We start from the raw sequence: 144,179 nt of genomic DNA on the forward strand, positions 1-144,179 counted from the left end.
CAGTTAAAAAAATAACACAGAATTAGTATTAAAACAATATTCCATATTTACCAAAAAACCTGTAATGCCTATTCATTAAAAACCAAAATTAACTAAATTTATATAGGAAGAAATAGAAAAATGCCCACAGTCCTATATCAGTTAAAGAAATTGAATATGTAAATAAATGCCTTCCCTCAAAAATACTTCTAGTCCAGATACTTCACCAGTGAATTCTATCAAACATTAAGGGGGAAAAAATAATTTAACTCTAAACAAGTGCTTACAGAGAAAAAGGAGAAAAAATACTTCCAAACTCATTTTGTAAAACCAGAATAATCCTGATCCCCAAACCCGAAATGAATATTACAAGAAAAGAAAATGGACAGCAATATCCCTCATAACAAAATAGTAACAGTAAATGCTAGTAATATTTAAATCATGATCTACTAGGATTAATACCAAAAAAGTATTGTTTTAACATTTGAAAATCAACCCATGTAACTCAGCATATTAACAGAATAAAAAATAAAAATACTAACTTTGCCTCAATGGGTGTGAAAAAAGACTTTTGATTATTCAAAATTCATTCAGGATTTTTAAAATTTGCTTTATACAGAGGTACTTTTATGAAGAAAAAGAAGATTATTTACTTATTTTTTTTTGAAATACATCATATAAATAACAACCATTATTACCAAAGTCCAGACACCATTTGCTATTATATATATGAATCATCAGACATGGTATTATGGGCTAAATTGTGTGTGGCTAAATTCATATGTTGAAGTGCTAATCCCTAGTACCTCAGAATTTGACTGTAATTGAATAAGGTCTTTAAAGAGGTAATTAAGTTGAATGAGATTATTAATGTAAACTGTAATCTAATATATTTATTAAAAAAATATTAGAACTTATACAGAGGGAAGACCATATGAACACACAGGAAGAAGACAGTCAACTACAAGGCAAGGTGAGAGGCCTCAGAAGAAACCAATTTTGATGGCACCTTGATCTTAGACTTCTGGTCTCCAGAACTGCAAGAAAGTTGATTTCCACTGTTTAAGTCACCCAGTCTGCAGTACTTTGTTACAGCAGCCCTAGCAAACTAACACACGTGGCAAAACATTTCATTTAGACTAATGAATGAAATACGGGACTTTGAGACTCTTTCTGATTTGGGGGCAGTTGCTTAGCCAAAGAGGGAGGGGAACACTGCAGGACCATGATTTGCTTTTTGGATGTAGAGTATATCTTAACACCCATTTATTGAATATTTAGCCCAAACTAGGAAAAGATTATGAAGTTTATTTTTTAAGAGTCATATCCTTAGTCTTTTATTTTTTATTTGCATTCTTCTCTTGGCAAATAGTAACATGCCTTTGTCTGTAAGTAAAGTACGTGGATTTGCAGGGGATGGTGGTGGGGGGTGGTAAAGGCCTTACATATTTGATCTTGTCTATTTGCTACCTTCATTTATGATAAAGATAGTCCAAATGTGTTCTACAGTTAATGGTATGGAAAAAAAGTATTACACAGAATCCCAGATGTTTCTCTGACAGTTGGGAATATCTAATGTGGCTCTGACTTCTGTAAGGGAATCAAAGAGTCTTCTGTGACTTTCCTTGTTTGCTATTTCTGGTCTTCAAAGACCTTTTGAATTATGTACTATACAATAGAATATTCTCTTTGACATTGAAAACTTTGGTCTACTAGTCAGTATTTTCAACCAAAATATATTGAACTCCTTCTGTGTAAAGCACAGTCAGAGAAACAAAAAGTAATCAAAGGATCAAATCCTGGCTTTCAACAAAGCTCCTAATCTAAACACAGATAGACCTAGAAAAATCCTTCATCAATAAGATAATGGCAAGTCAAAAAGAATACCAAAGGAGGAGAGATAGAAATAGACAGGAAGATCCTCTTCCATCTCCCACCACTAGAGAGAGAGAAAGAATATTGACATTTGACTATAAAGGTAAAAGTGATGTGATGATAATGTCACTTAAGAAGGGAAAGAATTTGAAGCAACAGCTTGTCAATTACTTGAACACCTCTGTAAATAATTGGAAAAGTGAAGAATTAGAAAGTAAGCTATCCAAATTTAGTGTTTGAAATACTAAATACTATTTAGTGTTAATCAAAGCCAGGAAGGGGAATCATCTTCCCTTATCTTTAAATCATACTTTCCCCAAGTCTTTCCCTCCCTCCCTCCCTCCCTCCCTCTCTCCCTTTCTCCTCCCTCCCTCCCTCCTTCCTTCTTTCCTTTGTTCCTTCCTTCCTTCCTTTGTTCCTTCCTTCCTTCCTTCCTCCCTTCCTTTCCCTCTCTTCCTCCCTCTCCTTCTGTCCCTCCCTCCCCATCCCTCCCTTCTTCCTTCCTTCCTTCCTTCCTTCCTTCCATCCTTCCTTCCCTTCCTTTTCTCCTTCATTCCTTTTTTTCTCTCTCTTCCTTCATTCTCTTTTTCTTATTGTGTTAAGACTACTTAACATGAGATCTACCCACTTAACAAGTCTACCCACTCTTAACTGCAGGCACTATATTGTATTTCAGATCTCTAGAATTTATTCACCTTGCATAGCTGAAACTTTATACCCATTGAACAGCAGCCTTAATCTTTTCAGTAAACCTAACATCTGAGATCTTGCTAGGGTGTTTCCTACTTTCGTATTTAGCAGAACTTAAGGTGAACAGCAAGAATGGAAAAGAGAACCCTAATCCTTTGTCCCTGCCGACTCCCTCTGGACCTACAAGAGAAGAACTCCCTTGAAGCATCTAGTGTCAAGCTGCACTAGGAACATGCAACTCCACCCGAGATCTTTGCACAGAACGACACATCCCTTTCTCCAGCCCACTCTAAATGGGAATAGGAAATGGGACTTCACTGAAAGTAGAAAACATCAGGTGGGAAGTTGAGGTGTTCAAAATACATGTACTATATAAATGATATTTGTATCTAAATAATGTCTCAAAAAATATAAAAATAATTTTCAAGAATCTAAATTACCCCTTTCTAGGCATGGTTATGTAATTAATTTTCCCTGTAAAAACCTTTTTTGTGTCAACTATGAAAAAGAAAATTTCATCCTTGTTTCTGTCTGAATTAATTTAGAAAAAATGTTTAGTGGGGTCAGTTACTAAGATTTTTTAAAACTATAGATTCAAGAAGCTACATTTTTTTTCCACTGTGCTCTGTTTTAAGTGAGGCAGTACTAAAAGCAGTGGGGCCTTGAGGAATGAAGAACAGCCTTATCCTATATTTAATTTTTTTTTTCTGGCAAGGGTCCGGCAACAAAGCAGATGTTAAAAGTGACATTTAGAGCTTGGGGAACCAAACTTGATGCCACTACCACAATATGCCACAGCCAAATCCTGGCAAGGATTACCTCTATAGAGACAACACTAGATTCCCTCTGGGATGCCTTGAGAAAGAAAACAGAAACACTGAAGTAGGGGGGTGAAATATCCAAAATGTAGCATTTTGGCTAAAAGAAAAGGGTGTTTAAAAACTGTGGCTCTGGAAAGAAAATCATAGTCCACTACTGAGGGAAAAAATAAAGTCACAAAATGCAACGTTTAATGTGAGCCCTTTATGTATAAACGTGTAATATATGGATATAGATACATCTATATAAATAAAACACACAAAAGGAAAATATCTGAAAATAAATACCACAAAATGTCAATAGTGCTTAGAGTAGAATATGATTTTCTTTTCTCTCTTTTGAATATTTTAATTTCTAAAATTTATGATATGTAAATATAGACAGAACTTTTAAAATTTTTAAAGTTTTGTTCAGATAATTACAGTCTGTGAACCATCACATGTCCATAAGGGCTTTACTATATATATATATATAGTTCCAGTAACAAACATACTAATCAACGCTTGTCTCTCTTCTTCAGTAAACTCTGAGAAACTTGAGGTCAGGGACAGAGTATTATTGTAATTAGTGTGTAATCATTAATGATCCCCAATTTTACAGATGAGAAATTGAAGCTTAGAGATATTAAGTAGCATAGTGAATGTCCTCCAGTTAAGGAGTGCTAGGGCCAAGATTCAGGTGCATATCTGTCTGACCCCAAATTAACGTTGGTATTAAAATTTGATGCCTGTTAAATGGAAGACAAGAAGGAAGAGGGGCAAGCCAGGAAGACCTAGGAAAAATTTAAAGTTATAATGGAAAGCAAACGAATAGAATACAAAATAAAATTCCTAATAAAGAATCATTTTTAACAAGTAGAGAAAATACGCGCATTGTGAGCAAGAATGTCTCCCTGGCGGATATATTCATGTGGGAACTGAATTACTGGCACTCGACAGTTGTAGCAGAGATTGCTATCCTGAAGGGAGGATGCTTTCAGGCGATATCAGGGCCTTTCCAACTTGGTTCTCCTATAATATTTTATTAGGGCCAGTTTCCTGTTGTTTTAATGAAGGCCCCAGGTGATTTTTAGGACAGAAACTTGTTTCTTTCCTTTGCTATCCTCTTTCATTTGGCAGCAATGCATCCCAGTGGTACACAAATGAAATATTATCAGAGGAGATTCAGCAGCAGTGAAAGACCTAATGAATCACAAGAGAGAGGCTCTTTGTTGCAATGCATTCACAAAAAAACCATGGATGTCAATGTAGTTCCACACGTTTCATGAAGTTTGCTAAATAATTAAAAGTTATACCATTAGCAGTATTTCTGGGGCCTTCCTTATGCTTAACTTTTATGATATCTTTAATTAAAAAGGATATATGCAGAGGTGAATGCTGGGATATGCTAAGAAAGTAGGACAGGCTCAGGTTATCCTAAAGTGTAGATGAAGTAGTTGATTTCCTCTCTGGCACTTATATGTAGAATAAGTTTGATGAAATCATTTACCAAGTAACTCAAGAATGTGGATATCAGTTAAAGAGCCCTAACAAATATTGCAATTTAGAGCTACCTATTTTCTAAGTGCACAGACCTAAGTTTGCTCTGCCTTTCACGTAAGTCCAAAGGCATGAAGATTGGGATGAAAAATGGGAGAATCCAGGTCATTTCTTCTTTGTTTGTCAAGCTCATGGCTAAAGAAAACTTTAATTCAAAAAATAAATTTGAACTTTTGAGGGCACTTGGGTGACTCAGGTGGTTAGGTTTCCAACTCTTGGTTTTGGCTCAGGTCACGGTCTCTCAGTTTGTGAGATAGAACACCCTTTCGGGCTCCACGCTGGGTATGGAGTGTGCTTGGTATTCTCTCTCCCTGTCCCTTTGACCCTGCCAGGAGTGGGTGTACATGCGCATGCTCTCTCTCTCTCTCAAAATAAATAAACTTAAAAACAACAACAACAACAACAACAACTTGATCATTTTTCCTACATCATAAGTCCTAGGGGCACAAATATTAAATGTACTATCTATAATATTTAATGAATAGAAATGTCCTGTTAGTAACTTTTGGCATTCCAGAGTAAAACAAATGTCTTGTATTCTATTCTCATAGCATGAATCCATAGAAAACAGTATATATTTTCATGTATTTTATTTTTCACCTAATCGCTTATTTCTTATCTAGATCCTCAAAGCCTTTAATCTTTACAAGTAGCACAAAATAAATACATCTGGCAGAATTGAACAGTTATCAAGTTCAAAAAGTTCTGCCAGAATGAAACAAAGAAAGGCAATTTTCTCCTAAGAAGTCTTTTTGGGAGAGAGTATTAAGGGATTAACTAAACTGATATTCCAGGCAGTCTGGTGGGCTCAGGGTAAATAAAAATGCTCACAAAGAACCTACCATCTATACTGAATACAGACTTAAAAGTAGACAATTATACAATTTTTGAGGTAGGTATACTGATGAAGCCATGCACATGTGTTAAATGTGCACTAGGGAGTGACTCCTAACTTAGCCACTGGGGTAATGGGAGGTCTTCCTGAATATCTACTTGAGCTGATACCAACCTGTGTGGGTGCTAACCAGGCAAATGTGTGGCGTAGAGTGAAGTAGAGTAGGGAAGGGCAAGCCAGGCAGAAGGGGTAAAATTAACATAAGCAAAATAGTGATAAAATACAGTGGGGAAAGATGAGTAGGTTTAAAATACCAGATTGTAAATTATAAAGCAGAAAATAAAGAACTATGGAACTATAGAGTTAGGCAGGGGACAAACCACAGATGAGAATATTTGCGCACGGAGTTTATCTTTGGGTAATTACTGAAGAATTTAAAGCAATCAAGTGGTATCATAAAACTAAAATTTTAAATGGATTCCTTTGGTGATCACATGGACAATGTATATTTAGACTAAGAGCTGTGGGTTGCGTGGGACACTTTAGGAAATAGAAAAACAAAATTTTTAATGCAAAAAGAAGAAACCACAAAGAGGCAGGAAGGAAAAGTCAGTGAAGTGCCAAAAGAAACTGAAGACTATGTTGTTATGACTTTAAAAAAGTAAAACATTATTTTGCAAAGTCAAAAGAGATTCACAGTAGAAAATGAAACAGGGCAATCCAAGGGAGGCAATTATAGAAGAATGTCCAATAGCATTCTAATCAGGAAATCACTAACGCCTTCAAGAAGAGCAGTTCCTGTGAGCAGTAAGAGCAGAGGCAGTGTCATGGGTTATGAAGCAGACCAGGGGTGAGGAAGAACTGGTTTCAGAGAATGAATAAGATCTAGAAAAGTTTGTGTAAGAAGGGTAGAGAAAGGATCCTTCAGCAAGGGTGTGCATGGAGGCCAAGCTAAACAGGCCAGAAGAGAAGGAAAAGTTGAAGATACGGAAAAGAGGGGTCTACAGAGATAATGTCCCAGGGGAGATGTGAGAAGAGATCTTAAAAGGTAGAAGAGTTGAAGGAACAAACCCTCAGAAATGGGGCAAAGGAGCCACATGTTTATATCATCAATGGGGAAATGAGAATTTAAGCCTCAATTCCTTTTTTCTTTTGGTTTATTTTCATTTATTTTGAGAGAGAGACAGAGAGGGAGAGAGAGAGAGCAAGTGGGGGAGGGGCTGAAAGAGAGAGAGAGAGAGAGAGAGAGAGAGAGAGAGAGAGAGAGAATCCCAAGCAGGCTCCGCACCACCAGTGCAGAGCCCAATGCAGGGCTCGAACTCACGAACTGTGAGATCTTGACCTGAGCCGAAGTCAAGAGTCCAACACTCTACCGACTGAGCCACTCAGGTGGCTCAATTTCTTAATAAAGGGGTGACATAAATAAAAGGATTAACCTGATACCAAGACAGCTTTGGTTTATTTGTATTGTTTACTCTTTATAGAACAAAATATTAGGCTGGCACAAGAAAATTTTGTTAGTAGTTTTAAAGAGCATCTGGAACATCATTCTCTTAACAATAACACAACCATTCCCTCATCTGAAGGGTCTGAATATGCACCTTCTCTAGGGAAACATACTCACCAATTCTATACAAGTATATGTTCCTCATCACTGGCTCTTTACGGATGCTCAAAATATGTATGCAGTCATATCCTGTATTATGGCCTGATATGCTGACAGTAAATCTGTGACAAAGGGTAATGTCATGTTTTCCCTCCTCAAGGATATTTAGCCTAGAAAGAACCTTGTTCTTGTTTAATTGGCATTGATTTTCTGAAAATTGACTATTACTCTCAAGTTGTAATATTTTTTAATTGCTTGAGATGAAAAAACACTTCATGTGGTGAGTCTTGTAAAAGGAGCACTCTTTCTAATGTCTTTTGTTAATTGAAGATTTTGCTACTTGTTTGTGGCTCATTCATTTTGTGTTTAGATATGAATATTTTTCTCATTGTCAGAAAACTTTGATGAGTGGCATCCAATTAAAAATAGGGCTGAAAGGGTAGTAGTATTATTAAAATCTAAAGTTTCTCAAACTAGCAGATCAATATATCATGTTTCTCTCATTCCCTGGCTTTAAAAAAAAAAAAAGATTACATCCCCACGAACATTTTATCCCTACAGATGCCTCATACCTTCACTCAGTTACAAGATAAGGATAGCACCAAATTTACCATAAAGGATGCACAGAATACAAAGGGATCTAAATCACATATGATAAAATAGGCCATTTTTATTTTCAAACACTCTTTCCACAGATGTCCCAACCTCTCATTGCTCTGTCTGGACCCCATTGCTATGAATACTAACTGTTACATCCTTCTTAGGAAGATATCCAACTACATCTCACTTTGAATGGCATTGGGTTCATCCTTGGGAGGTCATTAGGGAGGGTAATTATTAGATTTTGGATTCCTTACTCCTAAGAAGTCTAGTAATAAGTAATATCACATAGCTCCTTCCCACTCCAAAATCATAACTTTGGGGAGATATACAGACTCATTTGAGATCTTTTTTTCTGTGAGCCAGGCACTGTCCTAAAGGATTTACATAAATTACTACATCCAATCCTCACAGCAGCTCTGTGATATATTTATTAGTCACATTTTGCAGAAATATAAACCAAGGAAGCTTAAAAAATAATCCAAATATCTCTAACTAGTTAGTGACAAAGAAGAACCCAGGAAGCCTGAATAACTAGGTAATTAAAGGCAGAGCCAAATATAAAACTCAAGTTCCTAACTTGCAGACTAATGACACACAGAGGGTTCAAATAAATATTCAACCCCTTGATAGACTTACAAATTTAAAATCTCCAAAGAGCGTTCCTGGCATTGATTGACACTGACATTTTCAATACTGAGGATGCACTGTCTTTCTTCTCCAGAGACTGAATGCTCTGAAGTAGGAAAATGATCAACCACAGAGCATGTCGGGTAAACCTGAGTGATTATGTCCCCAAATACACTATCCCAGGCTCTATCGCTGATGAGTACTGATACACCCTGCTGACAAATGTATATTCTTTCCCTTGTTAGGGTTTTCACTTCCAAAATAGTTTCAGTCACCTCAGGGATGCTTACATTTATAACCTGAAGACACTCATGCCCCAGTTATGGCAACTTCCTTCCAAGATTCCCCTGTTTGTTTCCTCATAGGACCAGGACTGCAGTCCCTCTGCTGTTGCTGCACTGATTGCTTGCATTTCTTCTCAGGACCTGGACACCTCCATAGCAACAATTTCTATTGACTCCAGTCCACCTCTCTGGTTTCTTCTCTTGCCCCCATTTTCTCTCAGTCTCTGGTGGGAAGCCAGAGGGAACTTCACAGCAGAACTGGAGGAGCCCTTAGTAAACAGGTTTTCCTTTTCTTCCCCCATGGGTGGGGGGGATGGTGCACACAACATGCATAGGGAGTAGAGTGTTCTAGCAGAGTCTCACCAATCCTTACAGCAGCATGTGCACACAGGACAGGCGTTCTTTTCACTCACAGTGACTTTTATGGTGATTTTTTTCCTTAATTTTCACCATAATTCCCCCTTGTGCTATGGCTGAGTTGGGGGCCAGTGCCATTTCAGAGGGAGACTTACAAACCTTTTAGGTGTAAATAACAAACAAACAAATAAATGTATGTGGCAACCTTAAACAAACAAACAAAAAAGGTGGTTAATCTGTTCATGTCTGACATCTGACATCAGGTACTGCCAGCTTGATCTAGAATTCAAAAGACATTTCCAGAATCTACCACATGTTCTCTTCTTCAGATTTGGCTCCATTCTAGGATTCTATCTAGCTCATGGCCCCAAACAACTCCTGCTACTCTCCCTTGTGGCTGTAGCACTTCTAAGCTTCTACTCTTAATACCAGAAGAATCTCATTATCATTTCAAAAAATTCCTGAAGTGTACTCTAACTGGATCCTTTTAAATCACTTACTCATCCATAACCAATTAGTGTGAGTATGGAGAGGGCGATCTTCATTTGTTCAAACCAGTCAGAACCTACTCTTGAAAATACAAGTTTGAAGACCAGCACTGAGGGCAGAAGTTGTTCTCAAAAAGAAATCTGGGGGGCGCCTGGGTGGCGCAGTCGGTTAAGCGTCCGACTTCAGCCAGGTCACGATCTCGCAGTCCGTGAGTTCGAGCCCCGCGTCGGACTCTGGGCTGATGGCTCAGAGCCTGGAGCCTGTTTCCGATTCTGTGTCTCCCTCTCTCTCTGCCCCTCCCCCGTTCATGCTCTGTCTCTCTCTGTCCCAAAAATAAATAAACGTTGAAAAAAAAAAATTTAAAAAAAAGAAATCTGGGATATTATTACCAAGAAGTAAGGGGAAAATAATTTGTAGACAAATTCCAGACAGAATTTGTTATAGAATCCCAACTGTCCTAGTCATAATTGCACACATCAAACTCCTCAGCCCTTCATCTAGTGGAACCCTAGCTTCAGCCCAGCTACCATTATTTTCTGCAATTCCAGTTCAAAAATTGAGATGTGCATCTTGTCCCCCTTATTGTTTTTCTTGATACTTATATCTGTATGACTCATTCTGAGGTCAATTAAGTTCCTATACCCCTGATATCAACACTATTCTAGACTATCTCTATTAAATGTTTATGTAAACTTTGTAACTAGTAGAGATATCTTTTCGTTGTGTAACCAACACTTTAAAATTTGTTAAAGGCATGTGTATCCAGCCTAGAAAGAAATGAGATTCAGAAACTCATTTATATTGTGTTCCCTGGACATCAGTGCCTCACTGATTAAACTAATAGCAGCCGGGAGACAGGTCATTGCACCGAGAACATTTAAATAGTGACTCATGGTCAATCTTTTCAATCTCTCTCCTGGCACCATGAAAATCCCTCACCCAAAGGAACAAGTTGGCATGAGCAAATTACAGGGTTATTTTCCTCTGAATATTTCATCAACTGCTCATCAAAATTCTACATCAAATCTATGGAAGTTCATCTATTTATGGGAGCAGCACATGATATCTAAACATATTTGCTCACCTCTGCCTGTTCACATTTCATTAGTACCCAGCAGCTTCAATTCATAAAGGAGATCTCACTTGAGACTAAATTAGTATGAAGTGTAACTTTAAATTAACAACAAGTGCCTCCAGGTAAAATACGCACCTGAATCCAATATCAAAGAAGCCACATATTTCCTACTCAATTTATCAAAAGGCATATCACACAACTCCTTTAATTTTAGTCAGATAAATGTCAAGTCCAACCAGCAATGGAGGTTGTGCCCAATTACAAGGAAGACAAACTGGTATTGTAGAAAGAAAGTAGACTTTAGCATCAGACTTACCTGAGTCTTCTGAATACTAAGTCTATACTGTACATGCTGAGGGTTTTCAACTTCTCTCAATATCAGTTTCCTCAACTACGAAAAAGGATGATTAAAACATAATTCTTAAAGTGTTAACATTAAACAGGTAATAAATAAAATAAGTAATAAATAAAACAGACCTCGATGGTCACTCAGTGAAAGGTGATTTCCTTGCAGTCCCTTCAAATGAGTACTTTCTGTCCTCAACAACAGTGATAAATCATGTTGATAGTACATACCCTTGATATGATGTATTAACAATGATACTTTACTACTGCAGTATCCTCCCAAAAGCATATAACCCCAGTTTAATCATGATAAAAATATCAGACAAATCCCAATTGAAGGACATTCTTCAAAATATCTGAACAATAGCCCTCAAGACTGACAAGTTCATCAAAAACAAGGAAAGTCGGGAAGCTATCACAGTCTCAAGGAACCTAAGGAGACATGCCTAAGAATGGAATGTGGCATCATGGGTGGGATCCCAGAAAATTTTGTAAAAAGGCATTCAGTAAAAGCTAAAGAAATATGAATAAAATATGGATATTAGCTAATAATTATCAATATTGGTTCATACATTGCAATAAATGAACCATAATAATGTAAGGTGTTAATAATAGAGATAACAAAAGTAACCCTCTGTACTATCATCTCAATTTTTCTCTAAATCTTTAAGTGTTTTAAAATACAAAATTTATATAAAAGATATATTTAATTAAAACACCTGTAATTTTGAAACAGGGGTGTTAAGCAGTTCTTCTGAAGTCACCTTCTTTCTCTACCTGATTGTTCCTTCTCCTTTCTCTTTCTTCACCCAAATTTAATTGCTGGGACTACTGCACCTTAGAAGCCATAAGACCAGGATGCTAGTCTCCTGATGCCCATGGAGAAGGATCCATGAAGGAAGGGCATGTGCAGTCCACATACAAGAAGAAGCAGGGCATCATCAATTAAGGATGATTGAGTCCCAACAAAGTTCTAAATAGCTACAATACCATGTGCTGAGTACTGTGCTAGATACTTGTTATATTTGTCCTCATTGCAATCATATTGACATAGATATTCATCTTAATTTGCACTTGGGGCTTAGTCGATCATAATCCCATGGCTCATGAGAACCAGAGTGAAGCCCACACTCCATAGCCCATGCTCTTACCCACTGCACATACTGCCTCCCGAGGCCACAGTAGGATGATCACCTGGCCTTCAATGACTCCTGCTCCCATTTTTGTATATCTTTCTAACTCTAGGTGCCCAACAACATCCGATGCCTGCTAAACCATCCAACTGTGCTTCCACTTTTATCCAGAAAGAAAAATGAGAGCAAGGAAATGAGGTAAAGGGAAAAGAGGCAGAAAGAGAGCTAAGATTTATTGAGGAGCTACTATACTCCAAGACACTTATTAGGTACTTTACCCACGTTAATTAAGCCCTCATGATATCCTCATAGGAACATAATTTCCATTTTTAGGTTCACGGTTACTCAGTGATTTTACCTCAGTGTTGTGAAGGGAGAAGTTCTTCCTTTTTTTTTTTTAATCACTTTCCACAATATTCCATGTATACTGCCCACCCCACCAGTAATTGCCTCCCCATGCTTGCCCTAATCTCTTCAATTCCTATACCCCAGTGGCCAACTTTCAAGTTTCCAATGTTTTGAGGAAGCTTTGTTTATTTTTGTTTTCTCCTCAACTTTAACTTTTAGGAAGTATTGTTCCCTCCCTGGTTGTCCAGCTAACTCCTCCTTAATATCAGATCTTCACTTATATGTCACTTCAACAGAAAGGCCTTTCTCACCATCCCAGGCTAACTAAGACCACCTTATTACTCCTATGTATAACACTTTGTTTTCTTTATCTGTAGCTAACACACACAATGTAGCTATGTGTGCAATGATGGAACTATATATTGAATTTCTGTCCCCCAACTGGGTTGCAGCTCCATGAGGAAAAGGACTGTGCTTTTTTTTATTTTTTCACATGTGCCTAGGACAGTGCCTTGCACATAGTATGGCTCAGAAAATATTTATTGTATAAAGGTTTTAAATTGATAAATGGATATAAGAATAAAGGATAGCACACAAGTTCACTCATATGTGGAGTTTAAGAAACAAAACAGATTAACATATAGGAAGGGGGGAAAAAGAGAGAGGGAAACAAACCAGAAAAGACTCTTAATGATAGAGAACAAACAGGGTTGATGGAAGGAGGTGAGTGGGGTATGGGCTAAATGGATGCTGTGTACTTGTGTTGAGCACTAGGTGTTACATGTAAGTGATGAATCACTAAATTCTATTCCCGAAGACAACACTATGCTATATGTTAACTAACTAGAATATAAATAAAAATTTGGAAAAGAAAAAAAATAAAAAAGAAGATAGCTGTACCACAAAGAAATAAAAATAAATAAATAAAATAAAAATTCACACCAAACAAATAAATTAAAAAAAAAATAAAGCTAGAACTAACATACTTGATTTTTTAAAGTATTTTACAGGTTTTGTTACTATTACATTCTTGTTGTCACATCAGGATATACAAAAAGAGAGGAAAGTATTCCATATCCAATCCCTCAGTGAGTACAAATGGTATCTTTTCGAACAGTAGATAGTTTCAAGGTAAAAAAAAAAACAAAAACAAAAACAAAAAAAGAAGGAATTTTTTTCTCTTTTCTGAAATCTTCCTTCACTTTGTTCAAGGTATATGTCACTGTGTGCCTTATATTAAAGTTATTTTTGCATGTTTTATTTTCTTAACTAGACTTTAAGCTCTAAAGAGGAAAAGTTCTAAACTTTGTCTATGTATTCTCTATCTCAAATATACACACTACCAAAAAATTATTATGTGGTAGGTGCCAAATAATGATATGTTAAATAAATGAGGGGGGAAAAAATGTTTCAAGTTAAGTGGAGAAAAGCTGACTCTGGTTTCACATGTTTGTTTTCCCAGGAATATTTTAACATTAAAAGAGCATTACTGAAGAGCTATGCCTAAAACGCACAAAAATGGCTGTTCATGGTGGTATTAGAATCATTAATAAAGAGCTAAAGGGGTTTCACAGAGTTCAGAGGCCATTTTTCACTTTTTTCAAATCCCAGTCCATGGACAGGCTCCTCCTATTGGCCCGAACATGAACTTGACTCTGTTTGCAAAAACTGTAAATGACCATAAAAGGGTTTCCACAATCTCCCACTTTCATTTCAGAATGTGATGATGCCCATAAATCCCACCATCTGTCCCCAGAGGTTAACTGTCCTGATCATCATCTCTTAGCTGTCACTAGCAGCTTCCTGGTTGAGTCATGACCCTGTTCCCTGTTCCATCATGATGATGAAATCCTCATCTGATGTCACTCCAGCAAGATTCAGAAGCATTTCTTATATCAAATAAACACGTATCTGATCATTTTAAATTAATTTCCAAGAAGAAATGCAGGACTTAATTTAAAATGTAAGAGCATGTTTATCTTGCATGCCTCTATAATCAGAGGATGAGCTCATTCACTCTGAATAGCACACTGGGAGAGAGGCTGAATGGTACGCAACATCAGCCTGTAATCAAGGGACACATGCGTTCAATCATCAGCGATGCCTTGCCCTCAGTAGAGTGTAAACTGAAGGGTAGCGGAGGAGATGTCTTCTCAGAGAGCTGGTGGTTCTGTGACCAAAACTCAAAAGGAAATTCTGCTCAGCACAATATGCAATGTCTTGCTCTCTCCTTAGTGCTGTGGGAAGGCAGTTCTGTGTTAAATCATGGGCTTTGGATAATCAATTCACAAGCAGACACGGAACACATTGATTGGTGATTTTTCACTGGGTGAGATAGAGGGGCCCAGGTTTGGCACTTACCTCTCTCTGACTCATCTTCCAAATCCCATGTTGGGGCTGGTGGGGTCTCACACTTGGCTCTGCCAGTACACTCAGGTATGTGTGCCAAGAATGGAAAGATAGTGTAAAGAGGAATTATACAGAAGCACAGAACTGAGTGGGGACAAACGGGGACCTCTGACCTTCCTGAGATAGCTTGTTACCATCTTCACCCAGCAGCAGCAATAGCAGTAAGAACAAAAGTAGACAGAGAGGCTCTTTAGCACTTTAAATTTATTTGTTCCATCAAAAATCACCCCCCTCCCATCACGCTATGATTGGATCTGTAATTTAGGTAGTAAGCCTCTCCCCATGCCTATACCGTTAGCCCAGAGGCAGCAAAGAGGCTGCACCTCAAAGTGAAAATGCAGCACAATTCACCCTTTGAAAAAAATCCTGCCCCTTTCATGGCATTATACTATAGGCTTATGAATATGAAAATTAACATATAACACAGTAACTTCCAAAATGTGGATGTTTGTATGGAATGCTGTAATGGACATTTGTCATTTTTTGGATGGCTAGTATGGAAAAAATTTTTCCTGTTTGAGGGCAATCTCAAAGTAGAGGTGGGCTCTATCTCTTACTACCAAAAACAAAAAGACCCTTATCTTTCCCAGCTCTCTGGCCGCTAGGGCATGAGTGTCAGGAATAGCATCAGCCAGCAGACATCCAATTCAGAACTCGTGCCTCTGAACCTTGAAAGAGTAATACAAAATATTTCATAGAAAATCAAGACCTCGATAAAATACTAGCAAATAGAATCCACAACATATAAAAGGAATTTTACACCATTAGCAAATAGTTTGACACGTGAAAACCAATGTAATACACCAAAATCAGTAAAGGACAAAGTCACATGAGCATCTCAACAGATGGAGGAAGAGCAAAACAAGAAAACAAAAACAAATTAAACATTTCATAAAGTCCAGTACCTTTTTATGATTAAAAAAACAAAACAAACAAACAAACAAAAAAAACACTCACCAAACTAGGAATAGCAGGAAATTTTCTTGAGTTGATAAATGGCATCTATGGAAAAACTAAGCTATTATCATACTTAATGGTGAAAGACATAGTGCTTTTCCCAAAGAATAGGAACCAGATGAATATACTCACTCTTGCCAATTCTATTTAACATCGTATTGGGGGTTCTAGCCAGGATAACTAGGCAAGAAAATGAAAAACACAAAAACAAAAACAAAAGAAAAACAGAACAAAAAGACAACCAGATTGGAAAGGAACAAGTAAAACGATCTCCATTTCCAGATAACATGATCTTGCATATAGAAAATCCTAAGAAATCCACTAAAAGTAGAAATGAAATAATAAATGCATTCAGTAACTCTGCAAAGTACAAACAAGATCAATATACAAGAACCAAGTGTGTTTCTTCTACTAACAATAAACAATCTGAAAATTAAGTTAAGGAAACAATTCATTTAAAATAGTATCATAAAAATAAAATACCTAAGAGTACATTTAACAGAAGAGGTACAAACATACACTATAAAAACTACAAAAACATTAATTAAAGAATGAATTAGAGCAGATGAGGTGAAGTTGAGAGTCAAGTAATAGCAGAGTACCTAGGCGTGAGGATGCTGGTGACAATAGGGACTGATGTCCTCATGACTAGTGTCTCATGGCAATGGAGCAAGGAATTGCTCCTGTTTACAGAATAAAATGTTGGTTGTGATGTGTTTCCAAATTTGGGCACATTTTCTGAGTCTGTTTCATCAGCCCTCCCTTAAATTCAGAGATTTATGTACTGTCCTTTCAATACATTTTATTCAGTCAGAGCTGGTTTCTATTTTCTTTTTTTCTTTTTTTTTTTTTTTTTTTTTTTTTTTGTGACCAGGAACCCTGGCTAGTGTAGGTATTAATGCTGCTTGGTTTTTGTCCTCTTCTAATGATTTTGCTTAGGAGAGGAAAAAGTCCTTGTAATTCTTAGAATGTATTTTTTAACACTTTTTAGTTCCATTGCTTTCCCAAGATTTAGTTCATTTCTATAATAACCTTATAATCTTACAAGTTAATAATAATAACCTTATAAACCATATATATTATTAATCTTTTTTTATCTGTGTAAAAACTAGTTCAAAGAGGTTACACGGGGGTGGGGAGGGGCACCTGGGTGGCTCAGTCAGTTAAGTGTCTGACTTCAGCTCAGGTCATGGTCTCACGGTTTGTGAGTTCGAGCCCCGTGTCGGGCTCTGTGCTGACAGCTTGGAGCCTGGAGCCTGCTTCGGATTCTGTGTCTCCCTCTCTCTTTATCCCTCCCCGACTAGTGCTCTGTCTCTCTCTGTCTCTCAAAAATAAATGTAAAAAAATTTTAAAAAAAAGTAAAAAAAAGAGGTCACACGGTTGTCTAAGAGAGTCTGTAGTACAGATGAAAATCTAGGTCTGCTAAGCACATATCCCAGGTAATTTCTACTTTGATTTTGTGTGCTCAAAACACAGAAAGCATGCTAGCTGGACTCTCCTAACGAGGACGCCACTGAGGTCAGGTGGATCCCACACTGAACACTATTAAAAGCTCAAAGATAGAGGAGTAGCTATGTGAATTACTTATAACTTGTCAATGGAATAGGCATCAGTCATGAACAGTTATGTTTTCCAAAAGTATTTAATGCCATGACAAACTAATGTGATATTATTTGGAAATTTTAGAATAAACACTGCCAGAAACAAAGCGAATTGTGCTTTGTGCAAACAGATATGTGTTTATGTGTGTTTGTCTTATACTATGTGTGTGTATGTGTGTGCCAGAAGACCTTCATAAATACTGTGTAACATGCTAGCCGTTAATAACAGAAAGATAAGGAAAACAGTATACATTTCGAGGAGAAATAGAGGTAGCAGGAAATAGTCAACTATAAAGGAAACAAATAACTAGTCTTGGACCATGAAGGAAAAGACTTGGTCCACAGCAATCCTACTATGCTATACTTACCAAATAATTATCTCACGATCAAGTCCGTGAGAGGAAACCACACCTTTTCTTTCTGTGTCAAAGATGCCTATCACTTTTGAATTGCTTGTGGCTGTCACAGCTTTCCCAAATTGCTGAGTCCTTCCAAGTCTTCCTGAATGCTGACCTCTCCTGGCCATTTCTGCTATTGCAATCCTTCCAACCCTGGCACGCTTAATACTGAGGCAGCAGTCAGCCTATTCTCTTCACTTTCAGAGATGAGCTGAAATGATCAGAGGTGCCTGAGAGGATATCACTACTGGGGACCCACTGCCAATAATCCTAAATCTCCTTGATGTCAGTCTTTCTATTATCCAAATCCAAGTACTCTCGATTATCTGGTTTTACACCTTTCTGCTCACACCTGTGTCCTCCCTCTGCCTAACTGAACAGTAAGACTCAATTCGATAATTGTGAGTCTCCATGTTAGACAATAAAACAACTAAATGTGGCCGCAATACCAATTATGAGAGAAGGAAGCCTGGGCCCTTGGACCACTGTAATTCCATCTGTCACTTACAGGAAATTTCAATGGAAGGGGCTCTGTCCTAATATCTGAAAAGAGGCTCCAGAGGTCTCCAGCTGTGGTTAAAAACAGAATCTTCATTTTGGTCAGTTCTTATGGACAATCACTATACTACTACACAATTTCACGGGTCATAAAACTGTTGTAGCCACTAATGACCAGCCGGCTCTTTTGCCAGACCAGTACAATCACTTGATAAGGGCATCTGTCAGTCATTCAAGCAATATTTCCTCTTCATGCTGAGAGTTAATCACTGGCTAGGATAGAATTAGAAAGCAAGCTTTAACAAAGAAGGTCATCCAACTGGTAAAATGGATTTGATGCCATTTATATTATTGCTGTGGCCTGATAAACAATTCTAGATGGATTATTTTAGGCAACACAGGTTTTCATTAACAGCCTTGGATATTTCTAAGGACAGTTTCCTTAGAAAGTATATACACAATTTGGAGTGTTTCTGAGTATATTTGTGTTTCAGTCTTTCTTAAGTTAAATTATTAGAGAGCTCATTAAACTGCATAAATTAATACACTGGCCCCAGGGATGAGAAGAGGGGAAGAAAGAAGTAGAGAAGAACCGAGCAATTAACACAATGAAGCAAGGTGTGGGCTCTTTGAGCAAAAGGCTGTGAAGCTTTGCATGGCCAGTCTGCAGAGCCACAGTTGGTAGCACTGCCCTTGATCACAGCTTTCATTTTCATTGAATCTTTGTATCTTGCCTCCAGCGTGTCTGCTTTCAATTTAAGTCTAGTTTATTTCAGGCCTTCCGCTTGTGGAGTCCTGCTAATAACATGGTCAGATAATCTGAACAATCTGTCTTTGTTTTCCTAGGGTGCAATTTGTTTGCCTTTGCAAGGAGTCCAAGACTTATTTCACAAAAACATGCAATGAAGATAAATATAATTACAATCAAAGAGAGAGTATTTAAGAACCTGAACTTGGTCTTGACGCCGTGAAGGATACAATAGAAGTATATATTAATTAGAATGCATGGGGAGCAAGAACAGAATGTGCAGTTAAAACTGCTTTAATTGATAAGAATAGTTCTTCTACCCCACTGCGGAAGTCCTGGAGGTAAGGCAGTTCTAAAGTCTGTGTAGTTGCTCAACAATAGGATCAGAGACACCTGTTCCTGACAACTTTCTACCCCTGCCACCCTTAAATTACTGGCTCTCATTTTTGGCTTTTCTCCTTTTGCCAAGGTAAGATAGCCTTAATAGCTCCCAGCAACCACAGCAAGGCAAGGCAGCAAGGGATTTTATCTTCCGTCTTTTTTTTTTTTTCTTTTAAATCAGGGATTTAAATATTTCCCAGAAACCACAGAGCTGACTTCCACTCAGGTCTGATTGGCCAAAATTGGGGCCACTGTCAAAGTCCTAGCTGCCTAGGCATTTTCAACCTCTACAGCAGGATGAGGATTCTGCTGGCAAGGAAACACAAAGGAGCTTATAGAAAGCTGGTGGATGAGCAGTCAACACAATCTGCCATACAACAGCGTAAGATAATTTTACTCTCAAAGAGCTTACAACTGACTACTACTAATAACACTAACAACATCATTTTGTATGATGACTGGCTGTTCACAAAGTTCTTTCAAATAAATTACCTCTCTTAATCTTCACATTACCTTGCAAGGTAAATTAAATTACTCTTCCCATATTTTTAATGAGGAATGTGAATCTCAGTATGCAGAAAGACTAGTCATAGAACACAAATTAAACCTCCTTCAACTTTGAAAATGTAGTAGCATACAAACTTAGAAACCGTGGACATTAATTAGAACTGGAATGGAGATATTAAGACCCAGAGACTGAAACAGGGAAACCAGGCACTTGTAGTCAGATCACTACCAAAGATTAGCTCATGGTCTAGGAGAAGAGGAAATAAGGAAACAAGAAATATTAGCACACAATAAATGGGTAAAGTTCTAAGACAGGGATCACAAGCGCAAGATTAGCTGAGAAGTTTAATTCCACAGTATTTACTGGGCACCTACTCTCTGTGCAAATTTTAGACTGTGGAGAAAATCAGTGTGAATTAGATTTAGTTTCTATGCTATTAACAGCAGAGTCTAATATAATATCAATTAGCAAATGCCCTAACAGCAAATGAATAACAATATTTCATGAATAATTGGGGAAAGATGAAAGAATATAGGCAGGTCCCAGGGAGGAGGCAGCATCTTTGCTTAACATTGAAGAAAGGATAGAGATCAGGAGAACATGTATTACAGGTAGAGCCAACATTATTACCACTGAAATAATAATAAGAACTAGAGCATATGGAAGAATAGAAAAGGGAGCCTAAGAGACCGGGTAGACTAGACAGGTAGAAACTGATGCATGAGAGAGGATGGAGAATGTCATTTTATGTGTGCCACCATAAACATCAGTTAATGTTCTTGAAATTAGGTGATCCAGGCATATAGTCAAGCCCTCTGGCTGATGGGGTGGGGCAATTCCATGGAACAAAATAGAGAAAAGAGGCAGCCTAATAAGAGTGGGCATTTAAATATACTTAACTCTGAGGTCCCTGGGAGCTGATGCTGAGGAGTTGGACTCTGCTAGATTACAGTCAATTTTTCCCTACAGGATTCTGTCAATCCACTTAGATAGTGAGACTCTTCCCTTGTATTTACTGCCTAAATAATGCCTCTGACTATAGAATTTTGGTCTCTCTTATGAAATAAAATCCCTAGCACAAGCTCAAAATATCAGGAATAAATCATCTTGATGTTTTGGGAAATTCTGGACCAAATAAATTCTAGACTCCCTTCTTTTTGTCAGTCTTGTTGTTTTATTGACTCTTCCTATAAAGCAGAGAATACAAGTTGCAGAACTCCAAAAGACAAATATTCGACCAAAGTGTGTTTCTAAAACAACCCCTTTTTGCTTCCAACTCAAGGTAATATTAAAGAATAATCATACTTGTCGTGCCCTGGTTTTTCAGGCCTCCATAAGTGAAATATCTCTTGTACTTCAAACGTCTGACCCTACCTGTCTTAGGAGAGGTGGTCACAGATAAAGCCATCTGAGGAAAGTTCCATGGACATGACCTGGCAACTGCTCACCTGAGGCAAGGCCACCTCACCCTCTCTTCTATGATCAAGATAAATGATCACTCTGGCATACAATTACAGCTTTTCTTTTCATATTTAAGCACTGAGAGGAGACTTCTATTATTTAATAGAAGAATAAATATTGATGCTGAAAAGCATTGAACCAACAATTTCAATCCTGGAACTCAGTTTGAAATTAACATTAAGATTGGTGCTCATATTGAAACAACCTAAATGTTCATTCATAGAAGAGTTGTTCCATAAGTACAATTTTGAAATGCCATGGAGAATTAACAAGAATGAGGTAGATCCATACACACTGAGATAAAACATAATACATTGTTATAAAAAGCAATTCACAAAACCATAATATAGAATTATCCCACTTATATAATATAAAAACATATATAAATGATACACATGTAATATTTCATAGTGAATACATCCAGAGACTGAAATGAAGTAGTATTTTCACATTTCTCTCTACACACTTCCATTTCATAGTGTGCAATCATCTGTCTACTGCGTAACCTGAAAGAAAGGTTGTGTCTGTCCGTAAGCAGTGGCATAGCAAGACTGACCCAGAGGGTCACATCCAGGAGTCTGGCTTGTCTGAACTCAGATGGGAGAGCCTAAACTGGAAGATTAGGGAGAGAATGGAAGGGGAGCAAGGGAGAATTTCCTAGGATGAACAGAAGACAGTGAGGTGAATTCTTGTCCCACTGGCAAGCAAACACTAGCAACAATTTGCCCGGTGCTACACTGCCAGCTGAGGGTCTCATGCAGCTGAGGGACTAATCATTATTTCACCACAATGGGACTGGGAGGCTTTCAAGAAGTTACTTTACCTTTCTAAGTGTCAGTTTTGTCATCTGTTAGGAAATGGGAAGGATCGACTAAGAGTAAATGTCATATACTTTGGTAAAGTTGAATTCAAGAGAGCTGTGCTTATGCATTTCAGCTTCATGGCTCCATCCAAACTTGGAGTACCCAATCACAGCTCCCTGAATGAAGACATAGACTTTTCTTTTTTTCCAAGGATGTTCAGAGTGTCCTGAGCCTTCTCCACTGTGTTTTAGTCAGTTGCTTGAGTCTTCTAGACTATACCCTTTTTGGGAGGTCATTGAGAAGACATGACCACCAGTTGACCCATAAACTGGGCCTGGGCAATTGGAGGCTCCTCACCCCCTCTTTTGTCCTCAGAATGTATGTTTCACGCATTGTTCCCTTACTAGGAATCACTTCAAGGACAAAACCTTGAGAAAGTAATGTTTTATTGAGACCATCTGGATTATGTACATGGCAGAACCCCACTGAGGATTCTATATAAACTCTTAAGATTTTGATGGCAGGTAATAGAAATCTACTGGTCTTGCAGCCACCCAAGATAAGTCTGGGAACTCCCAAGGTTGCTAACCAACACCCACCTTCCCCTAATTCCTGATGGACAAGACCCAGTTCCATTTTGGCAATTGGATCAGTGACAAATGTTTTTGTTTTTGTTTTTGCCTCTAAATGGAGTGTAATTTTTACTTTTGGATAAAAGGCTTTTGGTACAAGGGTCACCTAGAGCAGGGTACAAGAGAGCACAGTAGGTGAGGACAGTATATATTAGAGGCTAATGAGAGACAAATCTCAACTGAATCAATACAGCAAAGGTAGCTAAAAGAAAAGTGTCTCTGGTGCCAGCTTAAATAGCCTGGCTGAGTCCTGAATGGTTCTGCAGGGAGGAGGATGGGAGTAACATGGAGAACAAAGCAACTGTCTGTGGAAATGGAGCAGTCTTTGGTGTTGTCACTCATTTCAATGCTTGATTCCACCACTTGACTGAAAAGCCATTTAAGCATCCTGGGCACCATTTCTCATCTGTAATTGAGGATCATAACATGTTCTTCTCAGAGCGATTGTCATTGTTAAATGTAAAGTGGCCAGAACAAGAACAAATGCCACTTGTTCACCTATGCTCCAGTTCTTCCTCTCAGTCTCCTCCACATCTTTTCTTTTGATTGAGGGCTTCCTTTTCACAGGGTGCCATAGCCTTTTATTCAGCTGTCTTCTCCCTCCACATGATGTTCATTGTGAATGAGAGTTTATTCTCTTATTACAGAATGATTTTTGGTTACCAGAGCATTTGATGTGAATACCAACCAATCAGCATAGATATTGGTCAGTATGCCATGTTCTTAATGCCTCAGAGAGCATGAGTTGAGAGACCCACATCTCATGGTCTCATGTAGGCTCCTTGGAGCACTGAATGACCCAGTTAGAAGAGTCCTTGGCCTCCATTTCATAATGTGTGTTGTTCTGGATTATCTTTACTCCCTCCCATTTAGATCAAGGGTTTATCATAACCTGGCTCTCATATCCTTAATAACCATGTAAATCAATAATGTCAGGGTCTAGGCTCCATCCACAGTTTCACCTAAAATATATGTATTAAGCCCTAACTCTTCTTCATCTTTCTAGGTTTTTTTTTTTCCCCTTATATCTGTTATCACTAGGAAAACCTGAATGAATTTGCTGTAAGCAGGTCCTTATAAAAGTAACACAACTAGAAACATAGAAAAGCACTGGAAAATGACAGAGAAGCTCATAGAAAGTAGACAAAGATTTTCTGTAAGCTAATGTAAAGTGAAGCTAGGAGTTTCCCGTATTCTCAGTATTCTTAATGAAATTAACATGACCTACTGTTAGAAAGGAACTTCTAGTTTTAAACAGTTGGGATATGCTTAGTTGAATAAAGTCTCAATAATTTCTTTTTTCCAATTTAAAATTCTTATGAGGTATATCCCATTCAATGGAACTCTCATAAGAGAGGTCAAAAGCAGAAATAATTTTAAAAAAATACACAAGTGAACAAAAAATCACTGGCTGACATTGTCTGCTGGGAGAGGTCATGGAGAGGACATGACTGCCAGATGACTTGAGAGCTGGGCCTGGCCAATCTGAGGCTCCTCATCCCTCCCCTGTCCTTGGAATGGATGTTTGTCTGCCTTTCCCATAGCCAGAGCCATTTCAAGGGCACAGCCTTGAGAGATTAAGATATTGTTGAGACCATCTGGACTAAATTCATGACTGAACCCAGTTAAGACCTCTATATAAACTTTTAAGATTCTGGCAGGGAGGTGTGGAGATCTACTCATCTTGCAGCCACCCAAGACAAGTCTCATATGTAAGCTCCCTTGTTGATTAAAACTACCACTTACCAGTCTGAAGTGGTCTGCCCCTTCTTCAGTCTCTCTCTGCCCTCCGAATATAGGGCCAATTTCATATTTTACCAAAGCTCCTGAGACTGCAAACCAACATTGTCTGACCTTCAAGTAAGTAGAGAAAATCCAGATTTGTGATCATATGAACTATGCCCTGCACCTGGCATTTCAAAATATATTTTAGGGACCAGTCCTCCAAGTGTCATTTAGTGTCTCATGCAACGATGATAGCTTATTGCATGTAAAGGTGAAAATTGTCACTGCAGTGTGTACAGTTGATGGAGAATAGAAGCGGCCTCCTCAGTAGCTAATAAAAGGCCATCTGGAGATTGCCTTCAACAGTGATGTTACATTTCATTTTTTTAATGCACTAGAGATTGCATGGAAAATTAGGTTTTGTGAAAGCTAGCAAAGTGGCATGTCTGTTGCCTTTCCTTGGGACTTTGTCATTTATATTTATGATATTGTTTCTAAACTGACAAGGTGACTCAAATCAAATCCATTTATAGAACTTACTTTGGATGTGCTGCTGTAGATTTCTAGATATCACAAATCCACACCTTAGAAACAAACTAAATATCATATCTTATGTACTAGTGTCCTCTGATATCTGCAGTAGTTAAAGTAAAATAGAAAATTTGATATTTTTCCTTCCAGTCTTAACTGAATGAAAAATTTGTCCATTGTCATATTGGATAACCTGCACATTTGTTTTCTGTCTATCCAAGGGAAATAAAACCAACATTCTTCGGTGTTCACTCTTTCTGAGATACACATTCATATAAAAAAACTCAAGGAGGATATTAAAGTATTTCTTAAACTGAGGCTCAGTAGTAAATAGATAACTTGCCCAGAATCCAACATGTGGTAAGAGGCTGAAACAGATGGGTAAGTCTAATGCCCAAGTCTATGCTCTTTCCACACCTCAACACGAGACACTGAGATTGAGCCAAGAGACCATATCCTGGGTGCATAACCATAAAAGCCTACAGAGGAAGCTTGATTGATGGGACAGAGAACAGAAAAGGAAAATGTATTTTCATATCGGAATAAGAATCTTAGAAGTCATTATACCCATCAACACCCACAATTCGGTTAGTTCCACAACACTGGCTCATCTTCGCTATCATTTAGTGGACCTTCGGCAGACACCCAAAGTGAAATTTTTTTCTTTTAGCCCTGATTGTGCATGAGTGTGTGTGAGGACACACACTCAAACACACACATATGCATCTGTTAAAAATACTCAAATTGTTTAGTGAAAATAATTTGACAGAGGAAATGTACCCATACAGAGAAAAGGGTGCAGGCAGCATTCCTTAGCACACTATTTGCTTTCCACTCTTGGTTCCCTACAGAGTGCAGAGTTCTGTTATTGATATCTCTTTAGGAAGTGTTCTATCATACACGTGTTGGACTCTCCTGGTTCTTCAACTAAATTTGGCCTCAGTAAAGCCATATTTTCACTGGGGATAAGGGTGGGAGAGTAGTAGGGTGCATGAGAGCATAACCTGTGCACAGGTGACTTAAATAAAACAAAACAAAACAAAACAAAACAAAACAAAACAAAACAAAAAAAGGCTTGGCTGCCAACTTCCCATTATGCAGGAAAATCCATTGCAAACTATGCCTGAATCTTCTCTTTTTCTCTGCCCCTACGCCCATTCTAGTACTGACACAAATACCCTGTTTTCTCCTTTAGCTCCTTTATAATCTCATACAGATCAAAATGATGTGTGTAACAAGATCAGATATGGATTGTCAATACCTTCTCCAAGATACTTGCAGTTTACTCTCAATTCTACTGGAATTAGAGATGCAGTCTCCTGTTAAAGTAATTTCCAGCATAACTAAGCATGCAGGAAAGTGTATTTGGGGACAGCATCTTTGGAATCATAGTATTTCTTTCTTCTCTTGGTCTACAAATTTACTGTCCAACTGAATAGCAACTTGATGAGAGTCAGAAATTTTGAATGAGTAAAAGGTCATTTTTTTATCAAGTAAACCATGGTAATTCTAATTAGTCACATCCTCAGGAAAGAGATCTCACTGAAAAATTTTTACTCCAGTGAGGAGTGAGTCATACCCACAAATTCACTTAAAGAACCCTTAAAGAACACTTAGCAGAGTTCTTAGCAAATATAAGTCTAGAATTATCTCAAATGTTTTCTGGCATTTTGTAGGACAAAAAGGATACTTTGAATCCTGGACAAAAAAAAAGAAAAAAATCCTTTTTAGTCCTGAATCTTTGCTTCATAATCAAAATAAATATTCTAGTCCAAAAGCCTGGGTTTTGAAAATGAGACCTGTCTTATTGTTTGGGCAAGCCAAAATAAGAAGTGATTAACTTCTCTCACCTAAAAAGGCAGGCAACAAACACAGCTTGTCTTGATTTTCAGGCCTATTGCAGGCACCATCTCTCTGAGCCATTTTATTTAAATGGTGCTGACAAGATAGGTATATATGTACAGCACATACCTGAAAAGTTTTGTTTTCTCTCCCAAACTACGGAATGATTTGCCAGTGATGGCAGATTCCTTTGTGATACATATTTAATACAATGACCCTGGGTTTGAGTGTGAGGTTTACAAAATGGTCTGAAACTAAGAGGTGTATTCTTAGCTATAACCGCATTTTTAGTAAGAAATAATTAGATTCCAAAACAAGAAATATCTCCCTAATCACAGACACCTTGGCAAATCCTAGGCAAAAAGGGAAATGCAAAATATCTCCTTTGCCTCCTATCTCACTGTCATTTTAAAAAAGCTATTATCTATCACAAAGCCCTTAGTTATAAAAAGGATGTGAGAGGAAAAATTCTTATAGTTTTTAAAACTACAATTTTTAAAAAATCTCACAGTAAGATGTTAATAAATGATAAAATCCATACCCTGTATTTCAACCTTATCATGAATTGCATGCTTCGACTACATTCACTGCCCCCGTTTCCCTGAATAAGCTGTTTCCACATACCTGTTTTACGTACTCACACTTCTGGCCACTTAATCTCTCTCATTGTTTTAGGGTCCAGATGTTGTCTCCTCTTTGAAGCTTTCATTTCCCCCACAGGAGAAAATTAGCAACTCCTTTTGTGTTCTCATGGCACTACATGGATACCTCCTTTACAACACTGTAGTCATAGTCTCCTCATGAGCTCATCTGCTGCAAATTGGCTACTAGCTCCCTGAGAATAAGAATCATGTCAAATGCATATATTATGTTTATTTCCAAGGGCTAGAAGTGAGGCTAGCGTAAAGTATAACAATAATAATTACTATGGAAAACATTTATTAGTCTTTTACTGTGTGCCGCACAGTTCAAAGCAGGTTTCGTGCATTATCTCATTTAATCTTTAAAACAAACATTTGACATGGGCTCTCTCATCATCCCTCTTTTAAGACAGAAAATTGCAGCAGAATACATGCAGGACTAGGACAGTGCAAGACTGCAAAGTAAATGGCTCCCCCTGGAGTTTGACAGTGTGCAACCTGTGCACGATTAGCAATGGCCTCTTAGTCAATGTTTTTAGAATTGAGTGTAAATGTTTAATTTAATATTAGGCTTTTAGCAGATGTATTTACAATTTAAAAACCTATTTTTAGAGGTCTTTGATGCCTTAAACCAAAGAACACTTTAGAGGCAAAGAGAGTCATCTGCCTAGTGTCCTTTTAAACTTATTGTCTAGATAACCATTTATTCTGACAGAAAATTGTCACTAAATTGCTCTGATGACCATATGGTCTAATAAAATGACAAAACTAAATAGGCAATAGGACAGACTATTTAAAGTCAAGTAAAGACAATCCAGAAAGCCCAAGAATGTCATTACTGTTACTCTTCTCTTATACCCTCCTAAGCAAGCTCTAGGCTAAGCTTTTTGTTCACAGAAGGAAATAACAACAAAGATGTCTTTTTGTTATACACATATGTAATGCTTACTGGCTATGTGCAGCTTAGCTAAAACACAATGAAATCTATGTTTTTATTTCCCAAAAGTAATAGCATATTGGAATTTAACAAATGGTAGTCAACCAATAAAAGTGTATATTACATAAATTCATGACATTTACCTTAATTATATTTTGCCAATGATCTCAGAACCAAAAGGGTATTATTAGAGGGTATTGTTATTTCAGATAACCCTGAAAGAAGTTACTAAATTCTGCATTGCTCTTTTTTAAGGGCTTCAGGGTAATTTGGGTTTTGTGTTGTGTGTAAATACTCTTAATATCATGCCCTGATCTCATGTTAAGTAGTAAAGGAGGTCAGTATAACAAGGGGTTTGAATGCAGAGGGAGGAAATAGGCCGTGAATAATTAGAGACTTAAAATGAGTTAATGTGAATTAGAGACGGATTTACTAAATAGAATTCAGTAATAATCTCATATCCAAGGTCACATTCTAGCTTCACTGCTAATGAACTCAGCATTTTAGCACAAATGCAGCACAGTTCATGAACAATTATCAACACGTAGTTGTACTGACCACAAACCACAATCAAAAAGGATGACATTAGGTGCATCTAAGCAGATTATTAAAGAGATGTGCTTTTCCTGACAGTGTTCGCAGAGCCTATGGGTCTCTAGGATGGGGCATTAGTTCAAGAATGTTTCTTCAGGGAAACAGAATAATCCTGAACTTAGGGAGACACCTACAGGTACAGCAGAAAAAAATAAAAAGAGGATCTAAGAAACAGAAAACAATAGCATTATGTTTATTGAGGAAAACCAAAACGATTTTTCTTTGAAAAGATTTTTGATTACTGAATTTTTCACAGTTAGGCACAAATATTTGTCTAATGGATGGTTCATAATTCTTTGGAAAGGAGTCAGGACTTGTCTATTGGTGGAAATAATGTTAGTTGTTTCCATCATCATTTTTACGGAGTGTCTACTAGATAGTCACAAGTGTTTTTAGTCATCGCTTTGATAAGTTTTTTCTCATTTAAATTAAAAATATACCGGGTAAAATAAACATATTCTACAGTAGCAGACATCTATGTCTTAACATAAATAGTTTTATTAGATCCCTTTTGTGTTAAGAAAAAGTTTTCGAGTAGTATGAAGCAGGTGGGAATTTGAAGATGCCAGTGAGGGGTGGCGGTGACATAATCTTGTCTGTGGGTAGATAGAGCTGTTTAACAGCCCCCTCACCTCTCCTCTCTGTTATATGAGTCCCTGCTCCCTGAAATGGAAATCAGAGGAAGAATTCATCCTGTTTTCTTTGGTTTTGTTACTTTAACTCTTCTACCTCCAGGCAGGTTTTGTTCAGAAGGGATGCCTCTTCAAACATCTCCTCCACTTCCTATATTTGAGAATATTTATGTAACAATGACATTTCCAGTAACTAGCAGGGAAAGGATTTTGATGTACCCTACAGACATCATTCTATCATGCTTCCAAAGCCCGGAAAACTCTAGTATTGACAAAAAGATCACTGGAAAACAAATCCCATCATTTTACCTTTTCCCGATTTTGACGTTATGTCAGTAAATCCAGTCTCGAAATCACTGCACATCAAAAATGGTCCACAAAAGAACCACCATAATAGGTGAGGGGATATAGCAGATTGCACACAGTGAATACCCAAGGATCAAGAACCTTTTTTTTTTTTTTTAAGACAGAAGACAGATTCTGTCAATTCAGTCCTCCAAAATAAGATCTTATCCTCTCCATGTTTGTCATCTCCGAGCAGCACCTGAGCAGATAAGTTTAGATACCAAGAATATCTCTATTACATTATTCTAACAGTCTTCTCTCAACTCCAGTCTTGTCCCCATTAAAAGGCATCTTCCACACAGCTGTTGTGCTAAACACAAACCTCGTCAGATTAGTTCCTTAGTAAAAACCCTTATAGGATTCTGTGTCTTCAAGATAAAGTTCAAATCCCTTAACTTGCCTCTGTACACAATCTGGTTTCTGCCTACCTTCCCAGCTTCATGCCTTACCATTCTTTTTAACAACAGTAATACTACAATAACAATATTAATACCATTTATAAATATGTACCATATGGAAAGACTGTCCTAAATACTTTTATTGTGGTAGAATATACATAAAATTTACCTTCTTCACCATTTTTAAATGTACTGTGGCTTTAAGTTCACTCACATTGCTGTACAACCACTGCCACCATCCATCTCTAGAACTTTTCATCTTCCCCAACTAAAACTCTATAACCTTTCAATTCCCTAATGCCCCATTCCCTCTCCCCAGGCCCTAGAAACCACCATTCCACTTTCTGCCTGTGTGAGTTTGACTATTCTAGAAATCTCATATAAACAAAATCATTTGTCTTTTGTGACTGGCTGATTTCATTTAGCATAATGTCTTCAAGCTTTTTCTATGTTGTGGCATGTGTCAGGATCTCCTTCTTTCTTAAGGCTGACTAGTATTCTAAGTATACACTACATTTTGTTATCCGCTTCTCTCTCAAGGACACTTGGGTTGCTTCCACCTCTGGGCTACTGTGAATAAAGCTGCTATGAACATGGGTACACAAGTATCTATTCAAGACCTCACTTTCAGTTCTTCTGCATATATACCTAGCAGTGGAATTGCTGGACTGTTTGGTAACTGTTCAGTGTTTTTGAGGAATTGTGTCATTTTCTCCAGTAGCGACAACATTGTACACTCCCACCAGCAATGTACAAGGGCTCCGTGATAATTTTAGGTAATAGGTACTTACAACAGGTAATCAATTTGACTGGCCATGGGGTGCCCTGACTACATATTATTTCTGGGAGTGTCTGTTAGGGTGTTCTGAATGAGACTAGCATTTGAATCAGCGGATTTAATAAAGTAGGTTGCCCTCCCTAACGTGTGCGAGCATCTTCCAATCTGTTGCGGACCCGAATAGAACAAAAGGGGCACCTGGGTAGCTCAGGTCAAGATCTTGTGATTTGGGAGTTCAAGTCCTACATCAGGTGAGCAAGAGCCCTGCTTCAGGTAAAACACAAGCCCTGCTTTGGGTGAGTCCCACTTCTCTCTCTCTCTCTCTTTCTCTCTCTAAAAAAAAAAGAAAGAAAGAAAGAAAGAAAGAAAGAAAGAAAGAAAGAGAAAACAGGTAAAAGGCAGAGGAGGGAGGAATTCACCCCTTTTATTTCCTGCCTCACTAACTGATTTGGGACACTTTATATCAGCTTCTCTTGCCCTTAGGCTGTGATTTACACCATGCACTCCCTTGGTTATCAAGTCTTAAGCCTTGGACTGTACCATTAGCTTCTATACTCCCAGCTTACAACATCATTCTGGAGAAAGTCCTATATTAACAACCTAAGCACATTCATCTTAGGAAATACTTACAAGCATCCACTCTCCTGGTCTTGAGCCAAGCCCAGCAATAACAAAGTCACATGTTCATGCCCAAGAAGAAAGCAAAGTCAGATTTGAAGCAATATTCTGCCATTTCTCCCCTGTTCCAACTTTTGGGTCTAACTTAATATTCTTATTGAAATAATTCTGGTAGAGTTTGGTTGAGGACCACAACCACAATATGTTTCTCTACATAAATATGCTTCCTTATTTTTTCCAAGACAGGTGTAATTATTTTATTCATATATCAATTTTATTTTATCATGCTCAAGTCAATATAATGCTAAACTGAAGAATGAGACTAATCAGAAATTTGGGGGAGGGTAAAGTTTAATTTTTTTTAAATAGAAAAATAGTTTTGTAAGAAATACTTCAAATAAATATCATGATTTTCTGAAATAATACCACTGTCTAGAGTTTCTGATGAAGTACTGAGCATGTATTACAGAGTTTTTAAGTATATTTAATTTTTAAAGTGAAACTGTACATACACGCTTATAACATCACAAAATTCTTAAGTCAGGTATTTTAATGTAGTTTTAAGAAAGTACGTATCAGGGGTTGAATTAAATTGAACACACAGTTTTACTCTTTGACCATCATTGAAACACTATTCTAGAAAAAAAGCTAACTCAAAAAGAGGATGTTACACAGATTTCTGCTTCTTTTCCAAACACTTCTCAATATCACCAAGCACTTGAACGGCAGCCTTTGGAATTCGAGTCCCAGGACCAAATACACTGGAAACTCCGACTTCAAACAGAAAGTCATAATCCTGTTGAAAGAATTTGTTTAATTAATAAAAGAGACAATATTTAATTTCAAGGAAATGAAAGAAAAGGGCAATAAATGCTGCCCTTTCTTTGTCCCTGATGCCCCCAACTGTCTCAACTGGTACACTAATGGCATCTGGGGTTGAAAAATTCTTCCTTCACTGGGATTGCTAATAATAGCCATTAGCACCCCTTGTACTCAAAGTCATTAAAAGAACAAAGCATACTCTGCCCCTTTTCCAAATACCCCAGTGTGTGGTATGCGGTAGGAAGTTGTATGGCCCACTGATTGAGAACTTCTGAGCCCTAAGCCGTATAATTTCTCTCACCTAAATTTTTACTACTTGTCATTATTTGTGTTCAATTCAGTATCACATTATAGGTTTGAGCTTATAAGGCAATTTATTTCCTCTAAGGTATTTTGTCTGCAACTCGTGAATGGTGATACTCTTCTTTTGGGGAGTGTTTTATTTTGTTTTTTTTGTTTTTTTTTTTTTTTGGGTATAGTTGACACACAATGTTATATTAGTTTCAGGTGTAAAAAGTAGTGATTCAAGTTTATACACTATGCTATGCTCACCACAAATGTAGCTATCATGTGTCCTGTTATATCACTATTATCATATCATTGACTATATTCCTTATGCTGTCTGTGTCTTTCATTACCTTGACTTATTCATTCCATAACTGGAAACCTGCATTTCCCATTCCCTTTCACCCATTTAACCCAACCCCTACTCCCTCCCCTCTGGCAACCACCAGTTTGTTCTCTGTATTTATAGGTCTCATTCTGCTTTTTATTCACTCACATATTTTTTTTAGATTTCATATATAAGTGAAATCATATGGTATTTGCCCTTCTCAGTCTGACTTATTCCACTTAGCATAACACCCTCTAAGTCCATCTATGTTGTCATACATAAATGGCACAATCTCATCCTTTTTATGGCTGTGTAATATTCCATGTTTTTAATATACACATACATACACGCACACATATTCAATACAATTTGAATCTTTTTCAGTGAGACTACAGCCATATATTTGTATATAAAAATATTTAGGTGTCATAATGATTTCTTTTGAAAATGAAACCCTTCACACCCCACTGCTTCCATATCTTAGCTACTGCAAATAATACTTCAATAAACATAGCAGTGCATATATCTTTCCTAATTAGTGTTTTTGTTTTCTTTGGGTGAATGATGCTGCTTTGAATTTGGCTTTGTGAAGAAATCAGATTTTCTGTAAACAAAGATTAGCTCATTTAAAAACAAATTCTCCCATGTTGTTGTTGCTATTTGTTAATTTATTTTAAACAGTCTGAGTGAAAAGATTCCCAGGACACAAATACTGCTCCAGGCTGTAGTCTGTTTAAAAGTTGGAGTATCTGTAGCTATAATATTGAGTTTTAGGATATCCTCTAAATCCCTGATCCTTACCCACAAGGGTGATCACATATCCTAGGACATTCTGGTTTGTGCTTACTGTTGCAGTACCCTCTTTGTTTTTAGGAGTCCTTTTTCTATTGAGGTGTAATTGACATTTAATGTATTAGCTCTAGGTGTACCACATAATGATTCAGTATTTGTGTATATACTGAAAAACGATCACAGTAAGTCCAGTTAACATCCATCACCACACATAGCTACAAAACTGTGCATGTGTATGTGTGTTGAGAACTTTTAAGATTTACTCTTAGTAAGTTTTAAACATGCCCTACAGCATTATTAACTATAGTCATCATGGTGTATGTTACATCCCTATCACTTATTTATTTTCATAACTAGAAATTTGTAGCTGTTGACTACCTCCACTCACTTTGCCCATCCCCTTTCCCCTTGCCTCTGGTAACGACCAATCTGTTCTTTGCATGTAAGAGCTTCGGTTTTTGCATTTTTTAAAGATTTGCATATAAATGAGATCATATGGTATTTATCTTTGTCTAACTTATCTCACTTAGCATAATGCCCTCTAGTTCCACCCATGTTTTCACAAGTGACAAGATCTCATTCTTTTTTATGGCCAAATAATATTCCATGGTATATATATATACCACTTCTTTATCCATTCATCTGTGGATGGACACTTAAGTTGTTTCCATATCTTGGCTATTGTAAATAATGCAGGAAAAACAGAGGGTACATACATCTCTTTGGGTGTTTTCTTTCTTTTTTTTTTTTTTAATTTTTTTAACGTTTATTTATTTTTGAGAGAGAGAGAGAGAGAGAGAGAGAGAGTGCGAGTGGGGGGAGGGGCAGAGAGAGAGGGAGACACAGAATCCGAAGCAGACTCCAGGCTCTGAGCTGTCAGCACAGACCCTGACGTGGGGCTCGAACTCACAAACTGAGAGATCATGACCTGAGCTGAAGTCTGATGCTTATCCGACTGAGCCACCCAGGTGCCCCGAGTCAGTGTTTTCATATTCTTTGGATAAATACCCAGAAGTAGAATTGGTGGATCCCATGGCAGTTCTATTTTTAATTTAAAGAATCTCTGTACTGTTTTCCACAATGGCTGCATCAGTTTTGATCCACACCAACAACTCACAAAGGTATCCTTTTCCCACATCTTACCAACATTTGTTATTTCTTTCCTTCTAGAAAGAAGAATAGCCATTCTAACAGGTGTAAGGTGATAACTCATTGTAGTTTTGATTTGCATTTCCCTGATGCATCTTTTCATGTACCTGACTGGCTACTTGTATGTCTTCTTTGGAAAATGTCTATTCAGATCCTCTGCTCATTTTTTAATTAGACTGTTTTTACAGCACCCTTTTTAATAGCACCCATATTTGTTCTCAAAAGTGGTCACATTTAGATGATAAATTAAATGGTCATGCTAATTATCCCCGATGACTTTTTGCTGTTTCTTTTATTTCCTTGTAATACTCTTACAATATTATAATTCTTCAATGGTACTTAACACATCTTATTTAACTTTTCTTCTTCTAAGTCTGAACTTCTAAGGGCAGAGAACATTTCTAATCATTTTTATAACCTCAACATTTGACACATTAAAGATACCTCAAACACATCATTATTCTTGGGCAGGTGCTATAGATTTAAGATTTCATAAAAAAACTTGACGAAACAATAACAATGATCTCCAAATTGGGGATGGCCAAATGGATAAGTTATTTCATTCTATCTTTCCTAGTAATGCTATGAACCATTTATTCTCTCACCTGACTTGTGGATTTGGAAGGTGAGCTCACCTGGAAGAGGACCGTGAAATATTGCAAATGGAGAAAGGCTTCTTGACTTACCTAAGCCTTAACACAGCCTTATAAAATATACTTTAGTGAGGGGATAAAATGTGAGAATCAAGTAGATCTGAGTAAAGGGTATACAGGTGTCCTTTGTACTATTTCTATTATCTATTAGTTTGGAATTATTTTCAAATAAAAAGTTGTTATTTTAGGGGCATCTGGGTAGTTCAGTCAGTTAAGTGTTGGACTTCGGCTCAGGTCATGATCTTATGGTTTGTGGGTTTGAGCGCCGTGTTGGGCCCTGTGCTAACTAACATCTCAGAGCCTCAAGAAGCCCGCTTTGGATTCTATCTCCCTCTCTCTCTGTCTCTCCCCTGCTCACGCTCTGTGTCTGTCTCTGTCTCTCTCTCAAAAATGAATAAACATAAAAAAAAAAAAAAAGTTGGTATTTTAAAACATCCTCCACTGAACTGGCCGGGAGTATCATATTGCCTCCTTCATGAAAGAAGCAGGCATCACGAGGCTGCTAACCTTGCTGAAAATACTTGGAAGCCACTGCTTTTAAGAAGGTTAGAAAATCCAGACTATAGTAACACATACTGGTGAGGACAGACCATATTTATTTAATCAGGCTGCAGAAATGGTGAGCTCCACAATGGCAGTGGCTAAGTCGGCCTGATTAACTACTATATATTAGTGATTCCTAATTTAAAATCTAAATGACTTTCAACTGAGTAAGTACATTATTTTATATATTTACTGAAAATAGTGAAAAAATGTGTAAATGTTGATTGCTACAATTATATCATAAAGGATACTCATATTAACACACAAGTATGTCATTACAGAAAATAATCTTTAGTCTTTAAACTCATAGGGAAAAAAAAGTGTGTAAAATACCTACAAATGTTCTGAGTAATTCAAATATCCAGAGGGTTAACACAACTTGTGTGAAATATATTTCTTGAAAATGTCAGCTCACTTAGATAACAGGTTTCTGTTTTTTCTCAACTCATATTTCAATTTCAATATTTTGTGCAGCTTAACTATTTTGGTTCTTAAGTTTTAATATCATGTCTAAGAGCTTAGATATTATAGACTCTAAAACTGCAATACAGATATAAGTTTCCATACACAGACAATAAAGAATAAAAGTCCTTTATATTCCCAAATAGTCAACTATATTTGTGAAAATAATAGGCAATTAACAAAGTTTTGTGTTGACTATATCACTTTAGTATAGTGTTGTTAGAAAGAATAAATAACATAGCTTGCTTGCTAGTCCTATGTTATCATCAGTGTCACAACTTCATACATATATTTTCTGATTTCATAAGTAGTATATAAGTAACTATTATATATTCTGAGTGGTATGGAGGAAAAAAAATAGTAGACCTCGACATAAGATCATATTTCACCAAGAATTTCTGCTACTGTCTTTGTAGCATCTATCAATTATTTATTTAGAGCAATCACATGTATCTTCTACCTCTGTATGTTTTCTGTTCTCAATAAAAAAAGAAAACTTGACATAATGAAAAACTGGATTGGAAACAGACCAAATTTAGATCTTAACTATTTTAACTGATAGATAAGGTAATATGTGGAAAGTATCCCCCTACCCCATTAATAAATTAATTGACATCATTGATTGTTACCTAGCATTCATTTCTCCTTTTCTAATAGGATCCACATTTTTGTTCAAGAATCCACCTCTTCCCCAATCAGCCAATAATTTTCAGAACAGGCTGATTCTATTTATTTCTGAATTAGGATATTTTTGGCTCTAAGAAAACTATACCCCAATCAAATTAGCTTTAATGAAAAAGAGGTTTTATAAGACCATGTAAATGATACAGCTCTGAGTTAAGGCAGTATGTATGGATGGAAACATGAAAAAAATGAACAAGGCAGCTACTCTAAGACAACAGAAGCAAGTGCTGCTGACTGGTTAACTAAAGGACACACTTCATTACCAGGACAAAGAGTGCTCACTCTATCTGTGGCGAGGGGTTGATATATGCACTGTGTGTTTACCATTCTTCTCTATTCTAGCTGTGAAATTTTATTACTTTTATCCTATTCCTTTTCCATCATTCTATACCAAATATGAAGGAAGTACATCTCTATCTAGGTTACTAGTTTGCAAAGAGGTAATTCTCTCATAAAGAGAAGCTTTGCATACTGTTAAGTTAAATTATACATAATGAATTACAATCTAGTTTGAACAGAAAATACATTGCCCACTTTTGGACTCTTACTACAATTTACTTAGTAAAATCACCAGGAAATAATTTAGATCAAAATCTACAACAATTTTACCTTTAGCAAAAGTATACAGTAAATTGGAACTACATATAAACTAATATTACTCAGGATTCCCATCATAGCACTAGAAAAATACAGGCAATGAAAAATACCTGTGGTGGTATCACCCCTCCACACATGACAAGAATGTCTGGCCGTCCAAGGGAGTTAAGTTCTCTGATGAGCTCAGGAACTAGGGTTTTATGACCAGCAGCGAGCGTGCTCACACCCACGGCATGCACATCTGCATCCACAGCCTGCTGGGCCACTTCTCGGGGAGTCTAAACAATTAGAAAGTAAAGAGACAAATCATCAAGTTATTCCAAAAAGTATTTTAAAACTGTTACCTAGTAAATTAGCATTCCAAGGTTTTCCTCATTAAAAGTTTTGAAGTGACTATAACCTCATATTTCACCATTCTCAAATCATAAATACCAACTCATCCAATTGATGCAATAAACAGCAGGGCTGTATCGCTTCTAGCCCTAGAATTTATCAATTAGATTTGTTACATCAAAATATAGTTCCCCCCAAAACTTCTAAGACAAAGAGTATAGGCGAAATACATTATCTATTCATTACAATTTTTGAAAAATACATCTGTTGTCTTCCTTATCAACATTTATTGAGTGGTGATGCAGTACAAGACAACATGTTATAGTATCTATGAAGAGGTCAAAGACCAAACATACGATTCAATGTGAAAAGTGAATCTCAGGTTTTAAAGTAGAATGGGAAAGAGGTATGTTAGCAAGATGGCACACTAGGAAGCTCCAGGACCTCTGTCTCCCACGGAGACACTGAACTGACAGCAACATATGAATCGAAATAACCTAAGAACACTAGAAACTAGTGTTCTATAATACCCAGGCAAATGCATATATACTATATATACTATATAGAAACTATATATATATACTATATAGAAACTATATATAATACCCAGGCAAATGCATATATACTATATATACTATATAGAAACTATAATACCCAGGCAAATGCATAAGCAAGAAAAGAGATGGTGTCAAGAAGGCTGCTTTTCACGCATTAACTGGATTTAACCAGTGTGGCATACACAGTCATAAAGGATATTTTCATGTATTCAATTATGAATTGAGTTACCAGGACCATATTCATTCCCTGCAATGAGTTTGTAACATTTGCTCTTGATAATTTACATGCATTTAAATCACTTCATATAGGGGCACCTGGGTGGCGCAGTCGGTTAAGCGTCCGACTTCAGCCAGGTCACGATCTCACGGTCCGTGAGTTCGAGCCCCGCGTCAGGCTCTGGGCTGATGGCTCAGAGCCTGGAACCTGTTTCCCATTCTGTGTCTCCCTCTCTCTCTGCCCCTCCCCCGTTCATGCTCTGTCTCTCTCTGTCCCAAAAATAAATAAACGTTGAAAAAAAAAAAAAAATTAAAAAAAAAATTAAAAAATAAATAAATAAATAAATAAATCACTTCATATAAAAGACACATACAAGTTTCTCATTGTAAATACACTGTAAACTGAGAAATTGGGGAAGGAGAAGGCTATCTCAGAAACCACTTGCACAATAAGCTCAAAAAAATTACCAAAATCTGAGAATTTTCTTAGTTTGGCAATATTTTAAGCCTCATAATTTCAGTGTGAAAACAAAAGATTCTACACTCTTAGTAATGAAGCCATATTCAAGAGTATCTCTAAGAAAATCACACAGCAGATTGGTAAAACCTAGTCTGTGAGAAATATAGCCTATGAAATTAAAACCATTAAGAAAATGTGCATATTGTTGATATTGAGTTGTTAAAAGTAAGAAACCTAATTGACTTACACATGATTGATCATTCATATCATCCATGTTACCAAAACGTATTAGATTAAAATTCCACTTAATTCGGTTCCATGCTTTATGCTTAGATACACTAAACTGTATTTTATGTCAATAAATAGTGAACATTTTAAAACTTTAAATCTAATTTTTTTTTTAATGTTTATTTATTTTTGAGACAGAGAGAGACAGAGCATGAATGGGGGAGGGTCAGAGAGAGGGAGACACAAAATCTGAAACAGGCTCCAGGCTCTGAGCCGTCAGCACAGAGCCCGACACGGGGCTCGAACTCACGGACTGCGAGATCACAACCTGAGCCGAAGTCGGACGCTTAACCGACTGAGCCACCCAGGCGCCCCAACTTTAAATCTAATTTTAATGAAATCAGACACAGAACTACAGGATTCTACCTTCATCCACAGATAAGTTTTTCTTTTTTTTAAATGATATAGTATTATATTAACAAATTTGTGGTACTAAAAGGCAAATTATATTTTTATAGATGGCATGCAATAGGGAAATGAACTTTTAGCTCTTTGAAAAGTTCCTTTAAGTGCCAATTAATGACCATAGTTTTTAATTACTTTCATTTTATAAAATATATATATATATATATATATAGATATATATATATATATATATATTTCCCAAAAGCTAATTTTTAAATATTGGAAATGTATTATATTTGGTCAATATTTAAAACAAACAAAAAGCTGAAGTAAAAGGGAAGTAGCATATAAATAAAAAACTAGAATGAGAAAGTAGTCAACTTAAAGGAAGAATGAAAGCAATCTCAATACACGTATTTACTTAATTTAAAATATATTTGAGATGCTTAACAAAACCTACCTTAAATGTATTTATAAACTTACCTACGAACATAGTTCAAGGACATATCTCCATAGGTTCAGGCTAACTGAATTTCTTCTAGACACTCTAGAGTATTATTTAAAAATTCAAAAGGGAAAACTCTTATGGGAGATTCTACAAAGGGCGCGCCTCTTCAGGAAGGTTATTTCTTTACTTGTAAAAATGTAATCAATTTTTTAGTCTTCATCTTAGCTGACTCATCCACAGCATGGAATAATAGTACATTCTTTTCCTTGAAATTCTCCTTCCTCCTTAGTGTTCATCCCACTACTCACTCCATTTCCTTTTCCTCCTTTGCTGCCTCCTTCTCTTTTTCCTTTTAATGTTCAAGTTTTCATATTGCTACCCACACTCTTCATGAGAAGTTAAATGAGTTCTCATGGTTTCAAGTACTATTTACATACTGAGAAATCTCAAAATCTTATTTATAATAGAGGCCTTTCTTCTATGCTCCAGGCATGTATATCCAATTTACATGGCTGTCTTCATCTGAATGTTCCATAAGCTGATTCTCTTAAGCCTACCTCCATTCCCCATAAGTAACACCTTTATTAAATTTTCTTCACGATCCCGGCCAACTTCTGCTAAGACCCTGACACTGCCTGTGGGTAAGGCCTGCATTGCTTCTCACTCATTACTGAACATCTTAACTGGACTCCTTGCATCTAGGAAGCTCTTCTCAATCTGCTTAAGAAAGTGATTTTCCTGGAAAGTGAGCTTTCTAAAGTATAAATTTGATTGTCACTCTACCTAGACACCTTTGGGATAATGTTCAAACTCTGTAGAATGGCATACAATTATAATCTACACACCACCCCAAGCACTGTATTCTAATGTTACTGAACGTCCTACAGTTACCTGAAGGCATCATGCTTTCTCACGGCTCTGTACCTCTGCACCTCTGCTCAAGCCAACGCTTTTCCTAGCATGCCTTTCCCTGCCTTGCTCTCTATGCTTCCAAAGGCACAGCTCAAACATAAGTTCCTAGGATACTTGGGTAAGTTCCTTGTCCAAATGTTAATTACAGTAATTATTACTCTGTGTTTACTGATAAGTAAATCTTTCTCTGTTAGGAGCCTGTAACCTCCCTGAAGACAAAAATCATATCTTATTCAACTCAGAACCTAGCATCTGGTAGATGATCAATAAGTATGTAGTGGATAAAACTTTTACTATGGAAGTTATTACAATGTACTCAACCAAAGATATTTTGTAGAGAAGATTAAAGTTGTATCATTCTATAGAGAATTTCAGCTTCATTTACTTCTAACAAATTATTATCCTGTTGGGTCAAAGATTCTGTGACTAAATAAAATACTACTAGAGAGTAACTAAAAAGAAAACCTACCTATGAATCAAGCTCTCACTCTGATGGTTGATTTCCCTTTCAAAACATTTTTCATCAATCTGATGTGGGCTACCTTTTCCACAAATTATCAGACAAATCTCAATAAATAGTACGATGAGATCTTTGAAAGTAATCTTCAGTTTTAGAAACCTAATAACAGTTTAGTTACTGACACTGATTTTTACAAAGTGTGAGAAACAAGTACATTAACATAAATTCTATTTCTTTCTTATTTCTGTCATAATTAACTGGATTATATGCATTCAAAAATAAATTAAGGAATTTGTGGAATTCATTTTCTTCTTTTACACCTTGAAAAACATCATCATGGTTTATCATCTTTTTTACTATTTTTTCTAAATATAAGTGATTTACTACATTCTTTTTGAAGTTATCCCAACATTTTCAGTACCTGAAAAAGAGGACCTATGTCCACATCAAAACCAAGATCGGCAAATCCTGTAGCAATAACTTTTGCTCCTCTGTCATGTCCATCTTGCCCCATTTTTGCCACAAGAAGACGAGGTCTGCGACCTTCACGTTCCATGAATTTATGAACCCTAAGAACATTTTAAAATATAATACTTATTAAAAAATAATAAAATAAAATAAAATACAAGTTATATGTTAATTGTCCAAAAGTAAGATATAAAATCTATAATGTATTCACAGTAAATCTTTCAAGTTTATGTAAAAATACCTTTTTACATCCATTACTCACATTTTATGAATATCTCTATTTTACATTGAGAATTCCATTAAAGCCTGGATATGCTTACCACCTTCCCTCACAGAGGAAAGTCTGAAAGATGGCCCACCTATAAGCCCATAATACTTGAGAACATCACAGTGAAGACAAGAAAATGACAATTTTTTTCCTTCTTAAACCAGTCTCCAGCGTATAATATGCATAAATACTTAAAAAGAAGTTTAAAAATGCCTTTCAGAGTCATTCATACAAATGTAACTCACTGGCTGCTTTGAGCTGTCCATATTTCACCTACCCATCACAAGTGTGAACTCCTTCAAGCTGACTGCAATGTGGTGATTTCTAATGACATATAATCAAAATACCTTCTAACTTAAACCAATAAATTTACAGCCCAGATGAAAAAATACATTTGCTTTTGTTAAAAGAAAAAAAAAATCCATTTTGATGACTTTCACCTTGGATGTTTTGGTATTTATCTCATCTATAAGTAGTGACATAAAAAGTGGAAAATTTGTTATAAAAGTTGAGAAAAACAATCATCAGGAAGCTACATTTACACATGGAAAGCATGATCAATTTGTATTAATTTATAGTTCCTAATCATGCTTGACAATACTATTTATTGTCCATTCAGTGAGACTGATTTTAATTTACGCATAGATGGCAACCAAATTATTTATTTTCAAACATGAAAATTATTTTATAACTATTTGAAAATTAAACAATTCGAATAAACTTAAGAATGTAAGTATACTATAATAAGGAGACTGAAATTTAAGTATCTGGGGGATATGAAGCAGTATCAACGCTAGTTGAACAAACATTTGTTTTAATTAGAAACTCTTAAAGGGAACTATAGTGAAAATTGAAAATATTATTTTAGTAAACCTACAGACTAACGGGAAAGTCCATTCAAATGTTTTCCAAATGGTATGTGAGAAAATTAAGCCCGCAACTGATTCATTGGGATTATGTTCACAGAAAAGATGGCATTCTGGTTTAAGAAATCTCATTTATTACCTCTGGATAGCAAATGATATCTCTTTACTTTCTCCAAATTCCTGCCGATAAGCTCCACTGACCATACGATCATTAGCTTTATGTTCACCAAATACCTTTTTCATAGCATCTGTGATTTCTCCAACTGTACATCTAAAATATTAAAATAATAAAATAGAGGTTCTGTTAACATCATTATTTGAGATAAAAAAATATTTACTTTAATATTCAATATAATAGGACACAATTTATTACCTAAGTAAAAAGTAGGCTATCAAAAAATATGGTATTTGTCTTTCTCTCACTGATTTATTTCACTTAAATAAAAATGTTTTCTACTGCACTGATGAAAGCTTCTTTCCTCAGAATACTTATGAAAAATGATTCTGGATGCCTCTATACATAGTAATCTTTCTCCCTCTCTTTTTTTTTTTTTTTTTTTGGTACAAAAAGGTGATTTTATTAAAGCATGGGGACAGGACCCATGGGCAGGAAGAGCTGCCCCGGGATAGTAAGGAGAGACTGATTATATACTTGGGAGTTGGGGAGGTAAAGTCAAGGGGGAAGTTTCCAAAGGGATTTTCATATGCTAAAGAAGAATCACAGGGGGCCTAGCCATTGTCAACCTAAGGTTGTTTTTCCCTCTAGCAAAGCATTAACATTAGGACAGTAGGGAATTTAACATTTTTGAAACAAAAAATGGCTGACTTAAAAACTATAAATAGACAAGCATGTAAAGATTACTGAATAATTCACCAATTAACAATACAACTAGGGCAGGGGGTGGGGGGCTTGGGGAGGGCTGGGTGGCTCAGCTGGTTAAGCATCCAACTTTGGCTCAGGTCATGATCCCACAGTTTGTGGGTTCGAGCCCTGCATCAGGATCTGTGCTGACAGCTCAGAGCCTGGAGCCTGCTACGGATTTTGTGTCTCCCTCTCTCTCTGCCCTTCCCCCACTCACACTCTGTCTCTCTCTCTCTCTCTCTCTCTCTCTTAAAAATAAACATTAATGGGGCGCCTGGGTGGCACAGTCGGTTAAGCGTCCGACTTCAGCCAGGTCACGATCTCGCGGTCCGTGAGTTCGAGCCCCGCGTCGGGCTCTGGGTTGATGGCTCGGAGCCTGGAGCCTGTTTCCGATTCTGTGTCTCCCTCTCTCTCTGCACCTCCCCCATTCATGCTCTGTCTCTCTCTGTCCCAAAAATAAATAAACGTTGAAAAAAAAAAATTAAAAATAAACATTAAAAAAAAATTTTTTTTTAAATACTACAGGGCAAAGAGCAAGATTCCCATTGATACTTTTTGATAAAAAGTCTTTTAGCATATTCCATTCATTTGTTTATTAATTCATTCAACATTTATTGAGTGTCTAATATAGGGCAAGCATGGTAAGTGCCAGACATATGGTAACAAACAAGACTGGAGGAAGGGGAAAAGAAACCTGCTCTCACAGAGCTTACCATCTAGTCAGAGGATACAGACAATACATATGAACTCAAATCAATTAATATGGATTTCATATGAAAATAAGTACTATGAACACACTAAAAAGGTGAAATCTGGTGTCTGGAAAAGCTATTCTGAAGATAATGAAGATAAAGCTTTTGAACTAAGATCTAAATAATGAAAAGGAGAAACTGAAGGGAACATGAAGGAGAATGGAAAAGTGTTTGAAAAAGAAAATACTAAGTGCAAAGGTTCTCAGAGGTAAAAAAAGAAAACAAAACAAAAAAACCAAAACATGTTCTATGTTTTAAAAATAGAAAGAAGGACACTGGGGACACAGCATAATGAAGGAAGCAGAATAAGGTTGGGTCAGAGAGAGAGGCCAGAGTCACATCTCACACAATCCTGCAGGCCATTGTAAGATTAGGTTTTAATTTAAAAGCATGAGAAACCTCTGGAGGATTTTAAGCACAGAACTCACCTTATTTAAGAAGTTAAAACTGAAAAACAAAAATAAAAACAAAAACCCAACCCACATACTAGTTATCCTACCTCTTAAGTACTTAAAACAACATGTTAAAAAAAAAAAAGTTAATAAATAACAAAAGCAAAAATAATTCACCAATGACATCATGTATGGAGAGAAAATTTTTTGTGGTTCACTTGCTTTTCTGCATGTCCTATGAGGCAAAGTACTGACTGACCTTTATTTTGGGGTATCCATTTAAAGATACCTATGAATAGCTTTGGAAGCCTTGCCTACCTCTGGACAAAGAGTAGTTTTGTGTACTGTCAAAAATAAAAATGTCTATGCTCGAAAATACATCAAACTTCTCAACCTGCAAATGAGTGACATGGATTCACTACAACAGCTTGAAATGTCCTGAGCCAGGGGAAATACACAGGATTAATACACTCTACCCATCCTGCAGGAGGCGGTGAAGGAGGCGTAGCTACCTCTGAAGGGCTTCAGTGGGTTTTTCTGTTATCACTTGCTGAAATTCTTGAAAGGCTGGTTCATCCTTTCTCATCTATGAATACTTTTAACCCTTTCCCAAACCTTGTTAGAAAGCTTCAGTAACTGGTCACTAAACAGAATTAAGTACTTCTGCATTAATGAACTCTAAATCAAAGTCTGTTTGATTTTTAATACACCTTTAATAGCTCCACATGCTTCCAAAATAGGCCGGCGGGACACAACTGGACCCTAGAGTATCATGAATAATGAATGCTCTATCTGCTCAAACCCTGGTGCCATCCAAGTATTGTAAATGAATAAAATGTCTTCGGTGGCCCCGCTGTTGGGCTAGCTGGCCTACCAGCTGCACTGCATCCTGCACCACATCGTGGAACTCGAGTTCCTGGGGGTGGTGAGCCCACTACCTTTCATCCCATGAAGGAAAGGAGAGGGCTTACCTATGTCTCCTGCTCAGAGAAGTTTCATGATGCCCTTGGTGAAGAACATATGTGAGTTCACTTATAATTCGTTACCATCTAACTGCTGAGATGACTGACCTCAGCTTTACTCTGGAGATGAGAAATGAGCACACACACCTGAACAGTTCTCACTACCTTATTTTGCCAGTAACTGAATTTGACAAAAATCGATCACTTCTGCTCTGTTTTGTTCATCTATCTGTAGAAATGTTTAGATCTATTTAGCTAGTTACTAGTAAGATGGACTTTCTCAAAATCTGACATCTGTGTGCTTGGTATTTTTTAAGTATTAATGTTTCATTTTTTAAATTTTATTTAGAAGGATTAAAGCCTCGTAATGTTTACATGTTTAAAAAAACATATGAATGTCGCAAGTGCACAGATATTTAAGAAAAACAAAAATTAACTTCATTTGCACTTCCAATATTTTCTTTTAGGCTCACAAGGTTTATAGAAGCAACCTTTTATTTAAGTACACTTTGAAAATCTCAACTGGTAAACTTTTAAAAATTTTTTTTATTTCAGAAAAAGAGAGAGAGAGAGAGACTGAGAGGGGGGCAGAGGCAAAGACAGAGAGAGAGAGAGAGAGAGAGACAGAGAGAGAGAGAGAGAGAGAATCTTAAACAGGCTCCACACACGAGGGGCTCAATCCCACCACCCTGAGATCATGACCTGAGCTTAAATCAAGAGTCAGATGCTTAACCAAGTGATCCACCCTGGCACCCCTAAACTGGTCAACTTCTGGTATTTGGAAATCTCCGAACTTAAATATCATCACCTTGCACGAGCTGCATCCACTGCAAGAGCCAAAATATTCCCGTCTCCACTGGCAGCACATGCAGTCAATGCAGCAAGACATCGTTCAGCCAAGGTTTCATCCCTGCTGGATTTGACCTTATGGAAAAGGTCAAGAAAAGGGTCAATTTACATGAAAAAAAGAACAAAACAGAGATCAGGAGATTAGACACTGATATATGTCATATGGAAATTGTTCCATAATCTTAACCACAAAAACAAAAGAAAAAAAAAGGAGAGAATAATATGTATCCTAGGTCTGATATTCATCCAATTTGTTCACTTACTCATTCAATAAACATTTAAAACAATACTGAATTCTGCATAGCCCTGATAAATCAGAAATACACAGGGCAATGATAAATAACACTGAAGCCTCTCCAAAATAGTACATGCTACTTAGGCTTTACTAATGTAACAAGACATCAAAAACAAGTAGGTCTTTTATATGGAAGGCACACTAAAGAATAATAGTGACAAGGAAGAAAAAATAATAATAGATTACAACATAGAGAATATTTGTTATACATTGTTTTCCCTAGCTAACTAACAATATATTGGTAATAATATGTATGTATATTGTTTTTCTTCTTCTCAAAGAGAAAGAAAGAGACAGAGATGATGAGAAATACTGCAGCGGAGACAGAAAGACCATGAAAAGCACAGTCAAAACCTTTTCCCCTCAGATCCTAGCTCTACTCTGCTCCGCCAACAATCTGCCTAAACAAAGTTACCTAAAATCCAATTTTTTACAAGTTTGCACCACCTATAAAAGAGTCTAAATATGATACTACTCAAGATGCTACTAAAATCATATAATATCTATAAGCAGAAGTGGATCAAAAATCTTACACTAAAGGCAAGGAAAAACCCAACTCCATTAACATTACCGAATTTCTCTCTTGCCTGAAATAAAGTTTAACACCATTTGTGGTAAATGGAACGCCTCAAGCTGTAAGGGTGCAGAGTTAATAAAAGTGTAAAGTATAAGAGGGGAGAAAAGGGCTTTTCCAAATATAATATATGTTGAGACTTTTGTGATGACTCAAAATAAAATGATATATCCTAAGGAGGACCTTTTAAAAAAGTGATAAAAATGTGAGAGAGGAGGTATCTTCTGCTGGAGGGTGAAAATGGAAATAATGCCATTAACTGTAATAGAAAAATGGAAAATGATAGTGGTGCATGCAGTCTAACTGAACAAACTCTTACATTCTTTTTTTTTTTTTTTTTTTAGAGAGAGAGCACACTGGAGTGGGGGAGAAAGGCAGAGGGAGAGAGAGAGGGAGAGAAAGAAAGAGAGAGAGAGAGAGAGAGATAAAGAGAGAGAGAGAGATTTTCAATCTTAAGAAGTTCCACGCTCAGTGTGGAGCCCGATGCAGGGTTCAATACCACAATCCTAGGATCATGACCGGAGCTGAAATCAAGAGTCAGATGCTCAACCGACTGAGTCACCAATGTGCCCATGATTCTTAAAGAACATCTAAACAGAAGAGAGAAAAAAGTCGTATCTTAAACTATCACAGAGAAAGTAAACACAGAAAAAGCATTAATGATAACTAAAGAATTTCAAGTTTCTTGTGGACCACTTTCTTGTACCATACACAAAAATAAATTCAAAATGGATAAAAGACCTAAATGTGAGACAGGAAGCCATCAAAATACTAGAGGGACACAGGCAGCAACCTTTATCATGGCCACAGCAACTTTTATAAGACATGTCTCCGGAGACAAGGGAAACAAAAGCAAAAATGAACTATTGGGACCTCATCAAGATAAAAACCCTTCTGCACAGTGAAGGAAACAATCAACAAAACTAAAAGGCAACCTACGGAATGGGAGAAGATATTTGCAAATGACATATTGGATAAAGGGCTAGTATCCAAAATCTATAAAGAACTTATTAAACTCAATACCCAAAAAATAAGTAATTGAGTTAGGAAATGAGAAGACATGAACAGACATTTCTCCAAAGAAGACATACAAATGGCTAACAGACACATGAAAACATGCTCAGTATCACTGAACATCAGGGAAATACAAATCAAAAACCACAATGAGATACCACATCACACCTGTCAGAATAGCTAAAATTAACAACTTATGAAACAGCAGATGATGGCGAGGATGCCAAGAAAAGGGAACCCTCTTACGCTATTGGTAGGAATGCAAACCGGTGCAGCCACTCTGGAAAACAGTATGGAGGTTCCTCAAAAAGTTAAAAATAGAACTATCCTATGACCCAGCAATTGCACTACTAGGTATTTATCCAAAGGATACAAAAATGCTGATTCAAAGGGACACATGCACTCCAATGTTTATAGCAGCACTATCAGTAATAGCCAAATTATGGAAAGAGCTCAAATGTCCATCGACTGATGAATGCATAAAGAAGATGTACATATTTACACACACACACACACACACACACACACACACACACTGGAATATTATTCAGCCATCAAACAGAATGAAATCTTGCCATTTGCGACAACATGGATGGAACTAGAGTATATGATGCTAAGCAAAATAAATTAGAGAAAGATACCACATGACTTTACTCATATGTGGAATTTAAGAAATAAAACAGATGAACACAGAGGAAGGGAAGGAAAAATAAAGTAAGATAAAAACAGAGGGGGAGGCACAGCATAAGAGATTCTTAACTATAGAGAACAAACTGAGGGTTGCTGGAGGGGAGGTGGGTGGGGGATGGGCTAAATGGGTGATGGGCATTAAGGAGGGCACTTGTTAGGGTGAGCACTGGGTGTTGTATTTAAGTGATGAATCACTAAATTCTACTCCTGAAACGAATACTACACTATATGTTAACTAACTTGAATTTAAATAAAATCTAAGAAAAAAAATTCAATTTCTTGCTTTGGAAATAACAGTAATTATAAAAGCCAGAGATTAAAAGACCACAGTAGCTTCATACAAAATAAATATATAGATTATAACTATAAGAATGTTTTATCTATTTTAGTATTTCACATATTTTGATTCAGCTCAGTGAGAAATTGGCAATAAAGCTAAGATAATATCTAGTTTCAATTAAAATAAATATATTTCATTTACAAATGGTATCTTACTAAAGTACTATTAAAATATATTTGAATTAAAAAAAAGAAAAAAACAGAAAGCAAATGATTCTTTCATAGTGGTATCAGGAACCATGGGCTAATGGAAACAAATCAGTGAGAAGCCCTGGGTTCATATACTCTGAACTTAATTTTTAGTTTTGAGTGAGTTATATAATCATTTAAGCCTTTGTTTTAATCTGTAATTTATGGGAGGTGTTATTACAGTGAGATTTTTAATAATAACATATAAGTTTCACAGAGGCAGCTGTCTTGGTTTAAAATGAATTTGAGTCTTAGCTGTTCAATTATTTATTCTGGGCAAGTTTCTCAATCTCCCTTATCTTTAGTTTCCTTAACTTTAATATGTTGGGAAATAATACCCACCTCATGTGGTTGTTGTAAGGATTAAACAAGACAATGTAAGGGTTTACACAATGCCCAGAAAGCACTCAAAATATGATAGCTATCATTACCTTCTTGAGTTTTTCAATCTGCTTGTTACGTACTGATGTATTATCAATCGCAAGAACATCCACAGATTCTTCTTTTTCCAATTGGTACTTATTTACTCCAACAATCACTTCAGAACCTATCAATTTCCAAGAGGAAAATAATATGTAGATTCTATTCATAAATACTTCCCTAATAGTAATGCTCTGATCATCACATACTTTGCTTATAAGCTTAATATTTTTAAATAGTATTCTTAAATCTTAATGAAACTTCAATATAGATCAACAAATCACAACAAAATGGGGGTGAGAGGGGAAAGAACTGGTATATATAAGCTCTCTTTAAGGGAGGATTTTTATTATTCTCTCAAACTATAAACTTTCTCAGAGTTTCTGATAAATCCTCTTCTACAACTACAAAATTAAAATAATAGCAGCAAATAAAGACTTATAAAGGAGAAAATTAACATCCAATAATGTTTTCAATATATTCTTGTATTCTCTTACAGCCAATAGTTTTAACAAAAAGTACTTTTAAAATCTGTAAGTAATAAACCAGAATTATAAAGACATTTCCTTAACATAATAAGAATATATTTTGCCTCAAACTACCAGATTATTACCATTTAAAGACATCCTGCCACCCAACTCTTCTCCTTATTTCCTTTTCAGAACTCATCACAATCTATAATTATTTTATTGTGTGTTCACTTGCCCATTTTCTGTCTCCTTGTTACTAAAATGTAAACTCTAAGGGTGAAGAGATCATGTCTTTCCTGTTCACAGTTGTATCCCAGACATAATACAGTGCCCCAAATGCTAAATACTAAAAAAAAAAAAAAAGTGTTCACTGACTGAATGAATAAATACTCCAATGCAGAGCACAATGACTAATAATAATACCATCTTCAAAACGCTGGAGATACCCACTTACACACATACATACATACACACACACACACACACACACACGGGCATACCTCAACACATACTCTGTACATATGCTTGCCCATATGCATACATGCATGCAAAAATACAAACAGGAAGACAGATAGATAGATAGATAGATAGATAGATAGATAGATAGATAAAGAAACATCTAAGTTTCATTTTTCTATTATTTTTGTTTTATTAACTATGTATGTTATCTTTAAACAGAAATTAATATTTCTTTTTAAATACAGTACTGGATTTCACATATAAACATTTTCATTTTATCTTACCAGAATCTATTCTTGCTTGCCTTCGGGCAGCACATTCTTCAATTCGAAGTTTAGGTACTCCTTCTGCTACAGCTTTGGCCATTCCACCCATCTCTTCAATTTCATGAATAAGCTATTAAGAAAAATAGATTAATAAAACTGGAAAAGAATATAATGATATTTTTATAAACTATACAAATTTGTTATGTTACATAATTACCAATATTACTAAAATCCTAAACTATTCTAGTGGTAAGTTTAATGTTTCATAAGGAAAGAATTAAGTTAACATCAAGAGCTTTTCTATAGTTAGGAGTGCCTGGCTGGCTCAGTCAGGGGGAGTATGCAACTCTTGATCTCGGGGTGAGTTTGAGCTCCATGTTAGGTGTAGACATAAATGAATAAAATAATTTTTTTTTTTTAAAAAAAGGAAAAATGGGGTGGCTGAGTAGCTCAGTTGGTTAAGTGTCTGACCTCGGCTCAGGTCATGATCTCACAAATCCTGAGTTTGAGCCCCACGTCGGGCTCTGGGCTGACAGCTCAGAGTCTGGAGCCTGCTTTCACTTCTGTGTCTCCCTCTCTCTCTGCCTCTCCTCTGCTTGTGCTGTCTCTATCTCTCTCTCTCTCTCTCAAAAATAAAATAAACATTAAAAAAAATTTTTTTAAAGAGGAAAAAAGTTCCATAGAGTTAACAATATTGTACTGTATATTTGAAAGTTGCTAAGACAGTAGATGTTAAAAGTTCTTATCACAAGAAAAAAGAAATTGTATAACTGTGTGGTATGGAAAGTGACTAAACTTACTCTGGTAATCACTTTACAATTCATGCATATATCAAATCATCATGTTTTATATCTTAAATTAATACAATGTTTTATGTCCGTTATATCTCAAAAAAGATAGAAATTATATATTTAAAGTTACTTCAAAAGACAACAGAAAAACTAAGATGTATATTCTGGAAGCACAAAACCTGTCACTCAAGTCTTAGGAGAAAACTAAAGATAATATCAATAGTCTTTATTTTTAGTTACATAAGTTTTCATGGATACATAAATAAATACTCTTTAAGAAATGTATTTCAAAATGCAACTTCATTTTTTATTTGATCAGCACAATAATAACATAACTCTACTGCTATTGACACCAGCATACATCTAAAACTTCAATCACAGCCTTATTTATACATGAGGTGGTGGGAAAATGAATGGTGGAATGGTATATGACACAGCAGAAAGGAACAAAGTAAAACTTGTTTTTTTCCAGAAGAATTCAAGAAATTAGAATTTGTGTTGAACCAAAGCTAAGACAGGAAGCTAAAAAGAGGAAGACTACTTGAGAATTTAGAACTATCCCTCTCCCATTCTGTCAGGACAACCAAAGCTTACATCTGCAAAAAACAGACCAAAGTTTATCTCTGTAGAAAAGCAAGGGGCTACCAAACACCAAGTACATAGAGAGGCAAGGGTAAGATATCTTGATATAAAAACCTGTATTCTGAATAATAAGATTAAAGACAAAAGGCACACAGAGAAAAGAGACAATACAGGATAGAGAAGAAAACTTCAAAAAATATAATATCCTCAGAAAAAAAGATTATATTCTGTATTAATGAAACAAGTAACATAACATACAAAACACAGAAAACAAAATGAGCTTTTGGAAATTAAAAATATGATATATGAATTTTAAAGTGAGTAGAAATTTAAAGTTGACGACTCCCTAAGAAAACAAAACAGAATCTCAAAGATGAGTTATAGAACAGATAAGAACATCAGAGTATCATTCCAGGAGGTCCTTATCCAATAATTAAGAGTTCTAGAAAGAGAATGACAGAAAAAATGGCAGGGACAAAACTATCAAAAAAACAACACGACAATTTTCCAGAGTTATGAGAACATGAAAAATAGGCCAGATAAAAAATGCCCACCAAAGGTCTAGTCCAATATAGGAAAAATATACACATCAATGTCCCCCAACTCAAAAACAGAGATCCTAAAACTGTTAGAAAGAAAGGTCCTGAGAGTAGAAATAGCATCAGATTTCTAAACAGAAATATTAGAAGCTAGAATAAAAAGCAGATCAATGTTTACAAACTCTCAAATGAAAATAATTTCAAACACAGACTATCAACCAAATACCAGAGTAGAATAAAGACATTTTCAAACATCCAAAGTTTCATATAATTCATCCCCTATGTACAACTTCTGAGAGGTTCCTATGAGGTATCGTTCAAAATAACAAGGGATAAATCAACAGAGATAGACACAGCATTCAGGATACAGATTCAACATAGCAGAGGTGAAAAGAATTCCCAGGATAATGACAAAGGTTAGTCAAAGGACTGCAATGGTCAGCAGGTCTAGAGAGAAACTAGTCTAAATCAAATGGACAGCACTGGAGGACTTCAGAAGGATGTATACTATTGAGATGTAATTATATTGGTAGTATTATGAGACAAAAGAAAGAAGAGGTAAGAATCAGCTAAAATACTAAACTACCATACTACAAAGCAATAGGTAATGACTAAAATTGATGGAATTAGAACTAGTGTATATGTATAATTTTTAAATATGGAGATAAAAACAAACAAAAAAGATGTATTTGATTCAAAGAAGCAGGAAAAAAAGCAAGTAGAAGACAAAGGACTGCTTTTTTATGTTACAGCCTTTTAATACTAATACTCTTTTTAACTCTTTGAATAAAATACTTTAATACAAACACAATTATATTTTTAAATTATGTTTCAGTTTTGTATACTAGAAGGTCAAACCTAAAATTCTCTTTTTCTCTTGAAGATTTTATAAATCTTGATATAAATCTATGATTTGATTTACATATCAAAATACCTAATAACCTTTATAAATCTGTAAATCTTAAAACCACAATTTCAAAGAGGAGAAACTGACCTTCAAGGCAGCGTCATAAACATCATTCGTGAGAGATTCCATCATATAGGAACCTCCCCAAGGATCAGCCACTTTGGGAATCCCAGATTCTTCTTGAATAATGATTTGTGTATTCCTGGCAATTCGGGCACTTTTCACAGTTGGCAAACCCAAGGCTTCATCAAAAGAATTTGTGTGCAAAGACTGAGTCCCTCCAAACACTGCCGCCATTGCTTCTACTGTAGTACGAATGATGTTATTATAAGGGTCCTAAAACATTTAGAGAAAAGCAAAAAGTCAAAACAAGGGGACAACTGATAAAGGATGCTATGATTAAGCAGTGGCTAGTGTGTACTTACTTTGCCAATGCCTACATTAGGCTTCAGAATATCCAACAAATTAAGATGAATTAGTAAACAAGCCAGACTTAATAGGCACTCAATAAATGATTTATTAATAAGCGATTAATAAACAGATGAACAATGAATCTAGATAAGAAATCTGGATTCATTCTGTTACTGACTATGACTGGGGCAAGGCATTGGACCTTTCTGAACTTTAGCTGCCTTAGCTGTAAAAATGAGGAGGTTAAGACAAAAATGATTATTAAAGTTCCTTCCAATCCTGAAATCTCTACTTCTCCATTTATAAGGACCTGAAGCAATATTTAATAGATATATTAGTTTTTATTTACTTTTAGGTGTATAAAAGAAATGTAGCTTTAAAGTTATGAATTATTTTTAATATATCAAAATAATTTTATATGTAAAGAAAATGCATGAAAAAAGATCAGTTTTTTAATAGAATGAAATTAAATTATGCAAATTAAAATTGCATTTAAATGGTATGTCTGCATGCATATTTATTTAAACTAAAATAAATATAACTAAAATCAATAATATAGATGCACAAATTTTTAATTAGGTGATTTTATGTCAAGAATTTTAACTCTTGGGGTGCCTGGATGGCTCAGTCGGTTGAACATCCAACTCTTGATTTTGGCTCAGGTAATGATTTCACGGTTCGTGAGATTAAGCCCCATATTGGGTTCTGTGCTGTCAGTGGGGAGCCTGCTTGGGATGCTATCTCTCCCTCTCTGTCTGACCCTTCCTCATTTGCATGCTCTCTTTCTCTCTTTCTGAATGAATAAATATTAAAAAAATAATTTAAACTCTTAAAATTATTTAAGGCGATATTAACTAAGTTGTGGTTTTTACTTCTTCCTCATCATATTTTTTCTTTACTTTTAAAAAGGTAAAACAGCACTGCATACAAGCTAACGTTTAAATGATTTTATATTATTAACCACTAGAGGGAGCCAACTTCATTTATTATAATACATGCATAAAAACCATCAATGTGCATTATGCTTTAGAATAATTATAATTTTCAAATATTAACAGATAGCTTCTTAAACCTACTTCCTGACTATGCTATCTTGCTTGTAAGACAATATATGACTTTACTAAAATTCTACACTTTAAATTATACACATACCTGCTCAGTAAGTGACCATCCTGATGTCTGACAATGAGCCCTTAGAAGAAGAGATTTAGAGTTTTTAGGCTGAAACATTTTCTCTATTAAGTGAGCCCAGAGTCTTCTCCCAGCTCTCATTTTTGCTATTTCCATATAAAAGTTCATCCCAATTCCCCAGAAGAAAGACAACCTAAAATAGTAATGTTAAGTCCATTATTTGATTATACTTAACAATCTAAAATGGAAAATAAAACTCATTGTACCACACACTAAACAAAACAGCATCCACATTTTAATTTCAAACAACTTAATCTGAATTAAAATCAAAGCATAAGCATATATACATTAGTAACTTTAAACCTAACAGATAAAAGTACAGTTTTAGGCACACAGAAGAAATAGCTGTGGTTATCTGCTTCAGGTAGAAATTATTCACTTCACAGTTGGTCTTCTATAGAAAAGAAGTTCCTCTTGTGTCTTTAAATATAGAATGCATCACTATCCAAAAATAAATACTTCAAGAATACCCAATATGTAAGTCAGGGGTAACCCATGAAGGGAATAAAACCACAAACTTGTGGTTTTGGATAGCAAGAAAGTTTTCCTGTTGTTTTGTTTTGTTTTGTTTTGTTTTGAAAGAATTATAGTATATTTGGTCTAGGAATGTATTTCTCCAATTGCCCCCAAACCCACTACTCCTTTTTATCTTATATTCTGTCACTGATTTACACATTTAGTTTACTTGCCCATGCCTAAAGGCAGAAAGGCTGTGTTTCTTCAAATAAAACAAGGTGAGCCTTAATTAAGCTAAAAACCAGTAAAATTTTTTGATATGCCCTTGGAAGAAATTGTTAACATTGCAGTCCTCAAATATTTGTCTCGGGATACTTGTTCACTCTTAAAAATACTAAAGATCCCAAAGAATTTTTATTTGGATAATATCTATCAATATTGTATATATTAATTCATTTAGAAACAGTAAACATACATGTTAACAAAAGTAACATTTTTATGAAAAGCAATTACTTTGCTAAAATAAAAAAAAATTGTAATAAAAAAGTCACTATTTTACATTTTTGCAAATCTAATGTGTGGCTTAAGGGAAGACAGTTGGAATAAGTATCTGCTTCTACATTCAATCTATTGCAACATCACATATCATGTAGCTTCTGGAAAACAATGTACACTCTTGAAATAATGAAAGTGGTAAAGGCACATAAAGATTTAATACAATCATGAAAACAATTTGACCTGAAAGATCCCAGGGTTAGTTACCCTGAGGGGTCCTTAGACCACACTTTGAGAACTGCTGTCATAATATGTATGCAACAACCTCTGATATAGAGTCTATGAACTCGCTGAGGGCAAAAGTCATGTTTTTACAAATTTTATTCCCAGCACATAAGTTTGTGCTTGGCCCAGAGCAAAACTTAGCAATTACTCATATGTCCAATTTTTAATCACCAAATTTAAACAATTCTTAAACTTCAATCAAGTATATTTTTTATATAAATTTATTAATAAGCTGTTTTAAAACAGAAATGTTTAATAGCGCTGTGAATTCCAAAACACTTAAATTACAAGTGCAACAGAAAAAAATGTAATAGATGACTTCTTTTTAAAATGGAAAAATAAAGAATAAAAGTCAATATCATTTATATGTTTACAGTTTAATTGTCAAAATATGCCAGTTAATTGTGTTCTGTGAACAACTGAAAAACAAGATTCCTCTCATTTACCAAGAAGTAGAGTAAAATTTAATTCTAATTTTTAATTGTAAACAGTATTGGCTTATTCTCTTATTATTACTCCAATAAAACATAAGAGAATCTAGTATGACATTTATATACACAAATTCATTTTATCAATATATTTACTATATACTCATAAATTGGTCCTAAAAATTTTCCTAACACTGAAACAATCTCTGAGGTCAATTTACTCACCTTGGTGCAAATTCATCAATTGTCAGACCAGCCTGGAGTCCAGTTCTACAGTATTCCAACCCATCTGCTATAGTATAGGCCAGTTCCAGAATGGCGTCAGCCCCTGCTTCCTGCATATGGTATCCACTAATTGAAATTGAATTAAATTTTGGCATGTGCTACATAAAATAATAAAAAATATAACAGTGAATAAAAAATTTTAAAGGTTCTCTATTAAACTCATTTTCTAAAAGACTATTATTTTGTAAATGATGTTCAACTCAGATACACTAAGTAGTCTTTAACATTAACTGAAAATATTTAACGCTTACTTTGTTATATTTAATTCACTCCTCAATTTAAGTGGTGATTCAATGAACCATTGTAAAATTTGCACCTGTTTTATTTTTCTGGTGAAAAAGAATTTGCACTAACCATTCTTTAGAGTCAAAGTTTAAACTCTGAAATTAATTAGCTAAAAGTAGGAATGAATCTTTAGTCCGAAAATTGAATAAACATCTTTAATTCCAAACCAAGGACTGTGACCTCTTAAGAGATCCTAAGATCTCATAACTTTGGGCTAATCTTCTAAGGATAAATACATTTAAGTTTTATTAGTTATCAATTTTCTTGTTTGAAGTTCTTTTTGAAGTCACTGAAAATGACTACATACTGAAATAAAACAGGATTAAGATACATGGATTAAAAATCAAAGACTTCAATTGGATTTACTGTGATATTTAATGCTAAGCATATCCCAGACAGGTTCTTTCTTGCCAAATCACTAAAAAGATGGCATTTCTACCATTCCCCTCAAATTTATTAGAGAGGGTACATAGCACAAATATACTGCCAAGCCCCAAAATTATCCTCCTTCCCAAGAATTGGCCAAATAAAATAATAAAAGCTAAATCACAGAAATTGAGTACGGTAGTTAAGAACATGGGCTCTAGAGTCAAAGTACTCAAAGTCTAGTTGATGGCTAGTGTCAGTTAACTAGTCATAAGGCTACAGGCAAGTTTCTCAACCTAGTTATTCCCTGGTTTCTTAAAATATAAAATAGAGGTACTTCCTCATGGAGTTGCTGTAGGATTAAATGAAATGACTCACCTAAACCACTTAGTATTATTCCAGTATGCAGGAAGCATTCAAAAAATGTTACTTGCTGTTGCTAATGTATGCTATGGGCTATCTGTAATTTACATTTTTTAATACTTATAATTAACCAAAAGGTCTTGAAAAATGTTCCATCGCAAAAACAGTAAGGAGACTGAATAACATGGAATTGAGAGACAAGTTGAGTGCATTTATTGCTTATAAATAAGAAGCAACGAAAGAAGCAGGTGCCTCTCTACAAAGAGGATTTTAGTAGCAGAATTTCTTTAAAAATAATAGAAATATTGGAATATTGGAATATTATTCAGCCTTAAAAAGGAGGTTAATTCTGATACATCGTACAACATGGATGAGTCTTGAAGACATTATGCTAAGTGAAGTAAGCCAGTCACAAAAAGACAAATACTTTATCATTCCACTTATATGAGGTACCTAGAGTAGTCAAATTCACAGAGATAGAAAGTGGAACGACAGTTTCCAGGAGCTGGAGGGACAGGAGGATGGGGAGTTATTATTTAACAGGCACAGAGTTTCAGGTTTGCGAGACGAAAAGAGTTTTGGAAACGGATGGTGGTGATGGTTGCACAACAGTGTGAATATACTTAATGCCACTGAACTGTACACTTCAAAAGAGTGAAGATGGTAAATTTTACATTGTGTATTTTTCTACAATTAAAATTTTTTAAAAATATAAAAGTTTACAGTTCACAAAGTACTTCAATGTAACATTATTTGACCAGTATGTGAAACCAGAACTTTTACACTTATGTGAAGGATTATATAAAGCAATTTTGAACTTGCAGATGACATTAGGACCTTCCAAAAGGGGAAATGCCCAAGTACATAATAGCACAAACTAAGCAACCTGCTACCAACTATTCAATTCTCCCCTCTCTTCCCGTAATACCTGAACCTTAAATGCAGAGTGCCGATGTGCAAGAACTGTACTTCCAATCTCCTCTCACTACTGTGTGTGTCCATTGAGATAGTGGAACTTTCATTTGTTCCTTCTGGAAATTCACCTTAAGTCAGAGGAGCTGTCCCCCTCCCCATGCCAAACACATCCAGCCCACCTACTTCCTCAACCATAAGGTAGCACAAGGTAAAATGAACCCTAATGACTGTGGAGCAACCCTACAACCAAGCTCTTGATAACCTACTTTCCAACTTCTTTCGTATGAAAGAGAATCGACTCCTGTTTAGTTAAAGCTACTGCTATCTTTGTACGTGTGTTTGTCATATAAGTCAGTCAGAGAAAGACAGATTATCATATGTTTTCACTCATATGTAGAACTTGAGAAACAACAGACCATAGAGGAAGGGAAGGGTAAACGATAGTTTCAAACAGAGAGGGAGGTGAACCCATAAGAGACTCTTAAATACAGAGAACAAACTGAGGGTTGATGGGGGGAGGAGGGGAGGGGAAAATGTGATGGACATTGAGGATGCCATTTGTTGGGATGAGCACTGGGTGTTATATGTAAGCGATGAATCATGGGAATCTACCCCCGAAACCAAGAGCACACTGTATACACTGTTTGTTAGCTAACTTGACAATAAATTATATTAAATAAATAATAAATACATAAAAAACACACACACAAAACCATTCTTCTAACTTTTCTGTAAGGTTTAAAGTATTCAAAATAAAAAGTTTTGGGAAAACTGAAAAAATAAAAATAAAAAATAAATGTAATCCTGCACATATGGTCTTGAAATTGAAAAGGGCAATAAAAATATACAATTCTATACAATATAGTTCACAGGGACAAATGAGATCTATGAAAAGACATAAAAGTGCAAAGTGTAAAAGCTGAATATCAAATGAGAAGAGTAGGCAATGCTTGCAAGAGTTCTGAGGTAATAGCAATTACAAGAAATAAATGAGATTTTTTTAAAAAAGGTTTCATGGTAGAGGAGAGACTGGCCTTTTGGCATGAAATAATACAGTCTAACTTTAAGGTAGGTAAAGAAACGGAGAGCATTGTCAGCAAGAAGCAGAGTGTAAATGATGAGGGAAAATACATATTAGTTACTCAGAGAAAAATGAAGTTTTATGTTTCCCAATGGAGGGATTGTTGCTAAGATAGGAACACTGTAAGAACCTTCTTTTTCCACCACTCTGATTGGGGAAGATAAACCTAATACAGGAGTGAAATATCAGGGACCACATTGTGGATGCAGATATAAATGACATCTTCTAATCTAGTTTCTAATAGAAATACAGCTGATATTTTGATCTCCAACTGTCAGACACAAGTGTGCACTTCAAAACTGAATCTGAATTCTGGCAAGAAACAAAGTATAAATGATGAACCCTCCCTGATTCTAACAATTATCAGAGGATACAAATTTAAAAATAAGTAAAATACAGTAAATGTCTAATGCCAAGATTCCTATAGGTAACAACACACTATGAGTACACTGAAAGCAAAAAAATACAAACTAGCAACACACATAAACATAAAACCCACACTCTGACTTTATACTATTATTCAGACTCACTTATCAAATTCAAATTAGGTTATGATATTTTATAAAAATTCCTGCATCTAAAGAAGGAAAGCAAAACCCACAAGAAGCAGAAAATACCTTTGCTGTATACTGGAAGATGTCAGCAATAATTTTCATGGATGGTTCTGGAGGAAAAATATAAGTATTTCTGACCATAAACTCCTTTAGTATATCATTTTGGATTGTACCAGTGAGTTTCTCTTTAGGTACACCTTGTTCTTCTCCAGTTACTATAAAAGTCGCAAGAACTGGAATAACTGCTCCATTCATGGTCATGGAAACTGACATTTTTTCTAAAGGAATTCCATCAAAAAGAATTTTGGTATCTTCCACAGTGTCAATAGCAACACCAGCCATTCCAACATCACCACGAACTCGAGGATTATCTGAATCATATCCACGATGTGTCGCCAGATCAAAGGCAACTGATAATCCCTGCTGACCAGCTAAACACACAAAGGAAAAACAATGTAGAATTAAAGAGTCTGGCATCAAAGTAAACTGATTTATGTTAACACTACTAACGGTGTTGATTCAGCTCATCATAGGATACTTTTATAACAAACATTATTTTTATGCTTATACATGTCAAAATAAATTTAAATAAAGACACTTCATCTCCTAAACTGTTTTCCCATATGGCAAAATGTACAAACTGGGTTCCAGAACAAAAAGAACAAAACATCTCACTATTTTATATCTATTTGAGGATTTTTTTAACCTTGTTTTTTTTAATAACTTCAACTTTGTATGTCTTAATCCCCTTTACCTATTTTGCCCTTATCTTAACAATTTTAGGTAAAAAAATATTTTTTTAAGTTTATTTATTTGTTTTTAGAGAGAGAGCACATGTGCACATGAGCAGGGTAAGGGCAGAGAGAGAGAGAATCCCAAACAGACTCTGAGCTGTGACCACAGAGCCAGATTCAGGGCTCAACCTCAACGATCTGAGATCATGACTTGAGCCGAAATCAGAGTTGGATGCTTAACCAACTGAGTCACCCAGGCGCCCCTCAGTAAAAATACTTTTTAAGATTCATGAAAAGATCTGGCTGTTCACAAATAGTTAACATAACTTGGTATTTGTATGCTCGTTTATTTTTATTCTTGTGTTTAATATGGTCATAACAAGATGTCTTGGCTATTCAAATATTCTGGAAAACAGAATTATGAACACCATGCAAAAAAATAAAAATAGTTTACACTAAATATGAGATCCTCCATCTGCAATATAAATGTACAGATCCTCAAATTTAGCAAACAATATAATTTTAATATAGATCAGAAAGAAATAGTAGTTAATATGATTTTTAGAGACCTAAGTGCCAGATTGCACTAAATATATTTGTACATTATCATTTGTTTATTACTTTCTTTAAACCATTTAAACCATTTCCTCTTTAATTCCTATCCTAACAACGTTAAGTAAAAACTCAAAGAGGGATGCCTGGGTGGTTCGGTTCATTGGGCATTTGACTGTTGATATGGGCTCAGGTCACATTCTCATGGTTTGTGAATTCAAGCCCCGCATTGGGCTCTGCAATAGCAGTGAGTGTGAAGCCTGCCTGGGATACTCTCTTCCCCTTTCTCTGCCCCTCCCTTGCTCACACACATTCTCTATTTCTAAAAAAATAAAAATAAATTTAAAATAAAAAGAAATAAACTTTAATTTTAAAAAAGCTTCTCAAAGAAAAAGCCAATGTCTCTCATGTCGTATGAGTTTAATTCCTTTTTATGTAACATGTATGTAACTGTTATTGGCATTCAAGAATTTAGCACCCTATTCTGGATCACTCATTTTTTTGACCACGAAAGTTGAAAAACATTCATATTTCTCAGAGTATAGTCTTAACTACAAAACTATAAAGTGACTATCATTTTTACAGAGATCAACCAGTCTCCCTTCAAAAGAAGCCAGGAACAGGAAATGTATGGTTGATCATAAATATAATGTTTTGCATAAAAATCTCACCCTTAATATTGTCTTTATAGAACTTATTGCTTTCTTCCACAGTACTAAAACCAGCATACTGGCGGATGGTCCAGGGCCTAAAGGTGTACATGGTGGGATATGGTCCACGTGTGAATGGCTTCACTCCTGGAATTTCTTCAGGTAAGTCATTGGTATCCCTGCTAGAATATAAGGGTTTTATGGAGATCCCTTCTGGAGTATGCCATATCAGGTCTTCTGGGTTTTTGCCTTTCAACTGCTTTTTGGCCAGGGCAGCCCATTCTGGATGAAGGGGTTGTTGCTGGTGCAGAAGTCTCCGCCATATAAGCCTGGATCCTGATGACTCTTTGAGCTGCTTCAGGTGATGAGGTGAAAGCAAAAGAAGCCAAGTCTTAGCCCTCAACATGATGGAGCATGGAAAACACCTAAAAGGAACACGAACTGGCCTAGAAAAAGAAGTACAGTATATATGTGTTTACAAAAGCCAAATGGGAACTATTGGTGAGGAGGGAAAAAAAGGCATTTTAGTATGATTTCATCTCTTCTTTCCTGCTTCCTATACCTGATACTTCGTAACGTTGGATCTTCTTCTCCACAATTACTATCATTGTTCTAGTCTTCTAACTCAATACTTTGTTAGCTGGTTTTACTGGCCAGTCTTAGGGTCTCTAATCCATTCTACACACTGACACCAATGCAAATATGGTCATGTCACACTTCACTTAGGATTTTTCAAAGGTTCTGCATTATTTAGAGGATAACATACAGCCTCCTGATTTCTTCATTGAAAACATTTTTCACATCTACTTTATGACACTCATTGTGTTGGGTGCTGGAGATAATAATGGAGAACAAGAGAAATAGGCATTCAAGGTCTCTATGACCTGATCACTGCTTACTTCTCAGACTCATCACTGTTCCAGAAATACTGGATAACCTATAGCTCCCTGCATGTATCAAAGTTCCATGATTTGCTCTTGCTCTTCCATCTACCTAGAATGTTCTTCTTTGCCTAATCTGGCTAAGGCATCATCTCCAATACGCAGGGCTTTCTACAGGCCAGGCACTGCTACAAGGGCTTTACACAGAGTAGCAATTTTCATCCTCACAACACCACCAAGATAGGTACTAATGTTATTCCCATTTTACAGATGAGAAAACTGAGACACAGAAGAGCCAGCATTTAAACCTAGGCAGCACTAGGTTTCAAAGTCCTAGCATTTAAATAATATATTCAAAGGTTTTCCCTGAACTCACATGCTGGGCTAAATGACCTCTTCAGTATTCCATACCACCGCACTGTTTCTCTCTTTAGACATCTGTTATCTCCCACACTACAACATATTAAAATACCATTTTTAACTTTTATATAAAATATATTAAGGTGTATAAAATTATACACATATATACATATTTCTCTGCTAATTTATTAACTGACCCAACATTAGAGCTGTATATTCCTAATAACTAGCACAGTCTTACACTAAGTGACTAAGTCTGATTTCACCATTTTACACATAGAAATTAAGATCCAGAGAAATAAATGAGTAAAGAAATTGGATCAAAATTCCACTGTTCATCTGAATTACGTAAATACTTGCTAGAGTCATACAGCTTCAACATATAGAGCCTAGTATTTTAAAAGGTTTGGGGATGCAAATTTTATTAATATATTCATCATGCTCTATAATGCATAAAGCAACAAGTAAAGTGAACTTAAAACTCTATTTTCTTTTTTTTTTTTTTTAATTTTTTTTTTTTAATGTTTTTTTTTATTTATTTTTGAGATGGGGAGAGACAGAGCATGAACGGGGGAGGGGCAGAGAGAGAGGGAGACACAGAATCGGAAACAGGCTCCAGGCTCTGAGCCATCAGCCCAGAGCCCGACGCGGGGCTCGAACTCACGGACCGCGAGATCGTGACCTGGCTGAAGCCGGACGCTTAACCGACTGCGCCACCCAGGCGCCCCTAAAACTCTATTTTCTATACCATCTCTTACCTATCAATTTAATGAAACTTAAAGAAAAATAAGAATACTCAACATTTGTTAGAGGGTTGTGAAACAAAAGAAAAACCACTGGTGGGAATATAAGCTGATTTAATTACTTTGGAAAGCAAATTGGCAATATGCACAAAAAGTGTCAGAACTGATTATGCCATTCCACTGAGGAACAACACTCCTAGGAAAGTTACCATATAAAAATGCATGTTTCCTATAGTTTTATTTGTAATAAAGAAAATTTAGAAACATCTTAAATGTCTAACAATGTAGGAATAAGTGAATAATAGTATATACAAGTGATAGAATTTTACATAGCTATTAAAATATATTTAGGGGCGCCTGGGTGGCGCAGTCGGTTAAGCGTCCGACTTCAGCCAGGTCACGATCTCGCGGTCCGTGGGTTCGAGCCCCGCATCGGGCTCTGGGCTGATGGCTCAGAGCCTGGAGCCTGTTTCCGATTCTGTGTCTCCCTCTCTCTCTGCCTCTCCCCCGTTCATGCTCTGTCTCTCTCTGTCCCAAAAATAAATAAAAACGTTGAGGAAAAAAAAATTAAAAAAAATAAAATAAAATATATTTAGAAAATGGACAAAACCAATTTTTAATGTCAGAAGTCAGAAGAGTGGTTACTTATGACAGCTAGTACAGAAAGCGAACAAAAGAGGTGCTTTGGGGCAATGGTCTTGATCTGAATGCTGATTATATGGATGTATTTGGTTTGTGGAAATTCATCAAATTGCACAATTATATGCACTTATATATATGTAATATACTATTATACATAAGTCAAATTTAAAATATGTTATGCAGTTTCTTTAAAAAGGAGACAGGCTCAAAAAGTATTAAGTGAGGGGTGCCTGGATGGCTCAGTTGGTTAAGCGTCTGACTTGGCTCAGGTCATGATCTCACAGTTCATGAGTTCGAGCCCTGCATGGGGTTCTGTGCTGACAGCTCAGAGTCTGGATGGAGCCTGCTTTGGATTCTGCGTCTCCCTCTCTCTCTGCTCCTCCCCCACTCACGTTCTGTCTCTCAAAAATAAATAAACGTTAAAAAAAATCTTTTTAAAGAAAAGTATTAAGTGAAAGAATCAGGATAAAACATTGTAAATACAGTATGTTCAACTGGGTACAAAGTACACAGAACAAAATGTAAAAAGAAATACAACAAAACAATTCCCTTTATTCTTTTAAAGCTACTATGATTTTTACTCTATTATATCCATGGGGTCCCTGTCATCCATCTTCTTGCAAGCATAATGCAAGCATAAACTACATGTACTAGCTTAAAAATGGGTGAGAGAAATAATTTATAACTGAAACATTACAGCAATGACATAAAAGGTAATTTGAAAACTGCCTGATATGAGATTGTAGACAAAATATTATCACACTCATTTGCCTAAAATACTGGTTCCCCAAACCTGGACAAATGATAGGAAAGAGCCCTCTATTTAGTGACTTCCAGAAAATCACATGGCAAATTCCAGAAAATCAAAGGCTGGAAACAGACATCACAACTACTACTGATGGCAACAGGACTTCTGACCTTTTCTCGCCATAAAGAGGCTTCAAGGATCCAAAGAAAAAACATGTAAAACAAATATAAGTTACTGATGATTACAATATGTTAAAGAGTAATGATGAAGCCCATCCCTACAGACCCTCCCAAAATATGGGTCAAATACCTACCGTTCTGAATCAAATAACTCTCAAGTTCTGTTAATATGTGGTTCCACATTAATACTTTAGGAAAGGCTAACCACCCTCAATCAATGTTCAACCAATTTGGGTTGGAGATGACAAGACACAGCATGCAAATTGTATTTAATATTAGCATAAGTGTATCATTAAATATTAGAAAATGATGGGAGAAAATCATCGAGTGATTTAAAACTTTACACACATACACACACTATCCAAGGTTTCCAGCGTCTCAAAGATTGCTCTTTCAAGATAAAACAGAACAAGTTAGTAAATTATAATTTTATGTTAATTTAGACCTCTTTCCTATTTCTCCTCTTACCCTTCACTCCACAAGTATAGACAAAGTCATTTTCAGTCCTCCACCTTTTACAAACAACCTCACAGTAACAAGAGCTGCAGCCTAGAAGAGAGACAGCTGTGGCGCCCGCGCACCCCTCTGCAATCTTGGAAGCGCCCTCTGCCTAGCGGCATCTCGGGGTTTTGGGGTACCCGGGGGAAGATGGCGACATGGCCCCCGAGGCGAACTAACACCTTCTTTCCAGAAGTACCTCCGAATTCCCACTGATCACGCTGAAGAGAAGTCGGTCGAGACTTTAAACCCAAGAAGACAGGGGAGAGCGAGATGCCGTCACAGTGGGAAGGTAAATAAGGAAGTCGGGAGGAGAAAAAGGACAGGCTCAGAGGACAAGGATAAGTGGGGAGAGGAGTCAGAAGAATGGAGGGCAGTGAAAGGTGACATCCCTAAATACACAGTCTTACTCACGGCCTGCCTGTCTCAGACCTCGGCTGTGAGAGACAGCGGCTGGGCTTCGGACCACCCAGCCCTAGAAGTCAGAGATCCACACAGCTGAGCCCCTCACGGAGCTTGCGCAAAAGTCAGCTGGAGGAGTCAGGGGGTATAGGCGGACACCGCCCTCCCTGCAGCCAATCTCGTCGCGCTCCCGTGGGCGCGCGCCTGATGACGTTAGCGGGGGCTAGAATGCTCGCCTCTCTACTCCCGGGTTTCCGGTTTCTACCCGCCCACTTCCGGGCCTTGTTGACTTTCAACGGTTTTGGCGCCAATTGCTCAGAGCTTGGCCTCCTGGAGCATTCAATAGGCACCTTTGGTGAGTGATGAACGCTTTTTATCGGCGGGTGCGTCCAGCTTGCGGAATGAGTTTTGTGGCCAGTGCGATTATGGCAGTCTCCGCGGCTTGTATTTCGAGAGCGTGAGATGATTTTCCAGTGAGAGGGAAATCACTTTTGGGGCCAAGGATTGAACTGTTTGACTTGCGAGGCCGCAGTGAAGCCACGCCTGGCTCCTCAGTTCCTACTTTCCCCAATTCATCCTCCTCCTCGTTCGTTTTCCATAATATCCTGCGGCCCATCTTGGGGCGAAGTGCAGCTCTAGAGATTAGTATCTTTGGGTACTAAGGTAACTTCGGTCGGCAGCGTTGCTATCCCGAGGCATTTGTCAGGAGTTAAACAGTATTTTTGTGTTTTGCCAGACTTGGCGCTCGCCCTGTGTGCCTATATAGAGCCCTAGGCTGAGAGAGTTGGTTTCCACGAATTTCAGCAAACCGATAAGGAAAACAGGACAGCGTAGGAGGCCTCCCTGGCCGCAAACCACCGTTCCAGTCTTATTTCTGTCCCGTTACTCAGTCTTATTTCTGTCCATTACTCCCATACACATTAAAATATCGCTGAATTTTCCCTGTCCCTGAACAGACCAGTTTCTTTTAAACTGTTCTGCCATCAGACTTTTGCTGTTTTCTCTCAAATACTTCATTCCTGGTCCTTCTGGCTAAATATTTCAAAATGTAATTCACATGTTACTTTTTTTTTTTTTTCTGCATAGCATGTAGCATTCTTCCCCCACCCCCACACACATCAATTCGAGTCATTCACTTATTTGTCTTTTCTAGCTTTTTCACATGGTATGTAATTTTATATAGCAATTGTTTTCATGTCTGTCTCTACCCACTACCGCTAGGCTGTGGTTTCCTGTGGATCTAAAACGGCAAAATTTCTATTCCTTTTACATTTATATTAAAATTTCTATTCTAGTTCCTTTACAATTAGCCCAAAAGTGATAGAAAATTATGACAGTTCTTTATTGAATTCTTACTATGTTCTACGCATTTTACGTATTCTGTACAAAATTTTAGCTTCACAAAAACCTTTAATGTTGGTGCTTTTTAACCTTAACCCATTTTACCAGTGGGGAAATTGAACAACTTTACTTGCCTAAAATCGTACAGCTAGTTAAATGGCAGAGTCAAGATTGGGAACTAGGCCATTTATCCTTATCCCTGACTTGCTCTTGGCAGTGGTTCTCAATCTGATGTCCATTCCCACCAGGGGACAGTTTTAGTTGTCACAACTTGAGGGGCTGCAAAGAGAGGGTGCTTTAACTAAGCATGTTACAATGCATCCCCCACAACAAAGAGTTACCCCATCCAAAATGTTGATAGTGCGGAGGTTGAGAAACTTTTTGCGCTATGGTTTAGTGCCTCAAATAGGTATCGATGAAAATGGTGCATCTCCTCTTGCCAGTAGTCAAAGACCAACTTTTATTTATTTATTTATTTATTTATTTATTTATTTATTTACTTTTAATCTGTCACAACTGATTCTTTTGTACAGTACAACCCAAAATTAATTACTAGTCAAACCCGTAGAGTATATAACACCAAGAATGAACGCTAGTGTAAACTTTGGGTGATATGATGTATCAGTGGAAGTTCATGAATTGTAGCAAATGTACCACTCGGGTGTGGGATGTTGGTAGTGGAAGAGGCTGGGGGTAGTGAGTGGTTACAGAGGGTATATGGGTACTCTACATACTTGCTGCTTAATTTTGCCGTGAACCTAAAACGTCTCTAAAAAAGAAAGTGGTGTTTGTTTGTTTGTTTTTAATAAATTACTGGGAAAATGACATTTAAAAAGAAAAAACAGCCAGTTATTTTATAATCAAGTTCAGCATACATAAAATTGTTGCCAAATTGCAATAAAAGTTTCTAAAGGGATACTGTCAGTTTCTATATTTAAAAGGACTGTCACAGTTTGTGAGTTAAATTTGGAGTAGCAGTAAATTATATGTTTTTGAATAAAGAATATCAAGAAAAATTGATAAACAGAACCAAACTATACATAAGTGCCAGCTGAAAGTTAGAGACCATAAGAGCCCACAGACTTTTAGAGTGGAGTGGTGTGGTTAGGAGGCATGGAGAACAGGTGGTTCACGCTCTGGGAGGGTGGACGGAGGCAAGCAAGCAGCTCAGGTAGAGGGCATAGTGCATGCATACTCAAAAGTGTGTTCAGGAAATCCTCAAATGTACTAGAGAGAGAGAGTCTTACAAGGAGTAGTGGGAGAAAAATATGGAGCTAGACAGGGCTAGATTGTTCAGGACTGTAAATGGCATGGTAAAGAGTTTGGGTGTTGTATGCTAGGTATTGGGGAAGAATTTTTTTTTTTTTTTTAACTTGAGAAAATAATTTATTTTGTTCCAGAATTTGGGATCAGAAACAACTTTGTAGGACTGACTCATATCTTTTCCATACAGGATCAGCTGCGGCTTATTGATTGGCTCAGGTACATGCCAGGCTGGCAAGTTGGTGCTGGCTGCTTGTTGGGAGTTCAGCTGGGGATTTTGCCTGGGGCTTCAGTTCCTCTCCACGTTAGCCTTCCTTATAGCATGGTAGCTGGGTTCCTAGACCAAATATCCTAAACATGATGAAGTTGAAGTTGCGATTCTTTCCATGTTTAGGCCAGGAAACTGGTACAGAATCATTTCCACCGTATTCTACTGTTCAAACAGTAGAATGCCAGGATTTAAGATAAGGGAACATAGACTCCATCTCTCAATAATTGGAGTGAGAAGGAAATTGCACCATTTTTAACCTATCGGATGAAGTGAGTACTAAATTCCAGCCCTCTCTTGCTCCCTCGCCCAGATACTCTTCAGTGAACAACCTGTACTGCTGTATATATGGCAGCCTTCCAGGAGAGGTCCACAAGTGAAACTCTCACGTGGTTTGGCTTTTTTAAGTAGGGGAAGTATAAGGGCATGGATGACAAGTTGAGAAAATTGGGCATCTCAGGAATATAACATGAGAGACTAGGTGTAAAGCACCACATTGTTCAAGAGCAGGGTAAAGTGTATTTTAACTTCCACGGCTTTTTGTCAACGATCTTACAAGTAGTCCTCAAGTGTAGTTGGTGATTGTTCAATTAACTATGTCTCACTATTTGTATTCATCTTACTGAAAAAATCTTGAAACTTCACCTTTTAAAATTTGAAGAAATAGGTTTATCCGAAGTACCTCCTTTATTATTTCTCAATCTCCGTATATATTTAAACTCTAAAATTTTAAATGGTGACTGATACATATCTAACTGTATATGCCTAGAAAACATATATATGTAATGTATACACACACATATATGTATACCTCATTTTATCACACATTTTATCACACTTCACAGATACTGTGTTCTTTACAGATTGAAGGTTTGTGGCAATCCTGCATCAGCAAGTCTTTTGACTCCATTTTTCCAACAACATTTGCTCACTTCCTGTCTCTGTTACATTTTGGGAATTCTTGGAATATTTCAAACTTTTCCATTATTATGATATTTGTTATGGTGATCAGTGATTGACTTGCTGAATGCTCAGATGATGGTTGTTTTTTTAGACACAATGTTGGTTATTATGGTTGTTTTTTTTAGACATATTGGTTTTTTTAGACATAATGTTATTGCACACTTACTAGACTACAGTATAATGTAAACATAACTTTTACATGCAAATGAAACCAAAAATTTCATTTGACTCACTTTATTGCAATATTCATTTTATTGCAGTGGTCTAGAACAGAACCTGCAATATCTCCCAGGTATGCCTGCAAACACATTCACACACCCCTCCATGTATACTGTACCTAACTTCTAAGCTACCTACTCCTTATGGTCTAATGCAAGAATAAACATCCTATTCTTCTGTTCCTTTTAACAGTGAAAAGTTTGGTGACTTACTAGTTAGTAGATAGGGAAAAGGAGTCATTCTAAATGTTGTCATTGACATCTTCATCCACTTCTGTGCCTGTTTGTAATTTGTGGGAGGACAGGGTAATCAGTATACTTCTGTGCTTTTTTAAAATGCAAATAGCCCGGGCAGAGTTAGAGCTTAAATCCTTATGAGTGAATTTTCCACCTGAATTTCCACAACATAGATTCATAATATGATCCTAAAGATTATCTCCTTTCATAAGGAGAATGGAGAATATCTGTGACTAGAGTAAGACAATTTAATACCTTATATTTCCATTTTCTTGGATCTAAACATGGAGATAATGTTACTGTATTGAGGAAGTATAAAGTAAGAAATTCAAAAGCATTTTCACATAATTTTGTAAAGCCATAAAAATGGAAGATATTTTTAAGAATGAAATTGAATTAATGAATTAATGAATTAATGAAATTTAATAATAACTGATGTTTGTTTTGAAATATGTTTAAATGTTCTAAAAACAATACTGTCCCAAAACTTTCATTACGATTTTTTTTAAAGCAAATTTGGAACATGTATAGGTAGCTCTTTTTAACAAAATTTGTTATGCAGGCTTAAGCTTTTCTGTGTCCTTTTATCTTCCCAGACTTTTTGTTATGATTGTTCTGTTTAATAAAGATGTCTAACAAAGCAGGGGCTTCCAAGAAAAGATCTCAAGAGTTAAAAAAAAAACCAAAACGAAAAACTGATGATGAAGAAGTGGAGTTACCAGAGAGAAAGGTAATGAAAATACTGAGTTTATCACTTAGAACTTTGTGATTGAAAATATCATCTGTTCTATGTGAAGGAATATGTGAAGACTAAAGGGCAGTTTTACTACAAATTGTAGTAATTCATATTATGTGGGAGCTGTTGCAATATGATTTACAAAAGTTCTCAGATGAAAATTGTGTATTTCAATTTCTAAAGATATTGATCAGAGAATTATTTGCAGGAAGGGGTAATGGGGCATTGCTAAGGTTTAAATGTGAAGACTAGGAATAAAGTGTATAGAGATTTTATGTTAAAAGGAATATCTGTGAGTTAGGAGAAGATATATTTATTATCATAGAGAAAAATTACTTTGGGAGAAATTAGCTTCTGTCTACCATCATTGTGCCCCTCTCTTCCAAAATTTTTATTATAAAATAATTTTAAAAATGTGTTTTTCCCTATGTTTTTTTGTAGGTGAAGTATATGACACTATTTCACAGGCAAAATGACTAACAATTTCTTTAAAACATTCTTTGATATTGTATGGAATTCTGCTGTACATTATCACCATTGTCCAGGAATTGCTTTAGTATATCTGCTGCCTGTGATAAATACACACTCTTGTTCTGCAGAAGTGGCAATCTACTTTTTTCTATCTTGTCGGAAGATATATGGATACTCTTTGACATACATGACAAATATATATCAAAAACGCTATCTTTTTACCTGATGCTTAATTATGTGTGCATGTGTTTTTTCCTTTAGGTTAGAAACACAGCAAAAAATAAAAATCCAAAGCATCTGCCTTCCGAAGGTATTTATTTTCTCTAGCTTATTTAACTTGTCTGTCGGTCTCAATACTATCTGTATTCATGAAAAAATTCTCAGCATCTTGTTTATGAGTTCTGGAAAAGACAGTGATAAACAGCTGCATTCTCATTTTTGCAAGAATAAGTAGTACTTGTTAGTCAGTTATTTTCTTCAACTGAAATTTTACTTACCACCTCTAGCAAAATACTGTGTAGGATTCTAAATTGATAGGAACTAGAAAAAACCAGTGTCCCATAGTCTGAATTATTACTGATTTGTGATATGGAGACACATGATTTCTCTACTGATTTCTCTTTAAAACAGATATGCTTCTGTCCTACCACCATTGTATAGATTAGTTTGGAGCTACTGTCCAATTTCGTTTGGAGTAAATTAGTTTGGAGCAGTTATCTTTACTTAAGCATCACTTCTTTGAAGAATTCCCTCCGTCTTCTCACCAAGACCAAGCTAGGTCCTCTGGTTTTATATTACTGTACTGCACATAGTACATAGAACTTTTTCTTTTGTAATGCTTTGCATACTTCTAATTATAATTATTTTATCTCCCTTCTCTCCAGAACTAATCTTCAGAGGAGCCAGTAGCATATCTCCTTTGTTTATCCCTTATAAGTAGAACAATATCAACAACCTAGGAGACCCTGAATATTTTGTTCCAGTTGCCATTCAACATTTGGTAGAAATAGCTTTCTAGTCTTCTCAATGAAGCTCTTTAATTTAGATCATTTCTGGGAACCAGACTTTTATATTGAATCCTAGTAAGTATAGCCTGGTTCTTCATTTAGAATTGTCTTGGGTTTGTATCTGCAATGTCAGCTACTAATATTTTAGCTAACATAATAATAGACAGCATATTCATATTTGACACTTGACATATTATGGCTGTGCAATAAAAAAGAAATTAAACGATTCCTGCAGTTTTATAATATTTTGGTTCTTGTAATTCTATTAGCTTTTTAAAGTAAATTTATACTTGAAACTCTTCCTAAGTAAAAACATAAAACTTTGAGATTGACCAGAGTCTCTTCTCTCACCAGTAACAGGACAAACAGAGCATACTAATCTAAAACGGGTAAAGATAGCATTCAACAAGAGAAAAACCTGGCAACCTCTTTCAAAGAGGAGCAGAGAGCATTTACAAGCTATGATGGAATCAGTAATAATGTAAGTATGAAATTTTTTCACTCCTGATTTGTACTCAAATGTTTCCTACAAACGGTATCCTTTTAACTGTCATTATTTGTTTTATGGTGGTAGGGTATTTTTCTCCTTCAGAAGAAGATACACGTAATGTCTTGTGATGCTATTAGCCTTGAGCAAGAAGTCTTTATTAATTTCAGAAGCTTATCATTCCATCAAAGAAAACAAAGCCTATGTGGCATAACTTGCTATTTGTAAACTTTGAAGTTGTTCCCTCACTAGGGATATTTAGGAAGAAGTTGAGTTGAATTGACACTATATGTAAGCTACCGTCATGCTAAAGGGGATGTAAAGATGGATTCTGCCATCAAGAAACTGAACTCATCTAAATTAATTACAATAATAAAATGTAATAAAAAGAATTTTGATTCTATCTCTGCTTAAAATGTATTTAACAGAAAATAAAAAGTGATTGATTCTTCCTGGCTAGTAAGAGACACATGAAAGAAATCAGAGAGAAAAAAGTAAACATTGTATTAGTTGTATTTCAAACTACTACTTATTCAATATCTTTTTTCTTTTCCAGAACAATTTTGAGTAACAATATTAGAGAACATGAACAAGTTCAGTATCATCTTAACTATCTAAAGAAAAGGTAATATAGTTATGCAATAGAAAATTGTTAGAACATAATTAGTAAAAATCTGATCTGTTCATATGTTACCAGAACAGACATTTGTGGGATATAAAGTTTTTCTTTCATATTGGGTTTTCGTTGTTGTTGCTTCTATTGTTTTAAGAAGATGAACAATTTGGAAATGTATATTCTAAACTGCTGCTGCATGCAATTCTGAAGTTAAGAGAATTTATTAAGAAAAGAGTCTGAAAATCACAAAATGCCTACTTCTACAGCTCATTGTTTTGTATTGGGATTTGAAAAAATATTTTGTCAATTTTAACTCCCTCCATGTTGAGCAATTCGAAGTTAAGAGTTTACCGTTCTTATCTGGTATTTATTCAGTGGCTGTGTTTTTTCTTCCTATGTTGTATTACATTGCTTTCATAAGCAGCAAGCGTAATTTCCCGGGTATTACTGCTCTTTTTCATCTTGTGGCAAGTCACAAATGGAAGCTTCTTTTCAAGTGTTCTTGAAAGTCACACCACTGCCAATGATTTTCTTTTTTTTTTTTTTTTTTAATTTTTTTTTTTTTTCAACGTTTATTTATTTTTGGGACAGAGAGAGACAGAGCATGAACGGGGGAGGGGCAGAGAGAGAGGGAGACACAGAATCAGAAACAGGCTCCAGGCTCTGAGCCATCAGCCCAGAGCCCGACGCGGGGCTCGAACTCACGGACCGCGAGATCGTGACCTGGCTGAAGTCGGACGCTTAACCGACTGCGCCACCCAGGCGCCCCTGCCAATGATTTTCAATAACTACTGTCCATACAACTTTTTCTTTTCATAGAAAAATGTTCTGCATCTCAGTTTCACATTTGCCTGGAAATGTTCATGACCTAGTACATTATTCTTGAGAAGTCTGAGCACAAATTCTGCTCACTTGAAGTATAATTTCAACAACAGTAGCAAAACAGAAAGCATGGGTGGAAGTGGGGGTTTATGGAGAGGTTGAGAGATGGAAGGACTGAGAGAATCAGGCCTGCCACCTACTTGTGGGAATGACAGCCTAATATCAAAGGGGACGGGAGGGTACTAAAAAGCCAGTATATAAGCTGATACGTAATGAAAGTGTAGCTAATTATTGCCTTTTTAATATAGAACAAATAAGTCATGTTTGGTGTATGAATGAGAATATTACATTACATAAATGCTCTTCATAGTGATTGATCATCAGAAAAGATTAAATTCTGTTCAACATTTAAACTCTCTCTTTACCATGTAGCAGCTGTGGGGATGCATATTTCAAAGACTGCCTGTTGTCTCATTTCTGCTTTCACAATTCAGTCTTTTGGTTTCCAAAGTAACAATACTCAAGATACTTTTCCTTCTACTGATATATAGCAGAATACTGCCATAGTAAATTGATTCTACTTGGATCTCTGAATAAACTTTCCTGTAGCAGCATTTTTCAAAGTATATTTGGAATACTTGTTTTTAAAGATACTCTGAATAACAGTGATATATAGTGAATTATGTTTGGGTACATTAGCATATCATAAAAGCTCTATAGTGAATAAATATATTTCATTTTGTTTAACCTAGCACCTCCAAAGTTGGAATTACCACAGGAACTCTTTATTTTATATATTAGTCTCATCTCTGCTTCTGGCCGCATGTTAGCTTCATTCTTTGAAAAAAAATTTTTTTTTAATATTTATTTATTTTTCAGAGAGACAGAGAGACAGAGCGTGAGCGGAGAAGGGCAGAAAGAGAGAGAATCTGAAGTAGTCTCCAGGCTCTGTGCTGTCCACACAGAGCCAGACGCAAGGCTTGAACCCATGAACCATGAGATCATGACCTGAGCCAAAGTCAGACACTTAACCCTGGCTTCATTCTTTTAGACAAGTTGTCCTCGCTAACGTAGAACTGTAGACCTTGACAGATCCCTATTTTTCTCTTTAGCCTTGTGAAGAAGAGAAAGAGAACTTGTATCCTCTTACGTCAGCTAGAAAATTCTGGGAAATGTGCTCTGATTGGCCCAGCTTAGGTGCTGCACCTATCTTTAGACCGATTTTGTGGCAAGAGCTATTAGGATTCATACAGACACAACCAGACAAGCAGGGTTGCTAGTCAGAGAAAATGGGTTGGCTACTACAGTTCCTAGAAGAACGTACTTTGGGAAAGTCTGCCCTATAGAAAAATGCTATAAATGGTAATTAGGTGTTGTTGGCATAGTAGGTTATCTTCATGTTACATTTTTATTTTAATAAGATTTTGTAAGAATCCTGAAAATCTGACCACTACTTAGAACATTTAGAATAGTGAGTGACCTAGGGTGCCTGTCTGGCTCAGTGGGAGGAGCATGTGACTCTTGATCCTCAAGGTTGTGAGTTCAAGCCACATTGGGTGTAGAGATTACTTAAGTAAATAAAACATTAAAAAAAAAAAATAGTGACCCTTCCACAGAATTAACAATAAACTTTTAGAGGACATTGTTCATAAATGGATCTTTATTTTAGTTAAGAAATCAAGGGGCGCCTGGGTGGCGCAGTCGGTTAAGCGTCCGACTTCAGCCAGGTCACGATCTCACGGTCCGTGAGTTCAAGCCCCGCATCAGGCTCTGGGCTGATGGCTCAGAGCCTGGAGCCTGTTTCCGATTCTGTGTCTCCCTCTCTCTCTGCCCCTCCCCCGTTCATGCTCTCTCTCTGTCCCAAAAATAAACGTTGAAAAAAAAATTAAAAAAAAAAAAAAAAAAAAAAGAAATCAAGAACATACCCCTCTTAAGAAGACTTATACACACAGGTGTTTAATGTGTTGGCCTAATGATTGCATAATTGAAATTTATTTTAATACTTTAATGAAAATTATGATTGGTGGGGTTTACATTGCCTACTTTTTTCTTTACAAAAATTAATATTTTTTGGAAGATGAGTTTTGGTTTCCACTCTTGTTTAAACCCTACAAATCTTAAGTTGTAGGGTTTTGGAGAATGCCAAAATGCTGCTGCTAGGTAAAAGCAACCAAATTTAGATTTTCCTCCTTGATTTCTTCCTCGAATTCAAGAATCAAATCTAGGAAAGCTGTATGGCTCCCTGCTACAAGTGAGGGTAGTAATAGGTTAGTGTCTATTGGTGATCTAATCAACCTGGTTTGAAGGAGGCTTTCTTAGCCTTGTTTTGTTAATTTTTTTGTTTTTAATTTGTTTTTTTTATCTTTTTGTTTTTAATTTGTTCTTTAATTTTTGTCCTTTATATATTTAGAAAGGATTTCATAACTTTAATATTGAATAGTATTTATGATGATAGTACTTTTGACAAAGCACTCTATTTTTTGAATGTTTATTTTTGAGAGAAAGAGAGACAGAACGGGAAAGGGTCAGAGAGAAGGAGACACAGAATCCAGAGCAGGCTCCAGGCTCTGAGCTGTCAGCACAGAGTGTAACACTGGGCTCGAACTCATGACACACAAGATCATGGCCTGAGCCGAAGTCAGACACTTAACCAATTGAACCACCCAGGCGCCTCTGAACAAAGCACTTTAATCTTAATGTTTTATTTGCCTTAAACTCTATGGCACTCACTTATCTTCAAAGCCATTGTGTAGAGTAACTGATATAGAAGTTCTTTTTCATTGGTCACATTGTCTGAGACAACTGAAATATAGCATCCAGGGTCATAATTATGACTTACAGAGTAGTGTTCCATCTTTTATCCAACAATCACAATAACCGATAGAATTATGTGCTATAATAGCCCAGGAAACACTTTCAGAAGATACAAGGAAAGTTTTACTTTAAAATATGTATAAATGAAATTGTATAAAAATTAAATTGTATAAATAAATGTATATAATACAATTAATTGTTAAATATGTAAAACAGAATTTTTTCCTTTCATGAAGCAGCTTAAGTGCCCTATGATTTGAGATAAATCTTAATAAATTGAAAGGTTTAAAGATGATGTGTCATGGCTTTTTATGGGTGACTCACTGCTAATGTTAGCCACTGTTAATAAAAGAATATTATAGCCCTTGGGAATATGAGGTCAGAGAAGAGATGGCAACAGTACTTCAAACAGAACAAAAACCAAAAATAATGGTACTAAAAAAGTAAATATAATTATGTTTTTATTTTATCCCTAAGATTGCTACAACTGTGTGAAAATCTTAAAGTCCCTCCCAAAAAGCTGAAAGATTTAACTAATGTGTCAAGTCTACTGAAAATGGAAAGGGCAGAGCACAGAGCTAATGAAGAAGGTCTGGCATTATTGCAGGTATGATATTTGAACAGGGAGTCCGTAATTAGAGAGTTAGGAGAAAGGGGAAGAAAACAAGAAATTTTTTTAATTATCATGATATTCTCTGAGTAATGAATACTGATATTAGAACAAGTAATTCATTAAATTATTATTATTATTTTTATTATTATTAGTCAAAGCAAAAACTTTGCCTAAACTTTAGGCCTCTAAAGTTAAAAGTACTTCTAATATATTAATGATTAGCAATTCTATTTTTTTATCTGACTTTACCTGAACTACTATTTTGGATTATCAAATTACAGGAGGTCATCACTTAAATGCTATAGAATTTCAAAACATTATATTAGTTTTTCCATTCTGTATATGGTACTTATTGACAAGAAGAGCATGCTCATCATTATTATTGTTTATTATCATTATAGCTAACATGTAATGAGGGCTCTCTATGTTCTAGGCACTACTCTAGGCACTTATAGTTATATCCCTTAATTCTAAAAATGACTTAAAGAGGTCTATGCCATGTGATCTCATTTTACAAATGTGAAAAAAGGGACATCCAATACTTTTAGCTAAAACTTACACATACTGCTTCAAGTTATGATGTAGACCTTAGCCCAACTTCAAATTCTGATTCTTGATCATTTTCTTGTAGAAGGTAGTGGGAGATAACATTGGGTATCATGATTAACTTCAGACTTTTAATTAGTCGATATTTGAACATTTAAGAAAAGCAAACTTAGGGGGCTTATTAAATAGTTAGACATTATATTCCTTAGCCACTTCAGAGCAGTTTGTGGGTAATGGCGCATAGGTCTTTGTTAGCAATTCAGAAAATAGTTTGGGTGGTAGTTTATGCAAGGAATGTGCATGCCCAAGGATTTCTAATAATTCAGAATTCACATTTTATTCTGGTTTTTCCATACAATCAACATTGGATGGATTTGATTCTGAGCAACAAATTTACATGTATTATAAATTAATGAAATGTATATAATTTACATATATTATAAATTAATGAATTATATACGTTTTAAATAGAAACTCCACTTCCTTCGTGGTGTGAGATGATAACCAAGTTTTTATCCCACTGTTACTACTTTTTAAGAGTATATTTTCACTACTGATATAGTTCCACCACGTAATGAGCACCTGGATGACATTAATACAGGTTATTTTTTTTATTTCAGCTTTATTGGCCTATAATCTTAAGATATTTGAAGCGTACATTGTAGTGACTTGATATATGTACACTTTGTGAAAGCATTCATTCCCTCATCTGGTAAATTCACACATCATCACCTCACATGATTTTTTTATTTTGTGTGTGGTAAGAACATTTAAGTTCTCTCAGCAAATTTTAAGTGTACAGTACGGTGTTGTCAGTTATAATCACCTTGTTTCACACTAGGTCGTCACACCTCATTCATCTTATAGCTGAACATTTGTACCCTTTACTAACCTCTCCCCATTTCCTCCATCCCCCAGGCCCTGGTAACCACTTTCTTACTCTTTTTTGTGAGTTTGACTTTTTTTTTTAAAGGTGATTTTAAAGTAAATGATGGCAAATGTTATCTTAACATTTCATATTTGCATAAATCACTTGAAAGTGATCAAACATAGTAAATGACACTGTGATTTTTATAATACTTAGAAGCATTTCTGTTTTACAGCAAAAACTGGACCTCCATATGCCAAAAGGGTAAATAGAGTTAAATGGAAAAAACTGTTTTCTCTGTACTCAGCACCCCTGACACCAAATGTGTGGGTTTTCCACGAAGCACTTTTCCAGTTCTCTGCAGACACCAACTAGGTGTCCTACAATTTCATTCAGTTCTGACACTACCTGAAATTAGTACAGACCTCACAGGTTAAGGGCTCAGTCTCACAAGACTGCCCCCCACTTCAGATGACAGTTGCCATCCACTCCTGTACTTCTGACCAACCAAGTACAAATCAGGTATTGCCATGACCCTCTCCTCACTTTCAGTAATTTGCTAGAACAGCTTACAGAATTCAGGAAGTCACTTTACTTACTATTATCCGTTCATTATAAAGGATACATTCAAGAACAGCTAAATGGAAGAGATACATAGGGCAGGGTATAGGGGAAGGGTGTTGCCCTCCCAGCACCCCAACGTGTTAGCTAACCTAGAAGCTCTCTGAACCCAGTGTTTACAGTTTTTATGGAAGCTTCATCACGTGAGCATAACTGAATCTCCAGCCCCTTTCCCCTTCTCAGGAGATCAAGGAGTGGGGCTAAAAGTTCCAACCCTGTACTGACATGGTGGGTTGCTCTGGCAACCAGACCCTGTCCTCTCTAAATCATTCATTATTAGCATAGACTCAGGTAAGGTTGAAAGGGGCTTATTATTAATAGAAAAGATGCTACTGTCACCCCAGTGACTCAGCAGATTACAAGGGTTTTAGAGGCTCTGTGCCAGAAACCAGGGATGAAGACCAAATACATATTTTTTTTTTTCAACGTTTATTTATTTTTGGGACAGAGAGAGACAGAGCATGAACGGGGGAGGGGCAGAGAGAGAGGGAGATACAGAATCGGAAACAGGCTCCAGGCTCTGAGCCATCAGCCCAGAGCCCGACGCGGGGCTCGAACTCACAGACCGCGAGATCGTGACCTGGCTGAAGTCAGACGCTTAACCGACTGCGCCACCCAGGCGCCCAAAATACGTATTTTTTATATCACAACATTACAACAGTCTCGGTTTTGCTTGCTTAATATTCAGTTACTCAATGGAAGCACTGTTGGCATTTTGGGTATAAGAGTTCTTCATTGATATAATAGAGCCTTTGAACTAGGAGTTTGTAGGTTTTGTCTGTATCCATCAGTTTTCCGCTGTGTATCTTACTTAGAACGGCTGCTTTTCCCCACTGTAGCCTAGAGTTATTCTTGATGGTGACTTTCCAAAACCTGTATCAGCTAATGAGTAACAAGTTGTATTCATGCAACAACAGTGTGTTCATTGAGCTCTCTCACTCCGTGATGATACTAGGGAAAAGGCAGTCAGCAAAGTCTTGGAGTGACTCTGAGAAGGTGGTAAAAGATCTGCTGGGCCTTAGTGTTTTAATCTCTGTGGATCTCTGCATAAGAACAGAACCATAGAATTTCACAACCAAAGTTAACATAAGAAAATATACAAATAAGGACAAAAAATAATCCACAGATAACAAAAGCATACCAAAAACATGTGTTCACAAAACAGATGAACACTAACCTAATTGTCAAGCAAACAAAGAAATTCAGAAAAACTATAGAGAGTATGGAAAAAATCATTAATCAGGATTAGAGATACCAAAAACTGCAGCTACAGAATTCAGGGAAGAATTAAAAGTAAGTAAAAGAAAGAAACCTTTCAGGTGTACAGACTAAATTAGAAGGAGAATTAAACACAACAGATAATGCTTACAATAAACAAAATAAAGAGAAAATTTTAAGAATCAAAAAGAAACATGGAAATTTTTAAAGGTATTGAGAAAAAGTGACAAATGTAAGAGCTCAGCAAAGAAGATATGGCATAGGTAGGGTAGGAATACCCAAAGAAGATAACCAAAGCAATGCAACAAAATAATTTTTTAATTACAATGGAAATTTGTAGTCCTATTAATACTGTTTTCTGTATTCAGTGCTGTTATTCATTCCCTCTGGGTTGGGTCATATGGTGGCCCCCAAAATGAGATGCCCAAGTCCTAACCCTGGAACCTGCGAATGTGACCTTATTTCGAAAGAGTCTTCCCAGATATAATTAAGGATCTCAAGATCATCCTGGATTATCTTGGGTGGGCCCTCAATCCAAAGACAGTTGTCTAGTAAAGAGACAAAAGTGGCCTTATGCGGAGACATGGAGGAAAAGTCTGTGTGGGGAAAAAAAAAAAAAAAAATGCAGAAATTGGAGTGCTGCAGCCATAGAAGCCAGAAGAACCAAGAGAGGATTCTCCCTTAGATATTCCAGAGGGATCTGGAATCTGCCCTGCCAACACCTTGCTTTGGACATCTGCCTTCAAGAACTGTGACAGAATAAATTTCTGTTTTAAGCCACCAAGTTTGTGTTTGTTATGGCAGGAAGGGAATACATGCACCTTACATATAGTGGTATTGGACAGCACTCTTCAAAATCCAAAAGCCAAGTCACAGGAAATTCAGGGCTGAGGAACAGGTGAAACTTGACCAGCAAATGCTAGAAAGCAAACTCTCTAGTTTCTAGTACAAGTAAACTGGAAGTAACCAAAAAAATTGGAGTGGAAAACAAGAGATGAAAAGAGACTTCATATGCACTTATTATAATGACCAGAATCTAGAACATGGAAACCAATAAATGCAGACAAGGATGTGGAGCAACAGAACTCTAGCTGGTGGGAATGCTAAATGGTACAGCACTTGGGAATACGGTTTGGCAGCGTCTTAAACAAAATGAAACATACTCTTACCACACAATCCAGCAATCATGCTCCTTGGTATATTGCATATGGGTGTTTGTGGTAGCTTTTATTCATAATTGCCAAAAGTTGGAAAAGTCCAAGATGTCCTTCAGTAGGCAAATGGATAAATAAACTGGCACATCAGACAATATTATTCACCACTAAAAAGAAATGAGCTATTAAGCCCTAATGAGACATGGAGGAACCTTAAATGCATATTTTTTTTTATTTTTTTATTTTTTTAAAAATTTTTTTTTTTTTTCAACGTTTATTTATTTTTGGGACAGAGAGAGACAGAGCATGAACGGGGGAGGGGCAGAGAGAGAGGGAGACACAGAATCGGAAACAGGCTCCAGGCTCTGAGCCATCAGCCCAGAGCCTGACGCGGGGCTCGAACTCACGGACCGCGAGATCGTGACCTGGCTGAAGTCGGACGCTTAGCCGACTGCGCCACCCAGGCGCCCCCTTAAATGCATATTATAAAAGAAACCAAACTGAAAAGGCTACACATACTGTATTATTGCAACTATATAACATGACAGTGCTCCAGAAGTGGGAAAACTGGAGAATAGAAAGATGAGTGATTGCCAGGTTTGTGTGGTGGGGATAGAGATGAACAGGCAAAGCATAGATTTTTAGGCCATCAGTCCTGGGGCTCTGCCACATTCGCACAGATCTTCCAGGATCTCTGATTGTAGCAGTTTTGCCTAGTTTTTGAGGAAATACTCTTGTACATGGGGTATATATATCTCCTTGTTCCAGAGAAATTAAGTTTCCTTACAATGCATTATTATATTGGTAAATTAGTTTCTAGGAAGTCTACTTTTTGAAAGAAAAAAAAAGAAATATACCGGTTTCTTCCAAAAGTGTTTCACTGTATGAGATATTTTTTTAAAATATGTATATGTATTTTAATACCTATTTGGGTTTCAATTAACAATATATTCAGTTTAAAATATTAACTTTTTATTTCGGACTCAGGAGGAAATAGATAAAATACTAGAGACCATAGAGTCAATGACTGGGAATATTCACAGCCTAAAGAACAAAATTCAAATTCTGACAAGTGAGGTGGAAGAAGAGGAAGAGAAGGTAAAACAGGTAATTGCTTAATAATGTATTGCTAGAGTGTGGATAAAAGTTTTAATGCTTACTTTCCACCAAGACAACTTTTGAATGTAAGAAGAGAGAAATCAGCCTTTTGAAATAATCTGTAGCTTTCTTTTTCAACTTTAGATGTTTCACATAGATAGTGGGGTACTCTGTCTTCCAGAACTTTCTCAGAAGAGTCTCAAAGCTCCCACACTTCAGGTAAATGCCAATTTACCATATCAACTATATCACCAGTATGAATTGCATATATAAAACCATAATATCCTTTTCTTTTTTTTAAACAAATGAAATACATAAGTTTTTAGTAAACATTATTTTTCTCATTTGACAAAATGGTTTGAACATATTTCTTTGTGAGCATCTTGTAGATCTGTCTCATTCTTGTCAATAGCTTTATAACATCCCATTATATGAATATACCATTCCATAATTTGTGAATTACTAAAATGAAGACTATTTGCAATTATTTGCTCAGTACACCCTTATACATACATCTTTACATATTTGTGTGGTCATAAGTGTAGGATAGATTTCTGGAAGTAAATTCCAATAGTTGAGTTTATGCTTCTAAAAATGGCCTATAACTCTTCATAAAATAGTGCTGTGTTATTTGTAGCCGACTATACGCTAGTATCTGCCTTCACAGGTTCCCAGTAGGTATTATAGTGTAAATGTTTATAATAGGGCACCTGGGTGACTCAGTCACCGGTTAAGCATCCAATTCTTGATTTCAGCTCGGGTCATGATCTCATGATTTGTGAGATCAAGCCCCCTGTCAGTGCGGAGCCTGCTTGGGACTCTTTCTCTCCCTCTTTCTCTGCCCCTCCCCACTCATGCTCATTCCCTCTGTCTCTCTCAAAATAAATAAACTTTAAAAAATAACAATTTAAAATAGGCTTATGTATAATCCATTTAGGGTGAAAGGAGAGGAAATGGGCAGAGGGAAAACAGAATAATACAAATTTGAAAGAGCAGAAATAAGTCGATGAGTACTGAAGTTTGGATGATGGATATATGAGGCTTTGTACCATTTTCTCTAACATACATTTGACATTTCTTATAAAAAAAGGTTAAAAACTAATTATATGGGTGAATATGGTCAAAAAGTATAAACTTCCAGTTATGAAATCAATGTGAGGATATAATGTAGAACACAGTAACTAGTCAATAATACTGTACTGTATATTTGAAAGTTGCTAAGAGAGTAAATCTTAGAAGTTCACATCACAGGAAGAATTTGTAGCTATGTATGGTGATAATTGTTAACTAGACTCATTGTGGTGATCGTTTTGCAGAATATACAAATACTACATCATTGTGTTGTATGCCTGAAATTAATGTTCTATGTCAATTATATCAATTTTTTTTTAAATTTTAAACTAATTCTGTTATACCCACAGAAAGAAATTCTGACGTTAATTCCAAACCATAATGCTCTTCTGAAGGACTTGGATGTTCTCCATAATTCATCCCAGATGAAGAATATGTTAACTTTCATTGAAGAAGCCTATAAGAGACTGGATGCCTCTTAATGAGGTTTTTTTTTTTTTAGACTGTTCCATATTAATTTAATGTCTATGAATTTATAAAACTGTTACTTGTGATGATATTGCAGAGGGTGAGTCTTCTTCAGGATGTATTTCCAATACACACTTAAAATTAGCCTTATAGATCTGTTAGCATCTAATGTCCTAAAAACTGTTTTGAGTAGTTGCCAAAACTGGGAACTCACGTTTCTGTTGCTGTATCTCTGGTTATTTGCCTGAAGCCATGAAACAAGGAACAGTCACAATCTAATGATTTACAGTGACTGAATTGAACTCATTTATTGGCTAGTGCAGTGGAAATGTGGTACTGTCATATATAAAGTGTGTATAGTAGCTGGTACATAGAAACATAATTGTTTGCTAGCATTATTATCCTTTAGCTCATGACTTGCATTTTCTGTGTGTTTATCTGGAACTTGAGAAATCCCCAAATGCCTTAATTCTTTTACATAACTCCCTGGATTGTTGTGGCATAATTAAGATTTGCCAGGTGTCTTTGCCTTTGGAGGTAGCATGACCATATTTCTTTGGTTTGTTATTGACTAGATGTTGAATATTTTCCACTATCATCAAAGCATACTTTATCTAAAAGAAACCTAAGCACATTTATCCCTTAAAAGAAAAATCAAACAAAAACCCCTTTCTATAAACCTTTTCTCATTGTAGTAATAAGTATATGTGTGTGTATATATATATATATATACATATATATATATAATATGAGTAAATTATCATTTGAATATATTAAAAGTCTTTTCTGTAAACTACAGTATATTGTCTGATTTGCTTTTATTTATTTGTAAAATAAAATAACAAATAAATGTAATTTCTTGGGGCACCTGGATGGCTCAGTTGTTTCAGTGTCCAACTTTGGCTCAGGTCATAATCTCACAGCTCATGACTTTGAGCCCCCACATCGGGCTCTGTGCTGACAGTTCAGAGCCTGGAGCCTGCTTCACATTCTGTGTCTCCCTCTCTCTCTGCCCCTTTCCCACTCATGCTCTGTTTTTTTCTCTTTGTCGAAAATAAATGAACAGTAAAAAATTTTTTAAAAACAACTGCAATTTCTCATTAATTTTCTTTCTAGCCTAGACGATCTTGTCAGTTAAGGTAGAAGGTGCCATAATTGTGTTGATACCCTCCAGGCAGAAACACAACCTTAGTTAAACAAGTTCCAACTAAAGCTCATTGCAGTAAGGGAGACCACACTGTCATGTGGAACCCTAGGGAGCTTTAATGAAAGAGTCAAAAGCAATATCCTTTTAGGAAATAATGGTCAAGGAGAACATTAATAGATCTTAGAGGAAGTCTTCAAGAAAGGAAACCTGCGGTGCAGCGTTTAAAGAAAACATTTTGCTATACTTGGGACTGCCTGCTAAGTGCCAGGCAAAGGAACTAAAAGTACAAGGTAATACAAAATCTGTAAAGCCCCTCACTTGGAAACTTAGAACTTTTGTTTTTAGAGTGACAAACAGAGCCCCAACTTACAGATCTTTCTCATTAATCATGATGTTTATAATAGCTTTTGATGGGAAAGACGAGTTAATTAAATGTCTGCTATTTCTCTCAGAGCATCCATTCAAGGTTATTGCATGTCTGCTGGAATTTTTATTCACCATTTTTACTGAGTAATCAGTTCTTCACCATGCATGAACCGGTCATATTACCCTCTTACAGCTTTGAAAAGTATGTGATCTAATTTTGAGAGGTCTACAGTATCTTCTGGCACGTGGCAGGCAATCGAAAAAATACACAATATTTTCTTCGAAGACTAAATTTTGGTATACCCTTTGTGGCGAATTCAAGAGTTAATCGCAGACCCAAATAAAAGTAAAATTTAACTGTGTGGGGTCCCAATAATTCAGGTGACTGTCCTATGTAGTATCCTCACTCACCTAAGTTTTCATATGCACAGACCATGACAGCTATGGAACACTTCCTCTCCACAAGTGGAGAGTGCCACTTGCCACAAACTTTCAAGGCTAAAACATATATATTTTGGAATGGCAGATAGTGTTCATATATAGCATAAAAGAAGCAAGGTAAACTATGATTTGGAAGGTGAATGGGTAGCCTATACAGATATGTGGCAGAACTTAGTGCACTGTCATTTAAAATTCCTATCTTATAGGAGCCCTTCTATTTTCCTCAACTTTCAGTTGGGCATATGTTTAACACACAAGTTTTGTTTAAATATGACTCACCTGCACTGGAACCTAAAATTATAGGATTTACTTTATTTGGTTGGATAGAATTTCCTGGCATTCTCAACCAAAAGATAAATGCAGGTGCACTTGTCAAAACTAGTATGTGAATCATTCAGTTTGGCTTAGTTTTCAAACAAAAGTCTTCTAAATCCTCTGATGTTTCACTCATTGTCAAGAAATACTCAACTTTGAGGAAGGGAGAGGAAAGAAGGAAAACGAGCAGAGAGAAGTTCAGATTTCCCATTTGGGCTTCATCATGTACAAAGTAACTTGAGCCCTTTTTGTATTCTAACCAGCTTTTCCTAAGAGTTGCTGCCATTGAATGTATTTCGTTGCTAGTAGACCAACATACAACCACTTTATCTTGGCTTAGATGTTTGCTCTCATTAAAGTGACCTGCTGTTATCAAGGCTATGAAATTGTGTAGCAACTATATCCAAAGATGGGTTGATAGCTGCTAAAATTGGACAAAGAGGAAGATGAAGAGATGACATTTTCAAAATTCAATAAAACTACTATAGACAATTTCATTTTTTTCTTTCATAATTCAGTTTTTATTGCTTGTTCTGAAGATCAGTACCGACAATTCAACTTGTATACACTTCTGAATGTATGTACCGAAAATCTAAAAAATCATGTACTTGTGACTCTTTTCTAAGTTATGCCAGTGACCCTCCAGCTTAAAATTTGGAGCCAAACTTTCCTTAACAGTATATCAAGTACCAATATCTTCAAATATTGATATGCTGTTACATTGTTAAGTCCCATTAATTCACAATTTGATATACTACATACTCAAATTTTTAATCTTGCACAGCACATTAACAAAGTTACTAGGAAACTGGACTACCATGACCAAGAATGTTACAGAATTTACAAAATTCTGACAGGGAGAGCCAAGATCAAGGAGTGGTTTTCTTTAGCAAACAATTCTACCAAAAACAACATGGTAATAGAAGTATAATTTAAAATGTTCAAGACATATTAAATGCATGACTGACTCCAAATTGCCATTTAGGATGCTTGTTTTTATAGTATATAAAAACTACCCCATCTATGGAATGTTAAGCTGAAACCCAAGACAATCAGAGCCTCCCATATTCAATATCCCACTATTTCCTGGATGTACCAAAAAATAAACAACCAGCAAATGACTTCACTGCAAAAAAAAAAAAAAAAAAGCATTTACACTTAAAAAATGGGCTAAGTTGGGATTCCCTCCTTCTTAAAAATGTTTCTAGAGCTACTAAAAAACTTGGATTTACAAAATAGTTGATAAAAGTATTCCTGTGATCTGTACATGAAGGGAGACAGTGGCCATTGATAAGACATGGGATCTGATAATCAGTCTTGGCTTTTTTCTCTCCTCCCTCATCAGAGGCTGGACTCTCATTTTTAGTTTCTCCGTTTTCTGCAGGTAAGTCATTTTGTTTCTTGCTGAGCCACTTTAACCTGTTTTCCCTTTGCTCCCTTTTTCCTCTTTGCACTTTCTTGTCTCAAGATTTATCCTTTCCCACCGCCTTTTTTGGCTTCGCTTCCACTCTTGCAGCCCCTAGGTTTTGCAACTGACAACCATGCCAACCTCCTCTTGGGCTCCTCCTTCCCCGCCCCCTCGGGGGAGTTGACCTTCCTCCTGGGCATCCTGGTGGCGCGGTCCGTGCGTGCAGGTGCCTGCAAGCCGCCGCACGCCCAGAGCCTTCGCGAAGCTGGGCTGCCTGGCCGCTGTCGCTCCTGCCGCCTCCCGAGCTGCTGCGACCCGGCCAACAATTCCATTTTTTAATAGAAGTAAATGTGCGTTAGTCAATTTCATCCCATTTCCAGCCCTAAAGAAGACCTTAAAATTAAGGTAGGTTTTTCAAATGGGGAAACAGGGCTATATAACGATAATAGCAATGACAAAAATGGCGTTTATTGATGTGTCCTGTGTGCCAGGCACTCTTCTAAACCAATTGGATGTATACGTGCATTTATACCAATGTTTAATCCTAGTAACACTAGGGATTAAGCCCTATAATGGCAACTATTACCCCATCCTGCAATGAAAAATCTGGGGCTCAGGGAGGCTAAATACCTGCCTCAAATACTCTTGCTCAAATAGTAAGTGATAGAACTAAGAAGTGAAAAATAGTAATTCTGACTTAGGGATTTTCTGATAAGCTACAAATAGAAGAGGCTCCTGAGGCTGATGAGCGCATCCTGTTTACAACAACGTAAAAATCCCTCTATTTTCCTAGGTATAATGATACTATGTGTTATAATGATAATATGTATGAATGTGGGTTTGCAGAAGAAAATCTCTTTAAATTTATCTTATATTAGTAAGCAAGCTTCCTCCTCCCTTCTTTTTCCTTTTAGTCTCAGGTTAACAATTCACTTTAGCTTGATGGACACATTTCAAATTTAATTACCTTCAACCAATGTAGTTTTCCTGGAAAGGTAATATGCTGTGGATATTTTTACTTATGGCAAAAAACAAAAACAAAAACAAAAAACACCTATTCTGCTTAGTTTTTTTATTTTATTTTATTTTTTCTTTGAAAAAAGAATAGAAGTTTCTATTTCAGATACACTTGAGAACAGGATGAGGTCTAAATCTGGGAAGACATTTATATGTCTCTCAGAGGCTATAAATCACTTGATCCTTTTTAAGGTTTTTTTTTCTTGACATTGTACATCACATCTAAAACAGTTTCCGTTAGACAAATAACAGTATCTGTTCCTTTTTTTAAATTGATTTTCCTCAGATAATATTTAGAAGAGATTAGACTTATATAGTATCCTTACAGCCATGAACAGATATATTGCCATCAGTCAATATCTTAAAAGAAAAAAAGTTATCAATATAGCCAGATCAAAAACAGTCTGATTTTGTCATCCAGTAATTGTCATCTAATACAACTTCTCCAGTCATTTTCAAGTACCAGCTAACCATTGTGTTACTTAAATAAGCATCTTTAAGTAAAGAATGCCCTGATTTTCCCCTCAGTTAATCTTGACTTTATAAGACATAAGTTGGTAACCAGTATCTTCCCATGTGACCACATTCAGATTGAAACATTCTTCATATACCACTGAGACATTCGTACTATTTATTATCCCAAAGCTCAGGAATTGTGCTGTGGGAAGACATGCCCGTGTAAGTTTTATATGGCGCTTGAAATTGCAGCCATTTGAGAGAAGGGAGTAAACTCTGACTTTTCATTTAAAAGAATAGGGTAAAAGTATCAAAATTTCCAAAAGTACTCTCAATTCCACAAGTATGCTTTTTAGAGACTACCCCTTTGTCAGCCTTGGAAGTTTAGGAAAGCAAAATCATTTTCTTCAAAACGGATAAAAATATATAAGGGGTCAGTGCCTCTCTGTCATTTACTTACTGTACCCCCTTCACCTGGATCCCATTCCTTTTTATTCTGTTTCACAGGATCTTAACAGATAGATAGATTTTGTGTCTAGAAAATGTCCATCTCTAAATCAAGATAAGTATCCACTGGTTTCTACACTGTAAGTCTAAATGTGATAGAAAAAAGAGACGGAGTAAAAATACTCATGCTGTATGTGTGATGATTTTCACCTGACACCATAAGCTCCTCCCCTTCTATGGGTGTGGACACTTTTTTTCCACTACCTCCTTTTTCCACTAAGGACTAATTAGGGAAGTAGGCTTGAAAAATAAACTCACCAATTACGGAAAAGAAACCACTACCCTGATGCAAACTGAACTCTCCATAGCAGGTAAGCATCTGTTCGTTAAAATTATAAGTTTCCAAATCATTAATTATAATTGAAAGAAGAAATGGGAGAAATAGAGGGGGAAGGTGAAATTCAGCATTATATAGGAGGAATAAATCATAATCAAGTTTACAGGAAAAGATGTTTTTGTTTTTTGGTGTTTTTGTTTTTGTTTTACTGTTGTAAATTTTGATATGTGGAAAACAAGCATTGCAAAATATTAAATTACTTGCACTGATAGGGGCACTACTAGAGAAACAGATAAGAGAGGAATCTCTAAACAGAAAACCTATCATCTGAAAAATAATTACTATCATTGGATCACAAGTGCTTTAAAAAAATCTTTCTTCATTAACAAATATAGTGCCCTCTCTGTGTGCACCCAAAGGAGAAATGTCTGATTTTAATATCACCAGTATTTGTCACCCTGCAAAATTTGTGGATTGAAAGAGTTTCTTAGCCTAGAAAGGTATATTGAAGCCGGATCAAGGAGGGTTATGATAATGTAGAACTTAGAGAAATTCATTTCGAGATATTACAAGTGAAAAGTCAAGCAAATGCTATGGTAAAGAGCACGTGGATAATTTTATGGACAAACTGAATCACATAACTACTCACATTTGTTCCTCTTGTGTTAGCTGCTCGAAAGCTTACAGTACAAATCACCTACTGCGAGTACACTTGATTCTCATTATTTGTGGTAGCTATGTTTAATAAACACAGGGAACACTGTCTTAGTGAGTTCTGAACCATCGCTTCCAAGGGAAAATAAAAGATTAGGTTCCTGAAAGCCTCTGGTCACAGTATTTCCATCAGCAGATCAACACATAACGTGGTTTTTATGTATTTCTGTTTAAAGACATTAATATGTATTTTTGATTTATTACCATTGAACTCACAGTCAAAAACATTAGAATTCATGCCTGAAGAAAGCAAATGTAAAGCATGTATTTTCTTGGTAAGACACATCACAGTCTTTTTGCACTTAGGAACACAGACAGCACCTAAGTACAGTAGACCCTTGGATTGTGAGTAACTTGTTCTGTGAGCATTCCACAAGACAAGCAAACATTTGTAATAAATTTTAATTTGGTAAACAAGCGATGTCTTGCAACACAACTAGTACAGGATCCTGAATGTCACATGATCACCACTGAGCCAATGGTTCTTCTCTCTCTCGCTCACCGTGGGGTTGTGTGATCATCTCCCATGGCTTGGATGCTCGGTCTCTGGCCATGGTGTTTGGCAGAAATCAGTGATTTTTCAGAACATTGGAAGGTGTCCCCAACTGGTACTAGTATACTTTTTGTTACTTCAAAGCCCCTATGGACAGTCCTTTACTTTTCCATATAAGAAGCTTATGAATTCTTTGCTTCATTCTAGGTCAGGCTGCCTGCAGATATAGACCCTTTCCTCTGCTGCCTTATTGCCAGTTACATTAAATACAGTATATGACAAGTTTATTAATACTGTATTGTAGTCAACATCTGTTAGTGATAGTGAAAGTTGTCGTACACAATAACCCTCCACTCTCTTATCTCCTTCACACCAGCCACAAAGGTTTGCAAAGTAAGTGGATGTTAATGTATTTATTTTTCTTTATATTTTGTATCTTCTTTATTGTTTTGTATTATATTACAGTATTGTAATCATTTTTGTATGAATATTTTGGGATTGTGGAATGAATCATCTGAGTTTCTATTCTTTCTTATGGGGAAATTCACTTTGATATACAAGTGCTTTGGATTACAATCATGTCTCCAGAATGAATTATGCTCACAAACCAAGGTCTTACTGTACTCTGCTTGGGCCATTTTAAACAGTGAACTCCCAAAACAAAAAGCACAACCTGCAAAAGAATGTGGAACAAAGAGATCACATAAAGGACATGGTTAGAGTATGAGAGTTGGAACAGAAAGTCAGTTTCTGCAACTTCAGCTGACAATGTAGGCATTGGAAATTCAAATTTTTCACTATTCTGGGCATAACCAAAAATGACTGTGAAAGCACTGTCAATATTGATTTTGGGGTTTACAGATAAATTTTAGCAAGTAGGTAAACTCATAAATATGGAATCCACAAATAAAGAGGATCAACTCTATATGGAGAACTGTACTCCATATGCTTTGCCTACTGGCCTCACTCTTGACCCCATATTACTTTTATACCTCTATTTTCCCCTTGCCTGAATGTTCATTTAAAGTTAATTTTTCTTCATGTATTTTACTTATGTGTGTACGTGGTTTTAGATGGTTTGGGGAATAAACCAGACAATAAATCAGCAAATCATCAACAAGTACTTGGAATTCCTACTCTTTGCACTAGCTACTTTGCTATGTATCAGGACACAAAAACATCTCTAGACATCAAATGTAATGAGAGATACATGATCAGTTTCTCTATGAAATATGTTATTTCACCTTTTCTCAAAAAATATTGCATTACAGTAAAGTGATATATTTAACTTGAGGATCTATTAAGAAGTTAAAATTTTACTCAGAGATAGCGTGAGTGAATGAAAAGTCAAGCAGATACAAGGGTGAAGAGAGGATGGCTCAACTTCTCCTTCTTTTGCTCAACGTGAGCTCTGGAAACTCTATTTCTGCAAAGCTTCTAATATTGGCCCAGGCTATGATACTAGACTATGGTCCAGAAGCCTGATTTTCTGGTACTGGCCCTCAGTATCTCTTCTGACTCCCACAGAGAATACAAATACCTCAGGTGTGCCACTCAGCCAACTGGAGCCCACGGGGCCTGATCACAAGAAATATGATTCTAGTTCAGACTCACATAAACTATATGTAGAGTTTTATGGTGGATTTTAAGTAAATCATAATCAAACTCTGAGTATCTTATAGTCACACAGAGCTGCCACATAAGGAAATCAAGTAGTAGCTTTCTCAATCTGGAAATGTGTTGTGTAGGAACAGTCCACCACAACCCAGAAGCACCAGGTTCTCCTGTCTAGCTGAATTATCTTTGCCATCCCAGTGCCTGCCTGCTAAGAGTAAGTGGATAAACTCTACTACATTGAATATAGAAAAACAGAAAATATGTATATTTTTTAATTCAGTCAAGACCTGATTGGGATGTTGAGAAAAAAAGTTTTCTTGCACGCAAAAATCAGGTGATATGGAGCCCCCAAATCTAGAAAATATAATTGTATATGAATGGTTGGATTACATACATTATATTAAGACCCTTTTTTCATTCCTTAATTTTATCTCACTAAAATGAGCCTCACTGGGGCACCTGGGTGGTTCAGTCGGTTAAGTGTCTGACTTCGGCTCAGGTCTCTATCTCACAGTTGGTGGGTTCAAGCCCCGCCTCAGGCTCTGTGCTGACAGCTCAGAGCCTGGAGCCTGCTTCTGATTCTGTGTCTCCTCCTCTCTCTGCCCTTCCCCCACTTGTGCTTGCTCAGTCACTCTCTCTCCCTCTCTCAAAAATAAACATTAAAAAAATTTCTAAAATAAAAATAATAGTAATAAAATGAGCCTCAGCCTTTGCTCACATGTGATTCTTCATCTTCAATCTAGATGTTTCTATGCAAGCTGTTCCTCATAACCACCTGACACTTGACCCACTCAAGTCTTTCTCTGGTCTTTGCCCCACATTGTAAAAAGAAGTTTCCCTACTTAACCCTAAGACCCTTACTCTGAGCTTCCTATCATTCATTCAGCAACTACCTAGAATGCCCTTTACTATATGCTAGGCCCTGTAGGTGATGGGGGTACAATGGAGCACAAAGCAGACAGGAACCCTTCCTTCCTTTTTTTTTTTTTTTTAGTGTGTATTTATTTTTGATAGAGACAGAGCAAGCTAGGAAGGGGGAAAGAGAGAGAGAGGGAGACAGAGGAGGCTCTGTGCTCCCAACTCATGACCCATGAAACCATGACCTGAGCCGAAGCTGGACTCAACCAATTGAGCCACCCAGGTGCCCCCACACTGCCTTCCTTCACAGTCTACTTGAGACAGACTTAATTAAAACACAAACAAATATGAAATCACAACTGCTATGGTGTCTTAAAGGAAGAGTTGAGTGTACACAGAATGTGTATAATAGCAAGACTTAACCCACTGTAGATAGTCACCTCTTTCCAGGATTAGGTCATTAACATTCTCTATTCCCACGTGTTCCCTGAGTGGGAACCCATTCCACTGCCATCGTTTCCTTCCCTCTTCAAAGGGAGCCACAGCATTCCGAACTACACCCGGTGAAAAGAGGATTTCAAGGATATTCCTCAGGAGCTTCAGATGTTAATAAGCAAAAATTAAAACTATACTTTCAAGTTTTTAATTAGGTGTGGAATATTGCTAGAGCCCTGGAGAAGATGTCGGTGCTAAACTGTTCTACCAAATTACTGATACTGGAAAAAATGCTGAAGAGTCACTTTCCTGAGTCACTCAAGGTATGACACATTTAAGAGTTTGATTTTATTTCTTTATTTTATTTATCTGTGAAATAATGTCAGACTTGTAGCTGTTTCCCAAATTTTTCTGATGTCAAGACTTTCTTAGAGCCCTTATTAAATATACTGTTTCCCAGTCCCCTCCTGCCAGAGACTGATCCCGTGCATTTTAGATACAGCCCAGGTAATTATATTCTTGACAGCCACTTTAGATGATGTCTAGGAAAATTTAGGGGGTACTGGACTAGATTATTTCTAAAGCAAACTCGAGTTTTGAACTGAACTTTTTTTTTAATGGCAGAAGGGTATGGATTAAGTGGTATTGCTCATAAGAACATAATCTAGGTTCACGATGAAGCTGAGGTTCAGGGGTCATTATAAAGTTTTTCCAATTACTTCAAGATCTTTATTTTTGAAGTTTCTTTTCAGTGGCTTTATTGGTCATTAAGCCTCTATCTGTTGAAGTCTTCTCAAAGTCCATGAAGGCCTGCTGATAACTCAGAGCTGCTGTGGAAGATGACATTAATCAAAGATTACAAATAAATGTGAGATTAAAAATATTTTAAGCACTTGGAGAAAAAAAATGCAGAATGCAAAGAAATCGTCTGTGAGGGCTGAGTTTGTTGACCAAGGAGATAGCCCTACAATAGTGGTTTTCAAATGTGAGTGGCGGGAGTTATAGTTCAGTGGTAGAGCATTTAACTGCAAATATGAGTGGCATGCTAATAACCCAGAAGAGATATAATGAATCAGGATTTCTAAGGATGGAGACTAGGGAGCTGTATTTTTAGCACACATGCTGGATAATTCTTATTTACACTAGACTTTTAACAAAAGTGATCTGGAGCACCGTACTGGGTTGATTAAATTTAGTCATCTTGCCCTACCAATCATGCTTAAACTGTGCATGGTAGAGAAAATCTGAGGGATAATTTGAAATATTATGACTAAAAGAGTACCAAATGGACAATCTGACTCAAAATTTCCCATTCTGAATGCAGACACAAAAGTGAATAAATGTTTGGCCAACTCTTTCATTGGAGAGAACTAAAAAGGTTTTGGTGACCTTCACAGGGTCATCTAAGATGTTATGATCATCAAGACAAATAATGGGCCCCTACATTATAAATATTATATTTGGACAGTACTTTAGCATACAGATAGTTTCAATTTATTTTATCCTTCCACCAGCTTTGTAAGATGTCTATTAATCCATTTTAAAAATGAATTAAGTTGGAGTCCAAAAAAGGTTAAAGCAAGTAAAGAATCAAGGTAAATCTCAGTTCTTAGTTCCTTTGATTTCATATCTACTGCTTCTTCCACAGCGACTTAGCTACCAGATTCCCAAGTGCAGATGTTGTCTTTTTTTTTTTTTTTTTTTTGGACTCCTCGTTCATACAGTGCTTGCCATGGGGCTCTGCCCAAAATAGTTACTCAATAAACTTTTGTTGGTTGGTCACTGGCAGCATTATAAAATAATTGCTTCTTAATCCCCACCTTTTCAAATCTTATTTTTTAAAGACCTCTGAATTCGGATTAGTTGAGTTGGTCTGAATGGTATATAATCATTTTCAAAATATCTTTCACACTATCTCATTTGAGCTTTATAAAAACTTATTAATCCCTCTAGAATATTAATACTCTGAATAGGCAGGTGTTTACATTATGATTTTACAGATGATGTTACTAAATGCCTTCCCTATATCTAAGTGCTAGAGTTCAGATTTAAATCCAAGTTATCAGATCCTAAACTGTGTGGTGTTTGTTTGTTTGTTTGTTTTTAATGTTTGCCTCTCATAACACCATTTGAAGTAAGACTTAAAGAAATGAAGCCTGTAGGCACAAATCAACGTCTTCCTTGTATAATCTTCTCTTTCATAGCTGCTTAGCTTGGCACTCTCAATTACTCGTTTTCTATACACTAAAGTCTCTTTTTCTTTGACACTTTTTATCTTACTTCAATTATTTCATTGTTATGTAATGCCTGACTTGGGTTCTGTGACCATACTTTCAAAATACCCCTTCAGTTACACTGTGGCCTTTAGAGAATAAAAAAGATAAAAAATAGTCTTATTGTACACACTTCCTCCATTTTTTGGAGGCCATGGCTCTGTATTCTATAATCTCATTTTTTTTTCTTTTTGTTAAGCTTTTGTTTACATTCCAGTTAGTGAATATACAGTGTAATATTAGTTTCAGGTGTACAATTTAGTGATTCCACACTTCCATACAAAACCCGGTGCTCATCACAAATGCCATCCTTATTGGCCTGGTGCCATCACCTATTTTACCCATCCTCCCACCTACTTCATCATAGTATTTCAGTGATTAAATATTCCTCCAAATTTTCTCCACAAACTCCAACTGTTCATTCCTCCAGCATCCTTACTTCCCCTAGCTACTTCCCTCTCCTCTCAACACTCACCCTTTAAATAAACAGCTGTTAGAAGAGTTTGTTTCTTAGTTTTCAACCAATGCGAAATCTTGCAGTTGGTTGCAAATCTCTTACAAACAAGTCATGTTGGTTGCCTTTTTTCTTTCACAATCTGAATACTGGAAAGGTTTTTTCCCTTCTATTCTTCTAAGCATTCCAAGCACATCTAAGTTCCATTTTTGAATAAAGATGTATGGTTTCTTCATGGGAATAGACATTTTAATAAGCTTATGCCTATATATATGTAGGATCAGCAGCCCCAGAATTTAATGATTAATGAAACAAGCATGACCCTTCCAGGTGGCTTTACTTCTCAGATTTTCACTGTGATCCATGTTGCACATTACTATTAGCCAGACTAAATTTGGAAAGAGATGGTCTATGAGAAGACTTGAGTGAGGTCCCAGGCTGGGTAAGACAGAAGACAGTTGAATAATGTTGTTGTCATTGAGGTGAGTGATTTGAATAAAGATGTGATGAAAGAGGTAAAATGTAGGTTCCAATGCCCTTAGAATTTAAATTGGTTTTCACTGAAGTATAACACATACTAGAAAGTGTACATAATTATGTAGCTCAATGAATTTCCATAGAACAAATATCTATATAACCTGCACTCCAGTCAAGAAAGAACATTACTTCAGGCACGACTTCTCCTTACCCTGCAAAGCTCTTTTCCAAACACTGCCTTTCCCTGTTCCCCAAGAGTAACCGCTATCTTGACTTCTAAAGCCATAATTTGGTTTTGTCTGTTTTTGAGTATAATGTAAATTGGATCACAGTAAGTATCTTTTGGTGTCTACCTTCTTTTGCTCAACATTAAGTTTCTTTTTTTGTAATCCAAAGTATAAATGTGCCAACATTTATTCATTTTTTCCACTGTTGGTGGACACTCCAATTGTTTCCAGTTTTTATCTGTTATGAAGATGCTGCTAGGAGCACTAGCCTATAGCTCACTCTCCTCAGTCTCCACAACTTTCTCTTCTCTGTAAACACACACAACATATGGAAGTTGTTTTGTAGGGCAGGCATCTTTGATTCTTAGTGGAGACTAAATATGAAAGGCCGCAGAAGGGAATTCGAATATTCGAATATTCAGTACTGTTTAGTCAACAAGTAATTGATCCATTGTATCAGACTCCATGGATATAATAATGAATGAGACATAGTTATGACCCTCCGGGAATGCTTATAGAGCCTTGCTCCATCAAATCTGAAATGCAGGGGTCTTTTATTCGGAGAGGGGGTTACCCTCAGTGATGTTTAATTGTAATTCAGGGTTGAAGGAGTCACTGCATTTAACAGGTTATTTTCAGAGAGTATAATAAGGAGCAAAAGTACCTGAGAATCAAAATTATCTGTGGAACTTTTAAAAGATATATAATCCCTAAATCCATACATCAGATTCTGATGCATTCTGTAAGTATTTATTATGGCCTGTGTGCCAAGCACCCATCGACTCCCCATTGTTTTGGTACTTCTCACTGCTGTATGGTAAAAACCTAAGTTTGGGGAGTGTTTTCACAGGCTTTCACAGACTATCAGTTTTCATGTACAGTGATGAAATAACAAGAGAAAAGTTTGTATGTGTGCGTGTTGTATATATATGTGTGTGGACATGTTTATAATTTCCCTTCTCATGGCCTCAGTTATACAGCAGAAGAAGTGAAAATTGTAACATGTAACTGGAATAGTTAGTAATGTGATTGGCTTGTCTCTCTGGGTTCTCTGGCTCAGGTTTATGGAGCTGTGATGAACATAAATCGTGGGAATCCCTTTCAAAAGGAAGTGGTAGTGGATTCATGGCCAGACTTCAAAGCTGTTATCACCCGGCGACAGAAGGAGGTACAGGTTTGAAACGCCAAAACATATACGAGTTGACATCAACTAGAAAGAAAAGATTAGGTAAAGGGGATATTACAACTATCATAGCCATGTATGTTAGCTTAACACGCTACACATGTCACCATTAGTTTCTAATTTTACTGGCTTTGGAGTATCAGACATAGAAAACCACTACTCTAAATGCGTTAAGTGCTTCTTTAGTGTTTCATAATCTCTAGAAGCATGAGGCATACATACTTGTGCGTACTAGTTTTTCCACTGGTTAGATGATTCCTTGTGACCGATGACGCTGGGCCATGTGGAAAAATATCTAAGAAGGTTGAAAAGGATGGCATCTGCCCTGTTCTGCCTCAAGGCCAAAGAGAAGCTCACGTGATCAAAGGTGTGCTGCTCTGACCACACTAGGAAAGTTCTGAGAGTTCCATTTGATTCTTGTAGGTGGCTCCATTAAATTATATGCATTTCATTTTTGTAAATAAATAATATCCCAGAAAAATGTGAAATATCTTAACACTTCCCAAATACCAGAAGAATTATCAAGCAAAAGTTCCAAAATTTCTGTTTCTTCCCTTTCTACAGTATATTAGCCACATTCCCATCTAGCCATTGTTTATAGATGGCTAACTCTGGTAATGTGAATTATCTAGACATATACAGCTAATGGTATCTAATCTATCTAGGATTTGGGTTACCTAGAGGATATATTTATGTTTTTATGATTATGTCTTCCATCCTAGGCTGAGATGGATAACCTGGACCATTATACTAATGCCTATGCTGTGTTCTACAAGGATATCAGGGCTTACCGACAGCTGTTGGAAGAACATGATGTTATCAACTGGGATCAAGTTTTTCAAATACAAGGTGAGATAGGTGTGAGTCTAAGCAGTCTTTTTTGTTCTCATTTTTGTCATGTATGTTAAATAGATATGACCTATATTAAGCACACAAATTCATATATATATATACACATATACATTTTATATAGTTACAATTTATGTACTACAGTTTTGTAAAAAAAAAAAAAAAAACTCACGTTTTACTCCTAATGAGGCTTGGCATTGGGGTATGTGGAGGCCATTTAAATGAGGCTGCTTTTAGGTGACTTTTTTTTCCCTCAATGTTACTGTAATATGGATATCAATGAATATCAGCATATTTTTATTTATTACCCTTAATCATTTCCTGTCACAATCTTTTAAAATGACTCTAACTTAAGTATAAGCCAATAGGTAGGTCTTCTCTTCTTTCTGAAGCAAATGATTCTAGAAAGAGATAGTTAACTGATCTGCATAGGTTATCCTGACATGATTAAAATAAGAGTATATTTGAGCTCTGAGGAGACAACTGCATGGTTATCAATGCTAGTGGAAGAACTTTTAGCCAAGACAAAAATACATTCAGAGTTTCCAACAGTGTGATGGGGCACCTGGGTGGCTCAGTCAGGTAAGCACCCAAATCTTGGTTTTGGCTGAGGGCGTCACCTCAACGTTCATGAGTTCAGGCCCCATGTCGGGCTCTGTGCTAACAGCATGGAGCCTGCTTGGGATTCTCTCTCTGTCCCTTCCCTGCTCACTCTCTCTCTAAAAAATAAATAAACATTTTAAAAAAAAGAGTTTCTAATAGTGTAGATGGACAGTTTCAGCTTCAGTATATCATTTTTTCAACTTTACATACTGACTGGTGGGTAATACAGTCAACAAAGTTACTATTTCTAACTATTCCATTGAAAATGAGTTTCTTGATCATGTGACAGGAAGGCAGGGTCCCCATGTTAGAAATTTAAAGTCTGGTAATTTTTTTTCATCAACAAATAGCTGAAGCCCTCTCACAGGAAAAGTTTCTATCTACCTGCAAACAATGACTTCCTAGGTGTCCACAATGGTTTGATGTTGATCTAGCTGTGTTTGAGGGACAAGGCAAGCCCAGGGCCTCCCTACTACTCTGCCATCTTAACTACTCCCTTCAACCTACAAGCAATGACTAATGCATATTCATAACCTAAAGACTTGGGGCGTTTTGTGAAATCCATTTGGAAATGCTCAAAATGACCTTATAGTGGAAGTTCTAAACTGTCTCCCAGCTTTACAGACTTACCCCAATTATGCTGGTTAGAAGTGAGACATGGTTCTACCACTCACTTAGCCAACCTAGGAAAATTTTCTCATCATTATTACTTTAATGTGAAAATGAGTATCTCTTCCTTGGTGTGAAAAATCATGGCAGTAACTGTATACATTATGGTGCTATAGGCCTACTATCCTCAAATCACCTGAACCCATCATTAGGAAGAGAACATCCAGAAGGATGTATTTTTTTTTTTTTTTTCTTTGCCAGTATTTTTTTCCAGAAGGCTGAGCTGTTAATCATGAGTCAGTTATGGTCATTTAAATTGACACAACCATCTTTCCTGAAGTTTGATGGTGACAGATGTAAGTTAATACTACGTAAAATAACTGGAGTGGTAAAGGCCCCTCATTTAGTATGTAATCAGTGCAGGCATCACCTTTAGCTTCTGATGTGGCCTCTTGGCTGTAGGCTTCTATGGTAAGAACTATAATCTCTTTGGAATATTGATTTTTTTTAATGTTTATTTATTTTTGAGAGAGATAGAGCATGAACAGGGGATGGGCAGAGACAGAGGGAGACACAGAATCTGAAGCAGGCTCCAGGTTCTGAGCTGTCAGCACAGAGCCCAACGCGGGGCTTGAATCAACTGTGAGATCATGACCTGAGCTGAAGTCAGACACTTAACCAACTGAGCCACCCAGGTACCCCTCTCTTTAGAATATTGAATAGCTTCTGAGGAGTCATCAGTATCTTTATCTATTTTTAATCAGAGCATCTAAAAAAGTGCTGCTTCCATAACATCCCCAAATCATGAACAACTTCAGAAGCCTATCTACTGCCATAGAAATGGTCAATCTTTTATCTTATGCCACAGAGCCACTGTTGGGCTGCCTGGATAGATTAAGCATTAGGCAGCATAGCTACCTTAGTGATGGGTGTTCAGAGCAACAGCACACTCTGCCCAGGAATGCCTTTGTCATTTTTAATCTAAGAGCCATCCATAAACAATATTAAATGATGGTTAACCCACTAACCTACTAGGAAGAGCCAAATTCCTTGTGTTGGCCTTGCAAAGGCCAGGAATAAAGAAGTATATAGCAGACAGACAGACCAGGCCCTTTTGTTCACTACTAGCTGCATGCACATGAGAGAGCTTGTTGACATGAGCTAAAAGTTTCAGAAGCCTGCCCACTGTTACTATACTCCAATCAACTGTGGTTAAATGGCCTGAGTTCTGTCTTATCCAATGAACAACTCCTGCCTTCCGAAGGAGGTAGGATGGATGAAGGCAGGACGATTAGTGAAAGTTCCTTCTGTGGGAAAGGAGAAAATCATTTGTTAAAATGGTAGTCTATACAATGGACAGAAGGACATGGTCAACAATACCATGGAAGGATAATCAGCAGAATCCAAACTATGGAAATTCTACCCAGCAAACTGGATTCTTTACAAATAAATTGAAAGAATTTTTAAAGGTGGGTGTAGGGGAGCTAGGCACTGAAAGAAAATCTGTAAATTATTTACCAGACAAAAAGTGGACAAAATCTAAGAGTGTTTAAGGACTCACATTTGCATAGTAAAACTTACAAGGATGTGATTGTCATAAAAATGATAATGGTTATTATTAGAGGAGAGTGAGGGAATTGTGATTGGGAGAGTATTAAATAGAAGGGGGTAAGTAAATTTCTTTGTGGCATTAGTAGTACTTAAAATAATCATTAAGCTAAGCGTTTGTTACATAGTTTTCTCTGTTGCATCTTATAATTTAAAAAGGTTTTTCAAAGAAATGTTAGTCTAAATTTCATAAAGAATTAGTTCAGTCTAATTTAGTAAAAAGAAATTCTGTTTGAACTACCATACCCTTGGTTAGCACAAGCTGTTTTTTTTCCTCATAGTCTTTTGAATTACTTAGATGTAATTCGGGCTATTCTATGGGATTCTAGCCACAGCATCTATAATTTTTAATAGCATTAACTTGAAGACCTGCTTATCTTTTCTTAGACTTAACTCCCTGAGGGAGAAGCCATGGCTCTGATACCAGACTGTGTTCAATATGGCTTTCCATTCCTGCATTTATGTATTCTTCAAGAAGTGACTTACTGGAAGGAGGGAAAAAGCCATTAGATATGGATGGAAGTGGGAAAGTCAATTTCGAGGGGATCCAACTGGAAAGACCCAGACTGGAAAGGAGAGAGCCAATAGGATTTTGGAAAAGGAGAGCAAGTCAGTTCTCAGTAAATAGAAGCTAACATTCCATGCAATGAGCTTCATCATTGACGAACAGAGACAGTACCATTCTTGTCTCACTGTGACACAGTGCCCAGCATAGGGCTTTACATATGACAAGTACTGAATAAAGATTTATAGATAATATAGTATAGCTGTGATAAATGTGTAGGATACAAGTAAGTTTATACCTTGATACTCCTACATTTATACCTTAGGAGTATAGTTTATACCTTGATACTCCTTTTGGGGGAGGGGATTTGTTATTGAGGATATATTTTTTTAAGTTTATTTATTTATTTTGAGAGAGAGAGAAAGAGAGCTAGCATGAGTGGGGGAGGAACAGAGAGAAAGGGAGGGAGGGAATCCCAAGCAGGCTCCACACTGTCAGTGCAAAGCCCAACATGTGGCTCCCTCTCCCCAACTGTGAGATCATGACCTGAGTTGAAATCAAAAGTCAGACACTCAACTGACTGAACTACCCAGGCGCCCCTATACCTTGATATTTCTGTAACAGGAATCTAGGACAAGAGGCTGGAAAAGTCTTTAAGTCAGAATGTCATGCCAAATCAATCTGAGCTCTTTTATACTTCTAGCTGTATATTAGATTGTAGAATTTCATAGTTATAAAATTTCTCTTACCTTAAAGAGTGTAAGATCAGTCTGGAAAGTCAGAAAAATCAAGAAAATCCCACAAGCAATTCCAAATTCCTAAGGGATATTCTCATCAGAAATATTAATGGGAGACCATGATCGTGATGAACAATATGATGGGGATTTGAAAATCCCACACAATGTTTGAAAATCAGGCAAGGAGTAACTGTAATAATTCATATGTAAGTATATAGTGGTTAGGAGAATGCAAGGTGGCAAACTGGTGGTGTTGATGATAATTAGTATAAAAATACTGCAACAAATTTCCTTTTTGTGTTTTCGAATAAAATACCCACATTTTTCATTATTTCTTATCATGTACAGGGCTGCAGAGTGAATTATATGATGTTTCCAAAGCTGTTGCCAACTCAAAGCAGTTAGATGTAAAGCTAACCTCCTTCAAGGCCGTTTATTTTTCTCCTCTTTCAACTCTGCCGAACACCAGTTCCCTGTATGTAAACTAAGTTTCTACATGTGGGATAGGACTTACTATATAGGAGTACAAATAGTAGTACCTAGAATACATGGTATTTTTAAGGAACATTTGGGTACCTTGGATTAGAGCCACGGGGTCTAGATTTGTCTCTGTGTGTATGCACCTGTGGATCTGTGTGTGTTTAATTGTTTCTGCTGTGCTTGGCTGCTCATAATGTTTTGCAAAATCAAACCGGAGTCTTTGTGCCTAGTGATAAACAGACTCAGGAGTCCTGTATTTTCACAGTACACACAGAAAAATTATTCCTGTATGCTCCTCCTGCAGATAATTCTAACTAGCTTCTGTTGTCTGAGCCCAAAGTGCTTATTGTTTTTGTTTTTTTTTTTTCATGTTTCAAGGATGAGGGTAAATAACTGATTTGTGTGGAGCTCTTATATGCCAGGCACTAAATGTTTTATGTATATTATGTCTAGATTCCTTTAACTGTGGCATTCCCTTTTTGAACAGAGTTTAAGTAACACACAGGAGTAAATTGCAGAGCCAGGAAATAATTCCTGATTCTGTCTCCAGAATCCAGTCTTCAAAAGATTTGTTACTTTGTATCTATATTCTATCTTTCTCACTGGGAAGCCCTTGTTGTGCCATTTGCTAGTTACTTTCCTTTCTGCTTCATCTTTCTGAGCTTCAATCAATTTCTTCTTTTTGAAAATTAACCTATAATATCTTCCTTACATATACTATGTAAAGAAATGAAACATGATATATTGAAAAAGTATCCACCTCAGTGAATGTTACTTTTTCTTCTATGGAGTATAGTGAGGGAATTTTTGAGCAAAACAAGACAAAACCTAAAGAAGAATGAGCACTTTAAATCACATAAAACAACTGGACTTTACTTTTATTTTACTTTTTTCAGTTATGAAAATTTCCAAGCACATACAAAGGCTGAGAGACTACTATAACGAACCTCCCATCAATATATGGCTAATCTTGTTTCATCCATACCCCATCTGCTAATTATTCTGAAGGAAATATCTCAGAGATTTGCCCATTAATTCTTAAGTATTTTAATATATGTCTCCAAAAGATAAGGATTATTTTTAAACACACACACACACACACACACACACACACACACACACACACTATACTAATATCACTTCTGTGTCAGGGGTCCCCAGGACCACCCACAGGCTCACTAATTGGCTAGAAGGACCCATAGGACTCAGCATACATACACTCCAAAGCAAAATCAACAAAGAAAAATGTGCATTGGCAAAGTCCAAAGGAAACCAGGGACAAGCTTTCCTGAATCCTCCCCAATGGAGTCACACAAAACACACTTGATTTCCCCAGCAATAAGTTGTCACAACATATACAGGATTTTTATTGGAGGCACCCTCTGTCTAGCACATACCAATTTTTTAGACTTCCAGAAGGAAGGCAGGTTTTCATCATAAATCACATTGACTGTTACAAACAGGCACAGTGAGTTTCAACTCCTATCAGGTCTGGGAATGGCAGGACACCGGCAGAAATCCAAATTGCCAGATACCAGCCAAGGGCCAACCTGGCAAGCAGGCTTTTCTTTTGCTTCTTCTTCTTTTTTTTTTTTTAATGTTTAGTTATTAATTTTGAGAGAGAGACTGAGAGAACATGAACAGGACAGGGACAGAGAGAGAGAGAGAGAGAGAGAGAGAGAGAATCCCCAGCAGGCTCTGCACTGTCATTCTTGAACCCAACATGGGGCTCAATCTCACAAACCATGAGATCATGACCTGAACCGAAATGAAGAGTCAGACCCTCAGCTGACTGAGCCACCCAGGCGCCCCACAAGCAGGCTTTTCTAAAGATAGAGTCCTTAGGTCTGCTGCACCAGCCCTTTGCTCTACAATATCTTAAAATTTTGTCAATATTTCCTTAAACCAGTGAGTAGTTACATTTCCCAAACTATCGTAATACTTTTAGCAGTTTGTTTTGAATAAGCACCTAAATAAAGCTCATATATTGCAATTGATTAATGCCTCTTTAGTTTTTTTTTTTTTTTTTTTGATATATGGGTTCCCCATTCATCTTTTTTATTTCTTACATTACTTTTTACTGAAGAAACAAGGCTATTTTTCCTTTAGAGTTTTAGAGTTTCCCAGTCTGTTTACTGTCATATCCCTGAAATGTTATTTAAAAATTTTTTCCATCCCCAGTCAGGCCTTTTAAAATCGGATTTTGATTTAAATCGCTTCCCTTCTGAGGCAGTTGGGTGGCCCAGTCGGCTAAGTGTCCAACTCTTGATTTTAGCTAAGGTTATGATCTCACGGTTGTAAGATCAAACCCCACATATGGCTCTGTGCTATGCTGGGCATGAAGCCTGCTTAAGATTCTCTCTCTCCGTCTTCCTCCACCCTTCCCTCACCACCTTCACCTGGTGTTCGTGCACAGATGCTCACGACTCATGCTCGCTGTCTCTAAAATTAAATTAAATTTAATTGAATTTAAATTTAAATCAATTGCTCCCTTCTGCATTAGGAAGATACTGTCTTTAGCGCCTAAGTCATTATCAAACTTCATATACTCTTAATTTGGATACCCTGCCCTTCAGATACAAGGTCATATATGTAACTACTAAGACAACTATTCCTAAAACACTGGTCTTAGCAATGTTTTTATTTACAGTGACATCTCTGCCTTAGGTTTCTCAGCCTTTGTTTTTCCGGGCATCTGGCTGGCTCAGTTGGTTAAGCTACCGACTCTTGATTTCGGCTCAGGTCATGATCTCACGATTCATGGGATCGAGCCCTGAGTTCAGGCTCTGTGCTAACAGTGTGGTGCCTGCTTGGGATTTTTTTTTTTTTTTTTCTCTCTCTCTCTCTCTCTTCCCCTCCCTTGCTCTCTCTCACAAAATAAATAAACTTAAAAAAAAAATAAAGTTCATCTTAAAAAATTAAATTAAGAATTCTATTAAGCCAGTTATTGCTTGTATTTATTTATTTTTTACCCAAGCTTAGTGGTTAGACAGTTGGCCCAGTTCCAAAGCCCGTAGTATGCCTAAAATGTGAGCTAACACTGCAGAGCCACTAATGAAAAGAAAACACAAACTTGTACTTTATAAAGATCATATCAAGAATGGCATTAGCAGTCTCTTAATGAACATACAGGATGGTCTTATGACATTGATAACTTCAAGAATGAAAACAAATTCTGAGGCAAAACCAGCCCCATAGGCTTAACTAAGTAATCCCATCTCAGTCCTTAGTAATTGTACCAATTCCTATCTTTTTATCTCAATACCATGAACTTTTAGACATTTTTCCAGATCTTTCAGGGGAAGGTAAGAAAAACTAGCATTTCTTGAGCATCTATATATTCCTAGAATGTCCAGCATTTTTATTTCTCTTCTGGCCATGGATGCAGAAAGATGTAAGTTTTATTCTACTACTTTATTTTTTTAACCAAGGAAAAGATTAGGGACCCAAGAATCTGGAGTTGTTCAGGTTTCAGAAGAGTGTCAACAGACTTAAGACTTTATAAGAACAAGTTGGCTGGGGTGCCTGGGTGGCTCAGTTGGTCAGGCATCCAACTTTAGCTCAGGTCATGATCTTACGGTTCGTGGGTTCAAGTCCCATGTCAAGCTCTATGCTGATAGCTCAGGGCCTGGAGCCTGATTCTGATTCTGTGTTTCCCTCTCTTTCTCCGCCTGTCCCCTACTCTCACTCTATCTGTCTCTTTCTCAAAATAAATAAATAAACATTAAAGAAAAATTAAGAACAAGTCAGAATTGTTTTACAGAAAAATGAAATACTTGCCCTAATCTACACTGAAGACAATAAGAAATAGGCATAAATTTGAAAGGAAAGACTTAAATTTGATATGAGTATTTTGCCCTATCAGAAATGAAACCCTAAATGATGTTCATAAGTGGGAAGTGACAGATTCTAATTCATTGAAAATATTTTGGTATTTGTTAAGCACGATCTCTGGAATGGTTTCTCAGTTTGAATCAGTGGAGAAAGTGAAGCAGCTGTTTGTATTCATATGATCCCACGTTCACGTTCCTTCTCATGTTGTTTTCTTCTAGAATGGGTTCTTCCCCACAACTGACTTACCTGAGTGTTGCTGACGCTGATCTTCTCAACAGGACTTGGTCGCGGGGTGGCAATGAACAGTGTCTCCGGTACATCGTGAACCTCATCTCTTGCTTCCCCAGTGTATGTGTCCGCGATGACAAGGGAAACCCAGTCTCTTGGTCTCTCACAGATCAGTTTGCCACCATGTGCCATGGCTATACCTTGCCAGAGCATCGCAGAAAAGGTTATTGCAAGCTGGTGGCCCTTACACTGGCCAGGAAGTTACAAAGCCAGGGGTTCCCCTGTCAGGGTAATGTCCTGGATGACAACTGGGCATCCATAAGCCTCCTGAAGAGTGTCCATGCTGAGTTCTTGCCTTGTCGTTTTCATAGGCTTATTCTCATCCCTGCAACTTTCTCTGGTCAAATTTACCTGTAGCCCATTGAAACTCCAGGAATTTTCTTCCTTTCCCTGAACACAGATATTCCCAAGCTGCCAATGAGGGGGAAATTCAACCTGGAATCAGAAGAATCTTGGGTTATTGAAAACATTCTGGAAAAGATACACAGGATCAGCCTGAGAAGCCTTAAATCTTCCTGTCTCAGGTTTCTACAGTAAATAACTAGGGGTCAGAGATAGCTATGGCTGAGAACAGGATCATTATCTTCCTCTGGGATCCACTGCAGGAAAAAGGTTCTAAATCCAGCAATTCTTAGCACAATTGCAGAAATGACTGCATGAGAACAGTGATTTAACATGTGAGCATGTGGCTACAGCTTTATTCTTGCCCCTCTGGCTTCTGCAGCGTATTTTTACAGCCATACCAATTCCCTACTACCATAAAGAACACTCCCCTGTGCCTGCCTCTGCTGTGTCTCCCTAAACCGTTCCTACCACTTCTCACCCAAGTTGTCTGTAGAATATCCTGCGTTTCCCCCTTTAATTACTGGTTCTCCATTTCTGCTTACAACTCCAGCCTATGGTTCTTCCCTGGGAATGTTCGAATGCAGTGGTTCTCACATTTTAGTGCACTTCAGAATCACCTGGAAGGCAGGTTGCAACACAGATGGTGGAGTGTCTCCCCCACAACCCCTGATTCAGTACCTCTGGGGTAGGGCCTGAGAATTTGCATTTCTAAAAAGTTCCCACTGCTCAGTTGTCTTGGATTGAGGAATGAAGATGTGGGCATTTTAAATACTAGAAACAGAGGATGTCTGTGGGTGTGAACGCAGATGCGCATATAACCATTTTCACAGATACATCTATATATACATTCCTTTCATATTTATATATGCATATGTATAAACTCATAGAATTTTGATAAGATGATAAACTTGCATTGAATATGAAAAATTTAAGGATCGGGGAAAATAAATTACATCTTCAAGATAATATAATCAGTGTTAGATGTCAAACCAGAATGCTCTTATTTTGATTTCAATCTATTTTTTTTTCACTAAATCATGTATCTTTTTCGTAAAGGAAATTTAAATGCTTAAATAAATACTTTCATTAGTCTTTTATCATTATTTTTTTTTAATTTGGTTTCCAATTACTTGTGTGTGTATGTGTGTATGTATGAATGTGTATATATATATATGTATACATATATATATACATAAATTTTTCAAGGACTGCAAAGGAAGAGGTAAGCATCACAAGCTGTGTTCTCCCATTTGCAATAAAAGCAGGCAGAAACACAATAGTTGGATTTGTCTAGTCTGTATAAAGTTGATTTAGCCATACAGAAAATATTATTTTCTTATCCCAACAGAGGTCATAGAATCCCAACTACAAAGATAAAGGGAGATTCAATTTTAAGTGTTTATTCTGAGAGAAGTAAACAAACTGAAAGAATCATTTTAATAAAAAAACAAGACTCCTTGGGAGTAAATATATGCTTATTTTTACTCAGCCATCCTGAGTGACTGGTTACCTGGAAACTTATTCTTGGTCCCAAGGGAAGAGCACCAAGGAATCAGAGTCCATAAAGCCCTTGGGGGAATATGGTCTAGGTTCTGCCCCAGGGATGCTTATTATGTTCAGCATTGATTAAACAAGGGTTATTCCTATCTGGTATATGGCAATAATATTATAGCCTTACTTTATTCTAAATAATAATTGCCTACAGTTTATTTAAAATTTAACGGTGTACTGATAGTTGTGCCAAATGTAGATATATATAACTTAATCTTTGTGAAGGATAGGAATTATCTTATTTTGAGAATTCTGGCTCAGAGGTGTTAGGACTCAGCAAATGTTACGTAGGTTTTAAGTGGCCACATCATGATCAGATCCAGATTTTGTCATATTCTGAAGCCTGTACTGTTACTCATTATGCTAATTGGCCCCAAACAGCTTGAAACTCTTTGGGGGCAATTACTCTTTTATCTAATTGCTTTCTGAATTTTTCACCACCACCCCCGCCCCAAAATGGGCTCCGTATTTTGAAAGAGATTTTTTTCCATCAATTTTCACTGCAAGTTTATATATATATATATATTTTTTAAATTTTATTTTCCAGATAACCATGTTGGATATAATAGTTCAACTTTCAACTCTGTTTCTAGCTCTTTTAAGGAATGTGTGGAGAAATATCTGGAGTAAGGAGAGAACGGCAAGAAGAGAGAGAGACTCAAGAAGTAGGAAGGGACTGGGTCCTTAATGCTGACTTAAGAAATTTCAGTATGACATACAAAGTGTTGAAGAGTTTTAAGCAGACTATTCATCTGTTTGTAAATCAATCGGGAGGGTATTGCAATAGTCTAGGCAAGAGGTGATCCAAGTTTAGTTTGGCTTTGAATGCAGGTAATGATGTTGGTGAGAAGCGAACCATTACCACAGGTATTTAGGAGGAAAAGGTGTCAGGATTTCATGGCCACAGGATATACTGAGACAGACATGTCAAGAATGCCTCCTTGGTGTCTATGGTGTCTACGGTAGGTGTCTATGTTGTGAAACCCGTGGCTGGTGGTGTTTTTCACTGAGGGAAGAAATACTGAAACAAAACCAGATGTGAAGCAACTGGGAGCAGAAGGGATTGTTTGTTCAGTTTGGGGATGTTGAGTTTTAAAACCTATTAAGTGATAGGTTCAAGTTGTGTCTCAGGGAAATTGTCCGTAACAGAGGTTTAAATTTACGAGTGGTAGAAACATAGATGGTAACCGAAGCCATGTATTTGGCTGAGCATGCCTAGGAAGGGGCCTTGAGGACATCAACAATGTAAGGTTGAGTGAAGGAGAAGGTTCTGGAATGGGAAAGAGAGTAGCAAAGGCAGGAGAAAAGCCAGGAGGTGACTGTCACCAATCAGAAAGGAGAAAAATATCAAAACAGGGATGGTCAATGGTGTCAAATTATGCTGAGAAGACAAGAATATGTAAGGAATGAAAAGTTTACATTGCCCTATCAAATATTTTAAATACATGTACGAAAAAGAAGCCAGAAACAAGAAGACATGCAGTATGATTCTGTTTGTATCAAGTTCAAAACCAGGCAAAATAAATCTATAGCCTTAGAAATTAGGAAGCAGTCACCCTTCAGGATGGCAGCAAGAAGAGGATGGAAGTGGCTTCTATTTCTGGTAATGTGCTGATTCTTGACCCAGGTAGGTCATGAAAGTATGTTCACTCTGGGAAGCTCACTGAGCTCTAGAATTATAATTTATGCACTCTTCTGTATGTATGTTACACTGCCATCTGAAACACCTATTAACAGAAAACAGACCTGCAATTCGGGGGGCAGGGGGACACATATTCCCTTCACCCAAGAATTCCACTTCTAAAAATATCTTACTGGGGGACCGGGGTGGCTCAGTTGGTTAAAAGTCCAACTTCGGCTCAGGTCATGATCTCACGGTTCATGAGTTTGAGCCCCGTATCTGGCTCTCTACTGTCAGCACAGAGCTGGCTTCGGATTTTCTGTCCCTCTCTCTCTCTTTCCCTCCCCTGCTCACTCTCTCTCCCTCTCCCTCTCTCTCTTTCTCAAAAATGAGTCCACATTAAAAAAATAATGTATCTTACTGGTATAATAGCAAGTCTACAAAGATTTAATAAAAGGATTTCATTATACATTGTTCATTAAGATTAAAAAAGTAAACTAAATATTTTAAGTAACTCACTGATTAAATACAGGGCAGCCATTCAGTGAAACTCTACAGAACACCAGAAAACTGCTTGATATGGAAAAGATGTACATGATAACACCAAATGCAAAGCAATGCAAAGCAATCACAGAAAAGTCTGTATCATCTATTTAAAATTCAACTGTGAAGAGAGGAAATCATAGGCAAATAGTTCTGAAAGCAGCATAAAGGCTTTTACTGGGAAAAGAGGAGTCTGGTGAATGGTAGCAAGTACTTCATGGTGTGCCCATGGCTACACATGGTGAAAGGAGTCAATATGGGTAACATGCTCAGCTCGCCTGAGACAGGTACTTGTCCTGTTTTGCAAAGGTCTGTGTAGTTTTGCAAGAATGAATATTCACCCTGCCTAAGAACAACTAGGGGAAAATACAGAAGGACAAATGAGAATTTAATCTGCTCAAATTTTCGGAACAACATAAGGAAGTGCAATTTGGGGTGACACTTATACATCCTCTAAAACAGAATCTCATTTAATATTACAAGTTTTGATTCTCTTCGTTTTGCATTTTTAATCACTAGTTTTTGTTGGGTGATTTGAATTTTGAGAAAGAATATGAAGTAACTATGAATTAAATGTCCTTAAGTTGTCTGTGACAAAACCTGAAGTTTTGTATCTGTTCTCTACCCTCAGTACACACTAGGGACAGGGAGAAAATGAACGTACGATGGAAGAGTGTAGCACCAACTGTAGAAATGATTTCTTCCTTTCAGGCTGGCATGTTTGCATTAAAATTATTTCAGTGGGGACACTGTTCTCTTAGTGCAGCTAGAATTAACAGCATAGTTCCATTTTCCCAAGTTTGTAAAAGCCCATGTTTCTCAATCTCTCTTAGAAACCTTTGCTCCAACTATAAAACCCAATCACTGGCGGTGCCTGGGTGACTCAGTTGGTTAAGCATCTGATTCTTTGTTTAGGCTCAGGTCATGATCTCACCGTTTGTAACTTCGCATCCCACATGGGGTTCTGCACTGACAGCATGGAGACTGCTTGGGATTCTCTCTCCCTCTCCCACTCTCTCTCTCTCTCTCTCTGCCCCTCCCTGTTCTCTCTCTCTCAAAATAAATAAATAAACTTAAAAAAAAAAAAACACCAATCACTTATACCCTCTTGCTTTTCTCATTGTGGCTCTTACTACACCGAAAAATGAAAGTAAAGAGGGAAAGTAACCACTCTCGGTCTCTCCTCTTTTCTTCACCGCCTCTTACTTCAGCAGTGCTGGAATCATGTATGTTATCAGACTTGTTTCTATTTTGTTCACTTCTCAAGAGAATTTTTTTTCTTTTTTTTTTTTTTCTTTTTTTTTTTTCAATGTTTATTTATTTTTGGGACAGAGAGAGACAGAGCACGAATGGGGGAGGGGCAGAGAGAGAGGGAGACACAGAATCGGAAACAGGCTCCAGGCTCTGAGCCATCAGCCCAGAGCCTGACGCAGGGCTCGAACTCACGGACCGTGAGATCGTGACCTGGCTGAAGTCGGACGCTTAACTGACTGCGCCACCCAGGCGCCCCGAGAATTTTTTTTTCTTAAGTGCATTTTTTTTCACTTCCTCTTTAAAAAAATTTTTTTTTTATTTATTTTGAGAGAAAGAGAGAGAGAGCACAAGCAGAGGAGGGGCAGAGAGAGGGGGACAGAGAGAGAATCCCAAGCAGGCTCCGTGCTGCCAGCACAGAGCCCGATACAGGGGCTGCATCCCAGGAACCGTGAGATAGGACTTGAGCCAAGATCAAGAGTCGGACACGTAACCAACTAAGCCACCCAGGTGCCCCTTTTCTACTTCTCTTATTCCTGCCCTTGTGATATTAAAAAATTATAAAGAGAGAATAGTGTCTCAGTATTCCTCTTTCTAGTTTACGTTAAGCTTTCTCTTTCACTAACATCTACATTTTTCCAAGGTAAAATATGTTCTAGGTTTTTTGTTTTTTTTTTAATTTTTTTCAACGTTTATTTATTTTTGGGACAGAGAGAGAGACAGAGCATGAACGGGGGAGGGACAGAGAGAGAGGGAGACACAGAATCGGAAACAGGCTCCAGGCTCTGAGCCATCAGCCCAGAGCCTGATGCGGGGCTCGAACCCACGGACCGCGAGATCGTGACCTGGATGAAGTCGGACGCTTAACCGACTGCACCACCCAGGTGCCCCTGTTCTAGGTTTTAAAAAGCATTGCTTATAGTATAAGAATATCAGATGTTTGGTTAGTACCATGAAGTTATTTCAGTGAACACTAGATGTCAGGTTTTAGTTCCAGATTATTGCACAAAGAGCCAACATTTGAATTGTTGCTAGTTGTTTCATTAGAATTTTTGCTGCATTTTGCTCTATTTGCTTTCAGCAGTTTCTTGGGGCTAGAAAAGTTTATTATAGGGCTTATGGGGAAAATAAATACCTAAGAATAGCAATACAAATTCTGAAAATATAAGGTAAAATGAGAGATTAACCCCACCATTATAAAACATACTATGAAGATTATATAATTTATAGTATAGTAATGGTAAGTGATTATGCAGAACAATGAGATAGAAAAAAAAATTCCAGAAATAACAAGTACCTAGGAAAGTTTAAAATAACGTCAAAAATTACATTTCAAATCACTGAAGTAAAGATGAAATTTTAAATAAATTGCAATTTATTTAAGGAGACAACTGGATAGCAATTTGAATAAAAGTAAAATAAAACTGGATTCATACCTCACACCTTACACCAAAATAAACTCCAAACTGATCTGAAATAAATAGATAAACTTTTAAAAAGGAAAGTGCTCTTTCCAGAGTAGAGTGCTCTTTCAAAACTGTAAATGTGGCCATATCCTAAGCCATTTTCAATGGTGGGGCTCTTGGATGGCTCAGTCAGTTCAGTGTCCAACTCTGGATTTCAGCTCAGGTCATCATCTTGCGGTTTGTGGGATCGAACCCCGAGTTGGGTTCCATGCTGACAGTAGAGAGACTGCTTGGGATTCTCTCTCTCCCTCTCTCTCTCTGCCCCTCCCCTGCTCGCAGGCAGACACTCCTACTCTCTCTCTCTCTCTCTCTCTCTCTCTCTCTCTCTCTCTGTCTCTTCCTCTCTCTCAAAATAAATAAACAAACATTAAAGTAAATAAATAAACTTTAAAAAAAGAAAAGAAAACATGGTTTAGTTTCTTTATGACCTGGACATGAGAAAAACCTTCCAAAACTCAGAAACTCCAAAATTAGAGGTAATAAAAGAAAAATAAATTAAGTTTGATAAATAGTCAAAATAGAAATGACAAACTAGGAGAAACTATTTAAAATTTACACTATACATGCAGGAGAATGAGAAAAGTAGTATATGTCAACATAGATCTCTACTTATTTTGCAAACAGAAACACAGGAAAAATAATCAGAAACTAACTTTTCTTAAATGACCTAAAAACAATGGAGACAGGGATGAGGATAAGACTTTCTTGAATATATGCCATTTGCGTACTTTTGTCTTTTAAACAATGTAGCAACCTGGGATTTAAAAAAAAAATCTAGCTCCGAAAGAAAGAGATCAAATATGATAAAATGTTGTCAGTGAATCCAGGTGAAGGGTATGGCAGCTGTTTATTATACTATTCTTTCAACTATTTTTGTTATAGAATCAAAGCTACTGGTAATAAGTGGCAGATTTATAGGCAGCTCAAACTGCACAAATGGGAAACACAAGTCACCACAAATTTCAATATAATATTTTCATACAGAGTATTACACTGACAGTCTTCTCATTGGTAATTCCATGACTACTAATTATAATTTCAAATTTGCCATGTTTTACTCTACTCAAAATCCTTAAACCCAGGGATAGGTGACAATTTAGGTCAGCAGTAGATGATGGGATCCTGAGAGGCAAAATATGTGGAAGTAATGTGATAGAAAAAAACTGGTTCATTCAACAATGGTGTCAGGCACTGTTCTAGGTATTGGGGAGATAGCAGTGATAGTTACATTGCAGTGAACAAAATAAAGGAAAATCCAACCTGCATTCATTCTAGAGGACATGGCATTTACTATGTGGTAGTCACTATTCTAGGCACTTTGCATGCTAACTCAGTCCCAACAACTCTATGGGATTGGTGCTAATCTTACCCCACTTTTCAGGTAGGTAAAGGAAGGCAAAGAAAGGGTAAGTAAAGTCCCTCTGCTACACACAGCAGCGGTAGGAACTAAATCCAGGGTGTTAACTCCAGAATTCAAACTCTTTGATTCTGCACTTTATCACATTAGAAAGGAAGGAATTTACTTGCATAAAAGACAACAAACAAACAAAGGAGGAGAAAGGGCACAGAAAAGGTAAAAAAGCCACAAAGCAAGGTCAAAGGAAAGGATGCTATCAGGAGTATTAAACTGAAGGAGGATGAAATTCCATACCTTTCTTAATGAATTCATGGCATTGAAAATAAAAACGTAAGATTGTCCTTAATATAAGAGCTGAGGAAAAGCAGGGAGTGGAGGGAGGTGTTGGGATTACCAATGACCAACTCAACCTACTACATATACCATTTTACCCAAGCCAATCCTTGCCCTTGAGAGGTGAATTATGAAGCATGTTTAAGAAAAAGAGAGATTATTACTAACAGTTTCTTTGAGTTCATGAACATTCCAGGTCAACTTGTTTGCAAACTTGCTTAATCAAGAGACTCAGTGTTTTCTACCCACTTATTGCTTTGTTGATATAACGTAGCACCATTATAACAGTTATATAAATGGGGAATGCAGGCTTTCTGGATGCACAATATTGAGGATTTCCACAGCTGTTATATCCCTAACCAGATAGCACATACATGACTTACACATAATGGGAAGAAAAATTGCCTTGCCCCCTTAAAAGTTTTTATTATAACCTAATCAAGATTAGGTGTTAAGATCATAACCTTTACTAATCAAAATGATTATTTTATTTGAAATAATTCATAAACATTAATTCACCCCTGTTGAGTCAAAGATTAAATTATCTCTGGAGTAACACCACGTGTTGCTGCTGAACAGGTCAAATTTGTTTATGCTCAAGATGGATATAAGGTAAAGAACATGAGTTCTTTATTATCATCATTAGATGCTGACTCAACCACTAATGATTCAATTTCCTGTTTAATAAGTTGTTTACTCATACTCAATGAGAGGGCTCAGTCTTATATCTTGATCTCTGACAGGACAGAATGATGATGAATATACTTTAAAACTGTGGATGAGGCAGGCAGCTGACAGTGAATTGCAACATTTACATCTCTTCTAAGCAGCTACTACTCAGAGCTACATGAGTCAGCCCCTGCAGATAACTGGCAAACCTAGCATGCTTTGTCTTTTAACTCCAAATCTCAAAGTACCTGGCCAATAGCATTTAGGGGTCACCAGCTCTCTATGGAGTGAAAAAGGAACATGCATAAATATTTCATTTAAGTATATATATACAATATAAAATTAATATATATATATATTTATATACACACACACATATATATATGTGTGTGTGTATATATATATATATATTTATATACACACACACATATATATATGTGTGTGTATATATATATACACACACACATATATATATGTGTGTGTGTATATATATATATATACACACACACATATATATAGCAAGTTAGTCTCTAAGCTGCAAATTAGGTAAACTTAAGGCTCTTTTTTCTTCTCCCAGGAACACAAATATTGGTCACTCAAAATTTAAGACAAAGATTTCTTTTAAAAATTTGCCTCAGACCACTGGGCTAAGCTGTTTGATATCCACAGAATTGCCACCTTCCCACTCTTCCTCTTTCCCCCCACTAATTCATCACTACCAACATTTGCTCCTCTATCCCAGGACGATGAGCCTGGTTCTCATTTCCTACCTCTAGCCCTTGACTTTTGCATCTTTCTCTGAGGACCTCATTAAAAACTTTGCTTTAGGTACCCAGTACTAAAGAACAAAACTGAACTTTAAAAAACTAATTTAAGAATATTTTGCAGGCCTAGGGGCGCCTGGGTGGCTTGGTCGGTTAAGTGTCTGACTTCGGCTCAGGTCATGATCTCATGCTCCGTGAGTTCGAGCCCCGCATCGGGCTCTGTGCTGACAGCTCAGAGCCTGGAGCCTGTTTCACATTCTGTGTCTCCCTCTCTCTCTGCCCCTCCCCTGTTCATGCTCTGTCTCTCTCTGTCTCAAAAATAAATAAATGTTAAAAAAAATTTAAAAAAAGAATATTTTGCAGGCCTAAACATGAGATCTGAAACGATAAAATCCTAGAAGAGAGCACAGGCAATAATTTCTCTGACATTGGTCATAGCAACATTTTTCTAGGTATGTCTCCTGAGGCAAGGGAATCAAAAGTAAAAATAAACTATTGGGACTATATCAAAATAAAAAGGCTTCTGCACAGCATAGGAAACAATCAACAAAACTAAAGGACAACCTGCTGAATGGGGGGAGGTATTTGCAAATGACATGTCCTGATAAAGGCTCAGTATCCAAAATATATAAAGAAATTATAGAACTCAGTACCAGAAAAAAACAAACAACCCAACTGCTAAATGGGAAGGAGACATGAACAGACATTTCTCCAAAGAAGACATGCAGATGGCCAAAAGGCACATGAAAAGATGCTCAATATCAATCATCATCAGGGAAATTCAAATCAAAACCACAATGAGATATCACCTCATACCTGTCCGAATGGCTAAAATCAACAACACAAGAGGTAACAGGTGTTGGCAAGGATGTGGAGAAAAAGGAACCCTCGTGCACTGTTGGTGGGAATGCAAACTGGTGCAGCCACTATGAAAGACAGTATAGAGATTCCTCAAAAAATTAAAATAGAATTAACATATGATTCAGTAATTCCACTACTGGGTATTTACCCAAAGAATATGAAAACACTAATTTAAAAATATACATGCACCCCTGTGTTTATTGCCACATTATTTATAATAGCCACGCTACGGAAGCAGCTCAAGTGTCCATCCATAGATGAATGGATGAAGAAGATGTTGTATGTATAGATGGTGGAATATTACTCAGCCATAAAAAGAATGAAATCTTCTCATTTGCAACAACATGGATGGATCTAGAGAGTATAATGCATAGTGAAATAAGTCAGGGAAAGACAAATACCGTATGATTTCACTCATATGCAGAATTTAAGAAACACAACAAAAAAAGGAAAAAAAAGATAAACCAAAAAACAGACTCTTAACTATAGAGAACAAACTGATGGTTACCAGAGGGAGTGGGGGGGGGGGCAGTGGAAATAGGTGATGAGGATTAAAGAGTTCACTTATCTTGATGTGCACTGAGTAATGTGTAGCATTGTTGAATCACTATATTGTACACCTGAAGCTAATACAACATTGTATGTTAACTATGCTGGAATTAAATTTTTAAAAATATATTTTTCAGGCTTCATAATTTTCAAAATGTTATCAGAGGAATCCTTTCATTTGATCTCCACAACAGCCGTGGGAAACAAGTGAGACAGACATTATTCATATCTTCAGATGAGAACATAGGATTGGAGACACTGGGAGACTCGACCAAGATAACATGACCCACCAAAGTCTGCTGACTCAGTCCAGTGGTGATCTCTGCATAGTCTAAGTTCTCTGGGTCATGAGAATCTCAGTTTTCAAACGAAATATGATAGAAGTCTCTTTTAAAAGGCTGATAGTTTTCAAGATCCAGGCTGGATTTTACTTAATTAGAATAACCAACCTCACATTGTTCTCAAACCTGTGCTTTGTGTTCATTTAAGCAGCATGTTTGTTCCTTCTTTTTTAATTCACTCAACTGTGTACAGTGATAGGTAGGATTATGAAGCTCTTTTATGCCATGCATAAGAGTCTGACTTTATTTTTGTCGCTTGGGGAATTGGAGAGGAAGAGTCAGAAAGGAAAAAAACCGTGGATTCTGCAAAACTTGGTTTAATATTAGATATGTGAGGCAGGGTTAGCTTCTGAGCGAAAAGGAAGATAACAGAATTGCCAGTCTTACTGATCTTTGAAACAAGGAACACAGAAAAAGTGGGCAGATTTAAGAGAATACATGAGGAGTCTAATTTTAGGTACTTTGGAATCATGGAACATTCAGAAGATGAGTCCAATAGAAAACTGAAGAGAAATATATTTCACCAGATTACACTGTGGTAAGAAACCCCACATTTGCAGTTTTTTTTTTTTTAACAACAAAAGTTTGTTTCTTACTGAGAATATGTATTAGCTGCAGCTCTGTCCTATTTGTTGTCTTCATTCTCTGACCATGGTGGAGACAGCAGCCCTCATCTGGGGCATGCCTAGAGCCATGTGTGACTCTTCAAGTTTTTGCTCAGACACATCTGATGTCACAGGAGTTTACATCCTATAAGCTGAAAAAAGTCACATGGCCAAAGCCAACATCAGTGGGGTAGGGAAGTATACCCCCATAGAGGAAGCACTGCAAGTCATAAGGTAAACAAGCCAGGAAATAACAATCCTCTTTCAGGAAGAGGGAGTAAATAATTTGAGACAATAATTCACTCTACCACAAGTTTGGAAGTGGGTCATGGTCTATAAAAAAGATACAAGTTTGAGAATCATTAGCAGCCAGGCTGCAGTTGAAGCCATGAGAATAAAGTCACAGAGAGTATTTTAGACTTGTGAGAAGAAAACTGCCAAGAATAAAACTATTCTCTACATATGCCTCCGTATATACCATTGCACCATTGCTCATAATGTTCCCTTATCCAGAGTGCCCTATTTGTCACTCTCATATCCAAATTCTGTTCATAATAGTATGGTACACATTAGTGCAATTTTTTTACCCTTTCTTTTTAAAAAATGTTTACTTATTTATATTTGAGAGAGAGAAAGGGAGGGAGTGTGGGGCAGAGAGAGAGAGAGAGAGAGAGAGAGAGAGAGAGAATCTGAAGCAGACTCCACACCGTCAGCACAGAGCCTGACGCAGGGCTCAAACTCACAGACCTATGAGATCGTGACCTGAGCCAAAGTCAGACACTTAACCGACTGAGCCACCCAGGCACTCTTTTACCTCTTCTTAAGAACACACTGACGTCTCTATTGGAGTGTTACCTCTCCCAACTGTGCAGTTTGGGTAGGTGGTAAGACCAGCTGTTTGCTTTTCCATTGTAGAATGTGAGGCAGTGCCCAAAGGCTTCTCTGATTATATCCTTCCTTTTACTGTCCTGCATTGTCAAGGGGTAAGTACTTTGCATAAACTCAGCTAGTTGGCTACTTCTGAGTGAGATTTTGACTCCTGAGTGAATGCCACAAGGCCAAGTGACAGAGTTGTTCATTCAACCCAGTAATGGAACCTGTTCCTACAGTACCAACTTCCTACCCCTCCACAACAGCTTGGATCCCTACCCATTTTAAAGTCTGGTATTCCCGCTTTCCCAACAAATCTGTGAGCTCTTCTTAACAACAGTATCCCTTGCTGGCAAGGATGTGGAAAAACGGGAACCCTCTTGCACTGTTGGTGGGAATGCAAACTGGTGCAGCCACTCTGGAAACAGTGTAGAGGTTCCTCAAAAAATTAAAAATAGAACTACCCTATGACCCAGCAATAGCACTGCTAGGAATTTACCCAAAGGATACAGGGGTGCTGATGCATAGTGGCACATGTACCCCAATGTTTATAGCCGCACTTCCAACAATAACCAAATTATGGAAAGAGCCTAAATGTCCATCAACTGATGAATGGATAAAGAAATTGTGGTTTATATACACAATGGAGTACTACGTGGCAATGAGAAAGAATGAAATATGGCCCTTTGCAGCAACCTGGATGGAACTGAAGAGTGTTATGTTAAGTGAAATAAGTCATACAGAGAAAGACAGATACCATATGTTTTCACTCTTATATGGATCCTGAGAAACTTAACAGAAAACCATGGGGGAGGGGAAGGGAAAAAAAAAAAAAGGTTAGAGAGGGAGGGAGACAAAACATAAGAGACTCTTAAAAACTGAGAACAAACTGAAGGTTGATGGGGGTGGTAGGGAGGAGAGGGTGGGTGATGTGTATTGAGGAGGGCACCTGTTGGGATGAGCACTGGGTGTTGTATGGAAACCAGTTTGACAATAAATTTCATATAAAAAAAACACAACGGTATCCTTACGATAAAGCCTATTTTCCTTAAATCATTTGAAGTAGATATACTAGTCAATTTATATTACCTTAACAAAATACCATAGACTGAGTGGCTTAACTATAGAAATGTATTTTCTCACAGTCCTGGAGGCTGAAAGTCCAAGATTGGAGTGCCAGCACCGTCAGGTTCTGGCCAGAGCTCTCTTCCTGAGTTGCTGATGGCCACTGTCTTGCTGTGTCCTCACAGGGAAGGTGGGGAGGTGGGCAGATCTTTCTTCTTAAGTCCTATTAGACCCCACCCTTATGACTTCACTTAACCTTAATTACTTCCTGAAGACCCTATTTCTTGAGACAGACACATTAGGGGTTAAGCCTGCAAGTGGAGGGTAAACCTCCTAACAGCAGAAGCAGTACAATAACTGAGAGTGATACTATATCATTAGTATTGAAAATAACTTCTGAATCTAACAGGCAAAATGAGAGGGGCTGGTGCCTGGGAGATTGGGTTAGTAATGACAGGCTTCTTTTGACCTTACCACGGTATAGAGTATGCCACCACTTTTCAGACCCCAGGGTATAAATTGTTTTACTACCCCTCCATGGCTGTATATTTGCAAGTGTTGTAGGCACTTCAGAGAGGAAGTAAATGGGTTCACTTTAGCACCCCTTATCAGTCTTTTAGGCACTATGAGATATTAAAACAGAGCAGACACCACTACTCTGGAGGCACACTGCCTATTTCTCTGTTTTATATTCTTTTTAGACTTTATCTCTTTGAAGTTTAATTTATTCTGCATTTTCTGTGAATATTCTTTTATGCATTAATACATATTTCTTGACATCTAGAAATTCAGGTGCCACATGTTGGGTGAATCTGCCTCAGTTCTCAGCAATTAAGTTTTCCCCCTTTCACATTCCCATTCTAATCCCTCACCCAATCTCCAAAGGCAAAAAATAAAATAAAATAAAATAAAATAAAATAAAATAAAATAAAATAAAATAAAATAAAAAGTCATAAAACTTGTGGTTTCCATTACACTTCCCTCAGAATACCGACACCGGGACACCTGGTTGGCTCAATCTATTGAACTTCTGACTCTTGATTTTGGCTCAGGTTATGATCTCGAGGCCATGAGATGGAGCCCTACCTACATCCTACATCAACAGGGCGGGGAGGAATCTGAACTGGCAGTGCAGAGCCTGCTTGGGATACTCTCCCTCTCCCTCTCTCTGTCTCTGTCCCCCCCACCCCAAGTTCCTGCTCTCTCTCTCTCTTTCAAAACAAATAAAAATAAACTACAAAGAAAAAGAAAAAAGAATACAGACACTTTCATTGAAATTCTCTCAATTTCCTGCAGGGAAGGGAAATTCAGTGTTATTGCCATTTGAAAGCAGCAAAAAAGGCCTAGAGCTTATCTATATCAATTTTTGGTAATGTTTCTCCTAATGCTGTCCATGGACTACTAGCATCAGATTTACTGGTGGGCTTGCTCAAAATCCATATTCTGAGTGCTATCCAACTCTATAAGAACAGAATTGCTGACAGTAGGGTAAGACATTAATCATCAGGAGATTTTCATGTACATTAAAGTTAAGGTATTATATCCTACTTTTGGACATAGGGTTTGAAGAATGAAAGCTTCAAGAGGACAAGCAATTTGGCTTGTTCCCCCGGATGTCCCCATCACCTAGAATATTGGCTGACATTTCCCACACACTCAGTAATTAGTGGTTAAGTAAATGAACAGAAAAGAACATGAAGTTTTGGCTTAAAACAGGAGTAACTGGAAATAGGAGGAAGCATTAAAACATGCTAGAATCCTGGCTCCACTGTTTATTGGTGCTTGACCTTGGACAAAAATTTAACCTTGTTCTTCAAAGTTCTCAAGGAGACTAGAGTTATAGTACTACTTGCTTAGTCTATCGTGAAGAATAAATGAATTTAAATATATAGAGTGCTTAGAACAATTCTTGTCTAAAACATTTAAAAACTTTGTCATTTAGCAGTAACCAGCCCAAGGTCAGGCATCTTTTCAGCCAGATCTGACCCAGGTTTTCTCACTCCTCCAACACTCATATACATATGAACGACTTCATAAACAGCAGAAGGTCTTCTCTTTCCAAAATATCTCTTTAAGCACACCACTTGGTTCTTCAGATATGGGTAGAAATTTCCACCATCCCAGTCATTTTTACTTAAGTAGACAGGAAAACAGTGAGCACTTTCTAGTAAAACAAGCACCTGTTACTAAGGATGGACTGGCAATCACAAACTGACCTCCCCTTTCTCCATGAGCTAGTTTCCCCCATTAACCCTAGTCAAGGATGAGGGTGTCAGCAGGTGGCCAATGAGAAGATTCCAAAAGTCTACCCAGAAATACACACTTTTTTTTTTCCTTCAGAACTTCAGATACATACTGTTTTTTAACCGCTGGGGTAAAAGAGAAAGGGAGTGGAGGAGTGAAGGTATAGATTTAAAAAAATGATGAGGAGAGCCTGGGTGGCTTGGTTGGCTAAACCTCAGGCTCTTGATTTCAGCTCAGGTCATGATCTCAGGGTTTGTGAGTTCGAGCCTGCATCCTGCTCTGCACTGACAATGCAGATTCCCTTTCTCGCTCTCTCTACCCCTCCCCATTTATACTCTCTCTCTCTCTCTCTCTCTCTCTCAAAACAAATAAATAAACTTAAAAAAAAAGACACCTTGATTTTTGTTCTACAAAAATAAAAAATACAAAAATGACGCAAACACCAAATTTTAAATCCTGAAGACGTTCATTTAGTGATGTTTTTGTTTTGTTTTTGTTCCATGCAAAGCACTAACCCCCTTCGCAGGATAAGCATCGATTATAGCCAAAACGAAGATAGAAGCGACCATTGTCCTGCAGATCCTGGCATCCCAAAAGAACAACCTCACCAGAAGCCGCGTTCTCAAAGGCTTCAACTTTTCTAGCCTGATCCCTAGATCCACATTCAATAATGTTGGCAGCATGATGGGGATGGATTTGGAGTGGACACGAAACCCTTTTCACAGCATTTGATTAACTCAGATAACTAAAGCAAAACCAAAACGACCTTCCCTATTCCTTCACCTGGAGGCGTGTCGTTGGAAAGAGGGCACCTCGTCGCGGGCACTTCAGGGGGGCGCTGTGCGAGGGTGTCTTTTGCGCCTCTGCCCTGTAGAAAAGCAGAAGGTGGGAACCAGAATACAACTGGGATGTAAGAAGGGGTAGAGAAGTACGAAAAAAGCAGCAGGGCTAAGGCCGAGGGTAAGAAGAAGAAAGAGAAGCGCCTGCGGGGAGGTCAAGCTAGGCGGCCCCAGGTGCACGCGCCGGGAGGCGCCGAGCGGCAGGAGGCGGGGTCTGCACCCAGCTGGCCGTGGGCGGGGCGGGACGAGGCGGGCGGCCCCGGGACCACACCCAGCGCCGGCGCGGCCCGCGCTTTCCCCAGCTCAGCGGGAGTTTCCCGCGTGAACCGCTGAAAGGGCCGACGGATGAATGAGTCTCCCACCGGGCCGGGGGGCCCCGGGGCTCCGGGGCCCCGCGGGCCTGAGAATCTCGCGGACGCTCCCCGCAGCCTGGGGCGCGCCGGGTCCTTTCCGCGAGACGTGGGGCGCGGGGCTCCCCTGGCTCCTGGCTCCCGGAATCCCGCGGCAACTGCGGGGGCGAGCGGAAGCCGGGGCGGCGCTCCCGAGAACCGCCCGGTGGCGGAGAACCTGGACTGTGAGCCCTGGGTCAGAGAGAAAGTGCTCTTTCTTCTGCACCCAGAGAGATGGTTGGGGACTCCAGGGGACTCTGCGCGGGAAGAAGCGGCCGGTGAGGAGGACTTCTTCCAGGCGGCCGGAGACGACCGGGAACCCAACTTCCCTTCCCTCTTTCCGGGAAAAAAGGTAATTTCTGGCAGCCGTGTAGACGCTCCGTTCGGAGCCCCGCCGCAGGACCCCGCAGCCCCGCCCAAGTCCGTGCTCGTGCGGATCGTGGACTATCAGGTAACAGAGGAAGTCCTGTGGACCGCCTGGACGCAGGGCCGCATGACCAGGCGCACGGAGGAGCACTCCATGACCGCGATCACGTTTCGCACCAACAGGGAATGAAGCCGGCTGTGGGGCGCCAGGCCCCCCGAGGACCCCGGGCTCTCTCCCCGTGGGGGAAGGCACCCCGCGTCCACTCTGCGGAGAGGTCACCTCGCGGTCCCCGAGGACTTGATTGCCCGAGGATATGAAACAGGAAAGGAGAGCCTGAGGAATGTTGCGAGCAGGTGGTTGAGCAATAATCCTTAAAAGAAAAATTCTCTCCTGGGAACGCCAGCCTGTAGTTATCCAACGGGAGGACTTTTTAAAAGACTGGGGCAGCGCTTCTGGGAGGCGGATGTCACTCCATACAGAATGAAGAACAGTGAGCAACATAATACCTCCTTTGTGTCTTAAATACTGTGACGGCCTGGGGACCTAAGTCATTGAGAAGAGGGGCAGGAAAGGTATTTTCAGATTGATAAAATGTGAGCCTTTTGAAATAAGAAAATGCTTTTGTTAAGTCTCATTTTGCAATACATCTCAACTGATCTCTTTGCTGCCTCCGTGATCTCTCTAAGAACTAAAATCAGAAGTGCAGTTTGAGGTCTGCTCTCTAAAGGGGATGGGAGTAGATGAGGAGAGCGGCTTCTTTTAAAGCTGAAAAAGAAAGTATTAAGAAATGGGAAAATTAAAGTAGCAAGTAAACAAAATATTTTGTTTTTACTTCTGATGTGCACATTTTTCTTTTTTATTTCATCAAGTGTTAGGGGAAAAAAAAACAAAACTAGGAAAAGAAGAGGGAGAACAGAAGACCCAGCTTTGAAGGTGAGATGCCATTTAAATGGGCTTTATACTCCAAAGTATTTAGTCTAGTAAAAATACTTTTTATCTGGTTGTTATTTATTTTAAAGTTTTAAATACGGTAGATAAATCGGATCTCAAGGTAGATAATGTATAGTTTGCTTTACATGATTTGTGTATCTTACTCATGTCCTTAGCTCCTTATTAATAACATTTGTATGCAAGACTGGATTGAAAATAGTCTCTCTTGATGTGTTGGGAAAGAAAGAAATTTTTTCTGGTGCTATTGAAATAACTCATTTTATTTGTTCCTCTTTTTTTATTAAATACTTGTTGTCATGAACTCCTTAGTAGTGTGGCCTGGTTTGGAGATCGGTGAGAAGCAAAGGTGTACTGCTGGACTTCAGCTGTGCTGAAGGAGTCTTTGGTTACCTCAAGAACGAACAAAATAAATGGGACTCCTGGCTTTTGAGGAGTAAATGTTGAACAGATACATCCCTGTTTTACAGATGACCTAACCTAGGTATAGAGACCACGTAGCTTGGGTAGGTCACACAGCTAGTAATTGTGTACACTTACTAAGTAGGTAAGAATACAATCTCCCTTCTAAAGGTTTGAGAATGGCCTTCAGAGGGACTTATTTGTAGGGAGTCAAAACATGACAGAGCATCCTGGGTTTTCTGACTCATGTTTATGGAAGGTGCTAGAATCACCTTGATGCCCTAGAGTCCTACAAGGTCTTTTGGCTGGAGGATCACCACTGGCAGTTGTTAGGACCACGAGACCCACACTGGAGAGAAGAATTCAGCACCTGACCTCATCTCGGTTCAAAGCTGCTTGGTAGATAGAAAGGGTAATATAAGCCCCATAAAGTGAATTATCCTTTACTCCAACAAACTTGTCTGGCCCCTATGTGAGGTTAAATTTCTTTGGTAGACAGTTTTCAGGACTGAAAACTAATTTAATGAATTTGGTTGTGAGTCATTATATGCCCCAGGTGACTGAACATTGAATTTATAGTCAGCAAGGAAAGCCTCCTCAACATTGACCAAAGTGTCATTTTGTTGCCTTCTGTATGGAGGCAAACTCTGAAGTTCAGCTTTTGGGTTCAAAACTGTCCCATTTCTTACTGTGACTTTGGACAAGTGCTTAATCTCTATGTGCCTCTGTGTCCTTATTTATTAAGCAGGAATAATAAATAGCATCAACCAAAAAAAAAAAAATAAATAAAAATAAATAGCATCAACCTCATAATAAAGTGTTTTTTCCTGGGATTAAGTTAAATGAAGAAACCTTAGAATAATGCTTGGTACAGTAAAAATGCTGAGTTAGCTGTTATTATTAGTGTTGTGATTGTTTAGTTCACTTTCATCCTAAGCATTCTTTTATTTAATAAGAAAAACAGCTGAAGGCATACAACACCAGGAATCCTGTGATCCAAACCAGTGATTTTTATTGACTCTTATGCATTCCTGAAAGAAAAAAACTTATCTCTGGTTTTTGCTTAAACTTATCTCAGGTACATCCTTAAATTTCGTAGAAATGACCTCCACATCTTGATTCAAAGGCCTAAGGTGCATCATGCTTGACAGAGTCTTTGAAGAGGTCTCAAGTCTGCTTAGTTCCCCTTGGTAGGAGTTTTGAATGCTTTCTTTAGGTGTCAGGTTAGTTTCCCCTTAGAGTTTTAAATCTGATGCCCTATTGTCCCAGAGAAGCAGAATAGATACCCGTTTTCATCTTACCTCCTTTCTGACAAAAATGTACTTATTCAAGTCAGCTTAACTCTTTTAGTCCAAGTATGCTTAGGTTAATTTTATCTCAAGTAAAAATTATTTTTATTTTGGGGCGCCTGGGTGGCTCAGTCGGTTAAGCGTCCGACTTCAGCTCAGGTCAAGATCTTGCGGTCCGCGAGTTCGAGCCCCGCGTCGGACTCTGGGCTGATGGCTCAGAGCCTGGAGCCTGCTTCCGATTCTGTGTCTCCCTCTCTCTCTGCCCCACCCCCGTTCATGCTCTGTCTCTGTCTCAAAAATAAATAAACGTTAAAAAAAATTATTTTTATTTTTTTGAGAAACAGAGGCAGAGTGTGAGCAGGGGAGGGGCAGTGAGTGAGGGAGACAGACCGGAAGCAGGCTCCGGGCTCTGAGCTGTCATCACAGATCCCAATGTGGAACTTGAACTTATGAACTGTGAGATCATGACCTGAGCCGAAGTCAGCCGCTTAACCAACTGAGCCACCCTGGTGCCCCTAAAATAAAGGTTATTTTTAAAGCACTTGCCAGCCTTCTTGTTGACTGCCTACAATGCGCTTACAGATTTCCTAATTAAACCGAGGTCTCCCTGATACGAAGTAGTAAGTTGAAGCACTGTTGAATTAGCTGCACAGGTTTTCAATATCCAAACAGAACCCTCTTGAGTGAGGAGCCTGAGGAGTCTTTTCCCATTCACAGTGTCCTGGGAGTGAATCCAAAGTGAAATTTGAGCATTCTCAATACTAAGAAATCTCTGCGAATGGCTGGGTGTTGGCTGTTTGGTCTTACCACCACCTTGCTGGAAAATATGATCATCTATAATTGTCTCAGGTGGATGAATCATAGCAAGGACTTCCAGAAGCCCCGTGGCCACTCAAGTGACCATAAGGCAAATATCACATAAGTTCCATCAGGCAAGTGTTGGCCTGTCTTAAAACCTTTGTCCCCATTAGGCAAGTGTTGTCCTCTCTTAAAACCTTTGTCTACGTCCTTCACCAACTTTGAGATGCATTACATTTGACTTGCTGTTCTTATTCTTGTTGCTTATCACCAATACTTTATGTGCCTTTTTGCTTATAAAAAGGAGAAAGAAAGACAAATCTTCCTGTTAAAAGAAGTTATATTCACTGCAGAAAAGTTTGAGGAAATAGCTTGCAAGGAAAAAGAAAACTGGAGTAAAAGGAAACAAAAATTCACCCATGACCCCAAATCTGTTCATATCTGATACATTTCCAGTCTTGTTTTATTTACTTTATTTTTTATGTGTATATCCATACCTACAGACCTATACTTTTCTTGGCATAGGCAATTATAAAATCTGAGTATTGTCAATTACATAAACTAAGATATCGTGATGCTATTCAGGGTGAACCAGAAGCATGGGCATCTCTAAGAATATTTTTTTTTTAGACTTGGAGAATCTCGGGCCCCAGTCTAGATATTTAATCACAATTTGTATTCCCACCACAAGACCACTGGGTGGCTCACATTAAAGTTTGAGAAGTACTGATGTATATGCTGTATGTAGTTCTGTGTCCTACTTTGTCACAAAAACCAAAACATTTTCATTTTCTCTCTCTTCCCCATTAACAATTGTTAACAATGCCATGGAGATAACACTTTGTAGAATTACAAAGGCATTTAGAGATTACAAAAGAGTGAGGTATATATTGATTCGTGAATTGGCAAGGAGATCTCTAAAAATCTGTGTTTTTTTTTTTAAAGAGTCATTAGTCTAGAGGTTTTCATAATGAAACATTGATTATTAGAGTTCAGAAATGCGGTTCTTTTATTACCTAAGAATGTGAGACAGTACTTAAAAAACCCCTTAAGGGAGGAAGGGCAGGAAGTCATTAAGGAAAACACAATTTCAACACTTCTACAGGCTGAGTCAGGTCTCCTGTTAATGAATTGCAAGGGGTTGGGGAGGAAGGTGGAGCCTGAATTTGAATCCACGAATCAGTGATTCAGATAAGAAAACAAAGGCCTTGACTCTTGAACACCCTGATTTGTTTAGAACTCGAGTGGGTACTTTGCTCTTTAATTAAGGAGGGCAAATCTTAGTAACTTCTCCAGATGAAGATAAGAGGTGACACAGTACTGTTTACTTTGGAAAGAGTAAGAAGTTATAATCCGTTCTTAGGCACTGTTCTGCCAATAGTGACCAACAAAACGTTAGACTTGCTTGCTTTGAGGCTTGGAATTAACTTTAAATTCAAACTCAGATTTCAAAGTGTTAAGATAGAATGAATACTTTTGGGGAGACTGCAGCCTTTGCAAAACTGGACGGGCAGAGGTTCTTTATTTAGAGTTTGGTGTAGGAAAGGAATTAACCCGCCTCACTTGGCACTGGGCAGGGAAGCAAAGGCAGGCAGGGCAGTGGGAATGCTTTACAGTAACCACGATGACCTTAATGTTACCCCCAGCTTGACTAAACCAGACAGCTTGCTTTCTGAGTGTAAGCTTTTGACCTCCCTTTCCTTGGAGCATTTTCTTCAGAAAACTTGAAATTGTCAATTCTTTCTTTGCCTCTTTGGCATGTAAATCTCTCAACTTCATGTCTGTTTTTACATCCGGGGAACATCTTTCTCAAGGATCTGGGAGCCATCTCTTGGAAATGTAATAAAAAAGATAGGGCTCCTAACTTCCAGTGTCTGGGAGAAGGTAAGAGCCTACCTCAATAAGTATCAATTAGCAAACAAGAGGGCCTAATTGAATTGACCACCCTCCTCTCAGTGCCCCCCAGTACTTTTCCACTAACCTACCCCAGTGCTTAAAAACTCTCACCTTTTATTTCAAAGGAGTTGAGTTTAATTCAGTTCATCTTCTCTCTCCTATTGCAATAAATTCTTAAAGTTATTTATAAGTGTTAAATAAATTCTTCCTTGCCTGTTCCATTCTGTCTGGTACAATTTTTCTTTGACAGTAGTGAAAAAGGCTTCATATATGCTCTGATTGGAAACTATTAACATAGAGAAGCTGGAGGTGGGCTATCTAAAAAAACTTCTTTGGGACGCCTGGATGGCTCAGTTGGCCACTGACTCTCGATATCTACTCAGGTTGTGATTCACAGTTGTGAGAATGAGCTCTGAGTCTGGCCCCCACTCTGAGCCTGGAGCCCCCTTGGAATTTTTTCTCTTCTCTCTCTACTCCTCCCCTGCTTATTCTCTCTCTCTTTCAAAATAAATAAGTAAACATTAAAAAAATTATTTTTAGAGAGACTTCTTGTATGTTTGGCTTAGGGCTTTCTCTGGTGTGTCCTGTGCTAGAAGGGTACCAAAAAAAAAAAAAAAAAAAAAAAAAAGGAAGCTGGTAGTCACTGACCAAGTTCTGATCTTTCTGGGCTGATTGCTGCTGAGGCTGTGGTTCCCAAGCTATTTGCTTTACAAATTGTGGTCATAGTTCTACAACCAGATAAATAATATCAACATCATAAGGTTTGTTTTTTTTTCCCCCAGGAGTAAGTTAAAAATACTTGGAACAACAAAAATGCTTAATATTAGCTATTATAATAATATTACTATTATCTGTGTTATTATTACCGTTTAGTTCACTTTTTATCCTAACCCAGGCTTCAGTCTTTTATAACAGAAGACAACACATACAACACAAGAAATCATATCAAAACCAAACCAGTGGCTTTTACTAAGATGCTTTTCTGTCTTTTTTCATATATTATCATACATGGCCTGGTCATTGTCCACTTTTATATTCAGTCTCTCATTAATTTTAGGACAATCTTGAAGACAGAATTAGACACCAGAAGACCTAGTCACAGAATTCTGGAAGGTCCAATCACAGAATTCTTTTTTGGAGATAATCACATTATATTTATTTCTTAGAAACATTCAGCATTGCAAGTAGTTTCTTTATGGGGGTGAAATATGTTTTGGCATAGTTCAGCCCTGACTGTTGGGATCCAAAATGCTGTATAATGGATTAGAGCCTCCTTACTGAGGTAAGGGCTGTGTAAAGTCTACCTGGGCATTTGGATTTCCCAGTGGTCACTGAGATTGCTGGGTGCATAAGCCTGATCTTAAGCCTGGTTTGTTAGACAACCTGCCCCGGGCCCAAAACCCTGAATCTTAAAGCTGATTCTATACCCACTCTATTATCCTTAGGCACACGTCCAACTTCAAAAAAAAAAAAAAAAAAAAAAAAAAAATCTTACGACTTTGAAGTTTTGAAAACTTACTAGGTTTTTGGAAAAGTGGATATAATTGAATTCCCAAATTCAGCTTACTTGGGAGAAGGGTGGGGGAGTATAATGGACACCAGATACTTTTTACGAAACCAAGACAGCTCTCAGCAAGGGCTTCTGTACAGTCAATTTCTGTAAAGATTGGTTCTCTGACAGCTGGTTTCCGTGTCTCAGAGAAGCCATGAGAGTACCTGTGGACTTTCCAAGCCAGCCTCAGTATTAATGCAGATCCCTGAGGTTATATGGTTCAGGCTCTGCAGTCCTTCTTTTCTTTCTTTCTTTTTTTTTTTTTTCTTAGTTGTAGCATACAGTATTACACTAGGTTATGCAGTCTTTCCATCCCAACATAACTGAGTGGGGAAATGTGCAAATGTACAAGTGAAATAATTCTATAATCAAAATGTTGGAGTGGAAGGGGGCACCTGGATGGTTCAGTTGGTTAAACGTACAAATCTTGATATCAGCTCAGGTCATGATATCACAGTTTGTGAGTTCGAGCCCCACATTGGGCTCTGCTGACAGTGTGGAGCCTGGTGGGATTCTCTCTCTGCCCTCCCCTGCTCTCTCTCTCTCCCTCAGGTGAACTTAAAAACATGTTTGAGTGGAAGAGAGGAGATTCTGTGACCTGTAATTAATGACATGCCAAGGACTTGGCCTGAGGAGCAAAACAAAAGCTGTGTGTCATCTTTAGAGCTGTTAAAACAGGGATAAACCTGAACTAAAAGTCTATCTGCTTTTTATCATCACCAAGTGTTTAATGATAGAATACCCCTCTCTAAAAAAATTCTATTGTTAATCTAACTTCTAAAAAATTCCTGATTACTGCTTGAATTTGAATAATACAAGTGTAAGCTTGAAATGAACACATTAAACGTTTTCTTTTTTTTGTGAGGAAGATCATTTAAAGAACTCTTCAATAGTGTTCCCCTAATATCTCTGTCTCACACATGCATGTGGAATCAACTACATGTATTCATTTTGAGAGTAAATTCCTAAGGGTTCTGAATACTTTCAACTTACTAGGAGGGCACGTTTTGTCTCCATCCCTTATATATTCCTGCATTTCAAGATTCAATATAAACATTGACAGAGCAATTATAGTGATTAAGAAAATGAACATGAGTTACTTCGGTTCTGACACTTCATGTGATATTATGTGTAAAATTTAAAATAAGAAAACAGTAAAATGTAATAGTTTTTGTTTGATAACTGCAAATTTAGTTCATACATAAACTATTTTACTGGACTCGGAGAATATATTTAACACTAAATTTATTTTTTATTCATTATTTTAAAACTAAAGAATGAATCAAGAAAATAAAACATTGCATGAGTGGTGTAATTTAGTAGTTCTGTTTCTTTTGCAGATACTTCAGTTTTATTAAAGGTTACTTGACAATTATTTACACAAATCATTAGACTAACCAAAGGATCAAAGTTCTTTGTTTTACTTTATGACTATTGCTGAATATTCTTTTCTCATGCTGGTTTTTTTTAACTTTTTTATTTGTTTATTTTTTTAATATGAAATTTATTGTCAAATTGGTTTCCATTATAATACCCAGTGCTCATCCCAACAAGGTGCCCTCCTCAATGCCCATCACCCACTTTCCCTTCCCTCCCACCCCCCATCAACCCTCAGTTCATTCTCAGTTTTTAAGAGTCTCTTATGGTTTGCCTCCCTCCCTCTCTAACTTTTTTTTTCCCCCTTCCCCTCCCCCATGGTCTTCTGTTAAGTTTCTCAGGATCTACATAAGAGTGAAAACATATGGTATCTGTCTTTCTCTGTATGACTTATTTCACTTAGCATAACACTCTCCAGTTCCATCCACGTTGCTACAAAAGGCCAGATTTCATTCTTTCTCATTGTCAAGTAGTACTCCATTGTGAATATAAACCACAACTTCTTTATCCATTCATCAGTTGATGGACATTTAGGCTCTTTCCATAATTTGGCTATTGTGGAAAGTGCTGCTATAAACATTGGGGTACAAGTGCCCCTATGCATCAGCACTCCTGTATCCCTCGGGTAAATTCCTAGCAGTGCTACTGCTGGGTCATAGGGGTAGGTCTATTTTTAATTTTTTGAGGAACCTCCACACTGTTTTCCAGAGTGGCTGCACCAGTTTGCATTCCCACCAACAGTGCAAGAGGGTTCCCGTTTCTCCACATCCTTGCCAGCATCTATAGTCTCCTGATTTGTTCATTTTGGCCACTCTGACTGGCATGAGGTGATATCTCAGGGTGATTTTGATTTGTATTTCCCTGATGAGGAGTGACGGTGAGCATCTTTTCATGTGCCTGTTGGCCATCTGGATGTCTTAGAGAAATGTCTATTCATGTCTTCTGCCCATTTCTTCACTGGATTATTTGTTTTTCAGGTGTGGAGTTTGGTGAGTTCTTTATAGATTTTGGATACTAGCCCTTTGTCTGATATGTCATTTGCAGATATCTTTTCCCATTCCATTGGTTGCCTTTTAGTTTTGTTGATTGTTTCCTTTGCAGTGCAGAAGTTTTTTATCTTGATGAGGTCCTTATAGTTCGTTTTTGCTTTTAATTCCCTTGCCTTTGGAGAAGTGTCAAGTAAGAAATTGTTGGGGCTGAGGTCAGAGAGGTTTTCTCCTGCTTTCTCCTCTAGGGTTTTGATGGTTTCCTGTCTCACATTCAGGTCCTTCATCCATTTTTTAGTTTATTTTTGTGAATGGTGTAAGAAAGTGGTCTAGTTTCATTCTTCTGCATGTTGCTGTCCAGTTCTCCCAACTCATGCTGGTTTTAAAAATTAACTTTTTGGTGCCAGATTCACTAAGTATGCCACTGCCAACATGTGGTCATAAAGTCACAAACATGGGGGGCTAAAGGGTTGGAATTAAAGCTCATATTTCCTGATCTCTAATCAAAATTGTGTCTTTTCCCTCTATGAGTGAAAGCAGTCCACAAATTAATTTTGACCTTGGATGGAAATGTAACATATATTATTGTACACCAGTTAGGTACTAAGTGTAACTCAGAAAATGCTGCTACTTCTTGAATGTGTTCAAACAATAAGTTAAAATTAACAGGTCCTATTTCTTTTGGCATTGACGGCTTTATTTAGTTCAACAAAGTTGGGGAACCTGAATATTCCCCATCTGACTCTTTCTAAAAGAACTCTGTGTACAGTGCTGCTTGGGGGATGACCAAGAAGGACGTAACATTCCTCTCAGTTTGACTAAGCTTTAGACCAGCTTTTTCCTGACTTTAGGTCCTACCTTCCATTTTCTTAGGGCATTTACTTTAGAAAACTTTCACTTATCAATTCTTTCTCTGCCCTCTTTGAGTTGTAATTATTAAAAAAAAAAAAGAGCCTCCTGCCAGATTTACAACCCAAGGATGTGTTTCTCAAGGACCTGGAACCCATCTCTTTGAAATGCAGTTATCAAGGAAGACAGCACCCCTGTCTCCAGTCCCCATGGGAGGGTAGAAGCCTGGCTTCAACGGATGCTGTTAGTTAGCAAACACTCATGGCCTAATCCTAGAGAAAAAATGTGCAAGTTAAGAAGTAACTCAGAGTAGGAGACACATGCCATTGATCAGCCTCCACACTAAACATCACCTGTGCTCTTCTACTAGCTCACCAGGACACTTCAAAATTCTTCCCCGCCTTGTTTCAGCAGAGTTGAGTTCAGACTAAGTTCTGGCATCTTTTCTCTATTGCAGTAGCCTTAAAGTCTTGTTTCATGGCATAACTTTATCCAGTGCCAGTTTTGCTCTGACAGGGATCAGGTAAGAGCAGGGGAGAACCATTTATGTTGATGATGGGGACATACATTTGACTTCATCAAAACTGAAGATGCTTTTTGTGTCTCGGGAACTGACGATGATTTTGTTATTCCGCAGCCGTGTTGCTTGCATGTGCCTTCACTGGGACTTCAGAGCACTGAACACAGGGGAGTGGGGTCTGCAAGTTCCAGTTATGTCAGAGCAGGAGAATTCGCTTTCTGAGCTCAGCAAACTGGCAGTACTCGTAAGCAATTATCTGCTGTTAATCCTCCCTTTTTGGTTATTCACAGAATGAAGCCAATGTCTTATGGTTAGTGTGCTCCTCACTCAAAAGTTGAATTTTCTTAGGGCCCCTGGGTGGCTCAGTTGGTTAAATGTCTGACTTCAGCTCGGGCCATGATCTCACAGCTCGTGAATTCAAGCCCTGCGTCAGGCTCTGTGCCTGACAGCTCAGAGCCTGGAGCCTGCTTCGGATTCTGTGTCTCCCTCTCTCTCTGCCCGTGCACTGCTCATTCTGTGTCTCTCTCTCTCAAAAATAAATAAATATTAAAAAAAATTTTTTTAAGTTTAATTTTCTTCCTTGCAATTTTGAAGGTGTTCTTGGGCATTCTAGAACAAAGCATTATATTGTTTTCCTGCGCAAACCAATTAAAACGATTGATTGGTGATACTTAGATGTGTCCTATGCCCTGGAAGAAAAGGACAGACTTGACTTGAAAGACCTTAGAGCAGGAAGTGAAGGTTCTAGGTGCCAATGTTCTGTCTTAGAGAATGGCAGTAAGGTGGTTTCCACTACATTGATTAGCACAGGAACTCAGAACCCTCTGTGATAATGTGGCTGATGATTTAAATAAGGCTGAAGTGCTTGGCAGAATATCATGGCTGGCAAAATGCAGAAAAGCGAAGCTGGCACATCAAGAACTAGGGCTGCGTCTTGTATTGCAGAACCTAGGCTCGGAACAGAACATATATCTTGTGAGGCATGAGTTCAGTGGTAAAGCCAATGTCCGGGGTTAGGTCCAGGTCTAGATGGGAGACCTCAGGGGATGGATGGATGGTGAACTTCTGCATGAGGCTGGTGAAGAACAGGAAAAGCTCCATCTTGGACAGTGACTCACCAACGCACATCTGGAGACCTGGAGAGATGGACATGGTGGAGGATTATAAGATATATGAGCACAAAAATCTGAGCCACAATCTGGACAAAGACAAAAGCTGTCCATGTGTGATTTCTCCTACTTTAGAATGTACCTCTTCTAAGCCCTGGAAATACAAAATTAACTACACATGCTACCTATCTTATGAGTTCCCAAGAGGGAGATGGGCAGCTAAATAAACATTAACATTTCAATGTGGAAAATGCTACATCAGGTAAAGCCAAGTGTGTCATGAGAACAGATACTAAAGGTACCCAATGTGATTTGAAGGACCAGGGAGGACTCCTCCTTTGTGTGAGAGCTTTGTATCTCTCACAAAGCTGCATAGACAGCTCCTATGCAAAGGGTGAGAAGAAGTCAGCCAGAAAAAGATGGGGTGAGATGTGGAAGGGGTCGTGATATATTTCAGGGCTGAAAAAACTTTGACTCTGACCAGAACATAGAGCATGAGTTAGGGAATATAAGGCCTGAGGCCAAAGGATAAGTAGACAGTAGGTCATGCTGAAGCATTTTAAGAACAGAGACTTGGTTGCTTTTGGAACATGACTTATTTGAGAAAATGTCAAGGTATCTGAAAAGTGAAGTCAGTTAAAATTGAGGAAGGAAGTCTTCTGGGTAAGTTTTTTATTAAAGAAAAAAATCAGGAGGCTTAATGTTTATATATATTTCTTAAGATATATTGTGTTGAGAATGGCACCTTTTTTTTCTGGCTCAAATTTAATGAGTTTGTGGTTATATTATAAAACAAAGATGACATATTTGATCGAGATGTAGCATTATTACAAGTTTTTGCTTCTAGTCCTTCAGAAGGCCCAACCAAGTCTTTTCGTCCCTGCTTCCAGAGTCTATAAATCCTAAGCCTGTTGCTTTGCTTTCCTGCCAGAAAATGTTGTAGACAGTCCAGCTAGATTTCTCTTTTTTAAAAAAATATTTATTTTTGAGAGAGACAGAGAGACAGAGTATAAGCAGGGGAAGGGACAGAGAGAGAGAGGGAGACACAGAATCTGAAGCAGGCGCCAGGCTCTGAGCTGTCAGCACAGAGCCTGGCGTGGGGCTCGAACTCATGAACCGTGAGATCATGACCTGAGCTGGTTGGACGCTTAACCTACTGAGCCACAAACGTGCCACCTAGATTTCTTTTGTTGTTGTTTATTTATTTAATTTGGAAAATAACTCACAAGTATACTGAGTCACAAAAGACTTAGAAGTTCAGAGAAATATTTAAATGTAGATAATTTACAACACAGGGTGAAGTAGTACTTTGGTTTATATAGGACTTCCAGTAACCAGATTAACTCCACAAATGGAGTGGTGGGGGGTATTTTTTCACTGTGCCTAGTAGCAAGGCAGGATTTTTAGGGGTGAAAGGCTATACACACTACTTCTGTCTAAAAATGTTTATTGAATAAAAGCTAACAGTTCAATCCACCAATGCATGTGCAATGTCAACAAGATACAGGTATTTAATTAAACTTGTCTGTGAGACTATTGTTCCCAAGAGGTTTCCTGCCCAGTAGGTGAGCCTAACAAGGAAACAGGTAAATCTAATACAGTGTCACAAGCTATGATAGGGTGCTGAGGGAGCCCATGGAAGGAACACCTTTTGGGATCAGATTTTCGCACCTGCCCACAATGAAAAGTATGATTGAGTGGTGTCATCTAAATGGGTATGTAATTCAACTTAGGGTGTGAATTATCTACCCTATATTTAGGCTTATTCAGTTTCAAGGTTAAGGGTCTAGCTGCCCAACAAGACAAAGTATGTATCATTTTCGTTTGCTTTTTATGAAAACATAGCAAATGATCTTGTTTATCTTAAAAAGAAATGCTGTATGCAAAATTAGTTAAGAGTGATGGTGATCAAAGATCAAATGAGGCCTCCAGAGAGCAACATCTCTATCTCAATAAAGTAAGGAAGAAGTGATAAGAAAAGAACTGGGGAAGAGTGACTTCACCACAACTTAAAGGAACATGAGGACTTAGCACTCAAAACTGGTTTTATGATATGTTTTCTTATTGTGATAGTTTTGTGATTATTATACTCTACGGATATTTCCATTTGTTTGTCTAGGATAAAAAAAGAGTATCAATACTAGATTGTCCTAAAGCAGGAAAACACACACACACACACACACACATACACACACACACACACACACACAGTATATCTGGAGATGTTTAGAATTCCTGAGGCAAAATTGTTTGAAGATGGGCCTCTCTGCCAAATTCTGGACTATTACTGTTTGTCTCATAGTCCAAAGAAGCTTCCAGGTCCAGGTGTGTGAGAAACCACAGAGGACCTGGAGACAGTGTTGGTCAGTGTAAAAGTAATTGTTGTTTATGGAGAAAAGGGGGTTTTAAGGGGAGTAAAACTTCTGTTTAAACTTGAACATCAGTTTCTTCTCTCTAAACATAAACATCAGTAAATCCAAGGTCTGATAAAGGAGACTAGGAAAAAAACCTTT

At 37.3% G+C, this 144,179-nt stretch overlaps 4 protein-coding genes across 12 annotated transcripts; 3 read left to right on the forward strand and 1 right to left on the reverse strand.

The window, feature by feature from the left end:
* Positions 1-32,507: 32,507 nt before the first annotated feature.
* Positions 32,508-69,038, reverse strand: MMUT (methylmalonyl-CoA mutase). Of its 3 annotated transcripts, XM_045498487.1 has the most exons (14): positions 68,845-68,967; positions 65,637-65,713; positions 64,401-64,825; positions 62,507-62,874; positions 58,820-58,977; positions 56,892-57,063; positions 55,416-55,664; positions 52,528-52,639; positions 51,326-51,441; positions 47,753-47,868; positions 44,116-44,247; positions 42,796-42,943; positions 38,466-38,633; positions 32,508-32,836 (listed from the first exon to the last, which is right to left on the reverse strand). In XM_045498487.1, coding segments are annotated over exons 2-14 (2,295 nt in total). In that variant the 5' UTR covers positions 65,639-65,713; positions 68,845-68,967; the 3' UTR covers positions 32,508-32,707. The 3 variants fall into 3 exon arrangements, with proteins under 3 accessions (XP_045354443.1, XP_045354445.1, XP_045354444.1); XM_045498489.1 differs by lacking the exon at positions 65,637-65,713 and having other exon boundaries at positions 68,845-69,038; XM_045498488.1 differs by lacking the exon at positions 65,637-65,713 and having other exon boundaries at positions 68,630-68,884.
* Positions 68,590-88,386, forward strand: CENPQ (centromere protein Q). Of its 7 annotated transcripts, none has more exons than XM_045498495.1 (10): positions 68,597-68,722; positions 72,928-72,959; positions 73,719-73,852; positions 74,591-74,639; positions 75,691-75,817; positions 76,380-76,448; positions 80,553-80,682; positions 86,083-86,202; positions 86,338-86,412; positions 87,615-88,386. In XM_045498495.1, exons 3-10 carry the CDS (start codon positions 73,751-73,753, stop codon positions 87,744-87,746), a joined length of 804 nt encoding a protein of 267 aa, XP_045354451.1. In that variant the 5' UTR covers positions 68,597-68,722; positions 72,928-72,959; positions 73,719-73,750; the 3' UTR covers positions 87,747-88,386. The 7 variants fall into 7 exon arrangements, with proteins under 7 accessions (XP_045354450.1, XP_045354451.1, XP_045354448.1 ...); XM_045498492.1 differs by lacking the exons at positions 68,597-68,722; positions 72,928-72,959 and adding exons at positions 68,997-69,187; positions 71,627-71,655; XM_045498491.1 differs by lacking the exon at positions 68,597-68,722 and adding an exon at positions 68,997-69,187.
* A 9,609-nt stretch (positions 88,387-97,995) lies between these two features.
* GLYATL3 (glycine-N-acyltransferase like 3) lies at positions 97,996-113,208 on the forward strand. The gene is made up of 5 exons (XM_045498498.1): positions 97,996-98,106; positions 102,275-102,382; positions 103,120-103,246; positions 107,657-107,783; positions 111,841-113,208. The coding sequence occupies exons 1-5, from the start codon at positions 98,029-98,031 to the stop codon at positions 112,265-112,267; spliced, it is 867 nt and encodes a 288-aa protein (XP_045354454.1). The 5' UTR covers positions 97,996-98,028; the 3' UTR covers positions 112,268-113,208.
* Positions 113,209-129,256: 16,048 nt separating this feature from the next.
* CB2H6orf141 (chromosome B2 C6orf141 homolog) lies at positions 129,257-131,188 on the forward strand. Its single transcript, XM_045498497.1, has one exon. The coding sequence runs from the start codon at positions 129,530-129,532 to the stop codon at positions 130,127-130,129; it is 600 nt and encodes a 199-aa protein (XP_045354453.1). The 5' UTR covers positions 129,257-129,529; the 3' UTR covers positions 130,130-131,188.
* Positions 131,189-144,179: the final 12,991 nt, after the last annotated feature.

Source organism: Leopardus geoffroyi, chromosome B2, assembly GCF_018350155.1.
Source record: "Leopardus geoffroyi isolate Oge1 chromosome B2, O.geoffroyi_Oge1_pat1.0, whole genome shotgun sequence".
In the NCBI taxonomy this organism is placed as follows: Eukaryota; Metazoa; Chordata; class Mammalia; order Carnivora; family Felidae; genus Leopardus; species Leopardus geoffroyi.

Excerpts from the sequence above, each read along its gene's own strand:
- MMUT (XM_045498487.1), bottom strand. Across the intron at positions 62,875-64,400 it reads CTATAAAGACAATATTAAGG|CTGGTCAGCAGGGATTATCA; the intron begins GTGAGATTTTTA and ends TTGTGTGTTTAG. Across the intron at positions 38,634-42,795 it reads ACATAGGTCCTCTTTTTCAG|ACTCCCCGAGAAGTGGCCCA; the intron begins GTACTGAAAATG and ends CTAATTGTTTAG.
- CENPQ (XM_045498494.1), top strand. The coding sequence starts at position 73,751 with ATGTCTAACAAAGCAGGGGCTTCCAAGAAAAGATCTCAAGAGTTAAAA. Across the intron at positions 73,853-74,590 it reads TGGAGTTACCAGAGAGAAAG|GTTAGAAACACAGCAAAAAA; the intron begins GTAATGAAAATA and ends TTTTTCCTTTAG. Across the intron at positions 86,413-87,614 it reads TCAAAGCTCCCACACTTCAG|AAAGAAATTCTGACGTTAAT; the intron begins GTAAATGCCAAT and ends TTATACCCACAG.
- GLYATL3 (XM_045498498.1), top strand. The coding sequence starts at position 98,029 with ATGTCGGTGCTAAACTGTTCTACCAAATTACTGATACTGGAAAAAATG. Across the intron at positions 102,383-103,119 it reads TCACCCGGCGACAGAAGGAG|GCTGAGATGGATAACCTGGA; the intron begins GTACAGGTTTGA and ends CTTCCATCCTAG. Across the intron at positions 103,247-107,656 it reads TCAAGTTTTTCAAATACAAG|GGCTGCAGAGTGAATTATAT; the intron begins GTGAGATAGGTG and ends TATCATGTACAG.
- CB2H6orf141 (XM_045498497.1), top strand. The coding sequence starts at position 129,530 with ATGAATGAGTCTCCCACCGGGCCGGGGGGCCCCGGGGCTCCGGGGCCC.